The sequence below is a fragment of the Oncorhynchus clarkii genome, chromosome 11 (assembly GCF_045791955.1).
Source record: "Oncorhynchus clarkii lewisi isolate Uvic-CL-2024 chromosome 11, UVic_Ocla_1.0, whole genome shotgun sequence".
Taxonomy (NCBI): Eukaryota; Metazoa; Chordata; class Actinopteri; order Salmoniformes; family Salmonidae; genus Oncorhynchus; species Oncorhynchus clarkii.
In genome coordinates this window covers 14,664,193-14,808,371 of record NC_092157.1, presented here as the reverse complement: position 1 = coordinate 14,808,371, position 144,179 = coordinate 14,664,193, and the positions used below count along the sequence as shown (strand labels likewise).

The following is a 144,179-nucleotide window of genomic DNA, read 5'->3' as shown; positions in this document are numbered from 1 at the left end:
AATACTTTTTATTCTGCTAAAGTCCCAACAGTCTTTTTAGTTAAGCAGATACTTTTATTTCAGAGAATGGGTGGGTGTATCTGTTTGATTCCGATGTTTTTTTCCCTCTAATTTCCTCTTTTGTTTTGGTGGCATAGACAGCACACTCCAGTACACTGCTATTGTTTAATGATAATAGTAGATTAAACCAATCCGCAGTCAAATCAAAGAAATAATCATACATTTATGAATATTTAATATCATAGTCATGGCAAATAAGCGAGTAATTAGTAGTTTCCATAAATTTGCAAATTGTTATTTTATGTTAATGAGAGATCTTCAATTTTATTCATGAATAATTTATGAATCAACAAAAAGTTTATCAGGAAGAAATTAAAAAGTCCAAATTGGTCTGTTTACTAACACAGATGTACTAACAAATACTCACACACACACGTGCACAGTGCACACGTTCCTCTATCAATGCCCATACTATTTAAAGGACTTTCAGAGGCAGATGAGAACTTGGGTGACAGTGGGTCGTTGATGAGTTCGTGAGTTCCAGGCTCCCTATGTCCAGTACTGGTTATAGAGGCAGAGAGAGAGCTGAGTTCCAGGACCCCTCTGTGTCCAGTACTGGTTATAGAGGCAGAGATAGAGCTGAGTTCCAGGACCCCTCTATGTCCAGTACTGGTTATAGAGGCAGAGAGAGAGCTGAGTTCCAGGACCCCACTGTGTCCAGTACTGGTTATAGAGGCAGAGAGAGAGCTGAGTTCCAGGACCCCTCTGTGTCCAGTACTGGTTATAGAGGCAGATAGAGAGCTGAGTTCCAGGACCCCTCTGTGTCCAGTACTGGTTATAGAGGCAGAGAGAGAGCTGAGTTCCAGGACCCCTCTGTGTCCAGTACTGGTTATAGAGGCAGAGAGAGAGCTGAGTTCCAGGACCCCTCTGTGTCCAGTACTGGTTATAGAGGCAGAGAGAGAGCTGAGTTCCAGGACCCCTCTATGTCCAGTACTGGTTATAGAGGCAGAGAGAGAGCTGAGGTCCAGGACCCCTCTGTGTCCAGTACTGGTTATAGAGGCAGAGAGAGAGCTGAGTTCCAGGACCCCTCTATGTCCAGTACTGGTTATAGAGGTAGAAAGAGAGCTGAGTTCCAGGACCCCTCTGTGTCCAGTACTGGTTATAGAGGCAGAGAGAGAGCTGAGTTCCAGGACCCCTCTATGTCCAGTACTGGTTATAGAGGCAGAGAGAGAGCTGAGTTCCAGGGCCCCTCTGTGTCCAGTACTGGTTATAGAGGCAGAGAGAGAGAGAGAGAGCTGACTTCCAGGACCCCACTGTGTCCAGTACTGGTTATAGAGGCAGAGAGAGAGCTGAGTTCCAGGACCCCACTGTGTCCAGTACTGGTTATAGAGGCAGAGAGAGAGCTGAGTTCCAGGACCCCTCTGTGTCCAGTACTGGTTATAGAGGCAGAGAGAGAGCTGAGTTCCAGGACCCCTCTATGTCCAGTATTGGTTATAGAGGCAGAGAGAGAGCTGAGTTCCAGGACCCCTCTATGTCCAGTACTGGTTATAGAGGCGGAGAGAGAGCTGAGTTCCAGGACCCCTCTGTGTCCAGTACTGGTTATAGAGGCAGAGAGAGAGCTGAGTTCCAGGACCCCTCTGTGTCCAGTACTGGTTATAGAGGCAGAGAGAGAGCTGAGTTCCAGGACCCCTCTATGTCCAGTACTGGTTATAGAGGCAGAGAGAGAGCTGAGTTCCAGGGCCCCTCTGTGTCCAGTACTGGTTATAGAGGCAGAGAGAGAGAGAGAGAGAGCTGAGTTCCAGGACCCCTCTATGTCCAGTACTGGTTATAGAGGCAGAGAGAGAGCTGAGTTCCAGGACCCCTCTATGTCCAGTACTGGTTATAGAGGCAGAGAGAGAGCTGAGTTCCAGGACCCCTCTGTGTCCAGTACTGGTTATAGAGGCAGAGAGAGAGCTGAGTTCCAGGACCCCTCTATGTCCAGTATTGGTTATAGAGGCAGAGAGAGAGCTGAGTTCCAGGAGTCTCACCTCCACAGTGGCCAGTCTCACCTCCACAGTGGCCAGATTGGAGCTCACCTACGGTAGGGGACTGTATTACAGTAGGAGCCAATGTTGTAGTGTGGGGGCACGGAAGGAGTGGTAGGAGGTCTGGGAGAAGGGGTACATGTGAGAGCGGAGGAGGGGGGGAACCAGGGGAGGCAGTGATTCAGAAAACAAGAGCAAAACAAAGCTGTGATGTGGAACTTTCCGGAGCCAGCCACTCAGGGCGATTAATGAGGAGTAGGAAGCTGTGAAATTACGTGGCCTTTGAGTGGGGAGAATGGCCCTAGCAGAGCATGGCCCTGAAATGAGGTGAGACAAACTTCACCTGATCCACAATTAACAGCGTCACGCAGAGACAGGGGGTGTCGGGGAGGGAGAAATCACAATTCTCTGTGTGTCAAATTATCACCCCCAAAAAGGGCAACCATGAGAAACTGGGACCCAGTGAAGGGAGGAGAACGAGTATTTATACACATCCATTTATTAGAGAGAGAGGCAGGGGAGAGACAGACAGTGAGTGAGAGAAACAGACAAAAACAGAGAAAACAGTGGTAGAGAGAGACAGAGATAGAGAGTGAGGCCGACAGAAAGATACACAGAGAGAAAGACAGACAGACAGATAAGAGTTGGTTCATTCTGTTGTGTCATGAGGGTGACGAGGTGTAACAGGAGCCACACATGATTAAAGGGTTAGGGGGAGCAGGAACACTTGTTTGCCAGGCCCATCTTTGTGTGCCTCTGTTGTCTGGTCTAGCAGCAGGCTTTATCTGTGTGTAATTCTCCCTCTGATGAAATGTGTTTAAAGAGATGAATTGGGATCGGAAGACCCGTCCTGACATGATTATGAGAGACTCATCTGGAGCCATCTGCCACCGTTATGAAAGGGGGGTGAGTGAGGCTAGCAGAGAGAGTGAGGGATGGAGAGAAAGACAGAGGGAGGGAGGGACCTTCCGTTCAACAGCCCCGCCACAAACCCACAATTACACAGGCCCTAAGCGTACTGTGTTACCATACATGCTACTTTATATCTAGGTGAGAGAGAGTACATTCAATCAACACTGATAACCAGGTGGCTGGCTAAGACTTCTAGAACTGTGAAAATACATCTAGAAAACCACATTTACTGTGTAAATAAAGTATTGATTGTGATTTAAACACTATGCTCTCCTGCACATAGAAAAACATTTTCTTGACTTCATAAACCTAGTTACTACTTTTACCTGATTAGGGCCTTGAGTGTACACATTCAAATGAGGTCAAAGGTCAGATTTCCACATCCAATGCTATGCCTTCATATTCAGTGCCTAGTGAAAGTCTACACACGTTGCAGTCTTCACATTTTTCTGGATTAAAATTCTATCTAAAAGGGATCAAATTCGATTATTTCCCTATCGATGTACACAACCTACTCCACATTTTCAAAGTGAAAGAAACATTTATAAAAAAAATCTAAATGAAGATGTATTGATTGAGTTAATACTAGAGTTAATAATTGGTGGAAGCATTTTTGGCAGCCATTACAGCTGGGAATCATGTTGAATAAGATTTTACCAACCCGGCCTCTCGAGTGGCGCAGTGGTCGAAGGCACTGCACTGCAGTGCTAGCTGTGCCACTAGAGATCCTGGTACGAGCCCAGGCTCTGTCACAGCCGGCCGTGACCGGGAGACCCATGGGGTGGCGCACAATTGGCCCAGCGTCGTCCTGGTTAAGGGAAAGTTTGGCCCGCAGGGATGTTCCTGTACTATCAAGCGCTAATGACTCCAGTGGTGGCCCAGGCACAATGCACGCTGACATGGTTGCCAGCTGTACGGTGTTTCCTAATGACTCCAGTGGTGGCCCAGGCGCAATGCACGCTGACATGGTCGCCAGCTGTACGGTGTTTCCTAATGACTCCAGTGGTGGCCCAGGCGCAATGCACGCTGACATGGTCGCCAGCTGTACGGTGTTTCCTAATGACGCCAGTGGTGGCCCAGGCGCAATGCACGCTGACATGGTCGCCAGCTGTACGGTGTTTCCTAATGACTCCAGTGGTGGCCCAGGCGCAATGCACGCTGACATGGTCGCCAGCTGTACGGTGTTTCCTAATGACTCCAGTGGTGGCCCAGGCGCAATGCACGCTGACATGGTCGCCAGCTGTACGGTGTTTCCTAATGACTCCAGTGGTGGCCCAGGCGCAATGCACGCTGACATGGTCGCCAGCTGTACGGTGTTTCCTAATGACTCCAGTGGTGGCCCAGGCTCAATGCACGCTGACATGGTCGCCAGCTGTACGGTGTTTCCTAATGACTCCAGTGGTGGCCCAGGCTCAATGCACGCTGACATGGTCGCCAGCTGTACGGTGTTTCCTGCGACACATCGGTGTGGCTGGCTCCTGGGTTAAGTGGGCAGTGTGGCTTGGCTGGGTTGTGTTTTTGGAGGAGGCACGGCTCTTGACCTTCACCACTCCAGAGTCCATACGGGAGTTGCAGCGATGAGACAAGACTGTAACTACCGATTGGATACCACAAAAAAAAGGGGGGGGGGGGGCAATAAAGATTCTACCAACCTTGCTCAACTATTAGAGCAACATACACTGAGTCTACAAAACATTAAGAACACCTGCTCTTTCCATGAGAATAAGATTTTCACTGTATCCTGCAATTACATCTGTGTCCAGGTAACAAACTTTATCTCAATAGACTGACCAGGTGAATCCAGGTGAAAGCTATGATCCCTTATTGATGTCACTTGTTAAATCCACTTCAAATCAGTGAAGATGAATGGGAGGATACAGGTTAAAAATGTATTTTTTTTTTACCTTGAGACATTGATTGTGCATGTGTGACATTCAGAAAGCAAGACAAGATTTTAAGTTTGAACGGGGTATGGTAGTAGGTGCTAGGCGCACCAGTTTGTGTCAAGAACTGCAATGCTGCTGGTGTTTTCACACTCAACAATGTCCCTTGTGTATCAAGAATGGTCTACCACCCAAAGGACATCCAGCCAACTTGACAACTGTGAGAAAACATTGGAGTCAACATGGACCAGCATCCCTGTGGAACGCTTTCAACACCTTGTAGAGTCCAATCCTTGAAAAATTGAGGCTGTTCTGAGGAAAAAAGGGGGGTTGGGATGCAACTCAATATTAGGAAGTTATTCCTAATGTTTGGTATACTCCGTGTATATCCATTGTTTTTGTCAAAATTAACAAGCTCAGTAAATTTGGTGGGAAATCATTGATGGACAGCAATATTCAAACTTTGTTTGTGATTTTCAAGCAGATTTAAGTCAGGACTGGGACCATTCAGAAACACTCAACACGGCGGGTTTTCCTTTCACTTTTTACCTAGGCTTTGCTCCTTCATATTTATTTTGATCATGAGAGGCGAAGGTCGAGAGCAGTGCGTCCTCCAAAAACTCCCTGTCAGTGACAAGCACACGGATAACATGTGAAAGTGAAAACTGTTTGCAACAAGGCTGTTAAGTAATACTGCAAGCCAACACAGCAAATTCATTTACTTTGTGGCATGAATAAAAAACTAAAGATGTGGGTCAAGTCTAACACAACAGAGTGAAACCCTCTGTATTTTTGTTGTTGTTGGTGGCAGCATCATGTTATGGGTATGCTTGTCACAAACAGTGACTGGGAAGTTTGTCAGGATCAAAATAAATATGAAAGGAGCAAAGCCCAAGTAAAATGTTTGAAGAAAACCTGCCTCGCACTTCTGAAAACCCAACCCTGGGATAACATTTAAAACATTCAGCAGGACAATTACACACATTTTAATGCCAATGACACACCAGAATACATTTCCAAGATTGGACCACTCAGGAACACTCAGTCTCAGTCCGACTTTAATGTGCTTGAAAATCCAAGAAGGTTTGACTATTGCTGTCCATCAATGATTTCCAGCCAAATGTATTGAGTTGGAGCAATTTTGACAAAAAAATGGATAAATGTTTCCCTAATAGTTGTGCAAAGTTGGTAGAATCTAATTCAAAATTATTCACAGCTGTAATGGCTGCCAAAAGGTGCTTCCACCAAGTATCAACTCTGGTGTGTGAAGACATAGGCAATCATACATCTGTTTTTATGTGTAAAATGTTATTTCACTTGTGGAGTAGGTTGTGTAGATCTGTAGGAAAAATAGTTTTTTAAGGAAGCAAAATGTAAAGACTGTACAAGGGTTGTGTAGACTTTCACTAGGGACTGTATGTGAAAATATATACTGTATATTTGCCAAATCATCCAGGTAGCAGTGGCTCTGGGCTGGTAAAAATGACATCTATACGTCATGTTCACACACCAGTTGGAGGAGAGGACACACCAGATGGATCCATTGCTCATCGCGACGTCCACTAGCTGTTGGAGAGGAGAAGGCGGACGGAGGCCGCAGCCAACATGCCTGGAGTTGTGTAACAGGCTTTAGTGTCACATGGGAAATGTGCACGTTTTCTTTGCTGTTCCATATCAGCTATACACTGGGTGAACAAAATATTAGGAACACCTGCTCTTTCCATGGCATAGACTGACTAGGTGAATCCATGTGAAAGCTATGATCCCTTATTGATGTCACCTGTTAAATCCACTTCAATTAGGTTAATGAAGGATTTTTAAGCCTTGGTACAATTGAGACATGAATGGACAAGACAAAATATTTAAGTGCCTTTAAACGGTGTATGCTAGCAGGTGCCAGGCGCATCGATTTGAGTGTCAAGAACTGCAACGCTGACAGCTTTTTCCAGGCTCAACAGTTTCCTGTGTGTATCAAGAATGGTCCACCACCCAAAGGACATCCAGCCAACTTGACACAACCGTGGGGAGCATTGGAGTCAACATGGGCCAGTATCCCTTTCGACACCTTGTAAAGCCAATGCCCCGACGAATTGAGGCTGTTTTGAGGTCTAAAGGGGGTGCAACTCAATATTAGGAATGTTTTGTACACTGCAGATACAAATATATTAAGTCATTGATATGCTCAATGATATGGATCAATTCACTGGATCAATTCACAATCTGAAGTTCAACGGTAAGAAAAAAATAGTTACAAATAAAGAGTTTATGGAAGATTGGCATTGTTCATGTCACACATGTAGAGCACTGTAAGTAAAGTGCTTGAAACTACAGTTTCTATTGCAATCAACTTCATCTAAGGATAAAGAGAGGCCTCAGTACAACTGGTCAGCAATGAAGACTCTTATCACAAACTCTGTTTGAAAACTATCTCCCATATAAAACATAGCAAACCCTCGTCTCCTCAATCCTCTCCATATTCCCACCCTTCTACAAAGATCAATACATGAGAGAGAAAGAGGAAAGTGGATGTAAAAATGATCCTACTGGGATCCAACAAGGGTAGTCCCACTACCTGCCCTCACTTCTCCTGTGTTAAAACAGTGCCTATTTCATTCCCCACCATTCGGGCTCTGCCATCACTTCACATTACAGGTCAACGTTATGGTGCTTAATTATGTGCCGGTTGCTCGGGGCTCCTAATAACCTGTCATTGGGGGGAATTTGAATGTCACACCATATTGTTGAGCCCTAATGGCGGACGGCAGATCCACTGATGAGCCTTTTTGGGACAATTACAGCAGATATTCAAATCACAGGTGGGGTGTGAAGTGACCCACCACAAACACACACACACACAGTAGAACACATCCACACAGGAATATACACTACATGGCCAAAGATATGTGTACACCTGCTCGTTGAACATCTCATTCCAAAATCATGGGCATTAATATGGAGTTGCCCCTTTACTAAAACAGCCCACTCTTCTGGGAAGACTTTCCACTAGATGTTGGAAAATTGCTGTGGGAACTTGCTTCCATTCAGCCACAAGAGCATTAGTGAGATCGGGCACTGATGTTGGGCGATTAGGCCTGGCTCACAGTCGGCATTCTAATTCATCCCAAAGGTGTTCGATGGGGTTGAGGTAAGGGTTCTGTGCAGGCCAGTCAAGGTCTTCCACACCGATATAGACAAACCATTTCTGTATGGACAAGGAAAGGGCCTTCCCCAAACTGTTGCCACAAAGTTGGAATCACACATTCGTCTAGGTCATTGTATGCTGTAGTGTTAAGATTTATCTTCACTGGAACAAAGGGGCCTAGCCCGAACCACAAAAAAACAGCTCCAGACTATTATTCCTCTTACACCAAACTTTACAGTTGACACTAAGCATTCGGGCAGGTAGCGTTCTCCTGGCATGTGCCAAACCCAGATTTCACCATCTGGCAGTCCGACAGACAAGAGTGATTAATTACTCCAGAGAACGAGTTTCCACTGCTCCAGAGTCCAATGGCGGCGAGCTTTACACCACTCCATGGAAACCCATTTCATGAAGCTCCCTACGAACAGTTACTGTGCTCACGTTGCTTCGAGAGGCAGTTTGGAACTTGGTAGTGTGTGTTGCAATCGAGGACAGACAATTATTACGTGCTACACGCTTCAGCGGTCCCATTCTATGAGCATGTGTGGCCTACCACTTTGCAGATGAGCCATTGTTGCTCCTAGTTGTTTCCACTTCACAATAACAGCCCTTACAGTTGACTGGGGCAGCTCTAGAAGGGCAGAAATTTGATGAACTGACTTGTTGGAAAGATGGCTTCCTATGACGGTGCCGTGTTGAAAGTCACTGAGCTCTTCAGTACGGGTCAATGTTTGTCTATGGAGATTGCATGACAGTGTGCTCAATTTTATACAACTGTCAGCAACAGGTGTGGCTGAAATAGCCAAATCCACTCATTTGAAAGGAGTGTGCACATACTTTTGGCCATGTAATGTACATACACAATGCATCTTGACCACATATTCCAGCACTCTTGACACTGATAAAATGAACACCCTCTCTACCCCTCCTGCTGAAAGAGTTTTAACTGCAGCCTGATCGCTTTTAATATCCTCCCAATCCAGATATCAACCATTTCATCAGGCTAGGAAGATATGCATATCATGAATTATTTTGACACTGGGACCTTTCAATTTTCGCTGGCAATATTTCACCCCACCAATCAGTGCCTGGAGTGGTTGTCGCCGGGCGGACGTGGCGGTGTCAGAGGACGAGCCTCCCCTACTGGCTCCAAATCATCTGAAGGCCATAATGAACTACAGCCACAATTATGAGCTGCAGCCTCTGTGTGTGTGTGTGTGTGTGTGTGTGTGTGTGTGTGTGTATATATCTCATCAAGACCATGCCACAGGGAGGGGAGGAGGACTACTTACATACAGACAGTAGATGCATACACAATCAAAATAATAACACACACACAGATGGAGGGTATTCTAAATCACAGCATTCTAAATCACATAAAGTCATATAGTGATTATCTTTATCTTTTTAGTCAGCTAGAAAAAGGGACATCTCTTTAGTCTTTATGTACTTCAGTGTTGCACAGCCTGGCTGAACTTAAAGTGGGATGGCTCCATTTATCCTGGAGTAACTGTAAAGATCAGCGTTGAGTGTTTAGCATGGCAATGACATAAACGGCCTCTTAGTGATCTGCTCCTCCTGTCTTTCCACTATTTAGTCTCCATAGAGTCTCAACACTACATGAGCAAATTGGATCTCCAACCCAGTCAGCCAGTGACCTTCCCTCATCATCAAGCCTGTTGACCCCCCCCCCTCTCTAAAGAGAGACATTACATCTCATTACACAACAACACGCCACTCGCTCAGCGCTCAAGATAAAGAAAAATGTCTCAATTAAATCTCCACCGGAGCCCTCCGCCCAAGAGTTATGGCGCCCGGTAACGCTGATTGCTACACTCACACGTCCTCAAAAGTTATTTGACATAAATTACAGGAGTCACATCATTTCCCGCCGCACGGCCCCGGGGGATTTATGGCTGATCCCATTGACTGGAGGCTGAACCTGGAATCAAATCGTCAAAGCAACCCGGCGGCTCTGCAGATACACCTTTCTCCCCTATCTCCTCACGATCAGGCCCTCATCCCCGAGTGCATAGATTAACAATGCAAATAGCGCTGCTGCTAGTGATATGGATGACACATTCATACACAAATATGCAAGTGGGCTGATATCGCAGACGAACAAGGAGTGTTTAGGAGAAGGGCACTGGTGCTGCTTGATCAGACAAGATGTGGGTGGAAGTGGGGAGAAGATAGCTTATCTGAAATATCCAAGAAATGAAAACCTCTTTGTGGAATTAACATTCTCAAAATAAGATAAGCAGGAAGGCTCTCTGCTGTTCCAGAATCCAGACACACACACACACACACACACACACACACACACACACTTCTAGATCTGGAGAGAGGTGTTGCTGACTCTGTTAATTCTCAATGACAAGTAGTTGCTTCCATGGAGTAGCTGGCTTCCTTGAGAATGTGTGGGTGTATCAGTAGGAGTTCATGAGGAAATGTTGAAGAATTAATAAAAAGACTAAGAGACACAAGAGAGAAACCCTTAGTCTGGAAGAAAATCTCATATTTGGTGTTCCTCGAATACTGCAGAGCCTACAACCAGAGGACAGGTATTTATAGACAATCATTATGAAACCATTACAGTGCCTTCAGAAAGTATTCACACCTTTTGACTTTTTCCACATTTTGTTGTGTTACAGCCTGAATTCAAAATGTATTCAATTGAGAGTGTGTCAATGGCCTACAGACAATACCCCATAATGTCAAAATGTTTAAAAATATATATATAATGTACTAGTTAAATTACAAATTAAAAACTGAAATGTCTTGAGTCAAGTATTCAACCCCTTTTCTATGGCAAGCTTAAATAAGTTCAGGAGTAAAAATGTGCTTAACAAGTCACATAAGTTGCATGGACTCACTGTGTTCAATAATAGTGTTTAACATGATTTTTGAATGACTACCTCACCTCTGGACCCCACACATACAGATAATTGTAAGGTCCCTCAGACGAGCAGTGCATTGCAAACACAGATTCAACCTCAAAGACTAGAGGTTTTCAAATGCCTCACAAAGGGCACTAATTGGTCGATGGGTCCATGAAAAAAAGCAGACATTTAATATCCCTTTGATCATGGTGAAGTTATTCATTACACTTTGGATGATGTATCAATACACCCAGTCACTACAAAGATACAGGCGCCCTTCCTAACTCAGTTGCCGGAGAGGATGGAAACCCCTCAGGGATTTCACCAGGAGGCCAAAGGTGAATTAAAACAGTTACAGTGTTTAAAGGCTGTGATAGAAAACTGGAGGATGAATTAACAACGTAGTTACTCCACAATACTAATCTAAATGACAGAGTGAAAATAAGGAAGCCTGTGCAGAATAAAAATATTCCATAATTGTGTTTGCAATAAAGTAAAACTGAAAAAAATGTGGCATTGAAATGAACTTTCCGTCCTGAATACAAAGTGTTATGTTTGGGGCAAATCCAACACAACACATCACTGACTATCACTCTTCATATTTTCAAGCATGGTGGTGGCTGCATTAGGTTATGCTTGACATCGGCAAGGAATAAGGAGTTTTTTTAGGATAAAAATAAACTGAATAGAGCTAAGCACAGACACAATCGTAGAGGAAAACCTGGTTCCCAACAGACAATGAGACAAATGCACCTTTCAGCAGGACAATAACCTGCAATTCAGGGCTAAATCTGTACTGGTTGCTTACCAAGACAGGACATTGAATGTTCCTTACTTTAACATTTATGGCAGGACCTGAAAATGGCTGTCTAGCATTGATCAACAACCAACTTGAAAGAGCTGGTATAATTTGTTTAAAGAATAATGTGCAAATACTTTATAATACAGGTTTGCAAAGATTTTAGACTTACCCAGAAAGACTCACAGCTATAAATCACTGACAAATGTGATTCTAACATGTATTGACTCAATTATATATCCCTGTATTTAATTTTAAATACATTTCCTAAAATTTCAACAAAGAAATAACATCACTTTGTCATTATGGGGTATTTTGTAGATGAGGAATGTATTTTATACATTCTAAATTCAGGCTGTACCATAACACAATGTGGAATAAGTCAAGGGGTATGAATACTTTCTGAAGGCACGAAGTCAAGGTTCAATGCTTCAGCTACCCTGTTCAATTACTGCTTAACTCAATTTATCTTTTACTTTTGGGGGGAAACAAAACATCTCAGATCTTCTTACAGGGTCAATTGGGCCCGACTTCAGTGAGCTGCTTTAGAACTCTATATTGCTTAAACGGTTGCTAAGCAGGGTTGGGGTCAATTGCAATTATCTTCCAATGCGGAAAATTCCATTGAGAACATTTGACATTGGAATTTGGTTTACTTTAAGAATTGACTGGAATTTAAATGGAATTGACCCTAACCCTATCGCTAGCTTTTTAAGCCAACTGAAACTGAACATTTTTAGAGGTCTATTGCATCATTGTAGAAAACCAGTTGCCAGTATGTTTCTCCTTGTCCTCAGAGTTGACATGTGATTGAACAATGAATGGCAAGTTTTGAGCTGGTTTTCATTCTTGTTGGTCACAATTTGTCATTTCCACACATTTCCCAGCTAACTGACTCCCTCTAGCGGAGAGCACATCATATTTCCCCAGAGGGCCTGAAAGTCTTCTGTGGTCTGATGCACTTGCCCTCCACATGCGTATGGTCTCGATTACCCTGCTTGGTAAAGTGAGGCTCGTTGTAGCTTTTTAAGAATAGGTCAGTCCCACTGTGCCTCAAAACATTCATAGGTGGGGCTATGATAGATGGGTTCATAATAACAGGAAGTTCATGGTTAAAAGGACACTAAGAGACGGTACGAATAATAACTAACAGAAAAAAATGTCTATATTGTAGTAATGTTTTACTGACAACAATGCATGCCCTCTATGAACTCTTGGTCCTTCCTTTACTGATACTGCAATGTTCAGCGCTCTGCTTCAGTTCATATAGTTGGGTGAAATTAAGCAGAGACCAGTCAATGTTGATCTGTATGAAAACCAACAGGGGAGGGGGGAGGCAGGCCAGGCAGGGGGAGAGGTGGACCAGGGCAGGCAGGGGATTGACCTGGCAGGGGATTGACCTGGGGCAGTTCACTTCTGCACCCGCAAGGAAAACAGATTTAATCATATCTTGTTCTTTCCCGCTCTACGAGTACAGCTGCTGCCCTCAGCATTTTGATCTGGCAACACAAGCAGGTTTATAGCTGCTGTACTATGGCCATGGTAGATGACTGCGTGCCTAGGACAAAGTCTTGCTCTTCCTATGGGGATTGTCAGGTTTCAGAAATCCTATGACAATGGAATTCAACTCAATGCACACACGCAACATGTGGCCCTTTTCTGTAACTCATGAAATGCAAGTCGTCCCCGACACACAGCTAACACAGACGCAAACCATTTACATTTTAAAGTTATTTTTAATATTCTTTGCCTTAATCGTAAATTGGGAATCAACCGTTTTCAGATCTGAAATACATTAGACAGCAGATACACACTGTACATGAGAAGTGTCTGCTATTCTGAGGACTTGCTACATGATTCTGTCAGCCATCCTGATGGAGTGACTATTAAACGAGGGTATTTCCTTATTTAACTCTGCATTGTTGGTTAAGGGGTAAGCATTTAACGGTTAAGTCTACACCTGTTGTATTCGGCACAAATTAACATTTGATTTGACATAAGAGATTAAAACCGAGACAAAAAAAACTTTTCCAAGTATTTGATATACAGTACTAGTGCAACTTATAATAAAATGTACTTTACATGTTGCAACTTAAGTCATGACTGATGCTGTTCATGTTAAACAAAAGGAGGAAGACAAAGGATTAAATAGAAGTGATGACTTCATCCTACAACTTGTTGTTCGTAAGCACTGCTTCTGAGGGATTTGAGGTTATTGTAGGCCTTTCTTGCAGTAAAACAACCAAATCGCCCCCCAGTGGCCTTATGGGTGGAATGTTATTAATATTTTTCATAATTAATAAACATTATTTCATTATATTTCAGTCTTCTGTGATGTATATAAAAGTGTAATATTAGGATGCAAACTCAAAATGTAATACATTTCAACTATATCTGACATGGTTCAGGTGTCTTCTTTTTTTAAGCCCATAACCTTGTGTGTGAGGTATAGACTTTTCAAAGTAGATCTGTTTAAGACTACCAAGAAACACTGTGACCCTGATTTAGCCAACTGCAGTAAATCAATCCATCCTACTAGCTGTGTGAGCTGTGAGTTTGGCCTCCAGAAGCATAACTATTGTCTGGTCAGCACTTCCTTTACACAACGAGACCATAATTCACCTGGAAAAGGATTCCAGGTGTGAAAGGGTTCCTCAAAGGGAATAAAAAGTCAATCCAAAGAGGAATCTATGCACAAACCTAATATCACACTTCAATGTTTCAGTCAAACTTCAGTCAAAAGGGCAATATTTACATTTTAAATGTGTTGCATCTTTCAACCACAAAGTAAAATGGAGACAAAGAATAACTGTTGGGGGAAAAAAACATGATTTCTTCCTGAAATAAGGACTGAGATTAACATTATGATTAATATTGCTAGGAAACCAGGCACCATTTACCAGAGGGTGGTGCAGTCTGCCCAACGCATGAATGGGGGAACACTGCCTGCCCTCCAGGACACCTACACCACCCGATGTCACAGGAAGGCCAAAAAGATCATCAAGGACAACAACCACCCGAGCCACTGCCTGTTCACCCCACTATCATCCATTAGGCAAGGTCAGTACAGGTGCATCAAAGCAGGGACCGAGAGACTGAAAAACAGCTTCTATCTCAAGGCCATTAGACTGTTAAACAGCCATCACTAGCCGGGTACCACCCGGTTACTCAACCCTGCACCTTAGAGGCTGCTGCCCTTTACACATAGACTAACTGGTCACTTTAATAATGGAACACTTTAATGTTTACATACTGTTTAACTCATTTCAGATGTATATACTGTATTCTACTCTTACTGTGTTTTAGTCAATGCCACTCCAACATTGCTTGTCCCAATATTGACATATTTCTTACTTCCATTCTTTTAGATGTGTGTATTGTTGTGAATTGTTAGATACTACTGCACTGTTGGAGCTGGGAACACAAGCATTTCGCTACACCCGCAATAACATCTGCTAAACATGTGTTAATGTGACCAAAATGTGAAATGTACATATCCAGACCAGTGATGCTGCTTACACCTCTAGTGTCCTTCTGACAGCAGCAATGGTGTGTCCGTATGTGTATGTCATTTTAAGGACACTGCTGGCTAAAGGGGGTAAAAAACAAACATATGTAGTGGCTGGGCCACTATAGTGAACATGTTGATGGGCTTCAGGGTGTGGGACACACATTTAGCAGGTGCCTATCAAGCCCTGAGGTCTCCATCACACCGATTTAGGACCGGTTGTCTACTCTAAATCAGACCTTTCAGACTACAGATGACCATATGATAATCCGGCATGAAAACACTGATGAAGGGGAAAAGGCTAAAGAAGTCAATTTGATGCGAGTCAACGCATCACAACTTCAACATAAGCAACGATCCGTCTGAACACTCACCTCCACTGTACAACCAAGAGACTCCCAAGTCCTAGGAGGATTTAACGAGAAGTAATGTGTACTAAAGTCGACCTTCTACAGTATAACAGTAAGCATCATTTCCCTTTCCTTTCTGCATCCGTCCTCTATGGAGCAGCTAATGTCCTGTCATCAGCCGTCCTTCACCGGGGTCTCTTTGTCTCGCTAATAATATGACATCTCTCTGTGAGAGACATGAGCTGTTAGGGGAAATAGCTCCCAACGCAGAGAAGACAGTTTGCATTATTCACAAGGCTTCAGAGGTTTCGAGTGAAGTTAAACTGGACAAATAAATAGCAATACATGGCAGTGAAGAGTCCAAAAGGCACCTAACGAAGGATAGAGACGTAAACATGATGAAAACAAGGCAGCGAGCAAGATTGGCACAAACAAAAGCCCCCCACCGCAGGGGAACGAAAAGTGAATTAGGGATTATCAAATTGGCAAACAGAAAAAGGGTGAAAAAACCTTATCAAAACAAAGATGAGGAAAAGAAGCAACAGATAAGCACAAAAACACTCCAATTTCCACAAGCGCAGCATCATTCAATGCAATCGCTCAAACTCAGAAGACGATGCAGCACAATGCATTCCCACAATGCAATTTGGTTTCAAAGAGATGATGGACCCATCGGGCGTCAGAGAAAACTACTTCCCTAAAGGAAAAGAGATGTAAGCTGATTCTGAAGTCCTCGGTCTATGGCTTATGAGACGCATAACGAGTAGAGATTGACTTGAGTGTATTTAGTGTGCAGCGAGTTCAGCCTGCGGTACAGTAGCTAGCAATTTCTTAGCTAATTTTGTTTTATAAACAAGTAAAGGTTATTGCAGGTTGCACTTGGCAGTCCAGCGCTCCTAGTACACTGAGCAGAGTGGTACTCTGTGTGGCTGTTGAGAGGGACTAGAGAGCAGGGTAGAAGGGCTGGATGAAATAGGCGGGGCTAAGGTGACCGTCGGGTAGTGGTTAGTGGGCTTGGGATTGTAACTGACACAGGAAGTGGTCACCAGTAGAAGGAGCGGGACAGGAAGTTGGCGGCTGTGCTGAGCCAGCCCACGCCATCTGTGATGGAGCCAACGCGCGTCATGGCCTTGTCCTGCTCCTGAGACGGGCTTTCCTCCTCAGGGAGGTAGTCTGGGATGTCCTCGTTGTGCTCCACCACCGCCTCCTCTGCACCCTCCTGGAATGGAAGCATCAGCTGGGGGGGAGAAAGACAACAGGGAATAGTTCAGAATCCCTACCTAGTGGCAAACTGGTTTGATATAAAAAAAATATAGTGAAGACAACAAAACCAAGATCAGGCAACCGCAAACTATTCTCGACCTCTAGTGCCAAGTCTGAAACATAAGTGAACCAGCTCTTCCCCCTGCTGGACAGCAGGGGAACAGCAGCAGGTCAGTGAGGAGCTGTGGCTCCTGTTGAGAAAACTCCCCCCAGGCTACCATCACAGTGACCAGGGGGAGGGGAGCAGTGGTCTAGTCTAATTTAACTACTTCAGTTCCTTGTGTTACTAATGTTTTTATCCTATCATCCTCAAGTCTTTTTTATTGTATTCTGCATGTTTGGGAAGGACCCCTAAATAAGCATTTCACTGTTATGCTTCGTAAACAACAGGTGTAGCCTGTGACATAACATTTGATGGGTGTAAGGGGTTCATGGGGTTAGATTTCCTATAGATACAGGGTGTCGTGACACACTGCTTCGAGGGCTTGCTGGGATTGGTCATGTGACTAGGCGATGAGTAACGCCCTAAGGAACAGAGAGATATGACAAGCTAACAGTCACTCCAAATAACTACCATCCCCAGCACAGAGATACAGAAGCATCTCCAACAATATGGGTTGGCAAAGAGCTCTACCATGCCTACTCCCACTGTGTGTGGACCTTTTGAGTTAGAGAATATAACCCACCACAAAGACTTGCCCTGTCAGGTAACAGGGCAACCGGTCACAGTTGAGATTTTTGAATCACGTTTGAAAATTCACCTTTTTCAGCCTGGTCTTTAATAAATGATTTTACAGTTATATAGCTTGGCCTTTAAGACAATGGTTTCACTATTATTTTAGAACCGTTTTTTTGATTGATGTTCTTTCATTAATATATTTTATTACCTTCAGGTTTTTTAAATCTCGTTCATTTTACTATAAAATGTTGCGATTTCAAATGCACTTTAAATAAAGTTGAGTTTGATTTGAGTACTATCCCTCCTTCTTACTCACCTCTCCTCCATCCTCTCCCTTCACCACCTGTGCAGCCTTCATCACCTTGGTGGAGTTGATCGCCGTGCCCAGTGCCTGAGGAACACAAAGATGCGCGGTCTTTGTATAACACATTTGTAACCAAAACAACTGACGTTTTAAACTCTTCTTCTCTGGCCAGAGTGCAGTGTTTAATGGATGGAGCGTGCCTGTGTGGTCGTACTCACCTCAGCCTTGATGTCAGAGCGGATCCTGACCACACATCTCTTCACAGCCATCTGGAAGGTGAAGCTGATCACCCCCCGGATCTTCAACAGGGCCTCCTCACACAGACTTCTACGAGTCTGAGAGATGGCGGGGGGGGGGGAATAAACAAAATGCGAGGACGAGAAAAGACAATATTGACGTGAAAGCAGCGCCGGATACAAATGTAACCATCTACGTTCTATTCATGTGAAGGGGTTTCATGTTACATTACATTTACAGCAGCAACATAACAATCAACATGACATTTCAAAAGAGCTCATTGTCATTGTCCTGTGTGTGTGGCGATATGAGTGGTGTGTCACAGTCTGTCTGGTGTAATGTGATCAGGGACAGGTGCAGCTCTCCTGTGGTGTGGTATTCAGGTCTGATCTCCAACACCCTGCTGTTCAATGGCTGACATTTACAACACTGACCTACACTCCCTGACAACCTGCGTTAACACTATGTGGTCACCGTGACAACAGAGCAACAATATGCCTGTCTCAGGGGTTCTAGTGGTGGTGACTTCTCAAAATGTGTTAGCCTATCGCAATAAAGAACACAGGTTTGATTCCTCACCCGTTTTGATTCCTGTGAGACACATTAAGGCCAGAAGTCATGAAGCAAAAAAACAGTTTGGAATCCAGCCTGGATTTTTGGTTTGGCAAACTGATCTCCTCAGGTGTCATTGTGTTTGTACAAGGTAGAGACACCACCATCCACTCACAGAGTCATCCAGGCCGTCGATGTGCAGCACTACAGTCTTGGCCTTCTTGTTGGTGGAGCCCAGGAAGAAGTGGGCCTTGCGTCTGCAGGAGGCAGCCTCAGCCTGCTCTGCCTCATTACCAGCTGCCTGCAGAATCTCATAGATTTCAGACGCCAGCAGCTTGGTCTCCCCTGGGGAACTGCCCCTGAGAGATGGAAGAAAGAACAAGAGGTTAAGTAATAAACAATTCATTTTCAAATCATTATGTGGACAGTTCTCTCAGGAAACAAAGGCATACTTGCTGTTAGAGATTTTTTAATATATTTTTTTACATTCATTTTAAAAACCTTAACTTCTTCGTCAAGTACTCTCCTCAAATCCAGACAAGGGCAAGATGGTAGCAATGAATCCAAGTCAAAAAGGAAGCGGACATACACAGTAAAAAGTATCCATGTCTACTCTGTCTCTTTGTACCACACGACGACGGCGGTCTCCGTTACAGTTGAGTGTCCTGTCCTCGGTGGTCTGGGCCTGTCCAGGTCTCTCTGAGCCCACTGGACTGAGTGGTTGATATTTCTAAAGGTCGTCGCTCTGCCAGACAAACTGCACGCTAAGAGAGCTGTCCAGCTGCATGAGGGGGGGGGGGGTCCCCATACGCCTACAGAGAGCCACTGTGACAGGCTTGTCACTACCTAACCTTTCTACTGTATAAATAGACAGCCCCGTTGAAGGAGAAATTACCACACTACAATCATAAAAACAACCAAACATTCACAAAGGTCTCTGTCAGTCTCTAAAATGTCTAATAATTAGGCTATACTATGAAAGTATTACAAGTCTTCTTATTTCAACAGAGAACATCAGACAGATCATAATTGAAAGAGTGAGATTGGTCAGTAAATATGATTTCTAAAGCATACGTTAGCTTGGCTAATAGAAGTACAATGCCTCCTTAGCGGACAGCATGGCTCGGCTCTAGATCAGGGATCATCAGCTAGATTCAGCCGCGGGATGATTATTCTTGAACGAATGGTCGGGGGGCGGAACATAATTACAAATCATTTGTAGACTGCAAATTGACCGCAAGAAGCCCGAACAGATAATATTTGACTAAAACATAATAATAGCAAACCTTATCGCTTGCTCTCATATACAGAACTACACACACACACACTTCTGTATATGGCTATTATTATATATACATATATATACATATATATGTGGTGCATTCGGAAAGTATTCAGACCTTGACTTTTTCCACATTTTGTTAAATGACAGCCTCAATCTACACACAATACCCCATAATGACAAAGCAAAAACAGGTTTTAGAAATTGTTGCTAATTTATAAAAAAACAACAGACCCTTTACTCTGTACTTTGTTGAAGCACATTTGGCAGCGATTACAGCCTCAAGCCTTCTTGGGTATGACGCTACAAGCTTGGCACACCTGTATTTGGGGAGTTAATAATGTAATCAATTTTAGAATAAGGCTGTAACGTAACAAAATGTGGAAAAAGTCTGAACACTTTCCGAATGGACTAGACAACCTTGCACAAGCTACACGGTATCACTTGCACAAGCTACACGGTATCACTTGCACAAGCTACACGGTATCACTTGCACAAGCTACACGGTATCACTTGCACAAGCTACACGGTATCACTACCAATTTTCATTGAAAGACTCTAAACAGTTTTAAAATAAAATGAATCCCCACACAGAGTGTAACAGCAGAGCCTTGGGACTGGACTGGTGTTAACACCAACATAGTGAAATTTCGCTAGCCTGTCCCTCCCTTAAGTATTGTGTTCACACTCTCTCCAGCCATGAACGACCTCTACCCAAGGTCAGGGTGTGTAGAATGGGAGCAGGGGGAGCCGGTGTGACCACAGGGCCCTTCTTGACAGGGTCTGTCACTAGCTGAAGTGACTGGCTGGTTAGCTCCAGGCCCAAGGGTCAGTCTCACAGAGAGTTGGGCCCTAGGAGAAGATCATACAGCCTGGTATGGACCTGCCAACCGCTGGCATATCTCCATCTTAGTGCCAGTGATAAGCAGCAGTCGTAATGCCAAACACCCTCCAGATACTCTCACCCAACAACCCGATCTGGAGCATCACACACATCTAAAGACTAGAGAGCCGTCTCTGGATGACCACTATGTGTCGGCCATTTTGGTTTAGCAAGGTACCCAAAGGTGGCTCATTTATACCCTCACCTCCCTCCTATAACTCTTCCCCAGGTTGTTACTGTAAAGGAAAATATGTTCTCAGTCAACTGATAAAAATAAGGGTCAATCAATTAAAACAGGAGGGCTTCCTAAATAATAAAGGGTATATAGTAAGGGTAAATTAAATTGTAATAGTTTTATGCCTGGCTAAATGGCATTCAATTGACATGAACATGACAGACGCAGTTACGAAAGTGTAGATCTTGGCTGCACAACCCGATATAACAGTCCTTGAGCAAAATACCTGGCAACCCTAACATTGTTCAGCATTTAACAAAAACCAGTGAGGACACTGACTAGATTAATTGTGATATTTAAAAAAAACAAGTGGCAGGTTGCATTAAATCCTTCAATGTGTGGAAACAGCAAATTAATTGTTTACAGACCCACTTTAATTCAGAATTAATCAAATTCATCCTTACATGTCAACCTTAGACAACCTTCCTGTCCAGAACATTTGCAAACATGCACATATTGCCTGCTGAAAGCAAGAGAAATACTAGGATGAGGTTTAAGTGAAAAGTGCACAGTATGCTTCCATGTGTGTGATGGGGAGGGGACTTACTTCTGCATGACATTCTGCAGACTCAGCATCATGCCCAGCTCTCCCTTCATCTTCTCTCTGTTGGTCCGACATTCTGCCAGGTAGCGCACTGCCTGGAAGGACAAGGGAAACCATTACCTCAAACTGACCTATCACCATCTTTGGTTTTATGTCTGTCAGGGAACACAGTGTTTCCCCTAGGACTTTTTTTCAGTAGTGGTGGCAACGGTTGAGGCTGCTGCTGCTGTGGAAAGGGGGGGGGGGGGGGGGGGGGGGGGGGGGGTTGCATTGGTAGTAGCGGCAAGGGGTGGGGGGGTAGAAAATAGGGGAAACACTGGAGTGTGTGTTAAAAATCAGACAAGCAACGAAGCATACACACAAACACGCACCACACACGGCTAAGCAGCCAACCAGCCACTTACACAGTACTTGCTCTAGCTGCAAGTATGTGTGTGTTGCATAACCAATGCAAGCACGCAACAAGTACAGTGTCCAGGTCACCACTAAATAAGAACTATTATATAAACCACTCAGATGTGTGTGCGGATTCTTGGAGATGTGCCTGAGAACACACCATCACTCTAACCTGTCCTGACACAACTGGACAGCAGGGGGGGGGGGGGGGCACATGACAAGAACACACAAACCACCTCACTTTTAGAACCCCTCGAGAGGACAGCTACATAACTTGTGTAAATAAACTCCTCAGACTGACACTTATCATGAGCAGTACGAGAATATGTGCACACTGCTGGTACACTCAAGACTAGCCTAGACCTTTCTTCCCTGTTCCAACTCCTTTTGATCAATGGATCAGGTCACATTTCTGCATAACCAGTGGTGTAAAATACTTAAGTAGTACTTTCCAGTATTTTTACTTAAGTCGTGTTTTGGGGTATCTGTACTTTACTATTTAGATTTTTTGACATCTTTTTCTCCACTATATTCCTAAAGAAAATAATGTACTTTTTCGTGTTTTGGGGTATCTGTACTTTACTATTTAGATTTTTTGACATATTTTTCTCCACTATATTCCTAAAGAAAATAATGTACTTTCTACTCCATACATTTTCCCTGAAACCCAAAAGTAGTCGATACATGTTGAATGCTTAGCAGGCCATGAAATTTGTTTAATTTACACACTTAAAGAGAAAATCCCTGGTCATCCAGACTGCATCTAATCTGGCGGACTCACTAAACACAAATTGCTTTGTTTTTAAATTATGTCTGAGTGTTGGAGTGTGCCCCTGGCTATCCGTAAATTTAAAAAATAATAATAATTGACGTCTGGTTTGCTTAATATAAGAATTTGAAATTATTTACACTTTTACCTTTGATACTTAAAAAAAAGTAAAACCAAATAATTTTACTCAAGTATTATTTTACTGGCCGACTTTCACTTTTACTTGAGTCATTTTCTATTAAGGTATCTTTACTTTTAGTCAATTATGACAACTGGGTAATTTTTCAACCACTGTGCATTACAGGGCCTGGAGCAAGGAAAACTCTTGACCTTGCATAACCAACAAAATGACCAAATGATGGTGGATGAGCCTTACCAATAATGCTGAGTAGACGACCTGAGGGTTGGGGTGGTCCAGAAAGAGGATGAGCCCCGGTAAGCAGCCGTTGTCCTGTACTATGGCTCGTCTGTTGAGAGGGTCAGCTGCGAGATCTCGTAGCTGGTTCACCACAGTCAGCGCATCCAACTCCCTACTCATCGTGCCTCCTCTCCCAGTGCCGTGCACATCAAATCAGCCTCTTTACACTGTGTGTATAATAGGATCAAGTTAGATTTAGCTGTACAGTACCGAACATATTAATTTCAATGACATCTGTTTCGGTGACATCAGTCTCAAATGCCTTTATTTGTGGGACACTCGCTGCATGACCAAACCAACCAATTGAAAAGAGACTGCCAATAACAAATGATGTATCAATTTGTTCAAATACTGCAATCAGTATGAGCATCAGATTGTGATTTGTGAAAAACAAATCAATTTGACAGGTCACATGAAAAGCAACACCATTATTATTTTTGTCTGTAAGCCTACTAACAGAACTATGTTAAAGCAGGTTTTAAAAAAAGTGCTAGTTATTTATTCGGACACTTGGCTGAAACATAAACACGTGGCAGTCCATTACATGTAGTGACATATTATGTATGACACATGTTTAAACAATGTAATGATATGGTACTGTTAACGTTACAGTAGCAGGCTGTTGAGAAATGGGCCAGTACATAGTGCAGGTTAGCAAATAAGGCTCATTATGGAGGCCACAGTTACAACAAAATGCCCAACGGACCAAAACAATGCAAATATGGAGCTTTTTTTTACTGAGAATTACCCTGAACAACCAGTCGCAAGCAAGATCAATATCCAAAACCGCTAGCTAGCAATCTGGTTAGCGGGCTAGCTAACCAATGTAGCTAGCTAGTTTGTCATTGCCTTTTTTTCACACTCGTTTGCATGCAAATTGAATGAATAGGTGATGGTGAATGGCCATGTTTCTAATCAGAACTGTAAGAATTCATAACGTTAGCTGGTTCCTTCACCTTGCTGTAGCATTGATTGTTGTCCACGCATAACCTCTGAGAACACGCCCAGGACAACCAGAAACACATTACTCTCTGGGCTACAGTGGCTAACGTTAGTCAGTATTAGCATATTATTACCTTTTCTCCAAGTGATCTCCCGTTATTTTGACTTTACAATGACAGCGATTAGGCTAAAAAAAGAAAGATGTTTCGGTCATACAATTTCGTCAAATAGCTAACGTTAGCTAGCTATCGCATACATTTTACGATTCATCACGGCCTATGTGTGAAGACAGTTGATTGGACAGTTCCGTTGTGACTGTCAAGACGAAGAGCCAATCAGAGCGTTTTTTCCTGTCAGGCAGTAGGGCCAAAGATGTTAATAACTAACCCAAGATAGACCAAATCCTGTCGTTTCCAAGTTTAGCAAGTGAATCATAGTGGTCAGAACAAGGAAAGAGATGGGCAGAGCCAAGCACGAGCCAGCGAGAGCCTATTTGACGCGTTCTAGCATGTGTTGCAACCTGTTCTCAGAGCATTTCGTGTTATTCTATACGTACATTTAGTTTGATATGTTATGTTTCCTATGGTACAGTAGGTATTCATTTATGGCTGTCCATCACCCATTTCGGGTGATATGTTATGGTTTACAATTTTGTATTAAATCAAATCGTATTTGTCATATGCTGCGAATACAACAGGTGTAGAAGAGGTGCCGACTGAGGTGCCAACTGAAGTGGAATATATAGCATGGCCTTGATTCAAAATGTATTAACAATCATGGTGGATAGATTGTTATTGTCTTCTATTAGCTGACTTTCCTCTGCTTACTTACCAACAATGCAGTTTTAAGAAAAATACCTAAAGGAAAAATAAGAAATAAAGTAACAAATAATTAAAGAGCAGCAGTAAATTAACAATAGCGAGGCTATATACAGGGGGTACCGGGGTTAGTCAAAGTAATTGAGGTAATATACACATGTACAGTAGGTAAAGTTATTAAAGTGACTTATACATAGATAATAACAGAGTAGCAACGGTGTGCATTTGATTAGATGTAGAGTAGTCTTATGTCTTGGGGGTAGAAGCTGTTTTGAAGCCTCTAGACTTGGCGCTCCAGTACAGCTTGCCGTGCGGTAGCAGAGAGAACAATCTATGACTAGGGTGGCTGGAGTCTTTGATCATTTTTAGTGCCTTCCTCTGACACCGCCTGGTATAGAGGTCCTGGAGCGCAGGAAGTAGCTAGCTCACTAGCGTTAGCTAGTCTAAGGGTTAGGGTTAAGGGTTAGGGTTAAATTTAGGAGTTGGGTTAAAGGGTTAAGTTTAGGATTAGGGGAAGGGTTAGCTAAAAAGTTTAAGGTTAGGTGAAGGATTAGCAAAAAGGGTTAGGGTGAGGGGAATGGTTAGCTAACATGCTAAGTAGTTGCAAAGTATACTGAACAAAAAATAAACTCAACATGTAAAGTGTTGGCCCCAGTTTTCATAAGATGAAATAAAAGAGCCCAGAAGTTTTCCATATGCACAAAAATATTATTTACCTGAAATTGTGTGCACAAATTTGCTTACATCCCTGTTAGTGAGCATTTCTCCTTTTCCAAAACAATCCACCTGACAGGTGTGACATATCAAGAAGTTGATTAAACATGATCATTACACCTTGTTCTGGGGACAATAAAAGGCCACTCTAAAATGCGCAGTTTTGTCATACAACACAATGACACAGATGTTTCATGTTTTGAGGGAGCGTGCAATTGGCATGCTGACTGCAGGAATGTCCACCAGAGCTGTTGCCAGAGAATCCAATGTTAATTTCTCTATGCTAAGTGTCCTATGTAACCATGGCAACCCAGAACCTCCACATCGGGCTTCTTCACATGCAGGATTGTCTGAGACCAGCCACCCGAACAACTGATGAAACTGTGTGTTTGCACTACTGAAGAATTTCTGCACAAACTGTCAGAAACCGTCTCAGGAAAGACCATCTGCCTACTTGTACTCATTGTCCTCACCAGGGTCTTGACCGGACAGCAGTTTGGCATCATAACCAACTTCAGTGGACAAATGCTCACCTTCGATGGAGAAGTGTGAACTGTAACTCAGTAAAATCTTTGAAATTGTTGCATGTTGCTTTTATATTTGTTTAGCTAAAAATTAGCAAGTAGTTGAAAAGTTGCTAATTATATAAAATGCTAAAGTTGTCTGTGATGCGATTCAAACTCGCAAACTGTGGGCTGCTAGACTTTCGCGGTCTATGGCAACCCACGTTGTACGTCCATCCATCCACCCCGATCTGTCTTATGTAACCACACCAAAGTAATCTAAGTACTAAATGGTTTACGTATAGAATAATACGAAATGCTCTGAGACCAGGTTGCACATTTTCCATTAGGGAACGCCTACTCAATTCGCCATTGCACTCCTGAAACTCCTTCTAAACAACGCAATTTTTGGAAACTTTGGCAAAGGGTAAAGTAAAAAAAAACTTTGTTCGTAACAGATTCTAGTTTTGGAAACAGAAAACTGTATTGAGATCAAATGTGTCATCGATGAGAACATTTGCAGAATGTCGGCCAAAATCCATCTCACTCCATCTTCTGACACTTGGCTTCCGCTCACCATCATATTTGGTAGTAAGTGGAACCGTCAACCAGATACTTCAGTTACACATCTGGTGAAATATCTGTCTCCTTAAAATACATTTTAATATAAAATTAACAAAATAGATCTTGCTACCATGGAAAGGAAAATACCTGTATATTTGTGGAAAAATCACCATGAGTAACTCTTTAGTCATATCCCAGTTTACCTATTTGCTTATGGTCTTGCCTACACTTAGCGAACAGTTAAAATTATATTTGGAGCGGCAAGCTAGACAAAATTCAATGGGCCTATTTATGTAATGAATATGTTCTCTGCTACCGGAGCGCCAAGTCTAGGTCCAAAAGTCTTAACTTTTAACTAGGCAAGTCAGTTAAGAACAAATTCTACAGCCTACCCCTGCCAAACCCCAACGACGCTTGGCCAATTGTGCGCCACCCTATGGGACACCCAATCAAGGCTGATTGTGATACAGCCTGGAATCGAGCTAGCTGTTGGATCAGCTGAGGCATTCAGGGCAGTTAGAGGGACATAAATTAGGTTACTTACATTGTGTCTACCAATGCCCCTGGTGTAATGTACATTTGCTAAAGCATTGTGATGACTCAGCGACACCATGGTAGGGATTAACTGAGCTGGACTTGGGTGATTGATAACTCATTGTCTCAACGCAGTGTGGTAAACCGTGGGGTGTTGGGTTGAGCGTGCAGAGATTGACACAGAGACAGGGAGGTTTTAGTCAAAAAAACAACTTTACTAAGACAGAAAATAAATATATCAAAGAAACAACTTAGGTTTTGCTCGGTCTTCCTTCTCTCTCTTACCTGGTGTCAGTCTCTCTCCGGCGGTGTGCCAGCCTTTTATTTAGCCTCCACGGCTGGTTGGCACTTTCCTCTATCTCCACTTGTCGGGGTGCCCAGCTCCCGTATTCCTAGCAGAGGGAGCCAACGTCGCCTCACGTACCTTCCCTCTATTACCATCCCCCGGGGTAGACCTCCTGGGATACCCCCCCCCCTCCCCCCTTAGCCCTGACTGGGAGGGAGGCATGCTCAGGTCTAGGTTTGCATCACTTCTGGATAGGGCGTTCGCATTTCCGTGCTGGGCCCCCGACCTGTCCCGACCCGACAGAGAATCGATGTAAGGACAGGAACCAGCGGGTGACACGGTCATTCGTGTGCTTACCTCATGCCATCCACACGAGGGTGAACTTCCTCCCGAGGAGGTAAAACTTGAGGGGGTACTTGAGGGTGTCGAGGGCCTTCTCGACAATTGAGTATTTCTTCTCCCTTGGGAGGAGCTTCCTGCTGACATACATGATGGGGTGCTCCTCGCCTTCCTGCTCTTGGGACAACACGGCCCCTACCCCGGTGTCAGACGCGTCTGACTGGACCAGGAGGTTTTTTGAGAAGTCTGGGTTGACGAGTACCGGGTGCGAACATAGCGCATCCTTCAGGGCCTGGAACGCTGCCTCTGTGTCCTCCGTCCATCGCACCGTCTGGGGTAGTCGTGCCTTTGTTAAATCTGTGAGGGGAGAAGCTATTGCGGCAAAGTTAGGTACAAATCTACTGTAGTAGCCGGCTAACCCCAGGAATGACTTTACCTGCCTCTTGGTTCGGGGGACCGGCCATCCCCTAATGGCAGCGATATTTTTATTCTTGGGGTTTCACATTTCCCCTCCCGATCTGATATCCCAGGTACTCCACTTCGGCATAGCCCAGCTTGCACTTGTGGGGGTTCAACCACGGCCTGTAACTTACACAGATGTGACTCCCAATTGTCACTGTGCACAATTATGTCATCCAGATAAGCCGCTGCGTACTCACTGTGCGGCTGCAGGACTCGGTCCATGAGTCGCTGAAATGTCCCGTTAGAGGTATATCCCCCCCGGGATGGAGAAGGCAGTCTTCACCGGGGAAGCCGCTGCCAGTGGAACCTGCCAGTACCCCTTTGTCAGGTCCAAGGTGTTGACGCATCTCGCCATCCCCAAGCAGTCGATCAGTTCGTCCACCCGGGGCATGGGATAGGCATCAAACTTACTGACCTTGTTCAGGCCCCGGAAGTCATTACAGAAGCGGACGGTTCCGTCCGGCTTCGGAACCAGCACTATGGGGCCACTCACTGGTGACTCCTCCAGTACCCCCATTTCTGGCTCGAGGGCAGCAAAACTTGTTTGTATCCGCTCCAGGCCTCTCGTTGGGAGTGTAGACTGCTTTGCGGGAGGCCACTGTCTTCGGCTTCCACGGCTCGTGATTTGCGACCATCGTTGATAGCCATGCTCCTCTTGCTGTGCTCCTTCGACTCCGCTATCAGCTGGGGGAGGAGAGGCAGGAGATGGCACCCCTGGCAAAAGAACTGTGGGCAACACCGGCTGACAAGATGGAGATGAATCCAAAATGTGCAAACGCCGTCCAGCCACCGGCGTAGAAAAGGTAAATATTCCACTCTACGTTTTCCCAAGTTTCTTATGTAGGCTGGCGACCTGCATGATCAAGGAAGCCACCTCAAGCCTATAATCCTCGACAAGCAATCAATTGCCGCATTGGAACTCTGAGCGATCCAGTTTGTCCTGAAACAAAGCGTAGTAGATACAGCTCCTATAGCTCTGGAACCGTTCATTTATTCTCCAGACAAAGAGGGCTCCATTGGAAAACTCATCTGGGACTAACTTTGTTAGCTTGATTGCTAACTTTAGCAGCTTAGCTAGGTTAGGGGCTATTTCAAGCAGACTTTAACCTCTCTGTTAAGCTGGAATCCGGGACAAGAAATTGCGGTCCTAGCTGTTAAAAGCTAACCGCCTCACAGAATCCATGCAAAACAAGTTTGGATCAAAACAAGTTTGAATCATGGTAATATACGGTCCCATGTCGCAAGGAACTGTACACAATTCTGAAAATTTCCCAGTTCTTTCATGGCCTGCATACTCACCAGACATGTCACCCATTGAGCATGTTTGGGATGCTCTGGATCAACGTGTTTGACAGTGTGTTTCAGTTTTCGCCAATATCCAGCAACTTTGCACAGCCATTGAATAGGAGTAGGACAACATTCCACAGGCCACAATCAACAGCCTGATGAACTATGCGAAGGAGATGTGTCGCGCTGCATGAGGCAAATGGTGGTCACACCAGATACTGACTGGTTTTCTGATCCAAGCCCCTAATTTTATTTTAAGGTATCTGTGACCAACAGATGATCTGTATTCCCAGTCATGTGAAATCTTTAGATTAGGGCCTAATTTATTCATTTAAATTGACTGATTTCCGTATATGAACTGTAACTCAGTAAAATTGTTGCATGTTGCGTCTATATTTTTGTTCAGTGTATATATATATGTTAACATTATCAAAGCAAGTGATTATATGTATATTCAATTCAAGGGGCTTTATTGGCATGGGAAACATATGTTAACATTACCAAAGCAAGTGATTATATATATATATTCAATTCAAGGGGCTTTATTGGCATGGGAAACATATGTTAACATTACCAAAGCAAGTGATTATATATATATATTAAATTCAAGGGGCTTTATTGGCATGGGAAACATGTTAACATTACCAAAGCAAGTGATTATATATATATATTCAATTCAAGGGGCTTTATTGGCATGGGAAACATATGTTAACATTACCAAAGCAAGTGATGAATGTAACAGTTTTTATTTATATTATTTTACATTGCTGTTTTGTTTCACATTGTATTCGATTGTTGCATTACTGTGATCTGGGCACCCTTGAGAATGAGACCCTTGTCTCAATGGGTTTTCCCTGATTAAATAAATAATAAATACAAATACATTACTGGAACAAATTGTCACGACCTTGATTACTGTTGTGGTTAATTTACTAATGTATGTATGTATTGTATTTACCAAATTGTTCACAAAAAAAAGACAGTGACAGTAAACTACAGACAAGGAATTGATGTTACTTGATATTTTGTTACTTGCTGTCTGTAAACCAAGACCTTGGGTCCGCGTCCTTTATGACAAGAACTCCAGTTGGTCAGTTGGCCTGTTATTTATTATAATCAACCAATAATAGTATCATAAAGTTATAGTACAAGCCCAGTCTAAACAATGTCTCAATGCCCATTGGTTCATAAAAATTATCCAACAACCCATACGTCAAGAAATAAATATTTTATCCCGCCCACTCACTCCGCCAGGAACGCGGTTACTCAAGACTAGAGTGGAGATTTGGGAAACACATTTTCCCTTGGATGTCGACAAAGTCAGTCTCGTAAGTATTTTTTATTTATCAAATTCGATCCACAAACTTTGCTATGACTTACCTTTCGCTAGACTCGATGTTAACGGTCTACGTTCAAAACGCCTTGGTTAACACGGAGTTTCGTTAGCTATATACAGTAAATGGTTAGTTTAGTTAACGTTAGCCAACCAACTAACATAACTATACTTGCTTAATTACAAAAGACTCAGGGGGATATGTCAGGAGATTCAGTGGTTCAAAACCTAGTTAAGTTTTTCGTCACGCAGTGGATATTTCCAGAAATGTATGGCTTTCGTCCCAAACTTAAGTCAGGCCAGGCTTAGTTACACACAGCAACTTGCTAGCAGTAGTTTGCAAGTCAGAAAGGCCGGTGAGTTGTCTAACGTAGCACTAGCCCGATCATGACTCCTTTCCATTACATTACACATGTCGTTGGATGAAGGCGTCTTCTGTAAGGGAGAGTTTTGGTAAGAGCCCCGACGCTCAATCTGAACATTATTTACAGGCGTCGCTTTATGGTTTTGGAATCAGAAGGACCTACGCCATCATGATATAATACAATAAGCCCGTGACAACAACAAGACAAGCCACACACTGGCCGAATAAATTCAACTACACATACGTTTGTTTCGTCACACAACCGGAGAGCAACATCTGTCCAGTGACATCCACAAAGCAAATATTGCATGCAACAAACCTGCAGCATGGTCAAGCAAGTTAAATGTTTTAGACAGTTTACTAAACAACTACTGATTTAGAACCACAGAGTTACCGCAAGTCAGCAAGAAGACAACAGGAGCACTGCCTCCACTATTCCAGCACAATTTCAACTTAAACATCAACAAGGCTATATATGTTTAGTTTAATACAATGAAAACAAATTTAAAGATACAAAAAAACGATTTAGTCCAATCAGTTGCAAAATATGTGTGTTGCATGCGCAATTTAAACATATTTTTTTACTTGACCCAATTTGTAGACTAGTTGAACGCCAATACCAGCCTCTTCTCTTTCATGTTAGCAAAACGGTCTATGGCTCTGCCATAGAGTATGCTTCTCGTTTTTGTTTTCATAGGCTACCTAGGCTAGCAAGCATTTTAGCTAACTTCCCCTCATGTGCAAAAATGAACCAGAAAAATTCGCCAGCTAGTTAACGTGAGCCTACTAGGTTACATCTAGGCACAATATATGCATTTATGGTTGGTTCAGAATCATTGGCCTGTACAGAGAATTAAGTCAAAAACCACGATCCAAATCCATATCTCCATCCATGGTTTTAGGAAAGTGCAGTTTTAGCATGCTAGTTACACGTTTGTCTGACAATGACATTTTGCGAAAGCCGGGTGTACACTACACAATTTTGGCCATGATTTAGCTGTCTCGGACAAGTTTTTGAGATTGGAGACAAAATCCCCATGTCTTTGCCTATTCAGGTCTTGTGGCCATCACCTACGCTCTTTTCATGTGAGCGGGTCAAAGACGCAATCTGAGGGCTGCGGATCTCTTCTTTTAGCAGTCCCAGACGTCCCTATATTTTCAAACAGGTTTGATTTTATCGGCATAAAATCTGCAATGCTCTTGTAGTGTGAGATGTGCAACGCCAAATTGATCAGCAATAGCCAGTGAGAGCTTGCCAGAGAAGCCAGTGAGATGACGTTTTGCATCACCCAGAGTGTGTAGACCCTCAAGCAGGAGCGACAGCTACTAGTATGCGTTTGTACTTCCCTTCAACAAAAGCAAGTGTCAAATCGTTACAGCTCTGAAGTTCACAAGCAATGTTATTTTTTTCAAAATGTTGGCTAGATATTTAAACTCTGTATGCTACTTAAATCTAATCACATGATAGTTTTTGTGAGACAGCATGGTATCGAAAATCTTCACGACCAAGTGAAGAATCTTGTAGTTTGTGACCACCGTCTCACATCGTTTAATGTGCACACCACTACGTTGGCAACACACTAAAGGAAAGACGGACGTTTAATGGGAGACGCTCAGTGAAAATGGGGTTTTGAAAGTCGTGCAGTGTCCACCCAGCTTTAGAATGTGATTTGATTGGTGTGAATCCAAATCCAAACTGGCATCCCTTGGGGGGTATTTTGCTGCACCAGGACAAACCCCAGTTGATCTCAGCTCAATGCTGTTTGGCTAATATTTGGAAGTAGGGAGAACGTGCATTTAATGGCTTAGACAACGGCTGAAGAAAGTATTTACAGTGCTGAATAACAACTTAAACATAGACTTACTCATAAAAAGAGCAGCTCTTTACTGTATTTGTTGAGTCTCTCTCTAGTCATGGTTTTGAAATCTCACATCAACACCCTATGTGCTTTAATAAAATCAACTATACTGCCGCACCGGCAGTAATGCTTCATGACCACAGTAAAATGTTATGACTGTTGACTCACGGTAATCTCCTCATGCACTCTGGACATGTTAGTAGTACCCAACTCATTAACTATGATCAGGTCACTAATGGCCTGGTACTCAGGGCTCTATTGTCCCTCTAACCACTCTGGATTCAATGCAAATGCAATCAAAAATCACATCAAACACTTATCGTCAAAACAGTATGTTCTTTTAAAACTCACGTCACTGTGATGGATTAGTTTGAAGAAAGAAGTTAATCAGTAGGTTGAAACTGAGTAGAAACATGGTCATTGTGGATGTTTCGAAGCCTAACACAACGAAATGGACAGCGATTTCAAAGGTGATGATTCGTTCAAAACGCCCATATGCATATTAGGGATTATCCATAGTCCTATATGTGAGCCCAAGTCCAAAAATATATATTTATATTTATTTCTTTGCTACTGCTCAAAAAAATAATAATATTGGTTGACCGAACAGTCAACTAATTGGGGTCAGTCCTAAAATAATTTTATTTGGCCTATATTAAGGACAATATCTATTTAATTGTATTTACGGATAGCCAGGGGCACACTCCAACACAAATGCAGTACACAGCAAATTGGCCAGTGTTTCAGTGTAACATTTCTAGTGTTAATTCAGGATTCAATTCACTCTGTAAGAGTGAAATTTACACTCCAATGGTGTATTAGAACCCTCAGTGTTGGTCTTAATAACCAGAGTTATAAAATATTATTTGTCACATGCGCTGAATACAACAGGTGTCGTAGACCTTACCGTTTTAAGGCTTACTTACAAACCCACTAACCAACAATGCGGTTTTAAGAAAATATTTACTAAATAAAGAAAAAAGTAGCACAATAAAATACAATGAGGCTATTTACAGGGTGTATCGGTACCGAGTCATTGTGCTGGGGTAAAGCTTAGTTGAGGTAATTTGTACATGTAGGTGGAGGTAAAGTGACTATGCATAGATAATAAACCGTGAGTAGCAGCAGTGTAAAAACAAAGGGGTGGTGGGGGTGTGAATGCAAATAGTTTGGGTGGCCATTTGATTAATTGTCCAGCAGTCTTATGGCTTGGGGGTAGAAGCGGTTTTGCACATTGGATAGTAAAACAGTCCCATCAATCACGCCGATCATTATCATATTTCCCAACTGCAAGTAGGTTTATTTCTTTTAAAGATTGTTTTAATGCTTTTGCATGTACATTGATTAATTTATTAAACGTATGCTACACAAACATAACATAAATTGTTTTAAACTAATCCAATCAGTTAGTTAGATTTATTGCACCCCTTACTGAAATGGTGGATCCAGTTTAAATTGTTTAGGTCGTCTTCTTATCAACTTTCCTAACCCTGAACGTCATTCTGAATGCAGGTTATGGGTGAATGAAAACTCAAACTGTTGGATTGCCTAACGCTGGCTTGATTCCAAAAGGAAATACATATAACTTTGCAAGCCAGGATAGTGTGACTTGTGGGCATGATGTGGTCTGTAAACCAGAAGTTTCCTAACACCACTGTGTTAGGGTAAAACTAGTCCATCAAATTAAGGCCTTATGTGATGTGTGTATTGTCAAAGAGTTTAATTTTAATGATAGCATTCACCTAGGTACTCACTTGGTGAAAGCCACAGGCCTTTTTAAAAGGAAAGGATTCAATAACCATGTCTCTGTCACTAACAAATATAGTCGTGGGTGGTAATAAAAATGAACTCAAAGAAAAGGCACCCTGGGAAATCTGCAAATGATGCTTTGAACACCCAAAAAGTATTTTACTGTAACCCCTCAGGTGTTCATTTTAGTCGATTTTACTCTAAATTAAGTGTTCTGTTTTACACTGTAGGGGTTGCGCATTACTTTACAATAGAGTTCATTTGAAGAAGTTCATTTGAGCACTAATAGTTGAATGGGGAACACTGCAACAGAGTTAAATCTTTAGCACTTTAAAAAGTGTTATTTTAACACCAGTTCAGTGGGATTCATATGTTCACTGAAAATAGTGTACTTTTTAAAACTGTCAGAGTTTAAATGTACACCATTGATTTCACTGTGTAGGAATGACCAGGAATGCTCTCTTGATGAGTGTGAATTTGTAATTTTTCCTGTCCTGCTAATCATTAAAAATGTACTTTTGGGCGTCAGGTGAAATCTATGGAGGGGGGCGGGGGCCTTGAGAGCTTTCAGACAGGGTCCCTAAAAAGGCAGGGAATAAAACTAGCTGAGAACTCAACTTCACCATATATACACTGAACAAAAGTATAAACACAACATGCCACAATTTCAAAGATGTTACTGAGTTACCGTTCATATGAGAATCAGTCAATTGAAATAAATATTCTAGCGGTTCTTCTTTCTAAGTAAGGGTGTGGCTTAGAAAACCAGTCCGTATCTGGTGTGACACACTGTCGTACACGTTGATCCAGAGCATCCCAAACATTCTCAGTGGGTAACATGTCTGGTGAGTAGGCAGGCCATGGAATAACTGGGACATTTTCAGCTTCCAGGAGTTGTGTACAGATTCTTGTGGCATGGGGCTGTGCATTATCATGCTGAAACATGAGGTGATGGTGGTGGATGAATGGCATGACAATGGGCCTCAGGATCTCATCACGATATCGCTGTACATTCAAATTGCCATCGATTTAAGATGCAATTGTGTTCGTTTATAGCTTATGCCTGCCCATACCTTAACCCCACTACCACCATGGGGCATTTGACATAAGTGAACCGCTCGCCCACTGAACTCCAGTCAGGTCAATACCCTGATGAGGACGACGAGCACGCAGATAAGCTTCCCTGAGACGGTTTGTGCAGAAATTCTTCAGTTGCGCAAACTCACATTTTCATCAGCTGTCTGGTGGCTGGTCTCAGACGATCCCAAAGATGAAGAAGCCGGTTGTGAAGGTCCTGGGCTGGTGTGGTTGTGAGGCCAGTTGGATGTACTGCCAAATTCTCTAAAACAACTGAGGCAGCTAATGGTAGAAATTAACATTTTAATTCTCAAGCAACAGCTCTGGTGGACATTCCTGCAGTCTGCATGCCAATTGCATGCTTCCTCAACTTGAGACATCTGTGGCATTGTGTTGTGTGAAAATTGTTTTCACATTTTAGTGGCCTTTTCTTGTCCTCAGAACAAGGTGCACCTGTGTAATGATCATTCTGTTTAATCAGCTTCTTGATATGCCACACCTGTCAGGTGGATGGATTATCTTGGCAAAGGAAAAATGCTTTCTAACAGGGATGTAAAAAAAATCATGCTCAATTTGAGAGAAATAAGCTTTTTTTGCATATGGAACATTTCTGGGATCTTTTATTTCAGCTCATGAAACATGGGAACAACACTTTATATGTTGAGTTTGTTTTTGTTCCGTATAGTATGAATACAAAGAGAAATCCAAAGTGATGGCTAGGATAAAAACAAACACATTTAGAATATCAGGAGCAAGGCCAAAATATCACAATGCTAACTACAGGTATTTCGACCCCTGTTTGTCTTCCTGTTGTTTCCCCCAGACTACCTCACAAAGAAGATGCTTTCTTGTGTACAACTGCTTCTGTGAAAACACATCGATAGAATGAGTAAAGAAAGTCCAAGAATAGAAATGGACCTGGTAAGTGTTTTCATTTCCCCCATACCATGGAGTACAGTCATGATCAGACTAGATATTATTTACCTAAAGGTCGGCAGTTGGCGATATTGAGTCGTTTTCATTTTACCATCCAAACGCATTGTATGCACTGGCAATACATTCATATCCCTTGTGAACCGTTTCGTACTTAAATCATTCTCCATTCAGGCTGCATAGGCTTCGATTTCCTCCTGAACTTTATTTAATGGTGAAAGCGGAGAAAAACAGGACAAATATGTGTACCACCAGCATGGTAGAGTGGCTAAATGCTAATCCTGGATGTTTGCTGCAACCTGATTGGCTGAACGTGACAATCTGTTTTTTCACCTCTAACCTAAGGCAGCGCTGTATCGCATTAGTGAAAACCAAGATTTCTCAGGGTGGGTCTGCTGGTTTCGACTAGCAGGAGTGACTTTTCTTAGCAGGTTAGAAGAAATTATGCAGCAGGTTTGGATAATTAATGTGGCAGGTTAGGATAATTGTTAAGATTAGGAAAAGGCTTAGTTTGCTAAAATTGTTCCTGAAGCAACTCAAACATATTTAGCTACAACCAAGTCTGCCCTGATTGGTTTTCACCAATGTGATGCCGCTAATAGTTTCGACCTGGTTGGCTGAACGCAATACACAACATCCAGGATTAGCATTTAGCATGGTGGTGGGAAATGGTGTTTTCATAAAGGTATGCATATTTTTCTATTTAAAATAAAATTACGGCTTCTCACCATTAAATAAAGTTAAGGAGGAAATCGAAACCAGACGGTGTAGCAACTACAGTATACCCAGAAGTAGAGGAGGACTGAATGGCATTTCCACTATACTGTACTTCTACTGTACTGTCTTATAAGGCATGATTTAATTGTGATGTTCCGATTATCTTGATTCTAGTACTTAACCATAGACCTGTGTGTTTATTTTGACAGGCCTTTGGCTTTTCAGGCAAGGCGTATGGCTCCTCAAGGAGTATTGTGAGAAGAATAGCCACCAATCTTCCCCTTAAACCATGCCCCAGGGTCCATTTTCAGGTAAAACTGTTTCTGCGACAGAGGAGGCAGGCATATAACATGTCCGCCGCCATACTTTGACGGAGTATGATCTGTGTGGGACATTGTTTCCATGTGACTTTGTTTCCGTGTCTGTCACTGTTTCTGTGTCACTGCTCTTTACCTTGTGCTCAAGTGTCACGTTATCTTGGCGTTCTCTGGCCTGATGTATTCTGATCTAATCACCCTCATCTTGGCGTTCTCTGGCCTGATGTATTCTGTCAAGTCACCCTCATCAAGAGTGTTTGCCAGCTTGTTCATTTGTTTTGATGCTTCAACACTAAACAGAATAGGAAACGTCATGAGACCAATAACATGGACGTAGGTGCTGATTTCCTGTTTAGGGAAGTCGGCTATGTTGCTCCTCATTGGTAATAAAATATCAAGGTGTTTTTTTAATGTTTAGATTTGAAGTCTGATCCCAATTGTATTTTATTTTTTTTTTGCATTAGAAAGTTCCAGTTACACAGAACACAACAGTTTATTTAGATAGTCATGTTATCATTGCCCTGCTCAGTCTTTACATTAATCTTTCCTGTCATTACTGTTTCTTCTTCTCTCCCTCCCTTTAGCTGTCCTTCCTTTCTGTGAGGAATGCAGTATGTCTGTTTTAGGTCAGTTCATCAGGCAACCTACAACAGTAACTTTGTACTGTTGACTAATGTCCCCCCCCCCATTTGCTGCTATAACAGTTACTCTCCACTCTTCTGGGAAGGCTTTCCACTAGATGTTGGAACATTGCTGCAGAGACTTGCTTCCATTCAGCCACAAGAATATTAGTGAGGTTGGGCCTGGTTCGCAGTCAGTGTTCCAATTCATTCCGAAGTTGTTTGATGGGCTTGAGGTCAGGGCTCTGTGCAGGCCAGTCAAGTTCTTCCACACCGATCTCGACAAGACATTTCTGTATGGACCTCGCTTTGTGCAGGGGGGCATTGTCATGCTGAAACTGGATAAGACCTTTCCCCAAACTGTTGCCACAAAGCTGGAAGCACAGAATTGTCTGGAATGGCATTGTATTCTTTAGCTTTAAGATTTCCCTTCACTGGAACTAAGGGGCCTAGCCCGATCTGTGAAAAATAGCCCCAGACCATTATTCCTCCTCCACCAAACTTTACAGTTGGCACTATGTATTGACGCAGGTAGCGTTTTCCTGGCATCTGCCAAACCCAGATTTGTCTGTCGGACTTCCAGATTGTGAAGCAGCATTCATCATTCCAGAGAATGTGTTTCCACTGCTTCAGGGTCCAATGGCAGCACTTGGCATTGCAACGTGGTGATCTTAGGCTGGTGTGCGGCTGCTTGGCCATGCAAACCCATTTCATGAAGCTCCCTACGAACTGTTCTTGTGTTGACGTTGCTTCCTGGGGCAGTTTGGAACTCGGTAGTGAGTTTTGCAAAAGTGGACAGATGATTTTTACACGCTTCAGTACTTGGTGATCCCGTTCTGTGAGCTTGTGTGGCCTTCCACTTTGTGGCTAAGCCGTTGTTTATCCTAGATGTTTGCATTTCACATTGACAGCACTTGACCAGGGCAGAAATGTAATGAACTGACTTGTTGAAAAGGTGGCACCCTATGAGGTGCCCCGTTGAAAGTCCCTGAACTCTTCAGTAAGTCCATTCTACTACCAATGTTTGTCTATGGAGATTGCATGGGCGTGTGCTTTATTTTATACACTTGTCAGCAACAGGTGTGGCTGAAATAACTTTAGAGGTAGATGGATTACTGTACCAAACATTTTGCCTCAATTCCCAGCACCGTTGAAGTTCTTGACACTCAAAAAAGTGTGCCTGACACCTACCACACCCCGTTCAAAGGCACTTCAATATTTTGTCTTGCCCATTCACCCTCAGAACAGAGTCAATTTGTTGAACCATGGATGCTATAAGGTGTCAAGTGTTCCACAGGGATGCTGGCCCATGTTCACTCCAATGCTTCCTATAGTTGTCAAGTTGGCTTGATGTCCTTTGATTAGTGGACCGTTCTTGATACACACGGGAAACTGTTGTGTGAAAAACCCAGCAGCGTTGCAGTTCTTGACACACTCAAACTGATGCGCCTGACACCTACCATACCGCGTTCAAAGTCACTGAAGTCTTTTGTCTTCCAAATTCACCCTCTGAATGGCACACAAACACAATCCATGTCTCGATTGTCTTAAAAATTGATTGGCCTAAAAATCCTTATTTAACCTGTCTCCTCCCCTTCATCTACACTGAATGAAGTGGGTTTAACAGGTGATGTCAGTAAGGGGTCGTAGACTGACCAGGTCAAAGCTTTTGTGGAAAGAGCAGGTGTCCTTAATGTTTTGTATACTCAGTGTGTGTAGGTATAGTTAGATCACCGCTGATAAATAAATACAGGTGAAACACTGGTCCTCTTGGACTGTCCCCTGAAAGGTATCTGTCTTTTTCTATGACTTTAAGCTCATGTTGACAGACAGCATACGAATAGACCTCGACGGGTTGTTGACAGACTGCATAATTAAGAATGGACCTCGACAGGCTGACAGACGGCATCAAAATGGCTTACTTCGGTTCTCAGTGCTCCATTTCTAAAAGTCAACCGTAGCCAATCAAATGTCTGTCAGGGTAGGTTTCCAATAGTGTGAATGAAGTTTGAGTCATGAAAAGAGAATACCTCACGTGGTTAAATAGACAGCATGTTTAGGTGTATTAATTAACATGGCTGCCCTGTGTCTCAGCTCGATCCTTACACTGAGGACAGTAGTGTCCTGAATAGCACCGGGAGACGGAATGGACTGCTGGCCTCTCTGGCTGATGTCTGCTGGATCGACGAGGAGGAGAAAAATGACTGGTTTGGATTTGGGAGACTGAGGTAAGAAAAGAGAGGGCGTTAGCACAGGCAGACGTTCTCAAGCCATGCTGTTGCCCCTGTTTATTGACCCACACTGTGCTTATTAGGGAGTTCCTTTGCGCTTGTTAACTTTCCATGTGTGTATTACTCCATGAATCTCTTTCCTGCTTTCTAATATGGTGCCTGTATACCATCGGTCCCACTCAGGTCAGAGACACCGTCAGGGCTCATGTTTCGTTCTCACCCGCCTCAGCCCAAACAACAACCTTTTCCCAGACGGAGGTCATTACCCAGGCTGCACAAGGCCGAGCCGGAGCCCCAGGGTCAGACCTGCAGCAACGATGAGGCCATCCAGAAGATCAGTGCTCTAGAGACAGAGCTGGCTAAACTCAGAGCCCAGATCGCACAGATAGTACTGACCCAGGAGCAGAACGCACTGACACCAGGTATGAGAGAGAGACCTCAGAACACACACACACTAAAAGGTAAAGAAAACTGTATCTCAGCCCCTTCCTTTGTTGGGTAAGAGTTCTATTTTTTCCACTGTAATGATGTATATCTGCCTGAAGATGGCAGCTTTTCATGGAATAATTGTCAGACTAATCTGTACATTTCTTATCCCCAGGAGGACCTCCCGCCCCAGGTGGCCCTCCTCCACCCTGCGTCCCTCCACCTCCCCTGCCGCCTCCTCCCCCTCCACCCCCACTCATGGGGTTCCAGCAGAGCTTCTCAGTCATTGACCTCATCCAGGAGCGCCGTGGGAAGAAGACTGAGGGCCAGACACTGCTGGACCAGGGGCCCAAGCAGGCAGAGGTTCCCAATATGCTGGACGTGCTCAAAGACATTGGCAAAGTCAAGCTGCGCCCTGCCAAGAGGTAGGCACCGTGTTCATGGTCTGACTTCTACATTACAGAAGATGGACACAACTCTCTTGTTTTATTAACTGAAACCTGTACTGATTTTCCCTTAATCCCTGTGTTCCTGTCCAGACGGCCAGAGGAGAGCCAAGCCAAACCAAGAGAGCCCACAGACGCTGCGTCTCTTATCGCTAATGCCCTGAAGCGCAAGTTCGCCCATCGCTATCGCCACAACAGCAGTGAGGACAAGGAGTTTGACTTCCCAGCCTCTGAACTGAAACCTTTCTGTTCTGAATTCCCCAAGACCAACAAGAAAGTAGAGATTCCCCTGGTAAGAGCAACACGGATACTACATTACTCTCTGTTAGGAATCCTCCTTTTGGGCCTTATCATTTTCCATCTACACTGTATGATTGTGCAACAACAAAGATGTGTGTCTGGGTTGTCAGTTGCTTACCCTTTTCTGTCCTCTAGGTAAGGCAGTCCCGGTTGAAAACCCCAGCCCCTGTAGTGAAACCACGCCCAGACACCCCCCTGGTAAGAGAAGTGCAAGCATGACAAACCTTTTTGGTTTATAAAGGTTTCTGATCTAATATTTGATACGTTTGGAAACTCATTTGCTCCTGTCTCTTTTCCCATCCTGTAGTTTGGGCAGCACATGTTGAAATCTACTGGCAAGAGAAATCTCCTCTGAGCACCCACAGAGGTGGGATGGAATTCTGGACTTGTTCAGAGTTCTGGACCTTCAGACAGTCGTGGACACTTTAAGTGCCTTATGAAGCGGTTTGTCAGCTGTCTCTGGATGGACACATGGTTTCTGACTAGATATTTAGTTCATCTGCTCTCCATTCCTGCTCACCAACAGTGTTGCATTGCCTCAGTCTTCTTCAGTTCTTGCACTTTGATAACATACAGGATCTGTTTTTGTGTGTACCACTTCGATTTTAACTTGTTTTAATCAAATGTCTATTTTTGTTTCTTAAATGATGCCAGTTTCAAAGTCTTTGATCTTAAAGGTCAAACTTTGCTGTACATTTGCTGTACATCTTTATTTTTTGTTATCATAACTAAATTCCAATATGAGGCACACCAGTATTTTATGTTCTGGATACACACGGACACTACAGACTCCTAACATTCCTCTCAGCTGACAACTGTTCATAACTACATTTATATATGGGAATGAACCTTCTCTAAATCACAGATGGAAAGGTGTATCCTTTTTGCATGCCCTTCTCAAGGCAGTTGTATTCCTCTTTGCCTCACTGGGTATTTGCTGTCTACTGCTTGCTGTGGGTAGAGAGAAATGTATGCAGAGGAGAGGGAACACTTTGTCATTTGGTCCCTCTTGTAGAGTATTGGGCCATTGACTAGAATGCTATTGACAAAAACAGTCTAATTTCTGATTTCTAGATCTCTTATTTATGTTTTGAACTGAATTTAGTTAATACTTGATACAAATAATGAAGTTGTAGCTGTTATCAATGCTATCAAAGCATGTATGGTTGAGATGTAATTGTATTTATGTTTTGTTTTAGACTGGCTCTCTTTTTAGCTTTTTTGAGTTGAACTGGGACCAGTTCTGTTTCTGGAAACACTGTTACCATACAGTACCTCAGTATGAAGACTGGACCAAATGAATCTATGGTGACAGTGTTGTCTTAATGCAGTCTGGGGGGAACAAGGTTAGTGTTGAACTAAAGCTTAACACTGGGGTCTACCAGTCATTTTAACTACAACTTACCAATGCTGGGCATGATTATTATTTTTGTTCCATTGTGTTCCTGATCTGGCATTATCATTCAGTTGTATTTTGTTATGGTTAGAAGCCAAATGGTATCTGGGGATTTAGTGCTACTTGATGACAAGCTGAGTATCCCTCTGTTTATATCCAGATGCCTTGATGCTAATAATATTTCATACCATAACCACTGTTCCTCCTTGGATATATTATGTTGCTGGTTAAGAATTTCATACTTCATATTTTTTGTGGCATAACAAAGGTGTTCTCTGCACACCTTGACACAGACATGGCATGACCAATATGACTATTTAGGGGGAAAACATTTCAGATAAATCTAACACTAAGACAATCAATAACCAGTGTGTTTATCATTGACATACTGTATGTGCTGTACCGATATCTATTTCCTGCTCAGTGTGTTTAAGCTTTGAACTTGAACTGCATGGTGGGAGAACATGGACAACTCAACTGTCAGTGATACTTGATGTAAAACACCATCTGTGTTGTGAAATGTCTTCCATACTTGAAAGAAAATTCATGAATAAAACCAAAATGATACTTGTGTGCATGGAATGTTTGTCCAATCAATGTCACCTCAAGATACGTCTTGGGTAAATAAAGTGGATTGTTTCCACATTGCCTGAGCTAGAGTTCGACCAATTAATCGGAATGGCCGATTTCAAGTTTTCATAACAATCGGAAATCGGTATTTTTGGAAACCGATTTGTCCTGTTTTTTTTTTTTTTACACCTTTATTTAACTAGGCAAGTCAGTTAAGAACACATTCTTATTTTCAATGACAGCCTAGGAACGGTGGGTTAACTGCCTTGTTCAGGGGCAGAACGACAGATTTTTTACCTTGTCAGCTCGGGGGATTCAATCTTGCAACCTTACAGTTAACTAGTCCAACGCTCTAACCACCTGATTACATTGCACTCCACGAGGAGACTGCCTGTTACGCGAACGCAGTAAGCTAAGGTAAGTTGCTAGCTAGCATTAAGCTTATCTTATAAAAAACAATCACTAGTTAACTACACATGGTTGATATTACTAGTTTATCTAGCATGTCCTGCGTTGCATATAATCGATGCGGTGCGTATCGTTGCTCCAATGTGTACCTAACCATAAACATCAATGCCTTAAAATCAATACACATAAGTGTATATTTTTAAACCTGCATATTTAGCTAAAAGAAATCCAGGTTAGCCGGCAATATTAACGAGGTGAAATTGTGTCACTTGCGTTTATTGCATGCAGAGTCAGTGTATATGCAACAGTTTGGGCTGTCTAATTTGCCAGAATTGTATGTAATTATGACATAACATTGAAGGTTGTGCAATGTAACAGGAATATTTAGACTGATGGATGCCACCCATTCAATAAAATACTGAACGGTTCCGTATAACGTTTGTTTTCAAGATAGTTTCCGGATTCGACCTTATTAATGACCTACTGCTCGTATTTCTGTGTGTTACTTTATAAATCAATGATTTGATAGAGCAGTCTGACTGAGCGGTGGTAGGCAGCAGCAGACTCGTAAGCATTCATTCAAACAGCACTTTCGTGCGTTTGCCAGCAGCTGTTTATGACTTCAAGCCTATCAACTCCCGAGATTAGGCTGGTGTAAAGATGTGATGTGAAATGGCTAGCTAGTTAGTGGGGTGCGCGCTAATAGCGTTTCAAACGGCACTTGCGCTGAGATTTGGAGTAGTTGTTCCCCTTGCTCTGCAAGGGCCGCGGCTTTTGTGGAGCGATGGGTAACGCTGCTTCGAGGGTGGCTGTTGTCGTTGTGTTCCTGGTTCGAGCCCAGCGAGGAGAGGGACTGAAGCTATACTGTTACACTGGCAATACTAAAGTGCATATAAGAACATCCAATACTCAAAAGTTAATGAAATACAAATGGTATAGAGAGAAATAGTCCTATAATAACTACAACCGAAAATGTCTTACCTGGGAATATTGAAGACTCATGTTAAAAGGACCCACCAGCTTTCATATGTTCTCATGTTCTGAGAAAGGAACTTTAACGTTAGCATTTTTTTTTTTTTTACATGGCACATATTGCACTTCTCCAACAATTTGTTTTTGCATTATTTATGAGGCTACATTTATTTTATTGATGTATTATATTAGATTAAAAATAAGTGTTCATTCAGTATTGTAATTTATTACAAATGTATAAAAAATTAAATGTAAAAAATAAAAATAATTTAAAATATATTTTTAAAATCGGCCGAATAATTGGTATCAACTTTTTTTGGTCCTCCAATAACCGGTATCGGCGTTGAAAAATCATAATCGGTCGACCTCTAGCCTGAGCCCAGTAATCCCAAGCATCAAGGTTGAACAGTGAATGACTACAGTTCATGTCCCCAGGAGGGTAATATGCCATTTAGCAGATGCTTTTAACCAAAGTGACTTACTCATCTGTGCATACATTTTACGTATGGGTAGTCCCGGGAATCGAACCCACTTCCCTGGCGTTACAAGCAACACCAACTGAGCTACAAAAGGACCAAACGGTGTATGATGTTGAACAGTAAGATCTATTCCTTACATTTCTAGCTACAATGAAGATTTCACCTCAATACATATGACTTCTATCACAGTCAAAGTTCACTTGGATCAGTCTCAGTAACAGTCATTCATGTCAACTTGTTTTATCAAAATGTAAACGGCAACAAGCATGTATCAAAAGGTCAATACGGCAAATCCTGTACAAAATGGCTTGACAAGTCTTCTTCCCAAAATGGCTGTCGCAACAAATTGTAAACAGTCTTACAGCGAAAATACTAAAAATCAGCTAAAATAGGAAAAAGCACCTGTTATTAAAATCTTTGTGCAGTCTACAGAATAAAAAATAAAAAAATGTATAAATGGAGATGGAATGTAAAAAAAACTAAAAACGTTTATATACAGAATGTGTTTGAGTTCAGTTTTTCCTCACAAAAAGGCAAAAGAAAATCAGACAGTGCATTAAGAGGACAAGCACACGATGTACTTCATGAGATTACTAGAAGAACTAGTGGTAGGGAGCTGGTTTGGTCACTTAGCGCAGTGTGCATAGTTATAAGGCATCAGTACAGCAGTCCTAGGTTGCATGTGGCTATGATGATAATGAGAGACATTCTGAGAGAGTCCCATTCAGTAGAAGTAAACAGCTGTTTCACAGGTAGCTAAACCACAGTAAACTTCCCTCCTACAGTCCACTCTGCGTGAGTGGTGTTGTGATGGGAGTTTTCAGATGGGGTGGGTGTACTATGCCTCAGTGACTGGTCCAGGGTTAGAGGTCATGCATTCTCTACAGTCACTGACAACAATGCTTCTTCATATTAGTTACATTCTAGAATACCATTCTGTCTAACCCAAGTTCTCTCAGAACAGAAGTTGTGTGTCCAATATTTCAGTCTTTTGGCAGTGCAAGGAAGAGATGAATACAATGGAGCACAGGGGGTGTTTCTTTATGGCATCTGGTGTGTGTGTATCAGTCAACTTCAGCAGTGTGCCGACAATTCAAACACTAGTGGTTCTTCGCATCTGTGCTTAGAAGGGATATCGCACAACCATAATGATTCATTTCGAATGGACAACAAGGACAAACAAACAAGACATCTGTAAACAGTCTTCATAGAGGCAGCAAAAGGACTGGGCTTGTCACATTATCTTCAGGAAGAAGATTCCTTACAAACGCATCAACACACATCACGGCATCTCTGTGCGGTCTTTAGAGAGCATCTCTTCAATACTCAGTGTGTTTCAAATCCTCCTACAGAACTTTGTTTGAAAATGGCACTTCGCCTTCAAAATGGTGGTGTTACATTAGTAAGGCTAAAACTACAGAGGACAAATAAATAAATAAAATAAGCCAATAAAAATACAAAATACAGCAGCAGTATCTATGTATGTCAAGGAAAGGAATTAAAACATAAATAAATAAAATCTGTGGTTTGTCAAATATGGGAGGCAAAGGCAACAAAAACATGAGTACTGTTCTGGTGGGGCAGTGGGAGTAGGGGGGGGTTAAATGCCATACCCCGCTCCTCCCACCCTCTCCCCAGTGTGTGTCGAGGCTAGCGGTTAAGGGTCAGGGGTCAGGATTCTAAGGGCAAACATGGAGTGTCAGGACTCTTTGCTTCCCTGAGGTATTTCTTTGTAGTTGGTTTCTCCTGTGGCTGTTGCCGTGGTGACAGCTATGGGTTCCGCAGCAGAGGCAGACTCTGGTTCTGACTCGGTGACGGCGGGCGTTGACATGGTGAAGAAGGCAGGGCTGCTAGGGTCCAGCTCCTCGGGGCTAGAGGACCCCTCCTGCTGTACTAACCCACCCCAGCTGGCCTTGTTCAGCCCCAGGTGGCCCAGCATGGTCTGGGACAGACGTGTGTCAGAGAACCGGCCCCACTCAGCAAACAAAGGCTCCACCACGTACGTCATGAAACCTAGGAAGGAAGAAAGGGATAGGGAAACACACAGGGTTATAGATGCAGGCCTAAGAGAGCTTCTGGTTTATATCAATGTATTGTAGCTAGTACTAAACTAGAAATCGTCATAAAAACTTACCAATTTGAATGTTTGCCATGGAGTTACTCTGGCTATCACACAGTGGACTGACTTCAAGTCGGTGCTTCTTCTCAATGTCTCCTACAGAGGGATAGACAACACAGCACACACTGATCAGAAATCAACAGGATAGGTGAAAAGACTGCTGGAGATTAAGAAGGGTAGAGGGAGAATGATAATGATACAGAATGAAAGGAAGAACGAGAGAATACCTTGGTGGAAGAACTCTTCTGTCACTTTCTCACTCCACTGTTTGCTCAGCTCCCAGGGTCTGCAGGGGTTGCAGATGTCCGCACACTTCAGAGCCATCTGCAAGGAGTTAGAGACAAAATAGCCAGTCAGACCCCACAGTTTCCAGCTGATAAGATCCAAAATTGCTGGTTCTACCCAGGCACACACCTGGAGGATGAAGTGTCGGTGGCTGGCGTTGCTCAGGTACAGGTCATCCTGGTCCAGGTGTGTCCTGAACTTCCCCAGGTACTCGTTCTGTCTGCTGATGTCAGTGGCTAGGATAAGAGAACCCAGTTGGTGCTCCATCTTCAGCCTGAGGAGATGATGAACAGAGGAATTCATTAAAATATGCTTTAAGCGTTTTACTACCATACTCAATACTCTAAGTGTACAACAACTCATTACCTTGATCTTTAAAACCTCTTAAATGTAAAGTCCCCATATTTGGGGACCCTATTTGATTTTTAAAAATTCAATTCAGTCTGATTTGAGAACAGTCTGGTATGAGAACAGTCTGGTATGAGAACAGTCTGGTATGAGAACAGTCTGGTATGAGAACAGTCTGGTATGAGAACAGTCTGGTATGAGAACAGTCTGGTATGAGAACAGTCCCTATCTCCAAAAGCAGGTTGTCTGCGGAAAGATGAGTCTCTTGGCTATTGATTGGTGCCTTCAAATCTTTGGTGTGACTTACTACCACATATGGGCATTAGAATTTATAAGGGCAGGGTGAGCCGATGACCTCATTTTAAGATGGCTGCTACCTACATTATGTTAAGCGTTGTCAAGCATAAACAAAATAAACACGGAATACGTTGACACACTGAAAGCCGGGACTCCACAGAGCATGAGGATGTCTTATTTGTCTGCCTGTGACCTACCGTTACTGATCACCAGCCCTGAGAGTCAATATGTTAATTTTACACAACATTTTCACCAAACATCTTACAAGATAAGCTTCCATTTGGTCTGTGTTTGAGCAAGAGCTACATGGGGGGGGGAGATCACACCTAGCCTGATGGATTCTGTTAAAAATGGAACATGTTTCAAGTTAAAACTGTAGTTCTTTTGTATCCTGTTTAGTGAATGATTACTCTGAGTAGTTTAGGCCATGAAACGGTGTACGCTCATTTAGAAAGGTTGACCTAATCAGATGAGGAAACTGCCTTGGATCAGAGCAGGGTCAGGCCCAGAAGATGGATAGCTAAACAATAGTGAATAATAACTTTCCAGTGTGCAAAAACAGTGCAATTACCACATTTGGACACTGCATGTACACCTTGAATGTTTCCTGGATGCGCCATAACCCAACCAAAATGTTCGGGTGAAGTTGATATGGTAGAAATGGTGTTTTTATACTGAACAAATAGCATTTAGGGATTGCAAATATGTAATAGCACTGGAATGATCTAATTTACAGACATATGCCACTTTGGAGAGGTTTAGGGACACTTGGAAACGTCCCGTGACCATACCTGACACCACTTACTAAAACATCTACCCATTTCCAGTTGTTAGATCTATCAATCCCACTTTTTTCTGATACTGTTCACATGTTGTGGAAACCATCCGACATGTTTCCAGCTCCTGTCATCAATAATTCACTTATAGCTTGTCAATGAAAGATCACTTGTGTACAGTGAACTATGTAACTGCTCTCAATCTTCTGATCCCTCCTCATAATCTCCCAGATGTCTCCTTTCCAAATATACCAACTCAATCTTCTGATCACTCCTCATAATCTCCCAGATGTCTCCTTTCCAAATATACCAAGTTTTTGCATGTCAGAATCCTACATTAATATCAGTTACTTTTGGGTATGTCTATTTAGGCAGAAATCGACATTTTGCCATTACATTTAATTAAAAACAGAGTCATTAAATCACTTGGCACTGGGAAAAGAAATGTGCAGACTGACCCGTCCTCAGCAGGCAGGTGGGAGAACAGGCCGGTCTCTCTCAGCAGACCTACTGCAGACCTCCAGTGATGGTTCTCCAGAACAGAGGAGTTCTACAGACACATTAGCATTTTTAGAACGCTGTAATCCTGTGCTGCTAAGTGCATTCAATCATAGACCTCAACGTTATCTTAAAATAACAAATAAACCATGAACTAGGTCAAGTTATCAACACTTTTGTCCTGTTGAACATGGCCATCTAGTGTCTTCCAACCCATGTCTAATATGAAAGCTACAGGAGGTGTGGAATGTACCAGCGATGTGCTCTCACCCTGTAGAGCTTGGCCAGGTAGTGGTTGGTCTTGATGAGGAAGGGCTGGTTGACTCCCGGGTGGTCCAGGTCATGAGTGGCGGCTGCCAACAGGCCCAGGAGGATGTCACAGGACGTCAGGGACTTGGCCAGCTACGGAGAGACAGGGAACGTAGGCATACTTTTCTCTGCTCATCCCCCCTTTTCCACATGGTTACATTTCAGCCTTATTCTGGCAACTTCATTAAATAGTACCCACAAAACACTAGTCTCAACAACAGTGAAGAGGCGACTCCGGGATGCTGGCCTTCTAGGCAGAGTTACAAAGAAAAATCCATATCTCAGACTTTCCAATGAAAATAGAAGATTAAGATGGGCAAAATAACATAGACACTGGACAGAGGAACTCTGCCTAGAAGGCCAGCATCCCAGAGTCGCGTCTTCACTGTTGATGTTGAGACTGGTGTTTTGCAGATACTATTTAATGAAGCTGCCAGTTGAGGACTTGTGAGGTGCATGTTTCTCAAACTAGACATTAATGTACTTGTCCTCCTGCTCAGTTGTGCACCGGGGCCTCCCACTCCTCTTTCTATTCTGATTAGAGCCTGTTTACTCTGTTCTGTGAAGGGAGTAGGACACAGCGTTGTATGAGATCTTCAGTTTCTGGGCAATTTCTTGCATGGAAGCACCTTCATTTCTCAGAACAAGAATAGACTGATGAGTTTCAGAAGAAAATTCTTTGTTTCTGGCCATTTTAAGCCTGTAATTGAACCCACAAATGCTGATGCTCCAGATAATCAGCTAGTCTAAAGAAGGCCAGTTGTATTGCTTCTTTAATCAGAACAACAGTTTTCAGCCGTGCTAACAATTTCAAAAGGGTTTTCTAATGATCAACTAGCCTTTTAAAAGGATCAACGGATTAGCTAACAACGTGCCATTGGAACACAGGAGTGATGGTTGATGATAATGGGACTGTAGATTTTTTTATTTTGTAAATTATTTTTTAATTTTTAAATCTGACGTTTCCAGCTAAAATAGTCATTTACAACAGTCAATAGTAATTTACAACATTAACAACGCCTCCCCCCTATTTGACCTAAATAGTTTGTGTGTATGCATTAATATGTAGGCTACATGTGTGTTTTTTTAAATGTATGTAGTTCTGTCCTTGAGCTGTTCTTGTCTAATGATGTTCTGTATTATGTTTAATGTTTTGTGTGGACCCCAGGAAGAGAAGCTGCTGCTTTTGCAACAGCTAATGGGGATCCTAATAATGTCTACTCTGTATTTCTGATCAATTTGATGTTATTTTAAAAATGGAAAATAAAATATGCTTTTCTTTCAAAAACAATGACATTTCTAAGTGACCCCAAACTTTTGAACAGCAGTGTATGTAAATGTGATGTTTCCGTTTTTTATTTGTAACACATTTTCACGAATTTCTAATGTTTTTGCTTTGTCATTATGGGGTATTGTGTGTAGATTAATGAGGGGAAAAAAACACCCATTTTAGAATAAGGCTGTAATGTAACAAAATGTGGAAAAAGTGAAGGGGTCTGAATACTTTCTGAAAGCACTGTACATGATTGGTAACCTTGCCTCTGACCTGAAGACTCATAAGCTAATGCCTAGGCTTTAGCTCAGTGGGATAAGGTGGTCAATAGCCCAGTAAGTTACTTCTGAATACTTTCTGTACAATGGAATAATAGCTCTGTCTGATACCTTGGGTTCTCGCAGGTAACAGTACATGGCCTGCGTGACGTCAGCGGCGTGCACAGCGTTGTGGTAGGGGTTGAGGCTGTGGTAGTCTTCCTGCACCATGACCAGGAAGCGCCACAGCTTTACCATGTCCAGCTGAAACAGCTCCAACAGACCATACTGGTTAAGGAGGTGAAAGGTCAGCGTCACCAGGCTGTTTCCTGCATGGAGAGGGGAGACATGGTATATGTAGTTTAAAGATCTGGTCAGGAATAGTGTTGGGGGTAGGTAGGTAGTTATGTATTTTTATGTTTGTGGTGGAGTTTAACATTGCAATAGCATCAGCATTGCAAATAAAATCTATGGAAAAAAACAACCATTCCACTTCTACACAGCACACATCAAAACAAACACCAGAGAGCGCCATTGTCTACAAATGCCTGAGTTGAAAGGAGGCCTATGCAGTAATGTTACACTGTTTCGCTTATTCTCTGAGGATGATGAACATCTTGAAGAACAATCTGGCCTTAAATGGCCATGTACGCTTATAATCTCCACCCGGCACAGTCAATAGAAGACTGGCCACCCGGCGGAGCCTGGTTCCTCTCTAGGTTTCTTCCTAGATTTCTGCCTTTCTAGGGAGTTTTTGCTAGCCACCGTGCTTCTACATCTGCATTGCTTGCTGTTTGGGGTTTTAGGCTGGGTTTCTGTACAGCACTTTGTTACATCTGCTGATGTAAAAAGAGCTTCATAAATACATTTGATTGAATACAAATATGTAGCTAAGGCTTTTGGGAGAAAGATGGATATGTCAGAAACATACCATTGGTTAATCTGTCATAGAGGAAAATGTCGAAATTCCAGGTCGCGACCCTTTCCAGCATACACTGCAAGAGAAAACATGCAAATGTAGGTCTGTGTTAAGACAGAAATATGAATTGTGTATGCATGCATACGTGTATATGATTGGCTAAGAGAGTGTGAGCATCGGACCTTGGCCTGTCCGGTGTAGTCCTCATCCAGGATGTGGAGGGGGTTGAGGTGGGGTGTTCCCCGCAGTAGACGGGAGGAGTGCAGGTACCTCTGGAAGCTGAGCAGTCTGCGGAGCCTCCTGCCAGACACAGGCCCAGCCGAACTGAAGCCAGGATCAGGGATAAGACTAGAGTCTGAGCAGGCTGAAGGCACAGAGACAAAGGCTCAGAACATCTAAGTTAGTTAGAAGTGAAGGGTTTACAACATGGTAGAAATATAATGCATAGATTTAAAGTAACTGTTCAGTGTTTCCAGATTTCTATGAAATATGACCTATAATTACTTACAATATATGAGTGAAATAATTCTTCTTTTTTTTTTTAAAGGAAAACTATATATGTTAAAAAGCAGCTTTACTGTGTTGGAATGGTGTGGGTGTACCCCAAAAACACAATTAATGGCGTGGGCGTACCCCAACAACAGAATGGTGTGTATACCAGTCATTAAAAATATTCATGCAAGTAGACTGCTGATTGGCCAGCTCATCCTCCCCAGGAGTATGAGGAAGTGGCCAGAATTTTTTAAACAGTCTGTTTGAGATACAAGTTTGAGGTGGGGAGTTAGTACTTTTTTCTCCAATGCTTTGGCCACACATAAGAGTAAAGGACAAGTCAACAACATTATTTGGATATCAGAATATGAACTTTTAAAAGGGAGAGTTTTACTGGACAGTTTCCTGCTCTACAGAAAGGGACAAAGAGGGACACTGTATAATCATTTAGTAATGTACTCTGCTTGATAATCCGCAGAGTCTCAAACTGCTCTAAATCCTATTCAGCAATGTTGCACAACGAATGTTTGGGTGGACTTATAATTTAGACAGTAAGGGCTATCCAAATGACCAAATGTTGAATAAGTGAATAAGAATTGGAACACTGATGAAACAATAGAATAAATCAATAAGAATAAGAGACGTGTAGAAAACAAATGATTGATGTACTTCATTCCAGTGAGGTCACACTGGATTTAAGACTGGTTGACTATGAACACTACTGCCCAAGGGTGGACACACACTTACACCGCTGACTCACCACCTGTTCTTAGCCTACTGCCTTCACACACACCACAAGTTGTGCTTTGTCAGTGGACACACACACCCCCCCCACACACCATGGCTGGCTGGAAAGCCTTGGTCCCACTTAGGAAGCCCGTCAGCATTCCGAGAAAGGCCATTACTTTTAAACCAGGAAGTGAACACGCACACAAAACGTATATCGGCAGAGAGAGAACTCTTCTGGGCTGGGAGTCCCTGACGTCACGCAGCAGGACTCACATTCAGGTTTGGGGGGTGGGTAATTTAAAACATTTAGGAGATGAATTGACATTAAATTCTTGAATTAAATATTGTACCGTCTTTTCGCTAAAAGACATGACTGAATTAAATGTAACTTCACTTCCTGATCACCAACCCTGCTCAGTCACAAAAGCATTCTTGAGGTTGACTTACTTATTTACATTAAGACAGCCAGTGTTAGATGGCGAGGAAGACTAATCAGTGTGTGAAATAAATAAGATCTGCACCAACATCTGTCAGTCAATCTGTCTGGTGTGGCAGATCTACAGAGTTAAAGGTAGTACTCACAGGGGTAGGGCTGTACGTAGCAGATCTACAGAGTTAAAGAAAGGTAGTACTCACGGAGGTAGGGCTGTACGTAGCAGATCTACAGAGTTAAAGAAAGGTAGTACTCACAGAGGTAGGGCTGTACGTAGCAGATCTACAGAGTTAAAGAAAGGTAGTACTCACAGGGGTAGGGCTGTATGTATGCATGTATTTGGGTTCCATCTCTAGCTTTCTTAACTGATGTTTTTACATTACTGCTACTCGCTGTATATTATCTGTGCATTGTCTTTACAAATGACCTTGACTAACCTGTACCGGTACCCCTTGTATAGAGCCTCATTATTGTTATGTACATTTCTTGCGTTACTTTTTGTTTGATTAGATTTAAAAAAAAAAAACTTTAGTTAATTTAGTAAATATTTTCTTAACTATATTTCTTGAACTGCATTGTTGGTTAAGGGTTTGTAAGTCAGCATTTCACAGTAAGGTAATACCTGTTGTATTTGGTGCATGTGACAAATAAAATTTGACTGGATCAGTGAGGGTAGCTAGAGAAAAATAATACTGTATGCCACTACCAAGTGCATGAATTGAGACTGGGTATATAGAGATATTCAGTCACTCTTCTATTGGTTTGTTTTTAATAATGGGTCTTGGCATTCCAGTCTTCAGTGTTTCAGTGTGGGTAGCAAGTAGCACCCTTTTCACAATACGACAGATTCTCTAGAGGTTTCAAAAGAATACCCTGGGCTATATATTTTGTAATCATGTGAACTTGCTGCGTATCTAACGCTACCTCTGGAGGTAGTGCACGACACTCGCCCGACAGTTGCCCCCACTCTGAGCAGGGCAGCGAACAGTATAAATGGTAATAGCTAGGATGTGTTATTTTAGTGTTCCCTTGATTTCTTTGAGCAGCATATACACTGCTCAAAAAAATAAAGGGAACACTAAAATAACACATCCTAGATCTGAATGAATTAAATATTCTTATTAAATACTTTTTTCTTTACATAGTTGAATGTGCTGACAACAAAATCACACAAAAATGATCAATGGAAATCAAATTTATCAACCCATGGAGGTCTGGATTTGGAGTCGCACTCAAAATTAAGGTGGAAAACCACACTACAGGCTGATCCAACTTTGATGTAATGTCCTTAAAACAAGTCAAAATGAGGCTCAGTAGTGTGTGTGTATGGCCTCCACGTGCCTGTATGACCTCCCTACAACGCCTGGGCATGCTCCTGATGAGGTGGCGGATGGTCTCCTGAGGGATCTCCTCCCAGACCTGGACTAAAGCATCCGCCAACTCCTGGACAGTCTGTGGTGCAATGTGGCGTTGGTGGATGGAGCAAGACATGATATCCCAGATGTGCTCAATTGGATTCAGGTCTGGGGAATGGGCGGGCCAGTCCATAGCATCAATGCCTTCCTCTTGCAGGAACTGCTGACACGCTCCAGCCACATGAGACCTAGCATGGTCTTGCATTAGGAGGAACCCAGGGCCAACCGCACCAGCATATGGTCTCATAAGGGGTCTGAGGATTTATCTCGGTACCTAATGGCAGTCAGGCTACCTCTGGCGAACACAGAGGGCTGTGCGGCCCCCCAAAGAAATGCCACTCCACACCATGACTGACCCACCGCCAAACCGGTCATGCTGGAGGATGTTGCAGGCAGCAGAACGTTCTCCACGGCGTCTCCAGACTCTGTCACGTGCTCAGTGTGAACCTGCTTTCATCTGTGAAGAGCACAGGGTGCCAGTGGCGAATTTGCCAATCTTGGTGTTCTCTGGCAAATGCCAAACGTCCTGCACGGTGTTGGGCTGTAAGCACAACCCCCACCTGTGGACGTCGGGCCCTCATATCACCCTCATGGAGTCTGTTTCTGACCGTTTGAGCAGACACATGCACATTTGTGGCTTGCTGGAGGTCATTTTGCAGGGCTCTGGCAGTGCTCCTCCTGCTCCTCCTTGCACAAAGGCGGAGGTAGCGGTCCTGCTGCTGGGTTGTTGCCCTCCTACGGCCTCCTCCACGTCTCCTGATGTACTGGCCTGTCTCCTGGTAGCGCCTCCATGCTCTGGACACTACGCTGAAAGACACAGCAAACCTTCTTGCCACAGCTCGCATTGATGTGCCATCCTGGATGAGCTGCACTACCTGAGCCACTTGTGTGGGTTGTAGACTCCGTCTCATGCTACCACTAGAGTGAAAGCACCGCCAGCATTCAAAAGTGACCAAAACATCAGCCAGGAAGCATAGGAACTGAGAAGTGGTCTGTGGTTGCCACCTGCAGAACCACTCCTTTATTGGGGGTGTCTTACTAATTGCCTATAATTTCCACCTGATGTCTATTCCATTTGCACAACAGCATGTGAAATGTATTGTCAATCAGTGTTGCTTCCTAAGTGGACAGTTTGATTTCACAGAAATGTGATTGATTTGGAATTACATTGTGTTGTTTAAGTGTTCCCTTTATTTTTTTGAGCTATATATATATATATATATATATATATATAAAAATACTCACGTTTTCAGTCACAATTTGCTTTTACCATATGTAGGCCAAATGATTTCCATTATATTGATCAAAATGAAGCCTTACGAAAGGCTGTAAGGTAGGTCTACTGTACCTTTATAATCATATTAAGGGTTAGTAGACCTTATCTTATATTTGATAGGCTAGCGTTACTTGGTGAGGACATGCTAAAATGTAACCAGTAACCTACAGACGAGAAATTAAATCCTTTATTGTCGACACATGCTTGTGAATTGTTGCATTATTGAAGAGTGTAATGTGGTTTGGTTCCATTTTTTTCACACATGTAACATGGTTAAGATAAAAGTCGATTGCAAAGTTGAAGCATGCTGGCTAGTGGCTATACTGGGATATTTACAGTAAATGTCAGCTGCCAAGCGCCAAAACCTCACGCGGCACAATGTTCCCTTTGCTAATGTTCATTGAAAAGTTCATGAAATGTCGTCACACTGCCTCTCCAACTTTCGTCAATGAGAAAAGCCTCTAAGGCAGGTAGTGAGGAATGGGAAGGTTTTTATCATGGTTCATACTCACAGTGTAGGGTGCGGAAGTCGATGCACAGGTACGAGTAGGAACCTTTTCCTTCTGGGTCAAATCCTACCTGACTTCTCACTCTCACATCTCCTAGAGGAAAGCAACACACACATCCTCAAGAGTCATGTAATATATAGTGGATAAAGAGCTCTCACACACTCCTCTCACACACACAAACACTTTCACGCTCTCTCAATCAAAGAGAGGCAACTTGTAGACCACCAAGGCTGTGTTTACAAAGACAGCTCAATTCTGATATTTTTTCCACTAATTGGTCTTTTGACCAATCACATCAGATTTTTTCACATCAGATCTTATTGGTCAACAGACCTATTAGTGAAAACAAATATCAGAACTGGGCTGCGTGTGTTAACACAGCCTAAAAGAGCAAGGAAAAGCTGACAGCTGAGCATGCAATGCCATGCCAGGCACATAACACTAGTATTAGTAGTCAGACAGGCTAGGAGCAGACAGGCTAGGAGCAGCAGAGGGACCTACAGTAACACTAGTATTAGTAGTCTGACAGGCTAGGAGCAGCAGAGGGACCTACAATAACACTAGTATTAGTAGTCAGACAGGCTAGGAGCAGCAGAGGGACCTACAGTAACACTAGTATTAGTAGACAGACAGGCTAGGAGCAGCAGAGGGACCTACAGTAACACAGTAGAGTAGACAGGTTAGTGTGTTATAGTCAGAGGCGAGCGCTGACAGTATCGTTATGGTACTATGGCACTTTCCCAGGCAACCCAGTCAATACTAGTCTTCTATATGAGTCATTCAGCAGTAATGTCAGACTGACAGACTAGTGCAGCTCTTCAATGCTGATTTGTACATTAGATCAAATCAGGCATACAGTACTGTACAGTCTCTCTCCCACCAGCTTGCAACTTACTTGGGAACAGCTGTTTGAATATAACAAAAGCCCCTTGAAAATAGCAAAACTGGGAATTACCATTAAAGAAAGTAATGGATGGTAACATTACATATAGTTTACACAGCATTTACAGGTTAAACTCTTCCACTTTCTCACACAGATGCAATGGCAAGTAATTGTGTGTGTGTGTGTGTGTGTGTGTGTGTGATGAGATGCAGAGTTAAGGTTTTCCATTCTGCGTGCCAACGGGCCTTGAGCTGGGCGGGGGGGATACGGGTCAGACCGTTGATTACCCATGTGTCCTGACCTCTACACTCTAATGTTCTTAAACCCACTGTATGACAACACAGCAACAGATCAGACTGGCCTAGGAACTTTTCACAGGCCCTGGCAAATAGCCAGCATGTCCTAAACTGGGATCCTGCTGCACCTCTTAACAATAACTGTAATATCCAGAGTCCACACAAACACATGCTCTCAAAGTAGGCCTAATACTAGAGCCAGAGATAACCAGGGGAAAGCTAGCAGCAGTAAATCAATTGTTAAGTTGTTGAATTAAGCTTCATGCTGAAGCAAAATAGCTAATGATTTAGATTGTCTTCAGATTTTTTTTAACTAGTGTGAGGTCAGTAATCGTTTTGGGTTTTTAATCGAACTTCATCTTCCAACATATTATCCAAAAATACTACAGGTGTAAGATCCACATTTGATCACCCTGTTGTTCCAGGAAATGTCCTGCACAGCAGGAAATGCAAATGTGTAGTGTATTCAAGGTTATCACAAACTCATTTGCAGTATGAACCATAATGGCTTCCACCAGGCAGGAATCAACAAAGATGATCTATATACTGTAGGGCACATATGTCAGAGTCAAGGCCCGCGGGCCACATCCGGCCCGCAAGAAGGTTTTTTACGGCCCCTGGGATGATCTTGATTTATTATTAGAACCGGCCCGCAGCAAGCCGGCAGCCCGCAGATCTTTTACACGCACCAATACTACATTTCCCACAATGCAAAGGTGACGCACCGAGCAGTAGGCTGCTTCATTTCAATATTTATTGGCACAGCAGTCGTCAGCATCACAGTAAAATTAACTTTCAGATACCCATCAAAAATGGCAAAACGGAAGGTGGATACTGAGAACCGGGGGTTTCAAACAAGGTGGGAGTCGGAGTATATGTTCACGAAGGTAGCTGGAAAACCTGTGTGTCTTCTGTGTGGAGAAAGTGTGGCGGTACTGAAAGAGTATAATCTGAGACGACATTATGAAACGAAACACGCGGACAAAAACAAGAATATGGACATGGAACAAAGGCTACAAAAGGCAGAGGAATTAAAACGAGGCCTCAAATCTCGACAGGCTCTGTTCAAAAAAGCCAAATCACAAGGCCAGGCTGCTGTCAAGGCCAGTTTTATTTTGGCAGAAGAGATCGCTAAATCAGCCCGGCCATTTACGGAGGGGGATTTCATCAAAAACTGCATGATTAAAGTTTGTGACGAAGTTTGCCCAGAAAAAAGGCAACTCTTTTTAAATGTGAGTCTGAGCAGAAACACCATTGCCGAGAGAGTAGACCAGTTGTCCATCAATCTAAAAGAGCAGCTTGTGAAAAAGGGAAAAGATTTTATTGCATATTCCTTGGCTGTGGATGAGAGCACCGACATTTCTGACATTGCCCAGTTGTCAATTTTCATCCGCGGAGTGGACTCCAACCTAAGCGTGACAGAGGAGTTTTTGGCTTTACGTCCTATGCATGGCACAACTACGGGGCATGATTTGTATGAAGAGGTGTCAAGATGTGTAAATGAGATGGAGCTGCCTTGGGAAAAACTCGTGGGTTTGACAACCGACGGAGCACCTGCGATGTGTGGACACAGGAGCGGACTGGTGGCGAAGATACGGGAAAAGATGCAAGAGGAAAACGCGACAGGTGAGCTGACAGCTTATCATTGTATCATACACCAGGAAGCGTTGTGCGGTAAAGCCTTGAAAATGGAGCATGTAATGAGCATCATCACGCGCACAGTTAACTTTATCAGAGCCAAAGGTTTGAATCACCGCCAGTTCAAGGCATTTCTGACGGAGTTAGAAACGGAGCATGGTGATTTGCCTTATCACACAGAGGTGCGATGGCTAAGCCAGGGAAAGGTGCTTCAAAGATGTTTCGAGCTTCGTGAGGAGATTTGTCTGTTCTTGGACAGCAAAGGGAAAGACACAACACAACTCCGAGACGAAATGTTTCTGTGTGAAATGGCTTTTCTGTGTGACATTACGAGTCATCTGAATGCAATAAACTTGCAGCTGCAGGGTCGGGATCGTGTCATCTCTGATATGTACAGTACAGTGAAGGCATTTAAAACCAAACTGACTCTGTGGGAGACGCAGATGCGGAAAGAAAATTTGAGCCACTTTCCCAGCTGCCAGACCATGAAAGAGAAGCTCTCTACCAGTGCGTTCCCGAGCACACAGTTGGCTGATAAAATAGGTATGCTTGCCGCTGACTTTCGACGCCGATTTGCTGACTTTGAAGCACAAAAAAGCAGGTTGGAACTGCTCGGTAACCCATTTGCTGTTGACGTGGAAAGCTCACCACCAAACCTCCAAATGGAGTTGATTGACCTCCAATGCAATGATGCACTGAGGGCAAAATATGCGGCAGTGGGTGCTGCGGAGTTCGCCCGTTTCCTCCCCGGCACAATGCCCCAGCTGCGCATCCAGGCTGCTCAAACGTTGTCTATGTTTGGCAGCACATACCTGTGTGAACAACTGTTTTCTTTGATGAACCTGAACAAAACATCACACAGAAGTCGACTTACTGCTGAACACCTCCACTCAATTCTGAGGATTTCTTCAGCTCAGAGCCTTACCCCGAACATTGATGAACTTGTGGAAAAGATGGGACACCACCAAGTATCACCCTCAACCTCAAACAAGTGAACATTACTGTGCAATCACATATTTAGAGTTTTTACTCAGTTCAAGTTTAAAAGTTAAAATTTAATTTGTTTTCACTGCATGTTACTTCTCCTTAAACAAAGTGTTGTTTTTGATTAATAGATTTTTGCACTTTATTTTTTTGTATTTCAATCCAATTATATTTTAAAAATATTTCAGTTGAGTGGATGATAGAAAATTGCTATTATTGTTTTTTCTTTGAAGTAAATTTAGCCCACTTTTGCTAAAATAGAAAATATAGTCTACTGATGGTGCCTTGAATACCGGTTTCTTTCATTTAATGTTCATGTTATGGGGATATTTATATAAAGGAAATTTGTCTTTTGTGTCTGTTGAAAATTAAAGATTACTGACAGAGCCATAAGAAAATATTGCTTTATTTATCTGATCATATTGTAATATATTTGTTAGGTTTTCAGTAGGTTCAATTAGGTTCACTAGACTATATGCGTCATTTAAAAATGTTTCAATGAACATTCGAACAGTCCGGCCCTCGTCTTGTAGCTGATTTTTCTATTTGGCCCTCCGTCCATTTGACTTTGACACCCCTGCTGTAGGGTGTCCACCCACCTCTTTCCAAAGTGGGTGAAAACACACTTTGGTGATGAAATTTCACTTATGTTATAAAATACATTTTACCAAGACAAAATATGATTCTTCATGTTCTGAATAAATTATCAATATTTAAATAACATATCAACATTATATCCAAAAAGTCGGATTCCATAACCTAATACATCCGATAATAAGCAGAGCTTAGAATCCTACTCCAATGCGCTCTGCCTACAAGAAAATATATTTCATATTTCGTTTTACATTCTAAATGTAGCATATCTCGTTTTACATTCTAAATGTAGCATATCTCGTTTTACATTCTAAATGTAGCATAGTTCGTTTTACATTCTAAATGTAGCATATCTCGTTTTACATACTAAATGTAGCATATCTCGTTTTACATACTAAATGTAGCATATCTCGTTTTACATACTAAATGTAGCATATCTCGTTTTACATACTAAATGTAGCATATCTCGTTTTACATACTAAATGTAGCATATCTCGTTTTACATACTAAATGTAGCATATCTCGTTTTACATACTAAATGTAGCATATCTCGTTTTACATTCTAAATGTAGCATATTTCGTTTTGATTCGGTATATTACATTGAAAGTGGTTAATATTGCATTGATTCGATCACAATTCCCACAGTAGAGTGAAACGTTGATAGTGTAAACTAAAACGGGAAAACTGTAGAAGATTGAGTGAAGTTCAATCTCATGCTTCTCTCCGCGGGCTCATATTTGACACACTAACCTCCATGCCAAAAAATCCCCACTTCCCCTGCTCTGTATTTTTGAGCGGATAGATTTTGGGACAGTCATGCTTTGCCGCTTCCTCTCTGCGGGCCCCAGAGTATTACCTGGTCAGGTCACATGGTCAGAGAAATCTCTGGGTCCTGTGTACTGTATATAATCTCCCATAACAACAACCTATTACTTATATACACACACACACACACACACACACACACACACACACACACACACACACACACACACACACTAGATGACTAATAGGGGGCACTGTGTTGAAGCCGCCATGCCTCCATCTTGACACTGCTCCACCATTGTAATAAATATTTTTGAGGCTATAGAAATGCATGTATTAATGTCTACATTAGTTTGTCACATGTATTTTATTACAGACACCTTAATGCATACTTGTATATATGTGAGCTATATGTGAGCACACATACATATTGACCCTGGATTGCTGAGATATATCTAGATTACACACACACACAGTTGAAGTCGGAAGTTTACATACGCCTTAGCCAAATACATTTAAACTCAGGTTTCACAATTCCTGACATTTAATCCTAGTAAAAATGCCATCTTAAGTCAGTTAGAATCACCACTTTATTTTAAGAATGTGAAATACCAGAATAATAGTAGAGAGAATGATTTATTTCAGCTTTTATTTCTTTCATCACATTCCCAGTGGTTCAGAAGTTTACATACACTCGATTAGTATTTGGTAGCATTGCCTTTAAAATTTCTAAACTTGGGTCAAACGTTTCAGGTAGCCTTCCACAAGCTTCCCACAATAAGTTGGGTGAATTTTGGCCCATTCCTTCTGACAGAGCTAGTGTAACGGAGTCAGGTTTGCTCGCACACGCTTTTTCAGTTCTGTCCACAAATGTTCTATAGGATTGAGGTCAGGGCTTTGATGGCCACTCCAATACCTTGACGTCCTTAAGTAATTTTGCCACAACTTTGGAGGTATGCTTGGGGTCATTGTCCATTTGAAAGACCCATTTGCAACCAAGCTTTAACTTCCTGACTGATGTCTTGAGATGTTGCTTCAATATATCCACATAATTTTCCTCCCTCATGATGCCATCTGTTTTGTGACGTGCACCAGTCTCTCCTGCAGCAAAGCACCCCCACAACATGATGCTGCCACCCCCGTGCTTCACGGTTGGGATGGTGTTCTTCAGCTTGCAAGCCTCCCCCTTTTACCTCCAAACATAACGATGGTCATTATGGTCAAACAGTTCAAATCTAATTTTATTTGTCACATACACATGGTTAGCAGATGTTAATGCGAGTGTAGCGAAATGCTTGTGCTTCTAGTTCCGACAATGCAGTAATAACCAACGAGTAATCTAACCTAACGGTTCTATTTTAGTTTCATCAGACCAGAAGACATTTCTACAACAAGTACAATCTTTGTCCCCACGTGCAGTTGCAAACTGTAGTCTGGCATTTTTTTTTTTTAATGGTGGTTTTGGAGCAGTGGCTTCTTCCTTGCTGAGCAGCCTTTCAGGTTATGTCGATATAGGACTTGTTCTGGGATTGATTTGCACTTTTTGCACAAAAGTACGTTCATCTCTAGGAGACAGAATGAGTCTCCTTCCTGAGCGGTATGACGGCTGTGTGGTCCCATGTGTTTATACTTGCATACTATTGTTTGTACAGATGAACATGGTACCTTCAGGCGTTTGGAAATTGCTCCCAAGGATGAACCAGACTTGTAGAGGTCTACAATTGTTTTTCTGAGGTCTTGGCTGATTTCTTTAGATTTTCCCATGATGTCAAGCAAAGAGGCACTGTGTTTGAAGGTAGGCTTTGAAATACATCCACAGATACACCTCCAATTGACTCAAATGATGTCTGTCTAAACAATTGCTGGAAAAATGACTTGTGTCATGCACAAAGTAGATGTCCTAACCGACTTGCCAAAACTATAGTTTGTTAACAAGAAATTTGTGGAGTGGTTGAAAAACACATGTAAACTTCCAACTTCAACTGTATATAAACCCTGAGTTGCTGAGAGATATATAAAAAAAATATATAATTGAACCGAAGAGGCCATGTGTCCCCACATGAGTCTACTCTGTTTTGGTATGATCTGGTCAACAAGACTGGGACTCCCTGTAGTAGGCAGGGCTAAATCAAATTCAATTCCATAAACGTTATCCCCAATTGTTGTGTGGCAGTGCAGATAACATAACCAAGACACCTTCCTAAAATGTTGTTGCCCCACGTTTTCCCTTAGAACAGCCTCTATTCGTCAGGGCATGAACGCTACAAGGTTTCGAAAGCATTTCACAGGGATACTGGCCCATGTTGACTCCAATGCTTCGCACAGTTGTGTCAAGTTGGCTGGATGTCCTTTGGTTGGTGGACCATTCTTGATACACACGAGTGTAAAAAACCCAGCAGCATTGCAGTTCTTCACACACTAAAACCGGTGCCAGGCACCTAGCACCATACCCAGTTCAAAGGCACTTTGAACTGAGTATGGGTATGGGCATGGGCAAGACCATATTGGTCTCTGAATGGCACACATACACAATCCATGTCTCAAGGCTTAAAAATCCTTCTTTAACCTGTCTTCTCCCCTTCATCTAAATTGATTGAATTGGATTTAACAAGTGACATTAGTAAGGGATCATAGCGTTCAGCTAGCCAGTCTCATGGTACATACCAACAAGACAGAAGAGACTGTTACAAACAACAACCACACAGACAAGCACCCACACTGGTCTCAGTAGAGTGGACATCTGGCATCCATACAGAGGGCCTAGAACATTCCAGAGGCCCATGGGCCCAGCAGGACACAAAATTAGATCTCTGCCTCAGAAAATATGATACAAAAATCAAAGGCTTAATACTGTGGACCGACAGTTGACCTGGATGGACGCATTCATGACTTAAGCCTTATGTGATGGTGAGATTATCAAAGGGACCAGGGATTGACATGAGGGGTATACTACAAAGAACGCTAGATCTACTCAGGATTTTCTAAAGCTAGCCAGCTTCAGTTAGCTTCACATTCTAGCTCAGGCTTCAACCATACTACAACGGTGGATATTGCTCATCCACCTGACGCCAACTCAAGCAGGCTTGTAACTGCGTGTGCATGTCGCACATGGTTAGTCAAAACGCCAAACTCTTCACGGAGACAATGCTGAAACATAAATCCGTGGGCGAGTCAGTGACATTTTAAGTTGTGCCAAAAAAAAAAAAAAAAATATTGCAAATTCAGCAGGCTATGGTGTGAAATAAGCTTTTAGAAGGGCCATCTTTACTTGATTACTTATTGTTAAGGCAGTCTTTGGTGTGCACAATATTTTTTTCCCACCCATAATTTTATTAAGTCAAAGTCTTACTGTGCAGGAAGTTTCTAATCCATTCTGATTACTCATGTGTAATATGATAGGCAGTTTAAAATCATTTAAGGCCAAGAAAAACATTTGATTAATCAAATATTTAAATCAGTCGTCTTCCTCAAATGTAGGGGATGACAGAATCTTTGATAGAGGGAGGAAAATTACTTAATTGGTCCTCAACTCACAGCTCAGAGACTTCATTCAGGATAAATGGAGTTAGCCTGCCCCGGAGCAGGTTCGTTCTGAAGGATTTGTTGCCATAGAAATTTACCAGACTAAAAAGGTGAGCCACTTTTGTGGTACCGATTATCCCGAATTGAGGTCAAGAGTTGCTGTGCGTTTTGTTGCCAACCTTATTTTGCTACCTCAACTTTTTTTTCATTCAACTTTTTCACTCCGGGCGCTTTATCTGGATGTGGTTCGTCAGGACCTCCAACAGCCGAAGCTAAGTAGCAACATTAACATGATGCCTTCTAATTGCAGTCGCTGTACTCATAATATACAGGAGAACGATCGCCTTAAAGGCGAGGATAGCTCAGCTGCAAGCCCAGCTTCAGGCGCAATCGTTAGGCAAGGGTAATTTCAGTGTAGTAAAGGATGAAACAGCGTCTGTGCCACCAGTAAGTACAGATAGTAACGTTAGTATAAATCCCCTCGCACGGTCCCCACAGTCGGACAACTTTCTCATGGCTTCTGGAGGGAAATGCTGTAGGAATGCTCAACCTCTGTTGCTCATTCAGCCGACAGAAACTTTCAACTGGTTTTCCCCATTAAGCAGCGAGTCTGAGGCCGAGCCTTCTTTTGTCTCTACTCCCCCCGTTATGGGGTCTGAGACACCGAAGCCTCCCACCATTAGCTCTGACAAATTGAAAACCCTAGTCATTGGCGACTCCATTACCCGCAGTATTAGACTTAAAAAGAATCATCCAGCAATCATACATTGTTTACCGGGGGCAGGGCTACCGACTTTAAGGCTAATCTGAAGATGGTGCTGGCTAAAGTTAAAACTGGCTAGAGAGTATAGAGATATTGTTATCCACGTCAGCACCAACGATGTTAGGATGAAACAGTCAGAGATCACCAAGCGCAACATAGCTTCAGCATGTAAATCAGCTAGAAAGATGTCGGCATCGAGTAATTGTCTCTGGTGCCCTCCCAGTTAGGGGGAGTGATGAGCTCTACAGCAGTCTCACAACTTAATCGCTGGTTGAAAACGGTTTTCTTCCCCTCCCAAAAGATAGAACTTGTAGATAATTGGCCCTCTTTCTGGGACTCACCCACAAACAGGACCAAGCCTGGCCTGCTGAGGAGTGACGGACTCCATCCTAGCTGGAGGGGTGCTCTCATCTTATATACCAACATAGACAGGGCTCTAACTCCACAATGACATAGCCAGCCTGCCAGTTTAGTAGAGTCTGCCACTAGCACAGACAGTGTAGTCAGCTCAGCTATCCCCATTGAGACCGTGTCTGTGCCTCGACATAGGTTGGGCAAAACTAAACATTGCAGTGTTCGCCTTAGCAATCTCACTAGAATAAAGACTTCCTCCATTCCTGACATTATTGAAAGAGATTGTGATACCTCACATCTCAAAATAGGGCTACTTAATGTTAGATCCCTCATTTCAAAGGCAGTTATAGTCATTGAACTAATCACTGATCATAATCTTGATGTGATTGGCCTGACTGAAACATGGCTTAAGCCTGATGAATTTACTGTGTTAAATGAGGCCTCACCTCCTGGTTACACTAGTGACCTATGCATCCCGCAAAGGCGGAGGTGTTGCTAACATTTAACAAAGTAAAATTCAATTTAAAAAAAATAAATAAAAAAGACGTTTTCGTCTTTTGAGCTTCTAGTCATGAAATCTATGCAGCCTACTCAATCACTTTTTATAGCTACTGTTTACAGGCCTCCAGGGCCATATACAGCGTTCCTCACTGTGTTCCCTGAATTCCTATTGGACCTTGTAGTCATATCAGATAATATTCTAATTTTTGGTGACTTAAATATTTCACATGGAAAAGTCCACAGACCCACTTCAAAAGGCTTTCATCGACTCGGAGCCGTCATCGACTCGGTGGGTTTTGTCCAACATGTCTCTGGACCTATTCACTGTTACAGTCATACTCTGGACCTAGTTTTGTCCCATGGAATAAATGCTGTGGATCTTAATGTTTTTCCTCATAATCCTGGACTATCAGACCACCATTTTATTACATTTGCAATCGCAACAAATAATCTGCTCAGACTCCAACCAAGGAGAATCAAAAGTATTGCTATAAATTCTCAGACAACCCAAAGATTCCTTGATGCCCTTCCAGAATACCTCTGCCTACCCAAGGACGTCAGAGGACACAAATCAGTTAACCACCTAATTGAGGAACTCAATTTAACCTTGCGCAATACCCTAGATGCAGTTGCACCCCTAAAAACTAAAAACATTTGTCATAAGAAACTAGCTCCCTGGTATACAGAAAATACCCGAGCTCTGAAGCAAGCTTCCAGAAAATTGGAACGGAAATGGCGCCACACCAAACTGGAAGTCTTCCGACTAGCTTGGAAAGACAGTACCGTGCATTATCGAAGAGCCCTCACTGCTGCTCGATCATCCTATTTTTTTTCCAACTTGAGGAAAATAAGAACAATCCAAAATTTATTTTTGATACTTTCGCAAAGCTAACTAAAAAGCAGCATTCCCCAAGAGAGGATGGCTTTCACTGCAGCAGTAATAAATTAATGAACTTCTTTGAGGAAAAGATCATGATCATTAGAAAGTCAATTACGGACTCCTCTTTAAATCTGCTTATTCCTCCAAAGCTCAGTTGTCCTTAGTTTGCACAACTCTGCCAGGACCTAGGATCAAGGGAGACACTCAAGTGTTTTAGAACTATATCTCTTGACACAATGATGAAATTAATCATGGCCTCTAAACCTTCAAGCTGCACACTGGACCCTATTCCAACTAAACTACTGAAAGAGCTGCTTCCTGTGCTTGGCCCTCCTATGTTGAACATAATAAACAGCTCTCTATCCACGGGATGTGTACCAAACTCACTAAAAGTGGCAGTAATAAAGCCTCTTGAAAAAGCCAAACCTTGACCCAGAAAAAATTAAAAACTATCGGCCTATATCGAATCTCCCATTCCTCTCAAAAATTTTAGAAAAGGCTGTTGCGCAGCAACTCACTGCCTTCCTGAAGACAAACAATGTATACGAAATGCTTCAGTCTGGTTTTAGACCCCATCATAGCACTGAGACTGCACTTGTGAAGGTGGTAAATGACCTTTAAATGGCATCAGACAGAGGCTCTGCATCTGTCCTCGTGCTCCTAGACCTTAGTGCTGTTTTTGATACCATCGATCACCACATTCTTTTGGAGAGATTGGAAACCCAAATTGGTCTACACGGACAAGTTCTGGCCTGGTTTAGATCTCATCTGTCAGAAAGATATCAGTTTGTCTCTGTGAATGGTTTCTCCTCTGACAAATCAACTGTAAATTTCGGTGTTCCTCAAGGATCCGTTTTAGGACCACTATTGTTTTCACTATATATTTTACCTCTAGGGGATGTCATACGAAAACATAATGTTAACTTTCACTGCTATGCGGATGACACACAGCTGTACATTTCAATGAAACGTGGTGAAGCCCCAAAATTGCCCTCCCTAGAAGCCTGTGTTTCAGACATAAGGAAGTGGATGGCTGCAAACGTTCTACTTTTAAACTCTGACAAAACAGAGATGCTTGTTCTAGGTCCCAAGAAACAAAGAGATCTTCTGTTGAATCTGACAATAAATCTTGATGGTTGTACAGTCGTATCAAATAAAATTGAAGGACCACGGCGTTACTCTGGACCCTGATCTCTTTGACAAACATATCAAGACTGTTTCAAGGACAGCTTTTTTCCATCTATGTAACATTGCAAAAATCTGAAACTTTCTGTCCAAAAATGATGCAGAAAAATGTATCCATGCTTTTGTTACTTCTAGGTTAGGTTTAAGTCTTTACTGAAGACTCATCTCTTCAGTAGGTGATTGATATGATTGAGTGTAGTCTGGCCCAGGAGTTTGAAGGTGAACGGAAAGGCTCTGGAGCAACGAACCATCCTTGCTGTCTCTGCCTGGCCGGTTCCCCTCTCTCCACTGGGATTCTCTGCCTCTAACCCTTTTACAGGGGCTGAGTCACTGGCTTACTGGTGCTCTTTCATGCCGTCCCTAGGAGGGGTGCGTCACTTGAATGGGTTGAGTCACTGACGTGATCTTCCTGTCTGGGTTGGCACCCCCCTTGGGTTGTGCCGTGGCGGAGATCTTTGTGGGCTATACTCAGCCGCGTCTCAGGATGGTAAGTTGGTGGTTGAAGATATCCCTCTAGTGGTGTGGGGGCTGTGCTTTGGCAAAGTGGGTGGGGTTCTATACTGCCTGTTTGGCCCTGTCCGGGGGTATCATCGGATGGGGCCACAGTGTCTCCTGACCCCCTCCTGTCTCTATGCTGCAGTGGCTTGTGTCGGGGGGCTAGGGTCAGTCTTATATCTGGGGAGTCTCTCTCGCTCTCTGAAATGGTTTCCTTTCCTTGATGCAATCTAGAAGCCTGATGATGCCTGTTCATTCTGAATATGGGGACTGTGGGCAGGTCTAACAGTAACTAGCATAAGTTGTACTGTATGTGATGTGTATGTGACAGTGGGTAGTACTTACCGAGCATACGAATGTACAGAGCGGTCTGATCTGAGCTGTCATAAGAGATGGCCCCTCGTCTCTGGAGAGAGGGAGAAAAAAAAGTTTAAACATTAATGCTTCCGAGACAGTCAGTAGAGCACCAGAGAAATATGTAACGAATGAAATGCAACAGTTGAAGAATACAGGTAGTGTTGGCCTACTGGTTACTAAAGTAATTTAGGTGAGGTTCATGTGCGGAAGACTGCTAGGCTGCTGATATGTTGCGATAAACAAATAAAGAGTTCTCATCTGTATGGCAGTGCGCGCGCACACACCCACCCTCTGTTTATCATCTGGCGCAGGAAAACACGCATGCTGTGTACCCACACGCAAACACTCACGTGGAGAGAGGGCTTGTGTAGTGTGTGAAAGATATGGTGTGAGAGATTGTACTGTGTGTAGAGCACGGCTTTCCAAACCTGTTCCTGGAGAGCTAGCCTCCTGTAGGGTTTTGGTCCAACCCCAGATATAACTAACCTGATTCAGCTTATCAACCAGCAAATTATCAGAATCAGGTGCGCTAGATTAGGGTTGGAATAAAAACATACAGGGCAGTAGCTCTCCAGGAACAAGGTTGGTGAGCCCTGGTGTAGAGGGACATGCTGCTCCAGACAGAGTTGAGTTGTCCATCTGGTAAAACCTTAAGACTTAATTACACCTTGTTTCCCCCAGTAATATGCTCCTTGTTACCGTGACGATAGAGCAAAGCTGCTTGCAGATTAGGACAGCAGCAGAAGACACTCCCACTGACTCTAGGCTTACCAAGCACAGAGATGGAAAGAGAGGGGGGAGGAGAGAGAGTGAGACAGACAAGAACATACACAGAAAAAGAGAAAGCGAGACAGATCAGTCGTTCCTTCCGACTGGGTCTGAGGGTAAGAGTATTCCTATAGCCAAAGGATGGAAAGCATTGTCTAAATTTAACACTAAACGTAGACCTAGGATAATACTAGATCATCCTGTGTGTATATAGAATTGAAGTCGGAAGTTTACATACACCTTATCCAAATACATTTAAACTCAGATTCACAATTCCTGACATTTAATCCTAGTAAACATTCTCTGGCTTAGGTCAGTTAGAATCAACACTATTTTAAGAATGTGAAATGTCAGAATAATAGAAATGACTTATTTCATCTTTTATTTCTTTCATCACATTCCCAGTGGGTCATAAGTTTACATACACTCAATTAGTATTTGGTAGCATTGCCTTTAAATCATTTAACTTGGGTCAAACGTTTCAGGTAGCCTTCCACAAGCTTCCCACAATAAGTTGGGTGATTTTTGTCCCATTCCTCCTGACAGAGCAGGTGTAACTGAGACAGGTTTGTAGGCCTCCTTGCTCGCACACGCTTTTTCAATTCTGCCCACACATTCTCTATAGGATTAAGGTCAGGGCTTTGTGATGGCCACTCCAATACCTTGACTGTGCTGTCCTTAAGCTATTTTGCCACAATTTAGGAAGTATGCTTGCAACCAAGCTTTAACTTTTTGACTGATGTCTTGAGATGTTGCTTCAATATATCCACAATTTTCCTGCCTCATGAAGCCATCTATTTTATGAAGTGCACCAGTCCCTTCTGCAGCAAAGCACCCCCACAACATGATGCTGCCACAGCCGTGCTTCACGGTTGGGATGGTGTTCTTCGGCTTGCAAGCCTCCCCCTTTTTCCTCCAAACATAACGATGGTCATTACGACCCACTGGAATTGTATACAGTGAATTAGAAGTGAAATGATCGGTCTATAAAACAACTGTTGGAAAAATTACTTGTGTCATGCGCAAAGTAGATGTCCTAACCAACTTGCCAAAACTATAGTTTATTAACAAGAAATTTGTGGAGTGGTTGAAAAACTATTTTTAATGACTCCAACCTAAGTGTATGTCAACTTCAACTGTATAGGCCTAGTATGTGTATGTTGCTGCCTGGCCCTACTCAGCAGGTTGCAGTAACATGAGGATCTAACCAAGGGATATCCTCAACCTCCTGTCACCCCAGCCTAGCTATCACCCACAGACAGACACTCAGGCCTGGGCACGGCCTTGGCTCACCTCCCCTTGCACCACACGCCCCTGTCCAAACCTAGTCTCCAGAGAGCCCCCACCCACCCATCTGCATTTGCAGTGAAAGGTGGCAGAGCAAGAGTGGTGTTTATCAGACCATGAGACACCCTGAAAATCAGTCTTCTCACAAAAATGTATCTAGTTTCTGAATGGTTTGGCCTACTAACTATTATGACCCCTCTATAGAAAGGTGAGTCTCTCAAACACGTAATTGGATGCCCACCAGCCTTACAAGACTACCCCCCATACCAAATGTAACATATCGGGGTGCCCTGTAAGAATTTGTCAGAGTGGGTAAGCCAGCTCTACCATCCGTTCTATTGGGCAACGTGCAATCACTGGAAAATAAACTGGGTGATCTCCATTTGAGACTATCCTACCAACGGGACATTAAAACTGTAATATCTTCTGTTTCACAGAGTCGTGGCTGAACGACAACACGGATATACATTTGGCTGGGTTTTCCATGCATCGGCAAGACAGAACAGAACTTACGTCTGGTAAGGAATATGTTCCGGGATTCATCCAATGGCATTGAGGAGTATACCACCTCAGTCACCAGCTTCATCAATAAGTGTATCGACAACGTAGTCCCCACAGTGGCCGTACGTACATATCCCAACCAGAAACAATGGATTACAGGCAACATCCACACCGAGCTAAAGGCTGGAGCTGCCGCTTCAAGGAGTGACACTAATCCGGACGCTTATAAGAAATCCCGCAATGCCCTCCGACAAACCATCAAACAGGCAAAGCATCAATACAGGACTAAGATTGAATCCCACTACACCGGCTCCGACGCTCGTCGGATGTGGCAGGGCTTGTTAACTATTGTGGACGACAAAAGGGAAAACCAGCCTCGAGCTGCCCAGTGACGCAAACCTACCATACGAGCTAAATGCCTTTTATGCTCGCGTTGAGACAAACAACACTGAAGCATTCATGAGAGCACCAGCTGTTCCGGACACCGGTGTAATCACGCTTTCCGTAGCCGATGTGAGCAAGACCTTTAAAAAACGTGTCAACATTCACAAGGCCGAGGGACCAGATGGATTACCAGGATGTGTACTCAAAGCATGCATGGACCAAATGACAAGTGTCTTCACTGACATTTTCAACCTCTCCTTGACTGAGTCTGTAATAGCTACATGTTTCAAGCAGACCATCATAGTCCCTGCCTAAGTGCTTTGAAAGGCTGGTCATGTCTCACATCAACACAATCATCCCGGAAACCCTAGACCCACTCTAATTTGCATACCAGTGTGTGAGTTAAGTTCCTTGGTGTCCACATCAAACTAGCACAGTCAAAACACACCAAGACAGGTCGTGAAGAGGGCACGACAACACCTTTCCCCTCTCAGGTGACTGAAAAGATTTGGCATGGGTCCCCAGATCCTCAAACCGTTCTACAGCTGCACCATGGAGAGCATCCTGACCGGTTGCATCACCGCCTGGTATGGCGCTACAGAGGGTAGTGCGTACGGCCCAGTACCTCACTGGGGCCAAGCTTTCTGCCATCCAGGACCTATATACACTAGGCATGTCAGTGGAAGGCCCAAATAATTGTCAGACTCCAAGACTGTTCTCTCGGCTACCGTACAGCAAGCGGTACAGGAGCACCAAGTCTAGGTCCAAAAGGCTCCTTTACAGCTTCTACCCCTAATCCATAAGACTGCTGAACAATTAATCAAATGGTCACCAGGACTATTTACATTCCCCCCCATTTTGTTTTTACACTGCTGCTACTCACTCTTTATTGTCTGTGCATAGTCACTTTACCCCTACCTACATGTACAAATTACCTTCACTAACCTGTACCCCCACACATTGACTAGGTACCCAACCCATAGCCTCGCTGTTATTCTTGAACTGCATTGTTGTTAAGGGCTCGTAAGTAAACATTTGACAGTAAGGTCTACCTGATGTAGTCGGCGCATGTGACAAATAAAATTGGATAATACAAATGGTCCCGGAATTACATTTACCATGTTACGTCTAGTCTATGAGACCAGGCTGACCACACAGGCCTGTGACGTCAATCGGCTCAGCCTCATTTGTATCAATGATTTTTACCCATTACCATTCCTCTCGCATCCCCTCTGGGCTCCTCTCTCAAAAGGAAAAATGTAACACTTTGAAGCCATTTTCTCCCACAATGCAGTATGTGTAAACATCCATTTATTGAGGCTTAAAAAATCACACATTACAATTAACCAAATGTCTAAGCAGGTTATGGCCTGCTCCCATTGTCAATTGTCCCGTCTGAAATCAGTCATGTAGTAAAGCTATAGTGACTAGTTTACCAACCACTGTCACACACCATCTTATTTGTCACATGCGTCATAGACAACAGGTGTAAACTAACAGTGAAATGCTCACAGGTACTTTTGCATAGAATGCAGAGTTAACAAATAAAATAGAGACAAGGAATAAATACGCAGTGAATGAGACACACACGGAGTAGAACATAACATTACTATATACAGGGAGTGCCAGTAGAGTCGAGGTGCAGGGGTACGAGGGAATTGAGGTAGCTATAGGTAGGGGTAAAGTGACTAGGCAAAAGGATAGATAGCAGCGTGTGGGGAGTGTGAAAGTGTGTATGACATCAGTATGCATGTGTGTGGGCGTATGTACAGTAGTGTGTGTATGTATTGGGGTGTCAGTGTAAGAGTAGAATCCAGTGTGTGTGCATAGAATCAGTGCAAAATAAATAAACTACTCCGGGTAGCCATTTGATTAGCTATTTAGCAGTCTTCTTACAGCTTTGGGGTAGAAGCTATTCAGGATGCGGTTGGTTCCACACTTAATGCATTGGTACTGCCTGCTGTGCAGTAGCAGAAAGAACAGTCAATTATTTGGGCCTTCCTCTGACACCGCCTGGTTTCGAGGTCCTGGATGGCAGAGAGCTTGGCCCTCTGTAGAGCCTTGCGGTCAGATGCCAAGCAGTTCCCATAGCAAGCGGTAACGCCGACAATCAAGATGCGCCCGATAGTGCAGCTGTAGAACTTTGAAGATCTGAGGGACCATGCCAAATCTTTGCCTCTTCCCCCTCAGGAGGCTGAAATGTCATGCCCTCTTCACAACGGTGTTTGGACCATGACAGATCCAACTCTAACCACTTACAAACACAGATAAGGATCAGAGGGGAGAATCTCAATTGCATACTCCTCTCCAAACATATTGGAGAAGGTCAGAGAGGGGGACCTCTTGCTCTCATCCAATGGGTTTGAGAAGGAGGCAAGGAGCGAGGCTGCAAGGAGTATGCAATTGAGATTCTCCCAGGTTTGTTCTCCTACAAGCCTACACACACTTATATTTTAGTAATTTAGTAGTGAGTGCATACATTTTCATACACTCTCGCTGGGTGTGTCCGTCTCCCTCTGTCCCTATAAGTCTAAACTAACATGACGGTGGCAGCCAATCCAAGTCTAATCTTTTACCATCTGGCAAACAGGCTTGAGTCACGGTCGGTAATGTGGTGCAGTATTTTACTGTCAACACGTCACTGTTTACACACAGCACCGCCACTTAGCGTGTGAGTAATAACCACTGTGTGTGTGTGGGCGAGGCACTCCGGCATATACAGAACGGCATCATACTCACAGCACAAGGCTGGCAGCCTGATACTACCTTTGGATAAGGGCAAAGTAACATACCTCACTGTAGACAAACATACTGTACACAACGCTGGCATTGGCTTGGGCAGATGTTTGGGCTTTGTGTGCTAGTATGGTCACTACATCAATGTCACCGCTAAATGTGCAGAGGAACACACGCACACACAAAGATAAAACACAGACAGGCATAACCATACGCAAAGACCCCAAACTAGTGGATATAACCTTCTTACTCACACATTCACACAGAGCTTTGGCTGACATCTGCTGCTGGTGTCTAGGCTGGCCTGTACGGTCACTCATCATTTCAGTTAGCAGCCAAAGTGCAGGATTACCCTCCACTCTACTAGAGGTCACCCTCCACTCTACAGACGTCAAAAAGGATGGGAGGGGTGTATACACACATACAGTACCGGTCAAAAGTTTGGACACATACTCATTCAAGGACTTATTTATTTGGACTATTTTCTACATTGTAGAATAGTGAAGACATCCACACTATGAAATAGCACATATGAAATCTGGTAACCAAAAAAAAAGTGTTTTAAATCAAAATGTTATAGTTGGAGATTCTTCAAAGTAGACACCCTTTGCCTTGATGACAGCTTTGCACACACTTGACATTTTCTCAACCAGCTTCACCTTGAATGCTTTTCCAACAGTCTTGAAGGAGTTAGCACATATGCTGAGCACTTGTTGGCTGCTTTTCCTTCAATCTGCAGTCCAACTCATCCAAAACCCATCTCAATAGGGTTGAGGTCAGGTGATTGTAGAGGCCAGGTCATCTGATGCAGCACTCCATCACTCTCATTCTTGGTCAAATAGTCCTTACAAAACCTGGAGGTGTGTTGGGTCATTGTCCTGTGGAAAAACAAATTAGTCCCAATCAGCCCAAACCAGATGGGATGGTGTATCGCTGCAGAATGCTGTGGTAACCACTCTGGTTAAGTGTGCCTTGAATTCTAAATAAATCACAGACAGTGTCACCAGCAAAACACCCCCACACCTCCTCCTCCATGCTTCACGGTGGGAACCACACATGCAGAGATCTGTTCACATACTCTGCATCTCACAAAGAAACAGCAGTAAGAATAAAAAATCTCAAATTTGGACTCGTTGGTCTAATGTCCATTGCTCGTCTTTCTTGGCCCAAGCATGTCTCTTCTTATTGGTGTCCTTTAGTAGTGGTTTCTTTGCAGCAATTCAACCATGAAGGCCTGATTCACATAGTCACCTCTGAACAGTTGATGTTGAGATGTCTGTTACATGAACTCTGAAACATTTATTTGGGCTGCAATTTCCGAGGCTGGTAACTAATGAACTTGTCCTCTGCATCAGTGGTAACTCTGGGTCTTCCTTTCCTGTGGTGGTCCTCATGAGAGCCAGTTTTATCATAGCATGTGATGGGTTTTACAACTGCACTTGAAGAAACTTTCAAAGTTCTTGAAATGTTCCGTATTGACTGACCTTCATGTCTTAAAAGGTAATGGACGGTCGTTTCTCTTTGCTTATATGAGCTGTTCTTGCCATAATATGGACTTGGTGTTTTACCAAATAGGGCTATCTTCTGTATACCTCCGCTATCTTGTCACATCACAACGGATTGGCTCAAACTCAAAGGAAAGACATTCCACAAATTAACTTAAGGTACACCTGCTAATTGAAATGCATGAAAGGTGACTACATCATGAAGCTGGTTTAGAGAATGCCAAGAGTGTGCAAAGCTGTCAAGGCATAGGGTGGCTATTTGAAGAATCTCAAATATAAAATGTAACATTGATTTGTTTAACTCTTTTTTTGGTTACTACATGATTCCATATGTGTTATAGTAGATGTCGTCACTATTCTACAATGTAGAAAATAGTCAAAAATAAAAACCCTTGAATGAGTAGGCGGTCTAAAACTTTTGACCAGTACTGTGTGATATTTGTGTACGTTTGTGTATGTTTATTTTTTATAAATTAGCAAAAAATACTAAATTAACCCGTTTTTGCTTTGTCATTATGGGGTAGTGTGTAGATTGATGAGGAAAAATAAAATAAACATACTTTTAGAATAAGGCTGCCACACAACACAATGTCACAGATGTCTCAAGTTGAGGGAGCAAGCAATTGGCATGCTGACTGCAGGAATGTCCACCAGAGCTGTTGGCAGAAAATGTCATGTTCATTTCTCTACCATAAGCCGCCTCCAATGTCATTTTAGAGAATTTGACAGTACGTCCAATTGGCCTCAACCTCAGACCACGTGCATGGCGTTGCGTCGGCGAGCAGTTTGCTGATGTCTATGTTGTGAACAGAGAGCCCCATGGTGGCAGCAGGGTTATGGTACGGGCAGGCATAAGTTACGGACAATTGCATTTTATCAATGGCAATTTAATTGCACAGAAATACCGTGATGAGATCCTGAGGCCCATTGTGAGGCCCGTTTCTCTTAAGGTATTTGTGACCGACAGATGCATATCTGTATTCCCAGTAGAGGTCGACCGATTAACATCTGAATGGCTGATTCATTAGGGCAGGCTGACTACGTGTTATGCGAGTGCAGCAAGGAGCCACGGTAAGGTGTTAGCTAGCATTAAACGTAACTTATATTTTTTCAATCAATCTTAACATAATCACTAGTTAACTGCACATGGTTGATGATATTACTAGTTTATCTAGCTTGTCCTGCGTTGCACATAATCAATGCGGTGCCTGTTAATTTATCATTGAATCACAGCCTACTTCACCAAACAGGTGATTTAATAAGCGCATTCGCGAAAAAAGCACTTTCGTTGCACCAATGTGTACCTAACCATAAACATCAATGCCTTTCTTAATCAATACACAAGTATAGATTTTTAAGCCTGCATATTTAGTTCATATTGCCTGCTAACATGAATTTCTTTTAACTAGGGAAATTGTGTCACTTCTCTTGCGTTCTGTGCAAGCTGAGTCAGGGTATATGCAGCAGTTTGGGCCGCCTGGCTCGTTGCGAACTGTGCAAAGACCATTTCTTCCTATCAAAGACCGTAATTAATATGCCAGAATTGGACATAATTATGAGATAACATTGAAGGTTGTGCAATGTGTCATGACGTTGACCTCTTTAGGTATAGCAAGCCCCATCCCACTCTCCCTGCCTCCCCCTTGCCTCCTTCAACTAGGTTGCTGTGGTCAGAGAGGTCGTAAATTCCTGAGAAGACCCTGCCACATGGCCACACAGTATTGAGAGTACATTTTCATAGAGAACAAAGGAAATCCTTCCACCTCATAGAACTTGAGGTACGAACAAATTCCATGTTCCGGAGAAAGTATAAAAGATCGGTGAAGAATCCAGCTACGAACTGGTCCGTTTGTCACAACTTGGGGAAGCTCATGGGAGATGGTGTGGCCACATTACCATAACGCTGTTTATATAATAGCCTCAGATATGAGGTTTACATTAATTGTTGTATAAGATGAGAGAGTATGATACTGTTTGTATAATTGTGTAATATGATTTTAGACTTTAATGAAGAAACAATGTCTAAACAATTCCCTTTTGATTTGAACAAAATCAGAGGACCGCCCCTGAGCCCAGTTAGGGTCAGACATCCTGGGACAGCCCTTTTCTGCCATTCCGAATAAAAACCCCACTCGGGTTTTCGATCAGCAGACCGAGCTTACCTCAATTACGAGATGACTAAAGGTTGCAGACCATGTTTTTCTCCATTAGGAGGATGAAGGTTGTAGACCATTGCTGAATCTTTTAACCTCTTTCAGCTAGGGGGCACTATTTTTATGTTTTTAAAAATAAACGTTCCCAAGGTTAACAGCCTATTTCTCATGCCCATATGCTAGAATATGCATATAATTCACAGTTTAGGATAGAAAACTCTAAAGTTTCCAAAACTGTCAAAATATTGTCTGTGAGTATAACAGAACTGATATTGCAGGCGAAAACCTGAGGAAAATCAAACCAGGAAGTGGCTTCTATTTTGAAAGCTTCATGTTCCATAGCCTGCCTTCGATCCATTTAAAGGGATATCAGCCAGATTCCTTTTCCTATCGCTTCCTCAAGGTGTCAGTCTTGAGTTTCAGGCTTTTATTTTGAAAAATTAGCGAGAAAGATAACCCAGCTATCCACTGACGCGATGTTTTCGCATGAGTTTTGCTTGCGCAACACAGTGGGGCAGCCATCGACTCCCTCTCCTACTGAAAAAGAGTGCCGGTTGATATATTATCGATCATATATTTAAGAACAACCTGAAGATTGATTATAAAAAACATTTGACATGTTTCTGTGGACATAACGGATACTATTTGGAATTTGTCTGCGTTGTCGTGACCGCTCGAGCCTGTGGATTTCTGAACATTACCTGTTTGTTTGGCACGTTTTTTGGATATAAAAATAATCTTTATGGAACAAAAGGAACATTTATTGTTTAACTGGGAGTCTCGTGAGTGAAAACATCCGAAGATCAAAGGTAAGCGATTAATTTTATTGCGTTTCTGATTCGTGACCAAGCTACTTTGATGCTAGGTGTTCATAATGTTTTGTCTAGTGATCAATAAACTTAAACGCTTGGATTGCTTTCGCTGTAAAGCATATTTTCAAAATCTGTCACGACAGGTGGATTAACAAAAAGCTAAGCTGTGTTTTGCTATATTGCACTTGTGATTTCATGAATATAAATATTTTTAGCAATATTATTTGAATGTGGCGCTCTGCAATTCAGCGGTTGTTGATGACAATTATCCCGCTAACGGGATGGGTTACGTCAAGAAGTTAACCATACCACGTGGTTAAACTCTTAGACTATCGATACCAACAGAATAAGAACAAGTCTGATATTAATTACTAGTCTGCTGCTAGGAATTCCGTATCATTGAACGCGAAGAACGACAACCGCCGAAACATCCATTCTATAACGAAATGAAGGAATGTCACTGAACTATCCACTATAACAGAGAGAGGGAGAGAGACGGACAATTCTACAAAAGAAACAAACTTTTCACCAGTGATTAAGTCGACACACTCAGCGTAAATATATTGATTGATTGCAATTGTTCCCGAATGAGTGAGCGTTCATGTGCAAAGGATTAGCATTTCAATTGTTATAATTATCACTCTGTAGTGGCTTCTTAGTCGACCCCCACTTCCCCTTTTGTCAAACAAGCCGCCATGCCGGTTTAGCCCACTAGGGCACATTCTCCTATCATTTCATGTAACCACATTTACCTTATTTGTTTATGCATTTCTGTGAATTACTTAGTGATAAATAAATTATTTAAGACAATTAATGTATGATGACTCATAGTGAAGACTGGGTTTGTGCAGATAACCAACAATTTACGACGTTTGGAATGAGACTAACGTGAGGTAAAGTAAATAAAATATCTGAAAAGTTATTTTAGGAAATGATAACTTTGTAATCTGAATATTTTTCCTTGGTGCCCCGACTTCCTAGTAATTACGGTTACATGATTAATCAGTCTAATCGCGTAATAACTAATTACAGTCATCAGTTAATGATAGTAAAGACATGACAAATGTAACAGTAATATTTAGACTTAGGGATGCCACCCATTAGATAAAATACGGAACGGTTCCGTATTTCACTGAAAGAATAAACGTCTGTTTTCAAAATTATAGTTTCCAGATTTGACCATGTTAATGACCCAAGGCTCGTATTTCTGTGCGTTATTATAATTAAATCTGTGATTTGAAAGAGCAGTCTGACTGAGCGGTGGTAGACAGCAGCAGGCTCATAAGCATTCATTCAAACAGCACTGTCCTCCATTTGCCAGCAGCTCTTCACAATGCTTCAAGCATTGCGCCGTTTATGACTTCAAGCCTATAAACACCCGAGATTAGGCTGGCAATACTAAAGTACCTATTAGAACATCCAATAGTCAAAAGGTACATGAAATCCAAATGGTAGAGAGAAATAGTCCTATAATAACTACAACCTAAAACTTCTTACCTGGGAATATTGAAGACTAGTGTTAAAAAGGAACCACCAGCTTTCATATGTTCTGAGCAAGGAACTTAAACGTTAGCTTTTCTACGTGGCACATATTGCACTTTTACTTTCTTCTCCAACACTTTTGTTTTTTCATTATTTAAACCAAATTGAACATGTTTCATTATTTATTTGAGACTAAATTGATTTTATTGATGTATTATACTAAGTTAAAATAAGTGTTCATTCAGTGTTGTAATTGTCATTAATACAAATAAAATAAATATCAGCTGATCAATCAATATCTGATTTTTTTGGTCCTCCAATAATTGGTATCGGAGTTGAAAAATCATAATCGGTCGACCTCTAATTCCCAGTCATGTGAAATCCATAGATTAGGACCTAATTAAATTTATTTCAATTGACTGATTTCCTCATCTGAACTGTAACTCAAAAAAAATTGAAATTGTTGCATTTTTATTTTACCTTTAACTAGGCAAGTCAGTTAAGAACAAATTCTTATTTACAATGACGGCCTATATACAATGACAGTGGGTTAACTGCCTTGTTCAGGTGCAGAACAGATTTTTACCTTGTCAGCTCAGGGATTCGATCTAGCAACTTTTCGGTTACCGACCCAACGCTCTAACCACTAGACTACCTGCCGCCCCAAAATTGTTCAAAATAGATAGGATATGCCCCTCAGACCAGGGTCAGGCAACCCACCCAGGGTCACTGGGTTTGTCGGTCAGACTGGATAGAGGATTCAGAAATAGACTGGTTACCACCATAGTGTATGTAGGTTCTCATTTAACCTACTTGCAAACAAACTAACAAAGTGTCTTAAATGTACCTTTTGTTGGAGATAACCGTTTGTGATTAAGTAAATAAATGTTTTCAGATGGAATTCAAGCTTAACTTGAGAAAGTTCTCAGCATTGAGTTTGGGCTCATGTAGCCTAGTTGATGCTGTATTGAAGGCGTACTTGAAGCTAGTGAATCTAAACCCAACCAGAACTCTACAGAGCTAACCCTGTGAATTATCATTTATGCCAAGTCTAGCAGCTCCAGGTCTTTACAGTGGTGTTCAGCAGAGACTGGTCAAAGCTCATCCACACACTTCCCTGTTTTAGCCCCATTGATAAAACCGGACTTCCTCATGTTGTCAGTCATAAAAACACTGGGTTCTAGCTGAGGACTCCCCACAGACAGACAGCACAAGTCAGGCTAAGGAGGAAGCCTTCACTATTCCCATAAACTCTGGAATAACACACACGGTGTGTCTAAACAGATCAAAAAAGCAGCAGAGCTTCATAAAGTGACAGCTTCTTCCAGAGTTATGGACCCTCGTGGTGCAATGCTGTAATACATCATGGTACATTCCAGTAAGGCAGTGCTGAAGCCATAAACCTGGACTTAACTGCAACGCAGGTTGCTGCATGTGTGCACGTATGTGTGTGACATTGCTTACACAAATAGTTTGAATCTGCTTGCAAACACAGGTTATTATATAGGGAGAGTGGACACACTCCACACCGGGCTGTTGCAGGGAGATTTCGCTGCAGTGGAATTTCACAGGCATCCAGGCAGTGGCTCAGGGTATTGAAACACCTGTTGTATGTGAAGTGAATCAAGGTAAAAATGTAGTCATTCATAACCGCCACTCCAATGCTAATGTTTCACAGAGTAAACACAAAGAGCAGGAAGGAAGACTGGCTTGTAGCCCGAGCAGTGAGCATGCAGCACAAACTGTCAGCAGTGTTGACGTGTGCAGCCTCATTCTCACATCCCATTGTACTCAACACAGTAGCACATAAACAATGCTAACGTGAGGGGCCCCGAGAGAGAGAGAATTGTATGGTTCGTTTAGATCCTTCCTGTTTCCTACTGTAAATAAGGTCCTGAACTGAAGTCCTAAACACCTCCAGGGAGAGTAAATACTCCTTTTAATTGAGTCATGTAAAGAAAAACTCATGACATTTGATAAGGACAGTGCTACTCCTAAAGAGGGTACACCATTCAGGGAACAGTCAGACTATTCTCATGAAGGTTGTCAGTTTGGCATGTTGGGGGTTAAAGCCGTGTGGCTGTGAAAGAGCAGCAGCAAGGCTCTGAACAGCTCCTTACCACATCCTGAAACTACGTCAATCCAGCCACACGTCACCATCTCAAAACCGTATCACTTCAGTTAATGACCCAAAGCAACAAAAAAGTGCACCCTTACGCCCCAACCCCCCACCAAATACAGCCAACAACTCTTGATGGGATCCCCTCTGTCTGCAGAAAAACAACTGGTGGTGTCGTCCTGTTGCGTGCCTCGCTGGATCATATTTGCCAATTCTCCTTTTTCCTGTCGTAAATCAGCATGTGACTTACTGCTCCTCTGTTTCTGTCAACAGATTTTTATATCTAGGTTACACACATTAGAAATATCAATTGGCTCTGTGGCCTGTCCTTATGTCCTTATCAGTGAAGAGGTGTGTATTTCAGTGGTCGATCAATGCTCCAGGCACAGTGGCACATGATACTGGCAGCTGCATTGTTCCCTGTAATGGCCTGGCTCTCGCGATGTAAACACCAACTCAGGAATCAAATGAGGATCTCTTGCCTGTGTGTAATGTAGACCACATGATTAAATGACCGTGTTCTACTCCTTGTCCTGTACAACAGGACTTGTCATAGTGTCCAATGTCAAACTAATGTCTACTTGACTCCTACGGTGGACATGCCTACTCCGTTTCCAATCTACTTGGACATTATCCTGACGTCAACTCTAAGTAAAACACCTCGAACCATAGAATATACTTTAGCCTTCTCTTTTTACACCTCAGCGTACACATGCATAGGCCCCTAGAAGGTGTTTCTCCTTTAAATGTAATGTCATTCCATGGATCACGTCTACAGAGGATACGATATTGCTGCAAACTAAAAGCCCTACGGACACAAACAAGGCCTTCTCTTCCCATGCTGTGGCCATGGGAGCCGCACCGCCTTTTCTAGAGCATATTTCCCACCCATTCACATGCATACTCCAAGAAAACGTTGGTTTTTGTGCTTGAACCCTACACTTTCGCCGTCTGTTTACAAGAGGAAATGTGAGTGAGAGCTGAGTTTGGCAGAGAGCCACTGGCCTCAGAAACTGGGCACATGTTGAACCGGCTCCCTCAGTAACGCTAGCCCGTCCCATGTCCCTGCTTCCACAAACACCAGGACCAAGCAGCGAGCACACAGTACCAGAACCACACAGAAAAAAAACACTGCAGTGACCACAGAGGAAAAGACTCACCCTTATGGTCAAACAGTGGGAGAAAAAACACAAATGTTTAGTGTTCTGAAAAAGCCCACAAAGTAAATATCTCCCTCCCCTCCCCCTACTGGGACAAGTCTCCCCTCCCCCTACTGGGACAAGTCTCCCCTCCCCCTACTGGGACAAGTCTCCCCTCCCCCTACTGGGACAAGTCTCCCCTCCCCCTACTGGGACAAGTCTCCCCTCCCCCTACTGGGACAAGTCTCCCCTCTGTAGTGCTGATCTCTTCACATGAAGAAACCTAAATCTGATGCAAATCATTGTTTCAAGTAACCCCACTTAACACTATAAAGAGCCTGTAGCGCGTAAAAGCCCAACAGCACACAGCCACCCTTTACAAATGAACTGCGGCCCACTTCAGAGAAACAAGGGGCAAACACGGCCCAGGAGCACAATGGACCCTACAGTGCATTTGTACACAGGGCCATCTGATCTCACGCCCTGCTGACTATGGTCTTCTCACAGGGGGCATAGAAATAGATTGAGCTGAAGGGACATCCCCCGTTCAAAGCAACGTTACATGGTGTAACATGGCAGCCATTTGGAATATTCAACTAACTAATGATCATCGCATCCGAAAACTGAGCGGGATTTTATCCGTTCTAGTAACACAAATTCTATGCTAGAGGGTCGGGACACCGTGGTCCTTCAGTGGGGAGGGTCTGTGAAGCATGGTCCATCAGAGACCAGTGCTCTAGAATGTGAGCCCACACAACCGGACCCTCTACTATCCCACAATGCACCCTAACACACACACACACCACTTCTACAAAGATGATGGAACACAAAGGGCCCGGAGTGATGGATGGATGGATGTAGCTTGTCTGGTTGATCTATCCCTGCACACATTCCACAACACCTGACAGAAAATCATTTGTCCTGAGAGCCAGAGAAAGGTGGGCTCAGAGAGGGGCTGTATATCTGTCAATGAGTGTGATTTGAAAGCAGACACGTGGGTGGTTATGTGAAGCAGTGGGCTTGACAAAAGACTAATGGATTGTCCACCGAAGAGGGATGAGACCCAAACACAAAACACAGTCTCACTGCCTGGTTAATGTGTTACAATGCCATGGGAGTTAAATTGGGGGAGGGGGCTGACTTGAACAAAAGTACAATGTGTAACTAACTATTCTGTAGGATGACTATGAACTACTAAACATGATACACGTTGGCATAATCATCAGTTGATAACTTTAGTCATGTTCCAGGACTTACCAAATTGAAAATATATTATTGTAATGATGTTATAATGACAAAGATATTATTGGCTTCCTTGCACCAAAGTTTGCATCAAAAGATACTGAAACTCACAGGCCTAAGCGACATTGCACAACTATGCCTACTGTGCAATTGGAGGATAAGAACTAAAGGAATAGGTTATCCAATGCGGCTCAATATTTTAACGCGAGTCTGTTAACGTGTCTGGATTGGAACACACTACAAAGTAGACAGGCAGCACATTCCTTGCCGCACACATTGTAACAACTGGTAGGAGACAGTTGTTGCAACGAACACTAAGCCTTGCAACAATAACAATACAGACAATGTTCACGATACTGTACAGTCACGTGTATGTGCAGAATTGGAACGTGACTCCATTAACTGATTAACCGATTAATTAAACGGTTCTTGTAGTACAGTTTCAGGGTGACATTGCAAATTGATACCACCTGCAGGATTCCCATACGACTCATGAATCTGAAAGAAGCGATTCAACAGCTGGTTATTAGGTAGTACATGACATTTGTCATCAACTTGATTATGTAGTGTCAATAGAGCGTGCAGAAACCGTGTATTTTAAACCGAAACAGGTCCAATAATTAGGTAGTACCTGAGACAACTGTCTTGGATCAGGAGCGCCGAAGAGAGACGAGCTGGAGCTGAAACTGATGGCTCCTCTCCGGCTGAGGACATGCTTAGGAACCGGCCTGTCTAGAGGCAAAACCGGCAGCTGGTAACATACTTCCATTGAACAAAGTCAGAGCTGGATCCAGATCAAAATTCAAATAAAAAAATGTAAAACAGAAATGAATTGATAGAATGGAAAATTCAAATTAAATGCAGGAAAATAATAGGGTTGATTGCAGAGCGGTATCCCTCCTTTGTGGGGGGGATCAGTTGTTGCTTCAGCAGTAGGGTAGGCTACTTGTTCTTGTTCTAGGCGACTTTAAACTTGACAAAATCGCCGTCATTGATACATTGTCTATGTTTCTTGTCTCATTTGGTCCCATTCTATTCGGATTATTTTAATGCGGATCCTTCGCTCCTTATTCCACACAGATTTGGGGCCGCAAAAGACGAGGCCTCTATATTTTCTGCATCTTTATAAAAACGCGTACTCATTTTTTGTCCAAAACTCCTCTCAGACGTGATTCATCGTGATATGTCTGAAAATCTAAACAAAAGGAACGACCCCTCAAAACACGACAGCTACCGATATACAGCAGTGGTGGATGAAGTGAAAGGAATCCTACGAGGTAAATATTGGAGAAGTTGCCTTTACAGTGGTTTGGTGGTAATTCAGTTAACGTGCCAGAAGAAACATTATCAATATGTATTCGGTCTTTCTTCACAATGTAAGCATAAATAGTACCCGTAATTGACCACACTTCTGTCTCACTCAATGCAGCACTGTGTAATTTCAACAGAAAGTGGCTGGCTCAAGGGGAAACTCGACGTTAATCTCACTCAAACTCGGCGTCCGGCAAACAATATTAAGTGCACCGAAAACGCAAAAATGTGAATTAAGGTAAATGTATCTCCTTTAACTACCTATCTTCCTAAACATTAGTCTGCTCTCGAACACACCACCTGCCAGAGATGGAACCGTTCGAGCGACTGCATAACGCCCTTGTGCAATTTATCCAATTGCAGCATGGCTACTAATGTTACATCTATATTGATTGGACAATGGCATTGACTTCGTTTGCAACAAGTTACGCTATTGGCTAGACGTCCAGGGCGATCCCCTGATACTGATTTGAGCTGTCGTTCACGGACGGCGCGGATCTCCACAAGGGTATTCCAGCACAATGGGGTTTGCCCTAGAGCAGTCCACATCATTGCATGTGATTACCTTTTCTGCCTGAGTCATCCAGTTGTAGCTCCTTGAGAAGTGGGACTCCAGTTTTCAATGTGAGGCTATGGTGGAATTGAGTGGAATACACTTCCAGTATACTAAAGTAATGTTTTTTAATGATCTGTTTATAAAAGCTATAGGGTGTCTGATAGCTCAGACTAATATAATACAAGTCAAGAATAGGCTACTTACATCTGAAATGACTTGTATCGATCTTTACTGACCACCCTACCTTCATTGATAGCCTGGCTAGCTATGCACACTTTGGCACATGTCATCTTTATTTAACTAGGCAATTCGATTATTTACAATGACGGCCTACACCAGTCAAACCCGGACGACGCTGGGCCAATTGTGCACCGCCCTATGGTAGTCCCAATCACATCCGGTTGTGATACAGCCTGCATTCGAATCAGCGTGTCTTTAGTTACGCCTCTAGCACTGACATGACATGGAATACAAGGAATGGAGTGGAATATTAGCTAAACAGACTGGCAACCACCCACTGGGCACACACTGGTTGAATCAACATTGTTTCCACGCCATTTCAACTGACGCAGTAGGAAGGAGAACTTCCCACAAATGCATCTGCGAGAGAGAGAACAGAACTCATACTCCGCCTGTCCTGCATCAATGTCAGACTGACCTATATCCATTACTAACACCTATTACCTGCAGACAGTGGCTATTGTCCGGTAGGTCTCTATTGTCAGGTCGTGTGAGTAGTAGGCTAGACCTAAATAATACCTTCTTTCCATGAAGTCAAGGAACAAACCATTCCATTCCAGAATTCTCCCCTGAAAACACTGTTCTAAGAACCACCTCTACATACATTCTTATTCAACTTTTCTTTCTGTCTTATGCAGGAGAACTGGGGGCTGAGCTGTACCATGGCAACAGTCAGGCTGAATGCCAGTTGAGGGGCATAATGAGTACCCCTCTGGCCTCTCCTCCACTACATCCCTCCCTCCCTCTCTTCTACGGCACTCTCAATGCAATTCCACACAATCACACTCCTTGGGAGGTCCTGCGTCTTTTCCAGGCAACTGAAGCAACAGTGTGCCAAATCAAATCAAATTTTATTTGTCACATACACATGGTTAGCAGATGTTAATGCGAGTGTAGCGAAATGCTTGTGCTTCTAGTTCCGACAATGCAGTAATAACCAACGAGTAATCTAACTAACAATTCCAAAACTACTACCTTATACACACAAGTGTAAAGGGATAAAGAATATGTACATAAAGATATATGAATGAGTGATGGTACAGAGCAGCATAGGCAAGATGCAGTAGATGGTGTCGAGTACAGTATATACATATGAGATGAGTATGTAAACAAAGTGGCATAGTTCAAAGTGGCTAGTGATACATGTATTACATAAAGATGCAGTAGATGATATAGAGTACAGTATATACGTAGACATATGAAATTAATAATGTAGGGTATGTAAACATTATATTAAGTAGCATTGTTTAAAGTGGCTAGTGATATATTTTACATCATTTCCCATTATTAAAGTGGCTGGAGTTGAGTCAGTGTGTTGGCAGCAGCCACTCAATGTTAGTGGTGGCTGTTTAACAGTCTGATGGCCTTGAGATAGAAGCTGTTTTTTCAGTCTCTCGGCCCCTGCTTTGATGCACCTGTACTGACCTCGCCTTCTGGATGATAGCGGGGTGAACAGGCAGTGGCTCGGGTGGTTGTTTTTCCTTGATGATCTTTATGGCCTTCCTGTGACATCGGGTGGTGTAGGTGTCCTGGAGGGCAGGTAGTGATGCATTGTGCAGACCTCACTACCCTCAGCGAAGACTAGGCACATGATAGTAGAACCCCATATTAACCTTAGCAAAGGACAAGCCAATCCAGACCCATTAGATTAGACTAGATGTCGACTGGTGGCGTTCTAACGGGTCAGAATGACGGGGCCTAGCTGTGGTGATTAATAAACTACATTTTTCATACACATTTCAAAAAGTGTAGTTGAGGTTGGTATTTATTTGGTATTTTTTACTAAGTGTTTTCAACAAACCACTCGACCACTCTAAAATTACATGCGTGTGTGCATGCATGTGTGTGTATGTGTACACACTCCCGTGAGTGTGACTGTCTGTGGGAAAGGAAAAAAGGAAAACATTTGTTAATTAATTCCTCCAACAGTTCCTTTATAGCACACACATATTGGTCCCTAGGCAGAAATGCTCAGCTGCATCAGGCACTCGGCAAGCCCAGGGGGCGCGGACTACAGAGCATGGATTCCAGGGACAGGTTAGCCGCATACCTGCTGATTCCCCAAGCAGCTACAAGTATCTTGTTGCAATCCCCTCACACCTCCCACCCCTCCTCCTTTGTCTGTGACAGCCTTTAGGGAACCAGAGGAGTCGCTAGCGCTAATTGATGATACAGTGGGCCCCTCTGGATAAGAGCAACTGACTATTGGCAAAAAGTGGCATTCCTTATATAACATGTTCAGATGTAATAGGTCCACACTTTAATTTGACTAGACTTGAACAATAAACATGACTGTTTTTTTAATCAGGAAATTAACCTTCAATAAAATTTGGTTCCAATCCTTCATGCCAATCTGTGGTTTTCTATGGACTTTCAACACCATAAACAATAAATTACAACTGTGATATGCCACTCCTTGAAAGAATCACTGGTCTGATAACTTTACCTTATCTAAATTATTATCTAAATTATTAGATATCAAATCAAATTGCATTGGTCACATACACATAATTAGGTGATGATATTGTGGATGTAGTGAAATGCTTGTAAAACAACAAACGTTCTGGGCTAATAATGTAAAATGAACACACAAAAAAACTAAATACTGCAAAGTTACTTAGTGAACTAGAACCAGAGCTGCCATGTCTGTCGGCGCCATCTTGCCTTTTACTATTGCTATCATTAGTCTTTATATACACTGAGCTGAGGTGAAAACTATTTATATTGTTACGGTAAACTTTGAGTCCACCTGCAAACCCTTTATGGAGCTACTTTTTTTTTTTTTTTACCTCTGGTCATGTTCATCTGTAAAATCTGCATTTATGTATCGCCATCTTGTGGAAAAAGAGTATTCATGCAGGATAACATTTTTTTTTTTACCTTTCTTCTATGTTCCAGTAGGTGGTGCTCTTGTGTCACTGAATACAGAGTTCTTGTGAAAACCATGGTGGAAACCTATCGAGCCTACTGAACAGATAGTATACTAAACAGCACAACATTACGTTAAATATTTTACCTTATCTTTCACCATCCTCTCAGACAGTCATCAACCGGTTGACACCATATCTATTCCACCCAAACACCTCAGTATCCTGCAGTATAATAGACCTACATCCGAGTCCCCTTTAAACTCCAACGCATCCAGGTAACAATGTTAAGGCCACTGGCTGCGAGGCCTGCTGAAATGTGAGCCCATGACTATCTGCCTGTATGTTTTATTCATCTCATCCACTGATCTAGTCCTCCACAGAGCAGACACCTGACTCCACTGACCTGTCTGTCTCTCCCAGGGACGACTGGAGCACTGGAGCTGACGGCCTGGACAGAGGAACAGGTATGAGGAGAGGAACGGGAAAGTCAGAGACAGAGATAGGAATAACTGTGGACAAATGCAGAGGATGTGTTTGGCAAAAATGTATCTTAAGTCTTTTCAGTTCTGTTGTTTGGTTTTTGAGGTCTTAGTCCATGTTTCAACAGTAAGGCGACGGGTTCTCTCATTTTGGTGTTCTCTGATGAATTTGGACAATGTAGTGACTCAGTGACAATGTAGTGACTCAGTGACAATGTAGTGACTTAGTGACTCTTGGATCGAATAGAGTGTTGAAGATAAAACATAGTGAGGGAGAGTTTGGGGAACAATTGAACTGTAGGTTCCCTGTGGGAAGTTTTTTAATTAATATTTATAACAGTTCTATCAATAATGAATAGAGATGCTGTGTGAACAGTATACAATTACTGGCAGTTCAGTGGATCAGCCAAACAACCGCACAGTCAACATCAGGTATCATATGAAAATCATTGTGGTTGATGTGTTGTGCAGGTAATGGTGAGAAAAGATGTCAGAGCAAAGGCAACGTTCCCTGTCCACCTCAGGAGAGACCCTCTATCTAGTCCTGGGCCTCGACAAGACTTCTACACCGGATGACATCAAGAAGTCCTACAGGTACACACACACACACACACACACACGCACACAAAATCCTTGCTCCTTGTGTGTTTGTGCATGTACGAGGACCCACCACTTGGAGTCATTGGCTTTGTAGAGTAACATATAACCTTTTGCCTTAACGGAGAAACTGGACTGCATATTACATCACTGACAACAACCCTTCAGCATGTTGACTCTTGTAAAACGTTTCATCCATATAACTCAAAATACTGTAATTCTGTTGGATTTTGGTTTGTAAACAAAGATCCTTTTCTTCATCGTAGCAGGTTATACATTGATCTGTAACCATGCACAAACAAACGTCATGTAACAACCAATGTCTATGGAGGTCAGAGGGAATCATTTTAATGGGATGTTTTTCAGGGGAAATGTGGCACAGATGTAGAAAAATAATAACTTTGTGAGACAGAGTGACTGACTGCTACAAGACCTTTTAGAATCACAGCAAGTGATTGTCAGACAGCTGCATGAATACAATATGACTTCCATAAAACTAAAATATTAATACTACAGAACAGATGGTACCCCTCGTTGTACTCAGTTCATATCAAGTGTGTGTGTGTGTGTGTGTGTGTGTGTGCGCACGTGTCCCACACACAAGCGTGGGTGTACTTGGAAGCTTGTCACAACCTGTTGGGAATTGTATGACCCTAGCATTATTGCAGCAGACAAATTGCTATGTACCCACTCAACAAGTAGTACCTCAACCTTATAATAAAATAGCAGGACGGACTTCCTATAATATGGAGAGCTGCTGATAAAAGTCACTGGTCTCAGTACTCAACTTTAATATGGTTATTGTGTAATAATGTTAGTATGAAAGGAACCTTTGATGCTTAGACCTAATCCAAATCAATTGTCTTAACCCAAGCCATTATCAATTATATTTAGTAATGTAATTCTACATTTGAATGTAGATTTTGTTTAAGATAACTATTTTATCCTATAACCTACATTTCAGTCAAAGTATATCTGTCAAGCCCTCGTTCATACATTGACTTCTCTCTCATTTCACCAATAAATTTCCATTATGTAGTAAGGCATTCCAACATGTAGTAAGTCAGAATCTAATGACTTATAATATAAATTCACTTCAGACTTCGAGTCATACAGATGCCATCACAATTAGTAGTTCTTAATTAATTGCTCTAATTGGAATTCACTTTCAGGAACCATCCAAATGGTTAGCGTTTGAACAGCCCTTGTTTGTGGTTAATGAATATGTAATCATAGCAGCATTTTCAGAGCCTCTTGGCTTCATTAAAAATAAACAAGCAGACGTGCTTCATGAAATGTTGATGAGAAATTATAATTTACAGCAAAAAAAGACAGTGAGAAAAAATGTATAATGTAAAAGTGACTGTAGTTATATTTATTTCATGGTATCTGTCAACCAAGGGTTCCAATGGACCTAATGCCAAAAAACAAACAACTGCAGTTGAAGCCAAAATGGCAAACTGGTACACCATGTATAGTACTGGGCACCAGCATTTAGCTCAGTGTTTCAGTTATATACTGTAGGTTACATATTTACATATTCTCGAGCCTGACTTAAGATTTGTAATTGTACTATACATGCTATTACAACTTTTTTGGGCTCATTGAACTAATATACCAATGCCTGGCAGGTGTGTGTGTTGATGGGTGTGAGGGAGCAGGCTTCTAACCCCACCTAATGGGAGATAATACTGCTGCCTCTTACTGAACGCATTAGATAAGACCATGAAATAACAAGACAGTAACAATGAAAACAACATTTCTGTTAGCTAAGCCTTTCGGATTGCATCATCTTTTCAATTTCGTAATATTTTTTACTATTTAGAAAACTTGCTTTGAAATATCATCCAGACAAGAACCCAGAGAACCCGAACGCCACAGATAAATTCAAGGAGCTCAACAATGCCCACTCCGTGCTGTCAGATGCCTCCAAGAGGAACATCTACGACAGCTATGGTTCCCTCGGTCTGTACGTGGCACAGCAGTTTGGAGAGGAGAACGTCAATGCTTATTTCATGCTTTCCAGTTGGTGGGCAAAGGTGGGTTTGTGTGTGTGTGCGTGTGTGTGTGTGTTTTTATGTGTGTGTGAAAAAGGAAAGTCTATGTTCATGTGTTAATAGTGAATGGTCTATGTCCATCCTCCACACAGGGTCTGTTTGCGGTCTGCGGCGTGCTAACTGGCTGCTACTTCTGCTGCTGCCTGTGCTGCTGTTTCAACTGCTGCTGTGGGAAGTGTAAACCCAAAACTCCTGGAGAGGAGGACCCCGACACCTACGTGTCCCCTGAAGACCTGGAAGAGCAGATCCGCACAGACATGGAGACAGGTGAGCAAATCAAATAACATTGTCACGTGCCGAATACAACAGGTGTATACTTTACTGTGAAACGAGCCCTTTCCCAACACCGCAAAGTTGAAAAGGAAGAAAATTAGCACACAAAAAAATGAAATAGTAACACAATAAAAGGGCTACCGGTACCAAGTCAATGTGCTGCGGTATGAGATAGTTGAGGTGATTGAGGTAATATGTACATGTAGCTAGAGATAAAAGTGACACAGCACAGTCAGGGTTTTGTAACAGAGAGATAAGGTGAACCCCACTGAGAAGGATGAAGTTGCCCTTTGACAATGATCTGAGGTCAGTGTTGCATTTCACATTCCTAATGGCTAAGGTTGGGACTCTAGGATGGTAAGCTGATCCTAGATCTGTGCCTAAGGGCAACTTCTACCATGAGCAAGCCTCACACACTATCTCTCACTGCTTCAGAATTAGCCAATAGCTCGCAGTTTTATTATTCATCTATTGAAACAACAACAGCAGCAACCTCCTTAATAAGCTCTGCCTACATCACTCTCCTACCTTATCAATACTACCTCATCTATTAATGGAAAAGCATTTGATGCTGCAAAGTGACTTTGATGCTAGGGCACAAAGACAGTGGAATGGCACAGACAAACTTTAAATATGTTTTCTCAAACACACCAAGTCAGCCAGTTAATGAAAATAAGTATACTTGATATATTTGTGCCAGATGTTTGGATATGATAAATTGCTCTGGTGCCAGTTAGCTGTGGGAGGTGGGGTGTGTGTTTTTCCCCATGTCTCTGCAGTTCTCAGATACAACTGATAATTACTGCCTCTGAGTCACGTCTCTAAATGTGTTTCCATAGCAGTTATTTTGAGCCCCATCTCACGATTAAAGGGAAACAATGGGCTTGGTTTCAGGCACTCACTGCAAAGTCTCAGCCCCCATGGGAGGATGATGAGAAGGCCTACTCATGTGTTTGGCTTCAGAACACATTGCTTATGATAACATATTTATTGGGAGAATTTATGAATATGAATAGGACCTCCTACTGTAGGCATAGCCCAGGGTAATTGAACTGATTAACGGGGACTTTCCAACCAAAGTTGTAAAACTGCCCTTCAAGCCAGCCAGCCTGACAGTGTGCCCAGTCTGTGGTGCCAAAAGGACAACCGGCAGCAGGAGGTAAGAGGCTTGACACAGGCAGCCGTCACCCCCTCACAACAGGACAGTCAAGACATCCCCCAGTCTCAACAGGATCAGCTATACTATAGATAGTGTCCTAGGCCTATTTTTAGGAACATTTTGGAGGATATGACATATTTGATTAGTTCTGTGCAACATGCTGCAACAACGTAAACGGATGCACTGATGAGCTGATCTTACCCTCTCCAGACGCTGACGACGTCCCCATAATACAGCAGCCAACCAATGCAAGCGAGAGGACCGGGTTGATTGGTGACGGACGACGGGCCTATACCTAACACAACTAAGAAGAAAGACCGGAGGACTGGTGATGTCATAGGGATTCCAGAACTGGCTTTAAATACCTGTATTTGAGTATTTGTTATTTGAATACTTATTTCGATATATTTTAGTATTTAAAAAAAAATAATGTGGCCTGAATCACTTACAACTAAGTATTTGAAAGTGTTTTCAAATAATTTCCTATAAATAGCCTACTATTTAACTAGTTTCAAAAACTATTTTCCAATACCTGGGTTAAATGCATGGTAGTGTATTTGAGTCATTTTATTTCTGTATTTTCAAATACATTCCAATATTCAACTACTTGTCTTCAAATAAAACATATCTACTTACTTCCAAATGTATTTTAAAGTAATTTAAATACTCTAAATAGTATTTGAACCCAGGATCTGAGGGGATTCATTCCTTGACCTGGTAGATCCCAAAAGGGTTCCAATTACATTCCACGCCTTGACTACACTTTGTAAATTCTGAATGAGTGTTAGTTTGTGTGCATTGTTTTTGTTTGTTATTTATTCTTAACAAAATACAAAGTATCCCTAGAATTGTGCATTTAAAAGTGTGGCTGTGAAAGAATTGAGAGATGTCAGTATTTTGTCATGTGAGCAATAAAGACTGCCCTTTTTGAAATGTTACTTTGGCATCTATTTTATAAACCACATTGACAGTTTTCAAACATGTAGATAAGATATGTGTGTATCAATTGTTATAGTTTCACAAATCAGGTAAGAAAAAATGTCCTCCTTCGAGCCGGATTTGAACCAGCGACCTAAGGATCGCTATTTAACCTCTACAGTCCTCCGCTCTACCAACTGAGCTATCGAAGGGGATACATGCAAAAGTGTCGCGGTGGGCTATTTATACATTAAGGTGCTTTTCTGCTCGGCATTCTAGCTAAGTTGTGTAGTTTAATTAATTTGGGTTAAATAGAATGTATTATTAGCCTACATTTTTCAATTACAAAATAGTTTATTTGACCTCATTTTAGCAGTCACATATTTAAATGAAGTATAAAGACAAACGAGCTATCTAGCTATGCACATAGCTAGTTACAGTAGCTAGCTAGCCAACGACTTTCAAACCCATTCGACACACTTAGCTAGCTAGCATGAGTCAAGTCGAAGATAATGTGACCATGTGTATCCTAAAAGTATGCTAGCTGTAACAATAATTTACCATTGTCAATGCCTACATTTTCCATAGAAGCTAGCAAGCAACAATGTTACTCTGTGAACTGGAGACTGCAAGTGCCACATATGTGAAGCTAGCCACAATTAGAATTAACCACAATAGTGGAATTTTCAGTTCGTTTTGAAAATAAAAGTCCCTTACTGAAAGTGATGCAAATGCATACTAAACTCTGCAACAACAAAAAACGTCCTCTCACTGTCAACTGTATTTATTTTCAGCAATCTTAACATGTGTAAATATTTGTATGAACATACCAAGATTCAACAACTGAGACATAAACTAAACAAGTTCCACAGACATGTGACTAACAGAAATGGAATAATGTGTCCCTGAACAAAGGGGGAGTCAAAATCAAAAGTAACAGTCAGTATCTGGTGTAGCCACCAGCTGCATTAAGTACTGCAGTGCATCTCCTCCTCGTGGACTGTACCAGATTTGCTAGTTCTTGCTGTGAGATGTTACCCCATCAAAATTAAAAGTATAAATCATTTCAAATTCCTTATATTAAGCAAACCAGATGGCACATTTTCTTGTTTTTTTTTTACAGATAGCCAGGGGCATACTAGCAACACTCAGACATCATTTACATTATTTGTGTAGTTTACAAACGAAGCATGTGTTTAGTGAGTCCGCCAGATCAGAGGCAGTAGGGATGACCAGGGATGTTCTCTTGATAAGTGTGTGAAATAGACAATTTTCCTGTCCTGCGAAGCATTCAAGTAGTACTTTCAAGTATTTTTTCTTAAGTACTTTACACCACTGATTACAAATAGTGGAATCATGTCATATTTGGAATAGATAATCATTAACAAGATCAGAATGTTGTTATATAAATGCAACAAAAGACAATAATTTGTTAATTTCACACTAAAAAAGTCAAATATGAGCTACAACACTAATATTTGTCTCTTCACAGTTGTGTTCTGTGGGTGTCACTGAGTAGACTGATACACCACTTAATTAATCCACAATCCACAGTTAAGGCTGTGCAGTGTAATTTGAATGTCAATACGCACAATAGGCTGACTGGGGAGGTGATTTCCCACAGTCAAAGTCCCTTAATAACAGCTACGGCGCTAATATTTGTATAACCTCTTCACAGCTGTGTTCTCTGAGAAGACTGATACTTAATTGATCCACAATCCTTTACAGTGCAATTTGAATGTCCAAAACACATTTAGTAGGTTGACTGTTAAGCTTAATGTGGCTCATTTCACAGTGGTTTCAGAGTCCTGAACTATGATGCTAATATTTGTGTATTATCTTCACAGTTGTGTTCTGTGGGTGTTACTAAGTAGACTGATACCCAATTTCATTGATCCACAATCCATAGGTAAGGCTGCACCCTGCATTATGAATGTGAGTATGCATAATAGACTGGAGAGGTGATTTCCCGAGCCCGGTTCCATAACGGGGCAGAAGAGGGCTTAGCCCACTCAGTTGAAACTTGTGCCCCTCAGTTTTATATTCCTATATAAAAAAAGCAAAAAATATTGAGTGACAGGTTGACACAAAATCTGTATCTCCGCTATGCTGTGTCAGCACAATGGACAGAGGGCGCCACGATGTGTGTAGGGGGCTATGGAAAGCCACTGTGGCGGTTAGGTATGATTCCATTGGGTTTCCATAAAAAGCAGGAAAAAACGCTTCTCTTCTGTGAGAAGTGAATATTGTGATATGCCTCCGCCTGTAATATTTTATTTGGATTTATAAGGGCGGTGTCAAGTTTACCGTTCAACTCAACTCAGCATCAAACCCCACCACTACGGAGTTTAGTTAGCTTCTTAGCTCGCTGTAAAAAAGCGTTGGTCTTTTAAGGCTTGCCTATTTAGCTAGCTCGAACCAGCTAATCTGCCACTGCCACAATGGATATCAGAAATGGACTTCTCCAAAGTACCCACACAAAGCCTGGCTCCTGTCTCAGTGGTTGTTAAAAGTTGTGACAGCATTGTGAAGTTCCTCTCTGACACCAAATGCATGTGTTTGTACAACACAGAAGTAAGAGTCGAGTCTACAGGGCTGCTGAAGGCAGTGACAGACCCGGCTTTAAGTTTAAAGCCACCATGGCGCACAGAATCCTCACTCTTATCAACTCTCCAAACAAATTGCTCAAGGCAAAAGCAACAGATCTTTACACTGGAGTCAAAGTTGTCCGTAGTGCATTTGAGTGCGCCGAGAAGACATTTGTGCGCAGTTCAGTGCCAGTGGCACTGACGCACCAAGCCAACAAAAAAGTTATGTACGTATACATTTCCAGCAATACATAGTGAACAGTACAGTAGGCCAGGAGGACAGAGGAGAAGAGACTGAGTGTAAAAGACTGTTCTTGGATGCTGTCATTGGTGAAATGTCAGAATGATTCAGCGAACACAACAGCCAACTGGTGGAGGCCCTGTGTGTCCTTGACCCAGAGAGCCATGACTTTCTAGTTGTAAAAAAGGTTGGTGAAAGCACTACTGGATCAAAGCAAAACACATTTGGTGGAAGCTGAGTTCAGTATCGCTTGCCAGTTTTTGCAGACTGAAATCGCCCGCTCCTGCTCCAATTAGGTCAAATGGACCCCACTTGCTATCCTGCAACGATTCTCTGGGCCTCTCTCCGCTATGCCGACCATGCTTACTGCACTGACACATGGATTGACTTTTGGTGCGTCCACAGCTACATGCGAGAACAAATTTTACACTTTGACAAAAGTGTTCAGTTGGCACAGATGAAGCATGGGGATCTTACAAGAAGATTTTGGGGAGAATTTAATGATCGATTACTCAGGAAGTTCCACAGAGCACAAAGGAGGCTGCCACTCTTCTGGGGAAAAAATCTAGTAGTTAAATGTTTTTATTTTTTATTTCGTCATATCCAATTAAGATGTTGTCTCATCGCTGCAACTTGGGAGAGGCGAAGGTCGAGTCATGAGTCTTCTGAAACATGACCCACCAAACCGCGCTCCTTAACACCCACCCACAGCAATGTGTCGGAGGAAACACCGTTCAACTGACGACAAGGTCAGCCTGCAGGCACCCAGGTCACCACAAGGAGTTACTAGAGTGCTTTGAGCCAAGTATAGCCCCCCCCTGCCAAACCCTTCCCTAACCCGGACGACACTGGGCCAATTGTGCACTGCCTTATGGGACTCCCGGTCAAAGCCAGTTGTGACACAGCCTGGGATTAAACCCAGGTCTGTAGTTACGCCTCAGGCACTGCGATGCAGCGCCTTAGGATGCTGTGCCACTCGGGAGGCCAGCTGGTTGGTTTTTATAAAAATCTTGGGTGGCATAGCCATTGGCGTCATTTCATCAAAAACCTGGGGTATGGAATGGCAAAATGACTTCCTTAGCCACTAGCCTACAGTAGGTTTTCAATGGCCTTGCTTTAGTGTGTAGGATACTGTCCATGGGGCTGTCATGTCAAACTGTCACTTCTTTGTCAAAAGCGCTCAATGGTTTCAACATTTGAACTTTTATGTTTATTGCGGTATAGTTTGATATAAGCAGAATTCAATATAATTGTGCCACATCCCAACGTGTTGCTGAACTCACGAGCGCCATGATTTTCCATGTTTGAAGTGGGCCTTATAGTCCTATTTACTTGGCAAGACAACTGTGCATGACTGCATCTCACTGTAGTAGGCTGTAAGCTATGTTTTGGTTATTTGATCTCCATTCACCTTTTGTTTACCGAATTTGTTACTGTTAATGTAACTAGCCCAAATATAGATTTTTCCATGCCATTATTGATCTGTTATTTAGTTTACTAGGCCTACTTGGTATAGCTGTTTTGTTTTGTTCGCATTCGCAGTCATGTCAGTATTCTAAGCCAAATTATTATCCAGTAATTTTGTTTGCATGCATTAATAACTAGGCTACTACTTTCAGCATTTAGTTTGCATTATTTTGGTAAGACAGCTGCATTCACATAGGCTGTCAGTAATACTCTAGGTGAATTACCCTATCTATCTTTTAGCCTAAATTCATTACCAAAACTTACTTTAGTGTGTAGGGTACTATCCATTGTACTGATACAGCGCAGCAGAGATAAGCTACCGATTTAGCGCCAGTGTCACTTCAAAAGCACTCAATCAATGGTGTAGAAGTCTCTGCAATTTAACTTTATTGTTTATTTTGGTATATAAGCAGAAGTAATTCCAATGCAAACCCCCCCCAAAATTGTGCCACCTCTGGCCCCTCACCGATTTCAACTGCCCCCTTAGTCACTTTATCCTGGCGCCACACAATAAGAGCTACAATGCTAATATTTGTGTAAACTTCACAGTTGTGTGGGTGTCATTTTCAGTGAAAAACGTATGTGCAATACACAAGTAGGTTGACTGGTAAGCTTAATGTGGTTAATTTTACAATGGTTTCAGAGTCCCACAATATGAGCTACAACATTAAAATGTTTGTAAAATCTTTACAGTTGTGTTCTATGGGTGTCATTAAGTAGAATACTTAGAGTACACACCATAGGCTGACTGGTGAGGTCATTTCCCGCAGTCAAAGTCCTGCAATAAGAGCTATGACACTAATATTTGTGTCAGCTCTTTACAGTTGTGTTCTGTTAGTGTCACTGAATAGACTGATTCACAATACATAGGTAAGTCTGTACAATGAAATATAAGTGTGCTCCCAATGCAATTCACAGTGCATTGGGAGCAGTGCAATATCAACAGTTTTTTTAATCAGGGACATTTATTTTGAAGGCGAACCGCACATTTCACAAGTATGACTAGCTTCACATAGCTGCCAGTGCCGAGAAAAAACTGCCTGAAAATGTTTCACTGAGAGGGAAGTAGCAACATCGAAGCTACAGTATTCAGCACTCGAGATAGCCTGCTGCATTCATTTTATCTACTGCTCCCTTTTTTTCCTATGAGGGGAATTAGCTCAAATGGTAGAGCGCTCGCTTAGCATGCGAGAAGTAGCGGGATCGATGCCCGCATTCTCCAAAATTTTTTCCCGTCCCAGCGTGTGGCCAAATTTATGTAAACGTAAGTAAACGTTTTAATTACTTTGTGGCGGTATTTCGGTATTTGGCCAGCACCGCGTTATAGCGGGAGCCTGATATAGTAAAGATGGGCTTTCCTGAACTTTTCCTATTCATCTCTATGGTAAGTCTTATCGCTATCGGTGTAATATGTTCGACATACAAATTAGGATCTGGATAAAAATACCTGAATCAGTTATAGAACCCATTGCCCTTTATGGTTGTGAGGTCTAGGGTCTGCTCACCAGCCAAGAATTTACAAAATGGGACAAACACCAAATTGAGACTGCATGCAGAATTCTGCAAAAATATCCTCCGTCTACAACGTAAAACACCAAATAATGCATGCAGAGCATAATTAGGGCGATACCCGCTAATGATCAAAATCCAGAAAAGAGCCTTTAAATTCTACAACCACCTAAAAGGAAGCGATTCCCAAACCTTCCACAACAAAGCCATCACCTACACAAAGAGATGAACCTGGAGGAGAGTCCCCTAAGCATGCTGGTCCTGGGGCTCTGTTCACAAACAGACCCCACAGAACCAAAGGACAGCAACAAAATTAGACCCAACCATGTCATGAGAAAACAAAAATAAATTACTTGACACATTGGAAAGAATAAAAAAATAAAAAACAGAACATACTAGAATGGTATTTGGCCCTAAACAGAGAGTACACAGTGGCATAGTACCTGACCACTGTGATTGACCCAAATGTAAGGAAATCTTTTGACAATGTACAGAGCATAGCCTTGCTATTGAGAAAGGCCACCATAGGCTATGTGCACACTGCCCACAAAATGTATGACCATATTAGAGACACATAATGTGCCATCACAGCAGCAAGATTTGTGACCTGTTGCCACAATAAAAATATCAACCAGTGAAGAACAAACAGCATTGTAAATACAACCCATATATAATACACTGCTCAAAAAATGAAGGGAACACTAAAATAACACATCCTAGATCTGAATGAATGAAATATTCTTATTAAATACTTTTTTCTTTACATAGTTGAATGTGCTGACAACAAAATCACACAAAAATTATCAATGGAAATCAAATTTATCAACCCATGGAGGTCTGGATTTGTAGTCACACTCAAAATTAAAGTACAAAACCACACTACAGGCTGATCCAACTTTGATGTAATGTCCTTAAAACAAGTCAAAATGAGGCTCAGTAGTGTGTGTGGCCTCCACATGCTTGTATGACCTCCCTAGAATGCCTGGGCATGCTCCTGATGAGGTGGCGGATGGTCTCCTGAGGGATCTCCTCCCAGACCTGGACTAAAGCATCCACCAACTCCTGGATAGTCTGTGGTGCAACGTGGCGTTGGTGGATGGAGTGAGACATGATGTCTTGATGTCTTGAGGTGTGCTCAATTGGATTCAGGTCTGGGGAACGGGCTGGCCAGTCCATAGCATCAATGCCTTCCTCTTGCAGGAACTGCTGACACACTCCAGCCACATGAGGTCTAGCATTAGGAGGAACCCAGGGCCAACCACACCAGCATATGGTCTCACAAGGGGTCTGAGGATCTCATCTCGGTACCTAATGGCAGTCAGGCTACCTCTGGCCCAAAGAAATGCCACCCCACACCATGACTGACCCACCGCCAAACCGGTCATGCTGGAGGATGTTGCAGGCAGCAGAACGTTCTCCATGGCGTGTCCAGACTGTCACGTCTGTCACATGTGCTCAGTGTGAACCTGCTTTCACCTGTGAAGAGCACAGGGCGCCAGTGGCGAATTTGCCAATCTTGGTGTTCTCTGGCAAATGCCAAACATCCTGCACGGTGTTGGGCTGTAAGCACAACCCCCACCTGTGGACGTCGGGGCCTCATACCACCTTCATGGAGTCTGTTTCTGACCGTTTGAGCAGACACATGCACATTTGTGGCCTGCTGGAGGTCCTTTTGCAGGGCTCTGGCAGTGCTCCTCCTGCTCCTCCTTGCACAAAGGCGGAGGTAGCGGTCCTGCTGCTGGGTTGTTGCCCTCCTACGGCCTCCTCCACGTCTCTTGATGTACTGGCCTGTCTCCTGGTAGCGCCTCCATGCTCTGGACACTACGCTGAAAGACACAGCAAACCTTCTTGCCACAGCTCGCATTGATGTGCCATCCTGGATGAGCTGCACTACCTGAGCCACTTGTGTGGGTTGTAGACTCCGTCTCATGCTACCACTAGAGTGAAAGCACCGCCAGCATTCAAAAGTGACCAAAACATCAGCCAGGAAGCATAGAAACTGAGAAGTGGTCTGTGGTTACCACCTGCAGAACCACTCCTTTATTGGGGGTGTCTTGCTAATTGCCTATAATTTCCACCTGTTGTCTATTCCATTTGCAATTTTGAAATTTATTGTCAATCAGTGTTGCTTCCTAAGTGGACAGTTTGATTTCACAGAAGTGTGATTGACTTAGAGTTACATTGTGTTGTTTAAGTGTTCGCTTTATTTTTTTGAGCAGTGTATATATGTTAATTTATTTTCCATTTTGTACTTTAATAAGGATCAGACCCTCTTTTATACATTTAGTCTAAAATGTCATACCGAAATCTCTGCCTGTAGCTCAGGACCTGAAGCAAGGATATGCATATTCTTGTTACCATTTGAAAGGAAACACTTTGAAGTTTGTGGAAATGTGAAATGAATGTAGGAGAATATAACACATTAGATCTGGTAAAAGATAATACAAAGAAAAAACATAAAAATATTTTTGTACCATCTTTAAAATGCAAGAGAAAGGCCATAATGTATTATTCCAGCCCAGGTGCAATTTAGATTTGGTCCACTAGATGGCAGCAGTGTATGTGTCAAAGTTTTAGATTGATCTAATGAACCATTGCATATCTGTTCAAAATGTTGTATCAAGACTGCCCAAATATGCCTAATTGGTTTATTAATACATTTTCAAGTTCGTAAGTGCACTCTCCTCAAACAATAGCATGGTATTCTTTCACTGTAATAGCTACAATGAACAGTGCAGTTAGATTAACAAGAATTTAAGCATTCTGCCCATATCAGATATGTCCTGGGATCTTTGCTAATCACATTAGCCTACGTTAGCTCAACCGTCCCGCAGGGGGTACACTGATCCCGTAAGTTTGTTATTACAGACCGATCTGGCATTTCCCCATCTGGAAACAACACAACTGCAATGGTTTTCTCTCATTTATGTCCAAGATAGCTAACTACAAAGCTAACTAGCTAGCTAACTTTAGCTGCCTCTCTAGTCTAGATCCAGTTCGCCAGCAGAGCAGCACTCGCCAAAAAGACAGGGGTCACTTTTGCTTTTGGAACTTTCTAATCATCACTAAAGTCGTTTAGCATGCGATCACACTAGCTACATATATTTAGCTAAAAAGACTATTGATGAAATGGATTGCTTTCTTTGTAGCTAGCTATCTGGCTTGGTTGTAGGCTACAGTAGGCTAGTACAGTAACGTTACAGTAGCTAGCTAAGTTACACCTTTACTGAATGACAACAATGCAGCCTGAAAACTTCTGTCTAGCTAGTTGGGCTTAGAAATTGATAAATGAACATATGGAGAGATCACAAATTCATGCAACTGTGGCGGTGTCAATTGTTTAGCTATTTCCCTGCTTTAAAGAGTGAAAATACTCATGCCTTTATCCATAACAGCAGATCTCCCATGAAAAAGTTGTCTTCAATTGGGACAACCAGGTAATTACAGCTAAAATGTTCTGTGCACTCTCACTGGATAGAAGTGTGTGCTTCAATGGCAGATTTTCAACAACAAAAAATAGACAAAGATAGTATCAGCAATTCCAAGTCAGACGAGACACATCTGGTGTCATTCATTTACAGATGTTACTTAGAGTGAGAATGATTTCCATACATTTTATTGAGCATGGTGTGCTATTGTTTTTAAACACACAGCAAACAAAAAGCTGCGGGTGCCGTATGTATCTTTATAAGTTTGGCATACTTCATGTTAATATTCCATTATCCTAGGTCCTCCATTCCCGAACGAGAAGCCACCTGACGCTAGCAGGAAAGACCAGAGATCTGACTTCGAATTGAGTAAAATGAAGATCATTCAAGTTGATATTTAGATTTAGAGTGACTGACATGAATTGGAGCAGGAACAGACTTAGTCTGCACTCAGATGGAACAACAGATACGTAATGCATTTGTCAACAACAGTTGTGCCAATTAATGCATATCACAAGGGTTGAGAGGTGTGTACACACTTGCAATGTAACCTACATATGTTGTTAAACTTTTTTTACCCCCAATTTCATGGTATCCAATTGGTAGTTACAGTCTTGTCTCATCACTGCAACTCCCGTACGGACTCGGGAGAGGCAAAGGTCAAGAACCATGCGTCCTCCGTAAAAAAGGACCCAACCAAGCCACACTGCCTCTTGACACAATGCCCGCTTAACCCATAAACACCAATGTGTTGGAGGAAACACCGTACACCCGGCGACCGTGTCAGCGCCCGGCCCACCACTGGAGTCGCTAGAGCAAGGACATCCCTGCCGGCAAAACACTCCCTTAACCCGGACAATGCTGGGCCAATTGTGCACCGCCCCGGTCTGCTGCGACAGAGCCTGGACTCGAACCAGGATCTCTAGTGACCACTGTGCCACTCGGGAGGCCCCATCTGTTGTTAAACTCGAGTGATGATTAAGACCTAGAGCTTTTGTAAATTCACATGATTCACATGATTAACACATGATGTCATTCCAGATCTGAATGTTTGATATCCTTTCTACTGTACACTGTTGATAGTAGTTGATGCCAAAGCTAACCTTTGAGAGTACACAGTGGCTAATCTTTGTCCTACTACAAGGACTCGGTCAGCTTGTCAAACCTTTGTGTCATATGAACACACACACATGGGTTGCCATGGCGAGTACACTGAGCAGTCAGGAAAAGCTCATATTGTGCATTAAGTGACTGAATGCAACAAAAAAGAAACAGCACAGTGACATGATCACACAGTTCACTCTACGCCTCTCAATTACACGCTCACTCACTCGCATAGTTTAGCTTTATGATTATTCTCATTTAAGGTAATTGGGCCTCAATTACAGGAGAGGAATGGCATGCATGACCTGGTTCTCCTCTACTGAGACCGATCCAGGCCCAGCAGCGCAGGCCCAGCTCTAACAGTGGTCCTCCCTACAGGTTGGCCTGTTCCCCTCCCCTTTGGCACCAGCTCCTGACACGACAAAAGAGGATTGCTCTGAAGAGTTCCTGCTGGATACAGGTAATTCAAATGATATCACACACATACTTATGTGTGCAGGCACTAACTCATTCTAACACACACACACTTGATTTAGGTTAGTGTATAGTAAAGGCTTTGTCATTAAAATAATATTGTGCCTCTATTTCAGATCTGCCAAGCACACCTCTGCCACTGCCCTTGAAAGCTTCTCCACTGGGCCCATCAAGAGATGAGGTTGCCTTTTCATCTTAGACCACGGCCCATGGACAGAGGCCATTAGAACTGCCAGTGATGTTCTACTGGTCAAGCACCACGGGGAGGAAGTGACCCTGAAGTGGGTGGATCTGCTTTGCTCTTAACACCAGCCCAGAGAATCTCCAGAGACGCACAGCTGTGACATTATGTTACTGCAGAGAGTACTGTAATGCCACATCCCCTTCCACCTGCACTTACACAGCAGAAAACCTCACCAATTCAAGGATACCATTTGAGGATTTTGCTGCGGCTGCCTTCTTTCAATGGGAGCTGGAGGCCTTGATGCAGAGGAAGGAGTGAGGAATGGGCAAACTGAGAAAAGAGAAAATCCTTAGAGTAGCATCCCTCTGGTCGTCTGTACAGGTTCTACCACCAGCCGCTGAAACAAGGCCCCAACAGCCCTCACACACATACCGGCTTTCCTTGAGTGGGAGGAAAATATCTACTGCCTAGCCAAAGTGTTTTCCCTGTACCTTGCCTTGTATGAGACTAAAAGATAGAGATGGATGGTGAAGAAGGGGGGGGGGGGGGTGACTCTACAGACACACACACACAGAAATAAATAGGAGCTGAAAATCTATTTCCATTAATGGAAGTGGTTTGGACTCGTTTGATGGTTTGGACTTGTTTGTATTTATTTCACATTTGTTTGTCCATTCTTTCACATTACTGTACATACATTGCTGGATATCACTGTATATATTATTGTCCATTACTATTTTGTGTAAATGTTGCACAAAGGCCAACCTTTTATTCTAATCGCGGTGAATATGTCTTGTATTATAAACTAATTGCTATAGTTAGTGTGTGAATAAGTTTGTTGTATTAAGGGTTGTGCTCCAACACTATCATAACTATGGCTTTGATTTCATTCAAATCAACCTCAAAGTAATCTTCTCTATGAGCTGCTTTAGAGTTGTCTTTATGAGTAAGATACATGCCTTTCCATTGTGCTCTAACACTCATACATTTGCCTTTGATTTCATTCTATTAAACCTCAACGTAAAGCAATCTTCTGTTGTTTTTTTTAGTTGTCTTTATCTGCATTAAATGGAAAGGAAAGGGGTTTACCTAGTCAATTGTACAACTGAATGCATTCGACGGAAATGGAAAAGTCCTCCAAATACAAAATATCCTCCAGTGATGTCAAAACGTCCTCCAGCGATATCCCAACTATAAACAGAGTGAAGTGCACGCACTAAAGTGTAAAAAATCGATTTTTAACAAAAAAGTGTTTTTTAGATAACTTGTTAGGCATTCAAGGTGTTGGTCTGATGGGAATCTGTGACTTCATCTTGCTTGAAAAACGGTAAAATTAGTTAATCACAATGGGTCCCTTCCTCTCCTGTAAAACTAGTTAATCACAATGGGTCCCTTCCTCTCCTGTAAAACAAGTTAATCACAGTGGGTCCCTTCCTCTCCTGTAAAACAAGTGTATCACAGTGGGTCCCTTCCTCTCCTGTAAAACTAGTTAATCACAGTGGGTCCCTTCCTGTCCTGTAGAAATTGTTAATCACAGTCGGTCCCCTCCTCTCCTGTAAAACTAGTTAATCATAGTGGGTCCCCTCCTCTCCTGTAAAACTAGTCAATCACAGTGGGTCCCATCCTCTGCTGTAAAAGTAGTTAATAACAGTGGGTCCCTTCCTCTCCTGTAAAACATATTTTGTCTGAGGGAATAAACATTATTATAATAAAGAATGGCAGACAAAAAACCTTTATTAAAACTTGCAATTATTGTTGTCATTATTATTGTTATTGTTGTCATTGTCATTATTGTTTTAAGTACAGTTCTAAGGGAATAAACTCTTATGTTTATCAAATTTATTGTATTTGTCACATGTGCCGAATTCCACAGGTGTAGACCTTACCGTGAGATACTTACTTACAAGTCCTTAACCAACAATGCAGTTTATTTTAATAAACAGAGTAAACTTTGTTATCATATGATTAATGTTTTAAGTACAGTGTAAAAAGTATTGTAAATAATCATGTGTCCCTCGGTGGGATCGAACCATGTCTCAAAAAACTCTAAATCATGCCACGGGCTTTACACAACTGGCCCTTTGCCACGCACGGGTTGGTTTTTATGCATAGGAAATATGCTGGCTAGATGCGTGGCTATAATGTATCTGAATGATTAGAATGTATTTGAGACGTGAATGTGCCTCTCATAGATCTGCACCTGCGGTATTTCCAGCTCGAGATAATACTTTTTGTACGAGACACTGTTCATGATTCTGATCGCATAATCGGATAAATTTTTATGAAGGTACACATTATTTTAAAATGCCATAATACATCAAGTAACATCCATCCATCCATTCCAATAATAACACAGCCATGGCCACCTGTACCTGTTTCTTATCAGCACATCATTTGTCTTATCAGTTCAATATGTCTATCCTACCATAGAATGTTTTGCCCCAGAACAACCAGCCTGGTTTCAGAGACTAGACGTAACATAGTAAATGTATATCCGAGATACTCAAAATAGTATGATATGTTTTGTTGGTTATGATTGCATAAGAGAGAAGGTTACTTGAGTCAAAAGTAGGGTGGGTGGGTAAGTGTATCAAGATCAACATCAAGCAAACCAAAGGTTTGTTTGAATCATGGGCAACTTTGCAACTACTTACTACTTTACAACTACTTAGCATGTTAGCTAATCCTGCCCCTAGCCTTAACCCTTTAACCTAACTCCTAACCTTAACCCTAACCAGTGCTTAATTTGCCGGAGCAGGATCCAGCAGTGTTTGCAATGTAAGCATTCAAATAAAAGCAATCAGAGTTCATTCGAGTTGCTTTCCCATTAATTCTCCTGTCCCCTAAAAAAAACGCAGATTTTCAGCCTGCCGCATGATATTCAAAGAATGAATGTGTTTGGGCCTGCCCGGGCTTATGATTTGCTCAACATTATCGCCTATGTTTGAGACCAACGCATGGCCATTGCTGTGGTGAGAGAGAGAGAAGCACTCCTGTATCTCTCTCAGAACTAGACAGATTCCCTCTCTATGTGGTGAGAGAGAGAGAAGCACTCCTGTATCTCTCTCAGAACTAGACAGATTCCCTCTCTATGTGGTGAGAGAGAGAGAAGCACTCCTGTATCTCTCTCAGAACTAGACAGATTCCCTCTCTATGATCTCGCTCCCTCTCTCTTCTAGACATGAGCCTGCAACTGTCATCTCTCCAGCATTGCACTTGATCATTTATTTCCTGATAGAATCATAGCTGTGGGAAGGGTTCTGGAGGTGCAGCAGCACCCCCGATTCATTTAAATACATTTGCCAAAGTTATAGAATTACTGCTCTCAGGTCAGAAATAAATACAAGTCAGTCACCAGTGCTAAGCTACACTTCATCTCTTCTCCGGCCTGGGTCTGGCCACAATACTTTGTCCACATCACAAGATACGTTTTCTCTTGCCAAACATCGAGGGAAGTATCTCCTAGCATGGCGTATCCAACCTTGGACAAAGGCAACCTCTATGTCCCCACATGCGTCCTCCATTGCCTGGAGAAGCGGCATGTGGGCATAGGGTTGGTGATCATACACTTTCCAGCGCCAGGCTGAGAATAATTCCTCTATGGGATTTAGAAAAGGTGAATATGGGGGTAGGTACAAAACTACAAATTGTGGATGGGTGGCAAACCAGTTTTGGACCAGAACAGCCCGGTGAAAACTAACATTGTCCCATAAAACCACAAATCTAGCAGGCTCCTGATCTGGATCAGGGACAAGCATTGTGTAAATTGTATCCAGAAAAGTGAGCATATGGCCGGTGTTGTACGGACCCAGTGTGGCATTGTGATGGAGGACCCCGTTTTGAGTGATGGCAGCACACAGTTATATTACCCCCACGCTGTCCAGGGACATTGGTAATTGCCCTCTGTCCTATTACATATCTTCCGCGGCGCCTGGTTTTGGTGAGGTTGAAGCCAACCTCATCCACATAAATAAATTCATGGCGAATTACATGGGCATCCAGCTCCAATACTCTCTGTAACAGACAAAAGGATATACAGATGAGTAAATATGGTATGTCTGAAGTACTGGAAGTAGTGTTGCATACATACCTCTACAAAGTCATGTCGCATATTCTTGACTCTGTCAGAGTTTCTCTCAAATGGCACCTTGTAAAGTTGTTTCATCGTCACTCGGTGCCGTTGGAGGATGCGTTGTGTGGTCGACAGGCTTACAGCATTGATGTTGTTAAATATGGTGTCATTATTCAAGATATGCTCTCTTATCTCTCGAATCCTAATTGCATTGTTGGCCAAAACCATATTTATAATTGCAGTCTCTTGTACATCTGTAAACAAGCGTCCTCGTCCTCCATGATGTCTTTGCCTTTCCACTCTGTACAGAATTCAAACACAGAGGTGGCGCAATGGGGTGCTGTACTGCAGCGCCAGCTGTGCCACCAGAGACTCTGGGTTCACGCCCAGGCTCTGTCGTAACCGACCGCGACTGGGAGGTCTGTGGGGCGACGCACAATAGGCCTAGTGACGTCCGGGTTAGGGAGGGTTTGGCCTTTAGGGATATCCTTGTCTCATCGCGCACGGGCGCAGTGCACCGGGCGCAGTGCACGCTAACCAAGGTTGCCAGGTGCATGGTCTTTCCTCCGACACATTGGTGTGGCTTGCTTCCGGGTTGGATGCGCACTGTGTTAAGAAGCAGTGCGGCTTGGTTGGGTTGTGTATCGGAGGACGCATGACTTTCAACCTTCGTCTCTCCCAAGCCCGTATGGGAGTTGTAGCGATGAGACAAGATAGTAACTACTAACAAATGGACACCATGAAATTGGGGAGAAAAAAGGGGTAAAAAAAAACAAGAAAAAAAGATTTCAAACAGTATGTGTTCAGCATAGGAACTGTAAACAATGTACAAAAAAATGTATGATATGCATGATAACCAACCTCATTCATTCAGTGGATTTAGAGTTACAAATGTTTATGCAATACTATGCAGTCATACGTATTTTACAGTACAGCAACTATCTAACGCTAAAATAGTCATTAGATAGTTGCATACCTGTTCTGATTTCTGAAGGTTCGAATTATGGACGCCACTGTAAATCGACTCAAGTTGGAGCCTGGTCAAATCATGGTCAAACCGTGGTTGATCACACGATCAACAAGTGTTGCCCTAATCTCATCAGAGATGGCTCTCCTTCCTTCTCTTCTTTGCCCTCGTCCTCTTCTTCCTATTCCTCTCCCTCCTACTCCTCTTGCTCTCTGTCCATTGTTGGCATCCATTGTTCAAAACAGGTCATCTGACCTTTGACCTATTTATAGGCCTATACTACAGTAAATCAGTGATTGGTTAGTGATCAGTTAAGCTATTAGTGTTTGCACATGTGAGGAGTGTGTGTGTGACTTGGTGAATAAGTGTAGCATTTTGACTGGTTGTGTTTGGAAAAGGAAAGAAAGTCACTTCCTGTTTGATTTTTGAGTTTTAGGTAGAGAATTGTGTGTAGTGTTTTAAAAAAAGTGTTTTATGCAATTGACAACTGAATCAAAGGATGAGAAATAGCTTATGGTTTTGTATATTTGGTGTGTAGTTTTGCACTTTGAGTGAGAGGTTTCAAAAATCGTGTGACATGAAAAGATTTTGTGCGTAAGCAGTTGGAAAAAACTGTATTTGTTTGTCTATATCTATAACAACTAGTTTGACTGTATTTGGGGGGATGTTGTTTTTGTTTTTGTTTGGTTCTTGTCTCGGCACTGAGGCTACAGGTGTAAGATCTTAATTTGACTACATTTGGTCTACATTGTATTATGCCTCTGTCTGTTCTATCCTGTCTAGGCCTCCAACCCATTCCTCCCAACCAGAGGGGGGTCATTGACCTCCGGTGGCCGTTTACGGTGCCCGTCCTGCAGGCACGAGGTGGTGCTGGACCGCCACGGGTTCTACAGGCTCCAGAGGAACCGGCTGGTGGAGAACATCATCGACATGTTCAAACAGGAGTCCACCAGGTGAGAGAGTCATACACTGTAGGAGTCCAAAGGAAAAATAATACTTCCGGTATCTGAACTTTGCTTTCCAACCAAGGTGCATGAACAGATGAGAAAACTGAGGGGAAACTATTTGCTCCATGTTCTCGCTAGCTTGTTACAGGTACGGTACAGTTCTTATTACAGTAATCATTTAAAAACGTAATTATTAAAGAAAGTAACCACCATCTCAGATAGACACCACCACCACCATCATCACTACCATAAGTGGTCCAATTTGCAGGATCCTACTATACCAGACTGAAAGCACAGACATCCAGTTACTCAATTTTGTGACTTTCGGCCAAAATCCATTTCTATGTGTAATTCCCTTAGCTTTCCTTATTCCATTACCAGGCTTTAAACTACTTCCAATATGTCTCTGAATTTCCTACGAGAAGACAGAACAGTGATTTCTAAAAGGTGTTCAGTTAGGCCATTGAACAGGGAATTCTAAAAGTAGGTCAGTTTAGGGCATTGAACAGTGAGAACCTCATAATGATAGCAATGTGACATTTTCTCTTCTGATAGAAATATTAAAAACTCATACAACCTACATGCAAAACGTGTTGAAACTGTTCTCAGGGAAAAAGTCCTGGTGCCACTCATACTGAATGTTTTCTTCAATATTTACTAATTTTCTCACCTTGTGTACCAGACCTCCAGGCTGCCTTATAAAGACACATGGTGGCTGGTGAACGTGACTAGTAGTAGTTTCTAAACTAGAGTTGATAAACAGATAATGAGATATGGGTGATGTTTTTAACCGGGCAGCTGGTAGCCTAGCGGTTAAGAGCGTTGGATCAGTAACCGAAAGGTTGCTGGTTTGAATCCCCGAGCCGGCTAGGTGAAAAATCTGTCAATGTGCCCTTGAGCAAGGCACTTAACCCTAATTGCTCTGTAGTGTCTGCTAAATTACTCAAATGTAGATGGCTCCATCCAGAAGAAACAGCTGTGACTAGAGCTAAATACAGTCAAGGAAGTATGTAGTTCACAAACATTGCATTTACATGAAGGATTACCTTTTATATTTAACTCGGGGTAAAATAAGTGTTAGGGTTTTTATAGTGAGAGGGTCGTCTTATCACTGCTTTGCGGTGGGGGTTTGGAGCTATAAGAATGCATGAGATGAAGCAGCGTAGGGTAGGTTACTTTCTAAATGTAATCCGTTAGTTACTAGTTAACCTGTCTGAATTCTTTATCAGTAACAGAACTTCTGGATTACCCACATTTAGTTATGTCATCTCATTACTTTCCATTAGAAGAAGACAAAAAGGATCCATCAAACACATTTGGTGTGTCATCACAGTGGTCTCTGACTTGTGGTCAGACTCGCTCAGGTGGAACAAACTTAAACTTGCGCCTTAAACCGAATGGTGTCATAATGTGTGTGTGTGTGTGTGTGTGTGTGTGTGTGTGTGTGTGTGTGTGTGTGTGTGTGTGTGTGTGTGTGTGTGTGTGTGTGTGTGTGTGTGTGTGTTTGTGTGTGTGTGTATTTAGAGAAAGTGTGACTAATGCCTTACTGTGTATTTTTCCTGCAAACATCCTTCAGAATTGAAATGTAATCCAATAAGTAATCATCTAGTTTTCCAAAATAAACTGTAATCGCATTACAATATTTTTTGCTGGTAACGTAACTGATTACAGTTACAGTTTTTTGTAATCAGATTACATGTAACTGATTACATGCTTTTAAGAATAGGAGCCCATAGGCAATGTAATCTAGCTCTCTACTGTCCTGTATCCAACATCACGCTTAATGCTTCAGGCTTTATTTCTGAGACACAACTCTCTTCCGCTTGACACAGAGAGAGAGGGAGAGAGAAAGAGAGAGAGAGAGAGAGAGAGAGAGAGAGAGAGAGATGGATGGAATGGAGGGGAAAGGTGCTCTGTGTGTTTGAGGACACTCACTAGCTCGAAAGAGAGAACATAAGAGAGAAGAAGAGGGATACTTTCTGTGTGTTTTTGAGTGCTTGCTAGTCGGAAAGAGAGCTTGTGTGTATACTGTAGAAAGAAGTGGAGTAGGGACCCTCTAGGGCAACAGAAAAAGGGAGAGAGAGGAGTAGAAGAGGGTCATGTTGTGTGTCTCCTGTGTTGTGTTGGGAGATGGAGGCATTGTGTCTGTCATTCAGCACTGGTGCCCATATGATCCCATAGCCCCGCAGTGAGTCAGAGGGGTGATTCGGTTGGCAAAAGGGGTTCCGGTACAAGTCAGTCACACAATGATATACTTCCAACTGACTTGGTGTGTGTGTGTGGTTTGTGGTGTGTGTGTGTGTGGTGTGTATTTGGAGGAAGTGTGACTAATGCCTTGAGGCCTGTACGACACACACAACACTCCATTTAGATACTGTCTGTACAGATGCCCATGGCTCTGTGATGTTACCTATGATCACCTTCTGACTGCATGGTGGGGTGTTCAGTTACCATGGGCAGGCAGCCTGAATCTAACCTCAACTGATCAGGAGAGGAAGCCACTATACTATTACAGTAAGATGCACCCCTAGTGTTGGGAGTCTCAGCATGTCTCCTTCCCCCTCCAGCAGCCCTAGGCCAGCGGCCCCAGAGAGGACGGAGGAGCAGGCCATGTGCCAAGAGCACGAGGAGAAGGAGATCAACATCCACTGTGTGACCCACAGCGTGCCCACCTGCTCCATGTGCAAGGTGTTTGGAGCCCACCAGGACTGTGAGGTGAGCCGCTCAAAAGCATGTACCAGACACAGAAGGTGAGGACTGGCTGATGTAGGAAAACATCTTCTTCAAGACATTTACAGTACAGTAGGTCAACTGGGAAAGTTGCCTCCTGTGTATAAGTCAGTGCATTGCAACTCACTCAGTGACTGATGTGTCTTGGCTTCTCGTTCATGTGGTTGTGTGTGTGTGTGTGTGTGTGTGTGTGTGTGTGTGTGTGTGTGTGTGTGTGTGTGTGTGTGTGTGTGTGTGTGTGTGTGTGTGTGTGTGTGTGTGTGTGTGTGTGTGTGTGTGTGTGTGTGTGTGTGTGTGTGTGTGTGTGGTTGTGCATGCTGGTGGGTGTGCTGCGGCGGCCACAGACGGAGTTGACTGACGGGATAGCGATGATGGTGGGGAACAACGACAGGATCCAGGGCATCATCAGTCAGTTAAAGGAGACCGGCCAGACCATAGAGGTGACTGGCCCAGTGTGGCAGCACCTGTCTTTGTGTCTCTGTCTGTCTGTGTGTCTCTCACACAGCCAGACAACTGAAACCAGGATGTTACTGTAATCAGCCCCCCCCCCCACCCCATTCTCCACATACACACAAACACCTAGACAAATGACTAGGTGTTCTACTGCCTGTGTTGTACTGCCTCACACGAATAAACACATAGGTTTCCAGAGATTCCTTCTCCCTCACACATACCAAGAAACACACAGAAATGTTACTGCCTTCCCACTCGCTCACACTGAGAAACCAGGAGGAGAACTGATGGGGAGAGAGTGGACACCCCTGATGTGCACACGCACAACACACACACACACACACACAGACACACACACACACACACACACACACACACACACACACACACACACACACACACACACACACACACACACACACACACACACACTGGAGTTGATGAGCTAGCTAGTAGCTGTACTGGGGAGGAAACTGGAGCGGCTCCAGTCCCCTCTGTGTCACTCGTGGTGGTGTTACCCAGGATTGCCATGTAGAGCTGGGTCGTGTTCAGACCTGGGTCGTGTCCACTAGGCACGGAACGGGAGAAAACACTTATGTGTGTCCGTCTGTCTGTCTGGGGGTATGTGTGTGTTGCCTGTGTACTGGAGAACGGCAGGAGGCAGAAGTCCCAGGTGTGTGAGAAGTTGGACCATCTGTAAACCATCTTGGAGGAGAGGAAGAGGGACTTAAATTTGAAGTTGGTGGCCGAGCAGGAAGAGAAGCACATAGATTGGTTTAACCAAGAAGTACAAAAGAGCACCAGGAGCGGAGCTGTAGGACCGTAGAGACAGGCATACAGACCATGGAGTAACCAGAGATGGCCGCCTTCTTACAGGTGACTGCCACAAACACACTTCCTCAACATTCAGGCTTGAATCCTGATTTAGGTTTCACACTGCAAAATACCTCCTTAAAAAGGGAGTACATTTGCTGCCTAACAGTAATTATTGATCAAACAAAGTATGTGTTTCATGTACCACATTATTTACAGATCTATAGAGACCACACAGAATAAGGGAAGCCTGACTCTCCGTGTGTGTGTGTCAGGATTGGGGAGGCGTCGAGCACCTCCCACCTGGATAAGGTGGAGCTTGGATATGAGGTGATGGATCACTACACTGTTAACTCCTGGAGAGAGGGCAGGGCTCTGCGTAACATCGACTTCATCTCAGGTAGAAAGAGTTGGCAGTGAAGCGTCTTCTTGGGCGATATAGACAAAAATCCATATCGTGATAAATTGGCTGAATTGATGTGATAACGATAAATAGAACGATAAGTTTATAACATTAATGTACAACATAGTTTGATTTATTTGTTATCTTTTAAACTACTATTACTAGTTTGATAGTTGTAGTGTCACGATCGTCATATGAAGCATTCTTTTATTGAACGACGAAAAAACCCGACGTAAACTGAACAAGCTTACAAAACAACAAACGACCGTGACTGCTAATGAAACATAGTGCTAACATGCAACTAGACAATCACCCACAATGACAAAACAGGCTACCTAAATATGGCTCCCAATCAGAGACAATGACTAACACCTGCCACTGATTGAGAACCATATCAGGCCAAACACAGAAACAGACAAACTAGACATACAACATAGAATGCCCACTCAGATCACACCCTGACCAAACAAAACATAGAAACATACAAAGCAAACTATGGTCAGGGCGTGACATGTAGCCATCAATTGTCCCAATAAATATCCCCCATATTAGCAAACATTTCAAACTTCCCATTTCTTTAGTATAGGCTTCTTATCATAATGAACGATATCAGCAACGTGCCTGCGATAAGTGATCGGTATGATCGGTGTGGATAATTTCTGATTTATCGTCCCAGCTCTAGGTCTTCTTGAGTATCCCTGCACACAGAGGCTTTGTCATTGAGTCTCTCTATGTTAATCAGTGATGTATTGTTGTCTCTACCTTCTTTCCATTTGTGCTGTGCCCAATAATGTTTATACCATGTTTTGTGCTGCTACCATGTTGTTGCTACCATGCTGTGTTGTCATGTGTTGCTGCCTTGCTACTGTATGTTGTTGTCTTAGGTAGTCTTAGGTAGTGTTGTGTTGTCTCTCTTGTCGTCATGTCGTCGTGTTTTGTCCTATATTTTTTATCCTTTCTTTTTTTAAATTTTTTATCCCAGGATCCATCCCCGCAGGAGGCGTTTTGCCTTTTGGTAGGCCGTCATTGTAAATAAGAATTTGTTCTTAACTGACTTGTCTGGTTAAATAAAGGTCAAATAAAAATAAATAAAAGTCTACCCCTGCACACAGAGGCTATGTCCTCGTCAACATCTCAGGTCCTAGAGGGATGAGGGGGTGCACCTCAACTGTCAACATCTCAGGTCCTAGAGGGATGGGGGGGGGGGGGGGGGGGGGGGGCGTGCATCTCAATTGTCAACATCTCAGGTCCTAGAGGGATGGGGGGGTGCATCTCAATTGTCAACATCTCAGGTCCTAGAGGGATGGGGGGAGGGGGGGCATCTCAATTGTCAACATCTCAGGTCCTAGAGGGATGGGGGGGTGCATCTCAATTGTCAACATCTCAGGTCCTAGAGGGATGGGGGGGGGGGGGGGGGGTGCATCTCAATTGTCAACATCTCAGGTCCTAGAGGGATGGGGGGAGGGGGGCATCTCAATTGTCAACATCTCAGGTCCTAGAGGGATTGGGGGGTGCATCTCAATTGTCAACATCTCAGGTCCTAGAGGGATGGGGGGAGGGGGGCATCTCAATTGTCAACATCTCAGGTCCTAGAGGGATGGGGGGGTACATCTCAATTACAAACATCTCAGGTCCTAAAGGGATGGGGGGGCGCATCTCAATTGTCTTGTGTGATTTATTTTCCTTGTTTTCTGTGTGTCATCTTTATTGATCTGAAAACAGGCTAGGTAAAAGCAACATTAAGCTTTCCATAGATGTTGTTGTTTTTCTTCATTCATCCCTCACTTACATATCCCTCTGTCTGTAGATGACGAAGATGAGTATGAGGAGGTAGATGGTGGAGAAGCCTCTAGATGCTGATCAAATGTCAATTTTTAGTTTTTCCCCTAATGCAGGGTTCCCCAACTGGCCGAAAAAAACTGTAAAAAAACACCAGCAAATCAGCTCCATGTGATTTTAATTTGGGAAATCTGTTCCAAAGTATTCCTACGCATAGTAGAGAGATATATGGTCATATACAAATGTAAACAAGGTTTTATGTTTTTGTCAAGTATTGTATCTGTTTGGGCTTCTTGGAATCAATTTGCAATCTACAAATTATTTGTAATTAAGTTCCAGCCCCCTGACCATCCGCTCAATAACAAATTGTCCCACAGCTGAATCTAGTTGATTATCCCTGCCCTAATGGTTAAGGTTAGGAGTGGGAGAGGGAAAGCTGATCCGTGATCAGTGCCTATTGCCAACGACCTGGAGCATACCTGCACAGGTGATAGACTGATCATTCTGGCACAAAACTCTCCTGGGACTTCCTCCCAAGTCTGTGGTTGGATGCAGCTGGACATGGACATGTTTTTTGCCCAATAGGAGTGCATTTCAGGACTTGGAGTCAGAAAGTTCACTATGGGAAAACTTTTTTGCCTGATTAAATTCATGTCTACCTCTACCTATTTAAATAAAAAAGGAATGTACTACCAGTGTTTTTGTTTTGTTTTTTCAAAAGGAGATGTGGCTCGTTTTAGCGTTCCCTCAGACTGCCATTGTAGCACTTTGCCTAGGCAGCAGTGCTGTTTTTTAATGAAGTTGGCAAGATGCCACCGTCTGATCTACATCATTAGAGAATATCATAGGCTGAACATCTCAAACAATAACTTTTGGAGGATTTTTATGGTTTTTGCCTTTTTCTGTCTTTGTTTTTAATGAAGAAGTATTCAAATCAAATCAAATGTATTTTTATAGCCCTTCGTACATCAGCTGATATCTCAAAGTGCTGTACAGAAACCCAGCCTAAAACCCCAAACAGCAAGCAATGCAGGTGTAGAAGCACGGTGGCTAGGAAAAACTTCCTAGAAAGGCCAAAACCTAGGAAGAAACCAAGTTAGGAACCAGGCTCTAAGGGGTGGCCAGTCCTCTTCTGGCTGTGCCGGGTGGAGATTATAACAGAACATGGCCAAGATGTTCAAATGTTCATAAATGACCAGCATGGTCAAATAATAATAACCACAGTAGTTGTCGAGGGTGCAGCAAGTCTGCACCTCAGGAGTAAATGTCAGTTGGCTTTTCATAGCCGATCATTAAGAGTATCTCTACCACTCCTGCTGTCTCTAGAGAGTTGAAAACAGCATGTCTGGGACAGGTAGCACGTCCGGTGAACAGGTCAGGGTTCCATAGCCGCAGGCAGAACAGTTGAAACTGGAGCAGCAGCACGGCCAGGTGGACTGGGGACAGCAAGGAGTCCTCATGTATTCCATGAAGGAACGCACAGGTGGTAAGATAAAGCAAAATTATATTTGGTAACATTAGGACTTCACATGGGAGAATAATTTATAGGTTTAATATATACAGTATAAGTTACTTCAATTACTATAAGAGACAGCAAGCAGTCTTTACTCATTTGAAAAAAATTGAGAAAAAAACGTTTGTAAGATGATATTTTGCCTGCGTATTGTCAGTGTATATTACGTTGCATACATAAAGTGTGTGCATAAAACTTTTTTGGTCAGGTGTCCTTCCTTAGTGTATGACATCTGAATGCAACACTACTTCCTCCCTGTAGAAACCTTGTCTCGCTGTTCACACGTCTCACTGCCTCAGTTCAGCTAAAGATGTCAGGGAGCTTGTTGTGCAATCCATATACCTCCTTCCATCTGAGTGGAGGGAGTGTGTGTGTGTGTGTGTGTGTGTGTGTGTGTGTGTGTGTGTGTGTGTGTGTGTGTGTGTGTGTGTGTGTGTGTGTGTGTGTGTGTGTGTGTGTGCGTGCGTGCGTGCGTGCGTGCGTGCGTGTGTGTGTGTGTGAGAGAGAGGTGGATCTTGAGGTGGTGCTTTAACGTGTCTCAAACACACGGATCCATGTAGAGATAAATCTAATGCAGATATCAGACCTGATAGTCTGGTTAATCAGTTCAGTTTCTCCAGATACCTTGAGTGGTGTTAGGTTTGTTTCACTGCACATATAGATAGATACATGATGTACTATTTTCCTTTTGTACATTTCATGTCATCTCTTCAGTTTTATTAACCTGTTTCAACTGTCCATCTACTAGCCAGTCATAGTGCTCCCCCGCCCCACAGACGCTCTGCTCCCCCTCCCCACAGACCTCCCCTGCTCCCCCTCCCCACAGACCCCCCCTGCTCCCCCTCCCCACAGACCTCCCCTGCTCCCCCTCCCCACAGACCTCCCCTGCTCCCCCTCCCCACAGACCTCCCCTGCTCCCCCTCCCCACAGACATCCCTGCTCCCCCTCCCCACAGACCTCCCCTGCCCCCCCCCCCCAGACCTCCCCTGCTCCCCCCCCCCCCCAAACCTTCCCTTCTCCCCCTCCCCACAGACCTCCCCCTCCCAACAGACCTCCCCTGCTCCCCCTCCCCACAGACCTCCCCTGGTCTCTGAGATGATTTAACCAGCAGGTATCGAAACCGGATCCAGATCTATCATTTACGCCTCCATTCCAATCACGTTTGCAGCATAGTTCACTGCAACCTTTCCAACTTAGGCTCTGTGCTGTAATAAGCCCTGTGTTACTATGTAGGGCAGACAATGGACCTTGACTCACAGACACACATCAATTGCTTTGTGTATTTTGACCCCACGGCCCGTGTCCAGGATCAGAGCACACACACCAGGCAGAGAGCTGATCCTAAATCAGTTCAAATAACTGGAAAAACTGTTAACATGTTTTGTTAGATCTGTATTATTAAGAGTAATCTTCCTTTTTGAATATTTCTTTTTGGACTTATTTCTCAACACATTGCAAATGGTATATCAACTATTACCGTTGGTTTGAAAAGGACAGGTGCTGCTGTTCGATGCTCATACAATTAGACATATACAGGAATCTAAGAAAGCTCTCGCCATGTCCTCACACTTTCTTCTGTTGTGCGGACTACTGTAGGTTACACAGACAATCCTGTTCAGTTTGATTTTGCCAGACACTTCAGATCAGTGAAAGGTTTGTGTGCAATATTTAAACAAAACCAAATTTAGATTCAAATGTTTTCAAGGCTATAACTATTATGGGCAATAAACTGTTGAATTTTAAAATATCCACAGGAAAGTGCAAACATAACTTTTCAGATTTTATTGAAAAATATAAATATAAGACATTCTCTTGCACAAAAAAATGGACTGGTTGCTCATAAGTTTATTAACAAACTTAAATAACATAACATACAATAAAACTTAATTTTCTAAGCCTATAAGGTCTACCAAAAAATATGTCCATATCTTAAAGAAAGAAACTTGTATATGCTACAGTTTGGATTGAGCACTTTAACAACAGTAGCCTAATATAAATTAACAGGACATAGTTTATCTTGCATGATACAGGCTACAATCTGAGAATTACACAAATCATGTACAAGCCCATTTAGTCTCCATCGTTGGAAGTTAAAGCTATAAAATAAATCATTATAAACAAAGATGGAAAAGCAGCACTATGGTATAGATAATTGTGTTTTGAGCTAAACGTAAAAACAAATCTTTGGCGGATGGATTGATGCAGTTTTCATTTCCCGAAGATCTCCATCATTTTTCTGTTGCTATGGGCTTGTTGCTGTAACTGTTCCGCTCTGGACATCTCCATCATCTGTCGAAGCATGTGGAACGTGAGATCTAGAGATATCGGCGGGTCGTCGGACCTCCTCCCCCTCTCCATCGAGTCGTCGAGCTGATTCGCGAAGCCGCTGATGAACCTATTGATGTCCCCAACTTTGCCTTGTAGAAGGCGCTGCGTCAGCTGGAGCTGCAAGGCTCTGTTGTAGACCGCTGGGGAGCCCTTGGGGTGCATGACTTTCGGTGCGGACGCGGCAGAGTTGCGGTTCCCGTTGCCCAGTCGGATGTAGTATTCCTCTCCGAGTCGCGTCAGGAGGGGAAGAGACTGTTGCTGCGCGTCGGGCTGTGGAGCGGTGGAGCGCTGGACATCGTCAGGGCTCTCGACAGCCCTACATTCATAGCGCGGTAAGAAGGCAAGCAGCAGAACCACGGTGGTGACAAGTAAATTGAGCTTCATGTCAGGGGATCAACAGGAATCTAAAAAAGAAAGGAGCCAATTAACTTTACGTCTCCTCTCAATTCTGATTATTTCTGTACAATACGTTGATGCGTAATTTGTGCGTAAAATGGAGAGGCGAGTTGCTGGATAATATAAAATAAATGTGCATGACTTTTATGTAAAAGTTTTCAATACACTGTCTAGAATTTTAAACTCTGGTCGTCTAGCATTATCGAACTAGGAATTTACAGCTAGATATACATAAAATAGAATATGTAAATTCAAAGTAATCCATTTAGTGGTCCATAAATCCAGGGGTTGATGAAATGTCCACAAAATCACAAGGAGAGCTAGCAGAGAGAGAGACTATATTATTTATGATCTTTCAGTATCCATCAAGTTAATATGAAAAACTATGAACAGCTCTTCATGTTGAGGAAAAAGGAACATGTAATGTCACCTGCCGACAGACAAATGTAAATCAAAGTTTAAAATTAAGTATGATATATGAATGGACTTGTTGCCAACAGAAAAGGTCTCATACCTTCAAGTTGAGCCGTTGTGTGTCCTGGAAGATTTTAGGTATTGTCGAGAGCTGCCTTCCTCTTCCAGTAGTGTTGTTCAAGAAATTGGTATAAGGTGTTCTTCAAAGAAAGAACGGCAACTTGGATTTATATAGCCAAGACCCGCGACAATTGTTCCGCTCTGAGCTCAGAGATTGCGTCTGCGCATGTGTGTAACTTGAAGGAATGCATCTGTGAAAGTCTGGGATAGTTTGAATGAGATGAGTCATAATGTTTGTGTGTGTGTGTGTGTGTGTGCTTTCAACACAGACAGGCTTGGATGTGGATATAATTGTTTGACCATACCCACTAGGCACACACAGTTCAACATCTAGTTTTAATTTACATTTGGATGAGTTGTCAAACGTGAAATTAACAAAACATTTCACCATGTCATTGAATTTAGGTTAAAAGACGAAAAAAACGAAATACCCTTATGTTGAGGACTTTTTGCAAATCCAATTAATTTTTCGCGTTGATTCAACGTCATCATGGATTTTATTTGTCGTTGTAGAAATGACGTGGAAACAACGTTGATTTAACCCGTTTTTTCCCAGTGGGTAGTTGATCTTTATCTTAGTGGCTGCTCTGTCCTACAAGAAAGAGCCTGTATAATAATGTTATGCACAAGAGGTGTTCAGAAAATGGACAGAATTGTAATTTTGGTGGGACACTTCTCATAATGAATCTCAGTCAGACAATCAAATGCCAGACTTTGTGCCCTGAATTATAAATTGGAAATAAAATAGTGCTGAGCCTTGATTAATATTTATAACAGATGACCTCAGAGTAAATTCTAAATTAACATAATTGTACTAATTAACTTCAAGATGCACAGATGGGCCCAAAATGCACCTGCCCAACATTTCATGGCAATATGGTAATCCCTTAAAATGTCTTAAACAGAATGTTCAGAATGCTTTAGGAGTTCACTAGAGCTCAACTTACTAGAGCTCAACCAATCTCAACTAAGCAATGGCATTACTGTTTGTTAACATTCTCCTAACCACTCCAGATGGCCTGCGTTGTATTCTGGAGGTGAACCTGCAAACATCTCAGTGTGTGACAGAGTGAGGGGCGTTCACCACCACCACTAGCAGCAGCAGCGTTTCTCAATGATTCATTACTGCTGCACACATGTACGTCACTAGCTGTGTTACTCCTGTCTTCTCCCCCGCCAGGCCCACTAGCCCCGCCAGGCCGCCACCTCACTCAGACAAGTGCCCGGGCCTCAAGTGACGCTCTCAAGATGGAGTGCTTGATCCAAGTTTCACACTGACCGCCATTAGAATCCCAATCGGCTCCATAGAGATCACAGACTCACTGTTTTCATCTCTCTCTCTCTCTCTCTCTCTCTCTCTCTCTCTCTCTCTCTCTCTCTCTCTCTCTCTCTCTCTCTCTCTCTCTCTCTCTCTCTCTCTCTCTCTCTCTCTAGCTCTCTCTTTCTCTGCCATATTGCTTCCACATACACATATATGGTTTTAAATTGTAGTTTAAAATGTTAATTTTGTGCTATTGTCCCTAAAATTTAGATGTCTAGTCCTTAGACCCCCACATTTTGCCATGTCTTTCTCTGTCACGTCATTTAGTCAACTGTGGTATGAAAAGCAGAGAAAACAATATTTCCCATCTGTGGTTTACAAAGAACCCCAGGGACTAATGCAATGAAATAACATGAAAAGTGGGTTCTTTCCCGGAATAGCTTAACGTTATTACATTTGATAACAGCATCCATCTTCTGACTAAGGTGACGGTCTGACAGGATAACTGTAGAAAATGGGACAAGTGAGGATTTCAAGTTCCCGAACATAATTGCAAATTTGACCATGATGAGCTGAATACAGTGTTGTAGCGGTGTTATACTGGTGTTGTAAGCGGTGTTGTAGCGGTGTTGTAGCGGTGTTAGACGGTGTTATAGTGGTGTTGTAGCGGTGTTGTAGTGGTGTTGTAGCGGTGTTATAGTGGTGTTGTAGCGGTGTTGTAGCAGTGTTGTAGCGGTATTGTTATAGTGGTGTTGTAGCGGTGTTGTAGTGGTGTTGTAGCTGTGTTATAGTGGTGTTGTAGCGGTGTTATAGTGGTGTTGTAGCGGTGTTATAGCAGGTTGTAGCGGTATTGTAGCGGTGTTAGAAAGTGTTATAGTGGTGTTGTAGCAGTGTTAGAGGGTGTTATAGTGGTGTTGTAGCGGTGATAGACAGTGTTATAGTGGTGTTGTAGAGGTGTTGTAGCGGTGTTGTAGCAGTGTTGTAGCAGTGTTAGACGTGTTATAGTGGTGTTGTAACGGTGTTGTAGCAGTGTTAGACGGTGTTATAGTGATGTTGTAGCGGTGTTGTAGCGGTGTTGTAGTGGTGTTGTAGCGGTGTTGTAGCGGTGTTAGACGGTGTTGTAGCGGTGTTAGACGGTGTTGTAGCAGTGTTAGACAGTGTTATAGTGGTGTTGTAGCGGTGTTGTAGCGGTGTTAGAAAGTGTTATAGTGGTGTTGTAGCAGTGTTGTAGCAGTGTTAGAAAGTGTTATAGTGGTGTTGTAGCAGTGTTGTAGCGGTGTTGTAGCGGTGTTGTAGCTGTGTTATAGTGGTGTTGTAGCGGTGTTATAGTGGTGTTGTAGCGGTGTTATAGCAGGTTGTAGCGGTATTGTAGCGGTGTTAGAAAGTGTTATAGTGGTGTTGTAGCAGTGTTAGAGGGTGTTATAGTGGTGTTGTAGCGGTGATAGACAGTGTTATAGTGGTGTTGTAGAGGTGTTGTAGCGGTGTTGTAGCAGTGTTGTAGCAGTGTTAGAGGGTGTTATAGTGGTGTTGTAGCGGTGATAGACAGTGTTATAGTGGTGTTGTAGTGGTGTTGTAACGGTGTTGTAGCAGTGTTAGACGGTGTTATAGTGATGTTGTAGCGGTGTTGTAGCGGTGTTGTAGTGGTGTTGTAGCGGTGTTGTAGCGGTGTTAGACGGTGTTGTAGCGGTGTTAGACGGTGTTGTAGCAGTGTTAGACAGTGTTATAGTGGTGTTGTAGCGGTGTTGTAGCGGTGTTAGAAAGTGTTATAGTGGTGTTGTAGCAGTGTTGTAGCAGTGTTAGAAAGTGTTATAGTGGTGTTGTAGCAGTGTTGTAGCGGTGTTGTAGCGGTGTTAGACAGTGTTGTAGCGGTGTTGTAGCGGTGTTAGACGGTGTTGTAGCGGTGTTGTAGCGGTGTTATAGTGGTGTTGTAGCGGTGTTGTAGCGGTGTTATAGTGGTGTTGTAGCGGTGTTAGAAAGTGTTATAGTGGTGTTGTACCGGTGTTGTAGCAGTGTTAGAAAGTGTTACAGTGGTGTTGTAGCGGTATTGTAGCGGTGTTAGAAAGTGTTACAGTGGTGTTGTAGCGGTGTTAGAGGGTGTTGTAGCAGTGTTGTAGCGGTGTTAGACTGTGTTTTTTTTGTGTGAATTTTACCCCTTTTTCTCCCCAATTTCGTGGTATCCAATTGTTGTAGTAGCTACTATCTTGTCTCTTTGCTACAACTCCCGTACGGGCTCGGGAGAGACGAAGGCTGAATGTCATGCGTCCTCCGATACACAAGCCGTACTGCTTCTTAACACAGCGGGCATCCAACCCGGAAGCCAGCCGCACCAATGTGTCGGAGGCTACACCGTGCACCTGGCAACCTTGGCTAGCGCGCACTGCGCCCGGCCCGCCACAGGAGTCGCTAGTGCGCGATGAGACAAGGAGATCCCTACCGACCAATCCCTCCCTAACCCGGACGACGCTAGGCCAATTGTGCGTCGCCCCACGGCCGGTTACGACAGAGCCTGGGCGCGAACCCAGGGACTCTGATGGCACAGCTGGCGCTGCAGTACAGCGCCCTTAACCACTGCGCCACCCGGGAGGCCTAGACGGTGTTATAGTGGTGTTGTAGCGGTGTTGTAGCAGTGTTGTAGTGGTGTTAGAAAGTGCTATAGGGGGGTTATAGTGGTGTTGTAGCGGTGTTAGACGGTGTTGTAGCGGTGTTATAGTGGTGTTGTAGCGATGTTAGACGGTGTTATAGTGGTGTTATAGTGGTGTTGTAGCGGTGTTAGACGGTGTTGTAGAGGTGTTATAGTGGTGTTGTAGCGGTGTTAGACGGTGTTATAGTGGTGTTGTAGCGGTGTTGTAGTGGTGTTGTAGCGGTGTTGTAGTGGTGTTGTAGCGGTGTTGTAGCAGTGTTGTAGCGGTATTGTTATAGTGGTGTTGTAGCGGTGTTGTAGTGGTGTTGTAGCGGTGTTATAGTGGTGTTGTAGCGGTGTTATAGTGGTGTTGTAGCGGTGTTATAGCAGGTTGTAGCGGTATTGTAGCGGTGTTAGAAAGTGTTATAGTGGTGTTGTAGCAGTGTTAGAGGGTGTTATAGTGGTGTTGTAGCGGTGATAGACAGTGTTATAGTGGTGTTGTAGAGGTGTTGTAGCGGTGTTGTAGCAGTGTTGTAGCAGTGTTAGACGTGTTATAGTGGTGTTGTAACGGTGTTGTAGCAGTGTTAGACGTGTTATAGTGGTGTTGTAACGGTGTTGTAGCAGTGTTAGACGGTGTTATAGTGATGTTGTAGCGGTGTTGTAGCGGTGTTGTAGTGGTGTTGTAGCGGTGTTGTAGCGGTGTTAGGCGGTGTTGTAGCGGTGTTAGACGGTGTTGTAGCAGTGTTAGACAGTGTTATAGTGGTGTTATAGTGGTGTTGTAGCGGTGTTGTAGCGGTGTTGTAGCGGTATTGTTATAGTGGTGTTGTAGCGGTGTTGTAGTGGTGTTGTAGCTGTGTTATAGTGGTGTTGTAGCGGTGTTATAGTGGTGTTGTAGCGGTGTTATAGCAGGTTGTAGCGGTATTGTAGCGGTGTTAGAAAGTGTTATAGTGGTGTTGTAGCAGTGTTAGAGGGTGTTATAGTGGTGTTGTAGCGGTGATAGACAGTGTTATAGTGGTGTTGTAGAGGTGTTGTAGCGGTGTTGTAGCAGTGTTGTAGCAGTGTTAGACGTGTTATAGTGGTGTTGTAACGGTGTTGTAGCAGTGTTAGACGTGTTATAGTGGTGTTGTAACGGTGTTGTAGCAGTGTTAGACAGTGTTATAGTGATGTTGTAGCGGTGTTGTAGCGGTGTTGTAGCGGTGTTGTAGCGGTGTTAGACGGTGTTGTAGCGGTGTTAGACGGTGTTGTAGCAGTGTTAGACAGTGTTATAGTGGTGTTGTAGCGGTGTTGTAGCGGTGTTAGAAAGTGTTATAGTGGTGTTGTAGCAGTGTTGTAGCAGTGTTAGAAAGTGTTATAGTGGTGTTGTAGCAGTGTTGTAGCGGTGTTGTAGCGGTGTTAGACAGTGTTGTAGCGGTGTTGTAGCGGTGTTAGACGGTGTTGTAGCGGTGTTGTAGCGGTGTTGTAGCGGTGTTATAGTGGTGTTGTAGCGGTGTTGTAGCGGTGTTATAGTGGTGTTGTAGCAGTGTTGTAGCAGTGTTAGAAAGTGTTATAGTGGTGTTGTAGCAGTGTTGTAGCGGTGTTGTAGCGGTGTTATAGTGGTGTTGTAGCGGTGTTAGAAAGTGTTATAGTGGTGTTGTACCGGTGTTGTAGCAGTGTTAGAAAGTGTTACAGTGGTGTTGTAGCGGTATTGTAGCGGTGTTAGAAAGTGTTACAGTGGTGTTGTAGCGGTGTTAGAGGGTGTTGTAGCAGTGTTGTAGCGGTGTTAGACTGTGTTTTTTTTGTGTGAATTTTACCCCTTTTTCTCCCCAATTTCGTGGTATCCAATTGTTGTAGTAGCTACTATCTTGTCTCTTTGCTACAACTCCCGTACGGGCTCGGGAGAGACGAAGGCTGAATGTCATGCGTCCTCCGATACACAAGCCGTACTGCTTCTTAACACAGCGCGCATCCAACCCGGAAGCCAGCCGCACCAATGTGTCGGAGGCTACACCGTGCACCTGGCAACCTTGGCTAGCGCGCACTGCGCCCGGCCCGCCACAGGAGTCGCTAGTGCGCGATGAGACAAGGAGATCCCTACCGACCAATCCCTCCCTAACCCGGACGACGCTAGGCCAATTGTGCGTCGCCCCACGGCCGGTTACGACAGAGCCTGGGCGCGAACCCAGGGACTCTGATGGCACAGCTGGCGCTGCAGTACAGCGCCCTTAACCACTGCGCCACCCGGGAGGCCTAGACGGTGTTATAGTGGTGTTGTAGCGGTGTTGTAGCAGTGTTGTAGTGGTGTTAGAAAGTGTTATAGGGGGGTTATAGTGGTGTTGTAACGGTGTTAGACGGTGTTGTAGCGGTGTTATAGTGGTGTTGTAGCCATGTTAGACGGTGTTATAGTGGTGTTATAGTGGTGTTGTAGCGGTGTTAGACGGTGTTGTAGCGGTGTTGTAGCAGTGTTGTAGCGGTGTTAGACAGTGTTATAGTGGTGTTGTAGCAGTGTTGTAGCGGTGTTAGACGTGTTATAGCAGTGTTGTAGCGGTATTGTAGCGGTGTTAGAAGGTGTTATAGTGGTGTTGTAGCGGTGTTAGACAATGTTGTAGCGGTGTTAGACGGTGTTGTAGCGGTGTTAGACGGGGTTGTAGCGGTGTTGTAGCAGTGTTAGACGGTGTTATAGTGGTGTTGTGGCGGTGTTAGACAGTGTTATAGTGGTGTTGTAGCGGTGTTAGACAGTGTTATAGTGGTGTTGTAGCAGTGTTAGACGGTGTTATAGTGGTGGTGTAGCAGTGTTATAGCGGTGGTGTAGAAGTGTTGTAGTGTTGTTGTAGCAGTGTTGTAGCGGTGTTGTAGCAGTGTTGTGGAGGTGGTGTAGCAGTGTTGTAGAGGTGGTGTAGCAGTGTTGTAGTGTTGTTGTAGCAGTGTTAGACATTGTTAGACGGTGTTATTGCGATGGTGTAGCTGTGTTGTACTGGTGTTGTAGCAGTGTTGTACTGGTGTTGTAGCAGTGTTGTAGCGGTATTAGACGGTGTTGAAGCAGTGTTGTAGCGGTGTTGTGGTGCTGTTGTAGTGGTGTTGTAGTGGTGTTGTAGTGGTGTTGTAGCGGTGTTGTAGTGCTGTTGTGGCGCTGTTGTAGTGGTGTTGCAGTGGTGTTGTAGCAGTGCTGTATCTCTGTTGTAGCGGTGTTAGACAGTGTTGTGGTGGTTTTGTAGTGGTGTTAGACGGTGTTGTAGCGATGTTTTAGCAGTGTTGTAGCTGTGTTGTAGCGGTGTTCTAGCGGTGGTGTTGTAGCGGTGTTGTAGCGGTGTTGTAGCAGTGTTGTAGCAGTATTGTAGCAGTGTTTTAGCTCTGTTGTAGCTGTGTTTCATGATCAAATCAAATTAATTTTTCACGTGCGCCGAATACAACTGGTGTAGAAATTACAGTGAAATGCTTACTTACAGGCTCTAACCAATAGTGCAAAAAAGGTGTTAGGTGAACAATTGGTAAGTAAAGAAACTAAGCAACAGTAAAAAGACAGGCTATATACAGTAGCGAGGCTACAAAAATAGCGAGGCTACATACAAACACTGGTTAGTCAGGCTGATTGAGGTCGTATGTACATGTAGATATGGTTAAAGTTACTATGCATATATAATGAACAGAGAGTTTCAGTAGCGTAAAAGAGAGGTTGGCGGGTGGTGGGTGGCGGGTGGTGGGACACAATGCAGATAGCCCGGTTAGCCAATGTACGGGAGCACTGGTTGGTCGGCCCAATTGAGGTAGTATGTACATGAATGTATAGTTAAGGTGACTATGCATATATGTTACCCAGATAATAGCAGCAGCGTAAAAAGAGGGGTTGGGGGGTTGCACACAATGCAAATAGTCCGTGTAGCCATTTGATTACCTGTTCAGGAGTCTTATGGTTTGAGGGTAAAAACTGTTGAAAAGCCTTTTTGTCCTAGACTTGGCACTCCGGTACCGCTTGCCATGTGGTAGTAGAGAGAACAGTCTATGTTCTACCCGCACTACCCGTTGTAGTGCCATGCGGTCAGAGGCCGAGCACTTGCAGTACCAGGCAGTAATGCAATGCTCTCGATGTTGCAGCTGTAGAACCTTTTGAGGATCTCAGGACCCATGCCAAATCTTTTTAGTTTCCTGAAGGGGAATAGGCTTTGTCGTGCCCTCTTCACGACTGTCTTGGTGTGTTTGGACCATTCTAGTTTGTTGCTGATGTGGACACCAAGGAACTTGAATCTCTCAACCTGCTCCACTACAGCCCCGTTGATGAGAATGGGTGCGTGCTCGGTCCTCCTTTTCCTGTAGCCCACAATCATCTCCTCAGTCTTGGCTCCGTTGAGGGATAGGTTGTTATCCTGGCAACACACGGCCAGGTCTCTGACCTCCTCCCTATAGGCTGTCTCGTCGTTGTCTGTTGTCTAAAAACTTAATGACGGTGTTGGAGTCGTGCCTGGCCATGCAGTCGTGGGTGAACAGGGAGTAGAGGAGGGGACTGAGTATGCACACCTGTGGAGCTCCAGTGTTGAGGATCAGCATGGCAGATGTGTTGCTACCTACCCTCACCACCTGGGGAAGGCCCGTCAGGAAGTCCAGGATCCAGTTGCAGAGGGAGGTGTTTAGTCCCAGGATCCTTAGCTTAGTGATGAGCTTTGAGGGTACTATGGTGTTGAACGCTGAGCTGTAGTCAATGAATAGCATTCTCACGTAAGTGTTCCTTTTGTCCAGGTGGGAAAGGGCAGTGTGGAGTGCAATAGAGATTACATCATCTGTGGATCTGTTTGGGCGGTATGCAAATTGGAGTGGGTCTAGGGTTTCTGGAATAATGTTGTTGATGTGAGCCATTACCAACCTTTCAAGGCACTTCATGGCTACGGACGTGAGTGCTACGGGTCTGTAGTCATTTAGGCAGGTTTCCTTTGTGTTCTTGGGCACAGCGACTATGGTGGTCTGCTTGAAACATGTTGGTATTACAGACTTAATCAGGGACATGTTGAAAATGTAAGTGAAGACACCTGCCAGTTGGTCAGCACATGCCCGGTACACACGTCCTGGCAATACGTCTGGCCCTGCAGCCTTGTGTATGTTGACCTGTTAAAAGGTCTTACTCACGTCGGCTACGGAGAGCGTGATCACACAGTCGTCCCGGAACAGCTGATGCTCTCATGCATGCCTCAGTGTTGCTTGCCTCGAAGCGAGCATATAAGTGATTTAGCTCGCCTGGTAGGCTCATGTCACTGGGCAGCTCACAGATGTGCTTTCCTTTGTAGTCTGTAATAGTTTGCAAGCCCTGCCACATAAGATGAGCGTAGTAGGAGCCGGTGTAGTATGATTCAATCTTAGCCCTGTATTGACGCTTTGCTGTTTGATGGTTCGTCGCAGAGCATAGCATGATTTCTTGTAAGCTTCTGGGTTAGAGTCCCGCACCTTGAAAGCGGCAGCTCTACCCTTTAGCTCAGTGCGAATGTTGCCTGTAATCCATGGCTTCTGGTTGGGGTATGTACGTACAGTCACTGTGGGGACGACGTCCTCAATGCACAGATTGATAAAGCCAGTGACTGATGTGTACTCCTCAATGCCATCGGAAGAATCCCGGAACAAGTTCCAGTCTGTGCTAGCAAAACAGTCCTGTAGTTTAGCATCTGCTTCATCTGACTACTTTTTTATAGCCCGAGTCACTGGTGCTTCCTGCTTTCATTTTTGCTTGTAAGCAGGAATCAGGAGGATAGAGTTGTGGTCGGATTTACCAAATGGAGGGCGAGGGAGAGCTTTGTATGCGTCTCTGTGTGTGGAGTACAGGTGATCTATAATTATTTTCCCTCTGGTTGCACATTTCACATGTTGATAGAAATTTGGTAGAACTGATTTAAGTTTCCCTGCATTAAAGTCTCCGGCCACTAGGAGCGCCGCCTCTGGGTGAGGGGTTTCCTGTTTTCTTATTTCCTTATACAGGTGTCTGAGTGCGGTCTTAGTGCCAGCATCTGTCTGTGGTGGTAAATAAAACAGACACAAAAAGTATAGCTGAAAACTCTCTAGGCAAGTAGTGTAGCCTGCAATTTATCACAATATACTCTACTTCAGGCGAGCAAAATCTAGCATTATAGCACAATTGGTTGGGCGGCCGTAAAACTGCTGCCATTTCTTCCTGCTCAATTTTTTTTAGCTCTGTTTTAGCGGTGTTGTAGCGGTGTTAGACAGTGTTGTAGCGGTGCTAGACGGTGTTTTAGCTCTGTTGTAGCGGTGTTCTAGCGGTGGTGTTGTAGCGGTGATAGACAGGGTTTTAGCTCTGTTGTAGCGGTGTTCTAGCGGTGGTGTTATAGCGGTGTTGTAGCAGTGTTGTAGCTGTGTTGTAGCTGTGTTGTAGAGGTGTTGTAGCTCTGTTGTAGCTCTGTTGTAGCTCTGTTGTAGCGGTGTTACAGTGGTGTTGTAGCGGTGTTAGACGGTGTTGTAGCTGTGTTGTAGCGGTGATAGATGGTGTTGTAGTGGTGTTGTAGCGGTGTTGTAGTGGTGTTGTAGCGGTGTTTTTAACTCTGAGGTAGCGGTGTTAGATGGTGTTTTAGCTCTGTTGTAGCTGTGTTTTAGCGGTGTTGTAGCAGTGTCTTAGCTCTGTTGTAGCGGTGATAGACGGTGTTGTGGCGGTGTTTTAGCTCTGTTGTAGTGGTGATAGACAGTGTTGTAGCGGTGTTTTAGCTCTGTTGTAGAGGTGATAGATGGTGTTATAGCGGTGTTTTAGCGCTGTTGTAGCGGTGTTTTAGCTCTGTTGTAGCGGTGATAGATGGTGTTGTAGCAGTGTTTTAGCTCTGTTGTAGCGGCGATAGACGGTGTTGTAGCGGTGTTTTAGCTCTGTTGTAGTGGTGATAGACGGTGTTGTAGTGGTGTTTTAGCTCTGTTGTAGCTCTGTTGTAGCGGTGTTACAGAGGTGTTGTAGCAGTGTTTTATCTCTGTTGTAGAGGTGATAGACGGTGTTGTAGCGGTGTTTTAGCTCTGTTGTAGTGGTGTTAGACGGTGTTGTAGCAGTGTTTTAGCTGTGTTTTAGCGGCGTTGTAGCGGTGTTGTAGTGGTGTTGTAGCAGTGTTTTAGTGGTGTTTTAGCGGTGTTGTAGCTGTGTTTTAGTGGTGTTTTAGCGGTGTTGTAGCTGTGTTTTAGCGGTGTTTTAGCTCTGTTGTAGCGGTGATAGACTGTGTTTTAGCGGTGTTGTAGCGGTGTTTTAGTGGTGTTGTAGCTTTGTTGTAGCAGTGTTGTAGCAGTGTTGTAGCTCTGTTGTAGCGGTGTTGTAGCAGTGTTGTAGCTTTGTTGTAGCGGTGTTGTAACTGTGTTGTAGCAGTGTGTTAGCTCTGTTGTAGCTCTGTGGTAGTGGTGTTGTAGCAGTGTTGTAGCTGTGTTGTAGCAGTGTGTTAGCTCTGTTGTAGCGTTGTTGTAGCAGTGTTTTAGCTCTGTTGTAGCGGTGTTGTAGCGGTGTTGTAGCAGTGTTTTAGCTCTGTTGTAGCGGTGTTTTAGCAGTGTTGTAGCGGTGTTGTAGCGGTGTTTTAGCTCAGTTGTAGCGGTGTTGTAGCAGTGTTTTAGCTCTGTTGTAGTGGTGTTGTAGCAGTGTTTTAGCTCTGTTGTAGCGGTGTTGTAGCGGTGTTGTAGCAGTGTTTTAGCTCTGTTGTAGTGGTGTTGTAGCTGTGTTTTAGCGGTGTTGTAGCAGTGTTTTAGCTCTGTTGTAGTGGTGTTGTAGCTGTGTTTTAGCTCTGTTGTAGCGGTGTTGTAGCAGTGTTTTAGCTCTGTTGTAGCGGTGTTGTAGAGGTGTTGTAGCAGTGTTTTAGCTCTGTTGTAGCAGTGTTTTAGCTATGTTGTAGCTGTGTTGTAGCGGTGTTGTAGCAGTGTTTTAGCTCTGTTGTAGCTGTGTTGTAGCTGTATTGTAGCAGTGTTGTAGCATTGTTTTAGCTCTGTTGTAGCGGTGTTGTAGAGGTGTTGTAGCGGCATTGTAGTTGGAGACCCTAGCCTTAGAGTAGAAGAATCCCCCTCCTAGCTCTTTCATCCCTCGTGTAAAATATCTTTGCCTCTATTGACTAACTGTAAATGTAACATTTTGGTGTATGTAGCCCAAGGTCCTGCTTATAGGCCCTCAACGCCCTGCCGAGGAAAATGTCTAAGGAAATCACTGTCCCTTAGAATCTTCATCGTACTACACTGTGTGTAATAGTGATTTCCTCCTCTCTCTCCATCTCTTCCCCCCCTCTCCTCCAGGGGAGGTGTCAGGTCCCATCATAAGAAGCACATGCTGTCCGACACAAATAGAACACACCACCATGTCAGACTGGAGGTGCAAGCGATTTCGGTCATCAATGGGCGGGTTCATGTTGCATGGGCCAGGCCCAGAGATTTCATGCTACGACCAAACTCGGCCCAACCGGCGCACCGGGCGACGCAAAATTAACTTGCCTCACTATCAACCTCACTATCAAATCAACCAACCAATACACCATGTGATGCAACACAGGAAGGGCTCAAGGCAGAAATTATGGAATCACTTGCCATGTTTTCTACAGTATGGTAGAAGTTGATCCGACACAGTGGTGAGACTGACTACAAGGACATTACTATGGGAGACAGAGAGACACTGGCTCGCTGTAAGTCTTTGGAGAGCATCAGCTACATTAAATAGCTTTAAGTGAGGACACTAATTCACCATGGCAACAGATGCCGCTTAAATTATGATCATTTGCTTTCATAATTGTCATGTGAAACAGACTGCAGGTACATTGCACTTCACTGTGAAGTGGTGCAACACTATTAACTAGATTGCTTGTTTGTTTTTGTGTGTTTGTTTGGTTGTTTTTTGTGTGTTTGTTTGTTTGTGTGTTTGTTTGTGTGTGTTTGACTGTGTGTTTGTTTGTGTGTGTGTTTGTTTGTGTTTGCTTATTTGTTTTGTGTGTGTGTGTGTGTTTGTTTGTGTTCGTTTGGTTGTTTGTTTGTGTGTTTGTTTGTTTGTTTGTGTGTTTGTTTGTGTGTTTGTGTGTTTGTTTGTGTGATTGTTTGTTTGTTTTTGTGTTTGTGTGTTTGTGTGTGTTTGTTTGTTTGTTGTCCCTCTGGCTGTCGTTTTAGGCTCTTGAGTGATTCATTGCTGTGTTTTAAAAAAAAAACATTTTACAGATCATGACCCTGCTTTGTTTGGTTAATTACATGCACACTCCAGGTAAATGCTCAAAATAAACGAGTGTCAAATACAATTCTCCACAAGCATCCTTGAGGACAGGTAGATTCATTATGTACAGGTAGGCCTGCTGATCACATGATTTTGAACAGCTGAATTCATTAGATATCAACTCCCAGTTGTCAGTCACAATCTGTTATAATCCATGGGAAAATGTTCAATAGTTATTGTATTTGGTGTTAATCTTCAATACAGTCCACTGTAATTCCCCTTGGTAAACCCAGCCATTCAGGAGCTAAAATGTCTCTGTGTATTGGTTCTAGACCTCTAGGGCAAGCCACTCAGTACTCTGTCCTGATGAATACCCTCCCTTACAACTTTAAATGTAGGTAAACCGGATCTCACTCACACACACACACACATGCACGAACACACACACACACACGCAAGCTCTCATTATTGACATCAGAAATAGACTCAAGTTCCAAGTTCTGCACTTGGTTTGTTTGTTTAAATCATTATTGAGGGGGTAGTTCACTTCCTTGAAACTAAAATGTAAAAAAAACTGTGGCACGCTGCAGTGTGTGAATGTGAGGTGTTTCTGTCTCTCTCTCCATCTGCTATCATTACTTCCTGTTTCTATGATTCTCCCAGGGGATTGGTGGAGATCTCTAATGACCCTAATAATGCCAATAAGGATGTGAATACAGTGGAGCTTGATGATATGAATAAAGTGAAATGCTAATCCAGATCTCACTCCGGCTAAAAGAAACGTCCCTTTTTCAGGACCCTGTCTTTCAAAGATAATTAGTGAAGATCCAAATAACTTCACAGATCTTCATTGTAAAGGGTTTAAATGATGTTTTCCATGCTTGTTCAATGAACCATAAACAATTAATGAACATGCACCTGTGGAACGGTTGTTAAGACACTAACAGCTTACAGACGGTAGGCAATTAAGGTCACAGTTATGAACATTTAGGACACTAAAGAGGCCTTTCTACAGACTGAAAAACAGCCTTAGGCATGAAGCAAAGAGTCATGAGGACTGCAGATGTGGCCATAGCAATAAATTGCAATGTCCGTACTGTGAGACGCCTAAGACAGCGCTACAGGGAGACAGGACAGACAGCTGATCGTCCTCGCAGTGGCAGACCAGATGTAACAACATCTGCACAGGATTGGTACATCCGAACATCACACCTGCGGGACAAGTACAGGATAGCAACAACAACTGAGTTACACCAGGAACGCACAATCCCTCCATCAGTGCTCAGACTGTCCACAATAGGCTGAGGGAGGCTGGACTGAGGGCTTGTAGGCCTGTAGTCCTCACCAGACATCACCCGCAACAACGTCGCCTATGGGCACAATCCCACCGTCGCTGGACCAGACAGGGCTGGAAAAAAGTGCTCTTCACTGACAAGTCATGGTTTTGTCTCACCAGGGGTGATGGTCGGATTCCGGTTTATCGTCGAAGGAATGAGCGTTACACCGAGGTCTGTACTCTGGAGCGGGATCGATTTGGAGGTGGAGGGTCCGTCATGGACTGGGGCGGTGTGTCACAGCATCATCGGACTGAGCTTGTTGTCATTCAAATCAAATAAAATTGATTTATATAGTCCTTCTTACATCAGCTGAGTGCTGTACAGAAACCCAGCCAAAAACCACATACAGCAAGCAATGCAGGTTGAGAAGCATGGGCAATCTCAACACTGTGCGATACAGGGAAGACATCCTCCTCTCTCATGTGGAACCCTTCCTGCAGGCTCATTCTGACATGACCCTCAAGCATGACAATGCCCCCAGCCATTCTGCTTGTCCTGTGCGTGATTTCCTGCAAAACAGGAATGTCAGTGTTCTGCCATGGCCAGCGAAGAGCCCGTATCTCAATCCCATTGAGCACATCTGGGACCTGTTGGATCGGAGGGTGAGGGCTAGGGCCATTCCCCCCATAAATGTCCGGGAACTTGCAGGTGCCTTGGTGGAAGAGTGGGGTAACATCTCACAGCAAGAACTAGCAAATCTGGTCCAGTCCATGAGGAGGAGATGCACTGCAGCACTTAATGCAGCTGGTGGCCACACCAGATAATGACTGTTACTTTTGATTTTGACCCCCCCACTTTGTTCAGGGACACACTATTCCATTTCTGTTAGTCACATGTCTGTGGAACTTGTTCAGTTTTTGTCTCAGTTGTTGAATCTTGTTATGTTCATACAAATATTTACACGTGTTAAGTTTGCTGAAAATAAATGTAGTTGACAGTGAGAGGACATTTCTTTTTTTGAGTTTATATATTATACTGTCCTTTCCTATTTTATGATTTCCATTGATATATTCTGCATGCGGGGCTGCACATAGCCTTCCTATGTGAATCTACAGCTATAAATGTGAACATGGATGAGTTACTGTGAAGGAAATTGAAAGAAAAATGTAGGTCACTCACAGCACTGCACAAAATTGTTTTCACCCAATTTTTTCCCAATAATACACTATCTATTTCTGGCCTTCCTCTCCTCCTCATTGTTCTGTGACTCCCGTGAAGCCACCGCAGACTGGCTTCAGTCAGACTTCAGTCAGATAGGCCCGTTTTCTGCCTCACAACAGTGGGCAGTGCACTACTAATAATCAGATTTAGTTCTCTTGGGAAACTCCATTTATCTGGGTGTCTGATCTGGGTACGCGTCTACAGAGACTCGTTTAACCAGTGATGTCCATGTCAAAGCATATCAACACCATTCAAATGAGATCGCTTTAATTCCTATATTACATAACTTGTTTATTTCTTGATAATAGGACTTAATCATTCACTGGAAGTGATTGTAGTTGATTTCAAAGTGTTTTTCTAAGGTCACAGTCACGAAGGTGTCTATAGGAATGTGTATGACGTGTTTGTTGTCGACAACTAAGTGGGAAAAATAATGAAGATGTTTCTCCTCCATCATGTCTTGGTGAGGGCGGTCGATGCCATGTGGCATTTTCCTCTCCTATCCACAGCGCACGCTGCCTGCCACCAAGTCTCAGAGCTTTGTGAGTCTCGAATCAGTCTTTGTGTGATGACGTCACAATTGTATGTTAGTTTCAGGACTGCAGTCATTTATTTGCCTGTGACTTAAAACTTGCTCTCATAGCCTCTTCTCATTATTTCTCATTCCACGTTTGCACTCTAGTGACTTCATATTTGATGTTATGGAAGTAAACAAAGATGGAAAATAGTGACTGCTGAGCTGAACCTATATTGGAGGTGTCACAATCATTACAAGGAGTGGACCAAGATGCAGCATGGTATGGTTCCATCCTCTTTATTTTGAAGTGAAACTCAAAGAAAACGATAAATGCAAAAACGAAACGTGAAGCTGCTATAGTGCTCACAGGCAACTATACATAGTCAAGATGCCACAAAGCACAAAGGGGAAATGACTGCTTAAATGTGATCCCCAATCAGAGACAACGATAAACAGCTGCCTCTGATTGGGAACCATACCACGCCAACATAGAAATATAATCACCTAGATGTCCCACCCTAGTCAAACCCCGACCTAACCAACATAGAGAATAAAAAGCTCTCTGTGGTCAGAGTGTGACAGGAGGGCACTTGAAGATGGCTGACAACTGCATCAGAACTGAGATTGTATTCTTACCAACTGCAGTCCAATAGGACGCCACTTGTCTTTCCACAGATATAGGATCAGTTTACCCTGCGTAAACCCTAATCTTCAGCATGTAGGGTTAAACACAAAACTGACCACACATCAGCCCTTAAAGCATAGCTACAAGTTCCTTTGTCTACTTTGGCTCTTCCCGGGTCAGCTTTACTTCAGAAACACTTTTTGGCTATGAGTGGTCAAGACCTTATCACAGTGACATCAGAGGCCAAGTCTGCGAAACATTGTCATCCATACGTCTCACGCTCATGTGGTGATCCCGGATGTTTAGTGTCCCCTTCAGTCACAGGTGATTTGCATAATTCCCATCAGTCTTTGCAGATGATCGCTCTGTGAGTGTTTGTCCCACAGTGCGTAACTGATGCACTACGCTGTGTTACACAAGATGCTGCCCAGTGAGGGGAAAACAAGTAAATAGGCTATTCTGAGTACAGGGTCAAAGCTGCATTAAAACAATCAAATGAGCTAAACATGAATGTTTTGGGTTGTGTTTATATGTTTTCACCCAGTAACTTTATGGATGAGTAGAATGCAGTAGGATCACAAGATGACACAAAGGGGGACAAGAAATCCTGACATCGCAATCCTCTTTATCCAATAAAGTTGTCAATATAACTTCTGGAGAGTGATGTTTTGGCCGAATGTGATGAAGTAAAGGAGCATTTATGACTGAAGACGTGCCTGTTTCAAAGCTCAAAACAAAAGTTACCTTGATTAACTCTAGCCAGAAACAAATCTTGATATTCTTAGAACCGTCGTAGTGCTAGTCTCATAAGTGTATCAAATGATACGATGGGTTCTCCTTGCTCTTTCCTTGTGTGTCGAGATAGTATTATACTTCACGAAGGAAGTTTTATGAGTTTTACATTTCACGACTTTCTCTCTTCCACTCCAGGTAATATGTGAGGAGGGTGACATGTGGTGAGGCATAGAAAAGACCGCAGAGCTACTTCTCTTCTCTAATTGCTGTTCATCAACTCTGGGGTCATCTCTGCTCGTTTTCTCTCTCTACCACAGTCCCACTCTCTGTGATCATCTGAAGACAGCACATCTATCAGTTGATGATCAGTCGAGCGACATGGTTGGTTAAACTGGATAGCTGTAATAAAGACTGTCATGAGGACAGGGTAAAATGCAGAGTTTGATTCAGCTGGACATGCAGAGTTTAATTTCATTGAATGGTTGAGATTGACTATGTTTTACCAGGTTCCAGAGCCCAGCATCAATCACTTAAATTAGCCAAATAAAACTAATATAATCACTCAGATGACTGAGATATGAATGTATAAATCTTAGAGGCATATTTCAGTTTAAATGAGACAGAGACAGACAAACAGAGAGAGAGAAAGAAAGAAAGAAAGGAAGACAGAATGGAGAGAGAGAGATTGGAGCAGAAAGAGAGAAATAGAGATAAAAAGAGAAAAAACATGTGAGAGAGTGGAATAGAAAGAGGGCGAGGGAGATAAAGAGAAGCCTAGGAGTTCTGTCGAAGCCTTGGAGCTCTGTCGAAGCCTTGGAGCTCTGTCGAAGCCTTGGAGCTCTGTCGAAGCCTGGGAGCTCTGTCGAAGCCTTGGAGCTCTGTCGAAGCCTTGGAGCTCTGTCGAAGCCTAGGAGCTCTGTCGAAGCCTGGGAGCTCTGTCGAAGCCTTGGAGCTCTGTCGAAGCCTGGGAGCTCTGTCGAAGCCTGGGAGCTCTGTCGAAGCCTGGGAGCTCTGTCGAAGCCTGGGAGCTCTGTCGAAGCCTTGGAGCTCTGTCGAAGCCTGGGAGCTCTGTCGAAGCCTTGGAGCTCCGTGTAAGCCTAGGAGCTCTGTCGAAGCCTGGGTCTGTACTTTGTCAATGATACATTACTCTTTCAGGAGATTCACCTATTGCTCACCTCTTGGTCACAGCACATTAGACTATATGATTACAGACATTGACCCTTTCTCTCTCGAGCCACTAACACCTCTGTCTGATCACAGCCAAATTGCATTGTTCCTCAAAAGATCAGACATGCAAACAAATTCACTAGTGGCTACATTAAAACTGTTTAATTTGATCCTGAGTGTAGGTTATTTCTCTGACATCTGGAACCAAGGACTCATAGCCCCAATCTTTAAGAACAGAGATGAATTTGACCTGAACCATTACAGAGGCATT

The 144,179-nt window shown here is 43.1% G+C and overlaps 5 protein-coding genes, 1 long non-coding RNA gene, 1 other non-coding gene and 1 pseudogene across 10 annotated transcripts; 4 read left to right on the top strand and 4 right to left on the bottom strand.

The window, feature by feature from the left end:
- Positions 1-13,358: 13,358 nt before the first annotated feature.
- Positions 13,359-24,499, bottom strand: LOC139420247 (armadillo repeat-containing protein 1-like). 2 transcript variants are annotated; one of them, XM_071170117.1, is made up of 7 exons: positions 24,139-24,499; positions 23,021-23,229; positions 21,483-21,574; positions 18,711-18,894; positions 17,965-18,081; positions 17,759-17,833; positions 13,359-16,737 (listed from the first exon to the last, which is right to left on the bottom strand). In XM_071170117.1, exons 2-7 carry the CDS (start codon positions 23,180-23,182, stop codon positions 16,543-16,545), a joined length of 825 nt encoding a protein of 274 aa, XP_071026218.1. In that variant the 5' UTR covers positions 23,183-23,229; positions 24,139-24,499; the 3' UTR covers positions 13,359-16,542. The 2 variants fall into 2 exon arrangements, with proteins under 2 accessions (XP_071026218.1, XP_071026219.1); XM_071170118.1 differs by lacking the exon at positions 24,139-24,499 and adding an exon at positions 24,019-24,076.
- A 6,256-nt stretch (positions 24,500-30,755) lies between these two features.
- Positions 30,756-43,861, top strand: LOC139420246 (mitochondrial fission regulator 1). The gene is made up of 9 exons (XM_071170116.1): positions 30,756-30,839; positions 36,717-36,814; positions 37,753-37,854; positions 40,575-40,708; positions 40,895-41,133; positions 41,313-41,562; positions 41,677-41,875; positions 42,019-42,081; positions 42,191-43,861. The coding sequence occupies exons 2-9, from the start codon at positions 36,779-36,781 to the stop codon at positions 42,236-42,238; spliced, it is 1,071 nt and encodes a 356-aa protein (XP_071026217.1). The 5' UTR covers positions 30,756-30,839; positions 36,717-36,778; the 3' UTR covers positions 42,239-43,861.
- Positions 43,862-45,932: 2,071 nt separating this feature from the next.
- On the bottom strand, positions 45,933-88,586 carry LOC139420245 (high affinity 3',5'-cyclic-AMP phosphodiesterase 7A-like). 3 transcript variants are annotated; one of them, XM_071170113.1, is made up of 13 exons: positions 87,621-87,842; positions 70,850-70,910; positions 58,539-58,571; positions 57,647-57,736; positions 52,972-53,153; positions 52,802-52,865; positions 52,003-52,199; positions 50,302-50,433; positions 49,992-50,083; positions 48,242-48,386; positions 48,055-48,151; positions 47,843-47,923; positions 45,933-47,721 (listed from the first exon to the last, which is right to left on the bottom strand). In XM_071170113.1, the coding sequence occupies exons 1-13, from the start codon at positions 87,756-87,758 to the stop codon at positions 47,408-47,410; spliced, it is 1,626 nt and encodes a 541-aa protein (XP_071026214.1). In that variant the 5' UTR covers positions 87,759-87,842; the 3' UTR covers positions 45,933-47,407. The 3 variants fall into 3 exon arrangements, with proteins under 3 accessions (XP_071026214.1, XP_071026215.1, XP_071026216.1); XM_071170114.1 differs by lacking the exon at positions 58,539-58,571 and having other exon boundaries at positions 87,621-88,586; XM_071170115.1 differs by lacking the exon at positions 58,539-58,571 and having other exon boundaries at positions 57,647-57,733.
- Positions 88,587-91,805: 3,219 nt separating this feature from the next.
- Positions 91,806-97,467, top strand: LOC139420244 (dnaJ homolog subfamily C member 5-like). Its single transcript, XM_071170112.1, has 6 exons — positions 91,806-92,241; positions 92,387-92,430; positions 92,917-93,039; positions 94,868-95,081; positions 95,192-95,366; positions 96,742-97,467. The coding sequence occupies exons 3-6, from the start codon at positions 92,933-92,935 to the stop codon at positions 96,828-96,830; spliced, it is 585 nt and encodes a 194-aa protein (XP_071026213.1). The 5' UTR covers positions 91,806-92,241; positions 92,387-92,430; positions 92,917-92,932; the 3' UTR covers positions 96,831-97,467.
- A 108-nt stretch (positions 97,468-97,575) lies between these two features.
- On the bottom strand, positions 97,576-97,661 carry trnay-gua (transfer RNA tyrosine (anticodon GUA)). Its single transcript is given in 2 exon segments — positions 97,576-97,611; positions 97,625-97,661. It is a non-coding gene; the product is annotated as a tRNA-Tyr (tRNA).
- A 5,158-nt stretch (positions 97,662-102,819) lies between these two features.
- LOC139420629 (uncharacterized) lies at positions 102,820-109,215 on the top strand. Its single transcript, XR_011635519.1, has 3 exons — positions 102,820-103,009; positions 108,071-108,246; positions 108,377-109,215. It is a non-coding gene; the product is annotated as an uncharacterized lncRNA (long non-coding RNA).
- Positions 109,216-111,911: 2,696 nt separating this feature from the next.
- On the top strand, positions 111,912-120,689 carry LOC139420537 (tripartite motif-containing protein 55-like; annotated as a pseudogene).
- Positions 120,690-124,026: 3,337 nt separating this feature from the next.
- LOC139420628 (corticoliberin-1-like) lies at positions 124,027-125,446 on the bottom strand. The gene is made up of 2 exons (XM_071170828.1): positions 125,360-125,446; positions 124,027-124,853 (listed from the first exon to the last, which is right to left on the bottom strand). Exon 2 carries the CDS (start codon positions 124,831-124,833, stop codon positions 124,330-124,332), a length of 504 nt encoding a protein of 167 aa, XP_071026929.1. The 5' UTR covers positions 124,834-124,853; positions 125,360-125,446; the 3' UTR covers positions 124,027-124,329.
- Between the last annotated feature and the right edge of the window lie 18,733 nt (positions 125,447-144,179).

What these genes read in the sequence shown, in the direction of transcription:
- LOC139420247 (XM_071170117.1), bottom strand. Translation starts at nt 23,182, where the DNA reads ATGAGTAGGGAGTTGGATGCGCTGACTGTGGTGAACCAGCTACGAGAT. An exon ending in TCGTCTACTCAGCATTATTG is followed by an intron (nt 21,575 to 23,020) that starts GTAAGGCTCATC and finishes TTGTCCTTCCAG; the next exon opens with GCAGTGCGCTACCTGGCAGA. An exon ending in TCGACGGCCTGGATGACTCT is followed by an intron (nt 18,082 to 18,710) that starts GTGAGTGGATGG and finishes GCCATCTCTCAG; the next exon opens with ACTCGTAGAAGTCTGTGTGA.
- LOC139420244 (XM_071170112.1), top strand. Translation starts at nt 92,933, where the DNA reads ATGTCAGAGCAAAGGCAACGTTCCCTGTCCACCTCAGGAGAGACCCTC. An exon ending in TTTCCAGTTGGTGGGCAAAG is followed by an intron (nt 95,082 to 95,191) that starts GTGGGTTTGTGT and finishes TCCTCCACACAG; the next exon opens with GGTCTGTTTGCGGTCTGCGG. An exon ending in CCGCACAGACATGGAGACAG is followed by an intron (nt 95,367 to 96,741) that starts GTGAGCAAATCA and finishes TACCCTCTCCAG; the next exon opens with ACGCTGACGACGTCCCCATA.
- LOC139420246 (XM_071170116.1), top strand. Translation starts at nt 36,779, where the DNA reads ATGAGTAAAGAAAGTCCAAGAATAGAAATGGACCTG. An exon ending in TTTGGATTTGGGAGACTGAG is followed by an intron (nt 40,709 to 40,894) that starts GTAAGAAAAGAG and finishes GGTCCCACTCAG; the next exon opens with GTCAGAGACACCGTCAGGGC. An exon ending in AAGCTGCGCCCTGCCAAGAG is followed by an intron (nt 41,563 to 41,676) that starts GTAGGCACCGTG and finishes GTTCCTGTCCAG; the next exon opens with ACGGCCAGAGGAGAGCCAAG.
- LOC139420245 (XM_071170113.1), bottom strand. Translation starts at nt 87,758, where the DNA reads ATGGAAGTATGTTACCAGCTGCCGGTTTTGCCTCTAGACAGGCCGGTT. An exon ending in ATTCAAACAGCTGTTCCCAA is followed by an intron (nt 57,737 to 58,538) that starts GTAAGTTGCAAG and finishes GCTTTCCTCTAG; the next exon opens with GAGATGTGAGAGTGAGAAGT. An exon ending in CGACTTCCGCACCCTACACT is followed by an intron (nt 53,154 to 57,646) that starts GTGAGTATGAAC and finishes CTGTGCCTTCAG; the next exon opens with CCTGCTCAGACTCTAGTCTT.
- LOC139420628 (XM_071170828.1), bottom strand. Translation starts at nt 124,833, where the DNA reads ATGAAGCTCAATTTACTTGTCACCACCGTGGTTCTGCTGCTTGCCTTC.